General features: G+C 42.5%; 7 protein-coding genes and 1 pseudogene across 8 annotated transcripts; 3 read left to right on the plus strand and 5 right to left on the minus strand.

Moving 5' to 3' along the window:
- Positions 1–19,511: 19,511 nt before the first annotated feature.
- On the minus strand, positions 19,512–49,869 carry LOC115798220 (interphotoreceptor matrix proteoglycan 2-like). Its single transcript, XM_030754985.1, has 21 exons — positions 49,631–49,869; positions 48,454–48,663; positions 46,036–46,202; positions 45,662–45,690; positions 45,150–45,176; positions 43,009–43,061; positions 38,377–41,480; positions 38,121–38,279; positions 34,540–34,598; positions 34,401–34,421; positions 32,755–33,008; positions 32,404–32,462; positions 31,907–32,135; positions 29,163–31,339; positions 28,860–29,079; positions 26,789–26,999; positions 26,225–26,413; positions 25,899–26,133; positions 25,172–25,251; positions 24,461–24,519; positions 19,512–22,390 (listed from the first exon to the last, which is right to left on the minus strand). The coding sequence occupies exons 1-20, from the start codon at positions 49,707–49,709 to the stop codon at positions 24,486–24,488; spliced, it is 7,596 nt and encodes a 2,531-aa protein (XP_030610845.1). The 5' UTR covers positions 49,710–49,869; the 3' UTR covers positions 19,512–22,390; positions 24,461–24,485.
- Positions 49,870–52,313: 2,444 nt separating this feature from the next.
- Positions 52,314–69,367, minus strand: senp7b (SUMO specific peptidase 7b). 2 transcript variants are annotated; one of them, XM_030752020.1, is made up of 22 exons: positions 69,109–69,367; positions 67,956–68,070; positions 66,971–67,041; positions 66,725–66,889; positions 65,862–65,944; positions 65,639–65,787; positions 64,961–65,291; positions 64,691–64,791; positions 62,183–62,284; positions 60,666–60,699; positions 59,495–59,692; positions 58,525–58,745; positions 58,169–58,245; positions 57,973–58,089; positions 57,094–57,216; positions 56,915–57,007; positions 55,674–55,750; positions 55,150–55,205; positions 54,033–54,076; positions 53,745–53,813; positions 52,857–53,007; positions 52,314–52,583 (listed from the first exon to the last, which is right to left on the minus strand). In XM_030752020.1, the coding sequence occupies exons 2-22, from the start codon at positions 68,067–68,069 to the stop codon at positions 52,425–52,427; spliced, it is 2,535 nt and encodes an 844-aa protein (XP_030607880.1). In that variant the 5' UTR covers position 68,070; positions 69,109–69,367; the 3' UTR covers positions 52,314–52,424. The 2 variants fall into 2 exon arrangements, with proteins under 2 accessions (XP_030607880.1, XP_030607888.1); XM_030752028.1 differs by lacking the exon at positions 59,495–59,692.
- A 15,040-nt stretch (positions 69,368–84,407) lies between these two features.
- Positions 84,408–90,308, minus strand: LOC115797464 (uncharacterized). Its single transcript, XM_030754047.1, has 7 exons — positions 90,255–90,308; positions 89,868–89,978; positions 87,792–87,873; positions 87,498–87,587; positions 85,683–85,733; positions 85,352–85,591; positions 84,408–84,906 (listed from the first exon to the last, which is right to left on the minus strand). Exons 2-7 carry the CDS (start codon positions 89,970–89,972, stop codon positions 84,674–84,676), a joined length of 801 nt encoding a protein of 266 aa, XP_030609907.1. The 5' UTR covers positions 89,973–89,978; positions 90,255–90,308; the 3' UTR covers positions 84,408–84,673.
- A 246-nt stretch (positions 90,309–90,554) lies between these two features.
- Positions 90,555–94,421, plus strand: LOC115797215 (interferon-induced protein 44-like). Its single transcript, XM_030753740.1, has 9 exons — positions 90,555–90,647; positions 90,931–90,954; positions 91,357–91,377; positions 91,482–91,515; positions 91,793–91,994; positions 92,796–92,954; positions 93,283–93,451; positions 93,892–93,992; positions 94,075–94,421. The coding sequence occupies exons 1-9, from the start codon at positions 90,644–90,646 to the stop codon at positions 94,255–94,257; spliced, it is 897 nt and encodes a 298-aa protein (XP_030609600.1). The 5' UTR covers positions 90,555–90,643; the 3' UTR covers positions 94,258–94,421.
- Positions 94,422–117,990: 23,569 nt separating this feature from the next.
- LOC115797842 (uncharacterized) lies at positions 117,991–121,429 on the plus strand. Its single transcript, XM_030754366.1, has 7 exons — positions 117,991–118,230; positions 118,304–118,363; positions 119,082–119,132; positions 119,218–119,412; positions 119,843–120,074; positions 120,253–120,341; positions 121,260–121,429. Exons 1-6 carry the CDS (start codon positions 118,092–118,094, stop codon positions 120,293–120,295), a joined length of 720 nt encoding a protein of 239 aa, XP_030610226.1. The 5' UTR covers positions 117,991–118,091; the 3' UTR covers positions 120,296–120,341; positions 121,260–121,429.
- Positions 121,430–122,222: 793 nt separating this feature from the next.
- Positions 122,223–125,642, plus strand: LOC115797831 (uncharacterized). Its single transcript, XM_030754357.1, has 7 exons — positions 122,223–122,402; positions 122,606–122,698; positions 122,796–123,043; positions 123,254–123,382; positions 124,050–124,190; positions 124,517–124,628; positions 125,016–125,642. The coding sequence occupies exons 2-7, from the start codon at positions 122,656–122,658 to the stop codon at positions 125,231–125,233; spliced, it is 891 nt and encodes a 296-aa protein (XP_030610217.1). The 5' UTR covers positions 122,223–122,402; positions 122,606–122,655; the 3' UTR covers positions 125,234–125,642.
- Positions 125,593–130,164, minus strand: LOC115797821 (uncharacterized). The gene is made up of 6 exons (XM_030754345.1): positions 129,783–130,164; positions 129,108–129,241; positions 128,601–128,748; positions 127,245–127,493; positions 126,179–126,443; positions 125,593–126,064 (listed from the first exon to the last, which is right to left on the minus strand). Exons 1-6 carry the CDS (start codon positions 129,800–129,802, stop codon positions 125,861–125,863), a joined length of 1,020 nt encoding a protein of 339 aa, XP_030610205.1. The 5' UTR covers positions 129,803–130,164; the 3' UTR covers positions 125,593–125,860.
- A 3,573-nt stretch (positions 130,165–133,737) lies between these two features.
- LOC115798229 (interferon-induced protein 44-like) lies at positions 133,738–139,213 on the minus strand (annotated as a pseudogene).
- Between the last annotated feature and the right edge of the window lie 2,830 nt (positions 139,214–142,043).

Genomic DNA, 142,043 nt, shown 5'->3' on the forward strand with positions numbered 1-142,043 from the left:
GTTGTTGTGATTTAGTGTCTTTTTGTAGTGGTTTTATTTCTTCTTTGTGTTGCTGGTTTGTGGTTTTCTGTGGTCAGTGTGTGTCAATTTGTGATTTTGTTTTGATTGTTACTTTGTTTCATTTTGTTGTTGTTTTCTTTTTGTGGTCTTTTGAATCTCTTTGTTGTTTTGTGTTGTTTTATTTTCTTGTTTTTGTTGTTGTTCAGTTTCTCTCTGTGGCCTCTTTTGTGCAGCTCTTGTTACACTTTGTTGTTGTTTTGTGTCTTTTAGTTGTAGTTTTGTTTCTCTTTATGGTCATTTGGGTCCCTCTCTGGTTATTTTGTAGCTTTTTTATGTTTCTGTTTTTTGTCTGTTTGTTGTTTATTTATTTATTTAAATTGTTTTGAAGTTTCTTTTGGTTGTTTTCTGATGGTGTTGTACTGTGTTTTTGTTTTATATATTATATTGCGCTTTTCTTTGTATTCCATCAGAACATTCATACTTGTAACTCTGTAACTTCCCAAAAACTGAAACACTAATAAGGCCCAGGGGGCCTGAGACCTCAAGGGCCCCTCCAGCTCACTGAGTAATCTAATCATGTACGTAAAAACTGCACATGTTGACAACCTGATGAGACGAGTCACCCCTTGTGGTGTAAGCAGTGTTTACTGTACTTAATTTCTGTATAATTGCAGCCTCATGTTTTAACATCATCACCTAAATGATGTTGATAGCAGAAGTTTTGTTGTTTGGCTCAAAGCGCAGCAGCTGGATGTGGAACATGTGTGTGGGTGGAGCTCTGAGGTTCGTACTGACAGGAATGACAGGAATTTAAATCAGCCGAGGATGCTTCACACACACAAAACTGAACAAATTACTGTAACAATTATCTGTCAGTAGGACGTCTATTAACGCACACACTGATCACAGCAGCAGTGTGTTTGGGTCATTGAGGTTTGTGCGCACGTGCTTGCAGTAAAAGTCATGAATTCAGAGCGTCCTCGGTGGCCCCGCTGCTCCTGGACCTGAGCTTGATAGGGAGATACACAAAAACTCCACCCGCATCTCAACACATCCGCCCGCTTCACACGTGCATGCTGAGAACAGCCACAGAGCCAAACGCTCTGACATGTTTTCTCCAAGTTGGAGCCTGAATAGAGGGAGGATGAAGAGGAGGAGGAGTGATGACTGAAAGGAAAACCCGAAACCTGGCTCTGGAGTCTGAGTTGATGCATCCAGCACGTGCCGTCACATGCGACAGGATGAAGGCGGAGGGGAAAACTGCCAAACAGCAGCTAATGCAGAGGAAGAATGAAGTATAAGAGATTCATGTTGCACAACAACAGCAGAGCTGCAAATCAGGCTTCTATAAAAGGAAATGATGACAGGTGCGTATCAAGTGTCAGTGCTGTTGTAACTAGTGTATAAGTAAAGTGTAACACTAGCAGAGGAGTGCTGCAGTGGGTCAAAATCCTGCACCTGCGTCATCGTTTATTAATATAAACTGTATTTGAGCTGACGCAGTGGATCAGGTTTCCCCCAGTGGCCCAGTGCAGTACTACACCCAAACACAAGCCTCTATCCCCCAAATGTTTGCATAGCTTCACCTCCAACATCGAACTTACTTACATTTGGCTTCTTAAGTGCTTTACTTTGAGAAAGTCACAAACTTTCTACTCACAGTTTTATTTTTCCCATTTGTCATGCCAAGTTCTCTGCTTCATCATTTTTGGCAGCATTATGGCTCTGCAGCAAAATTCACCCATTTACTTCCACCATAAAATGTCCTTGTGGGCTGTTTTTAGTCCATTTTTTTTCTATTTTGCCATCTTTTCATGTGGATTGCAAACTGTCAGTTGCTTGCTGCTACCCTCACCTACTTGCAGTGGATAAAAATTAAATGAATTTATTTCAATCATACTTTTCAAGTGTAGTTTATGTCTACATTGTTTTATATTTTACTTGAAAAGTTTATCCATTTACTTTCATGATAATATTAAGACTATAGTGTTTCTTTTTTCTATTTTAACCCCTTATTAAATATTATTTGCAAACTGTTACCTCCCCGCTTTTTATTTTACACACATAATTTGTGCGTCCAGTTTAACTCTTATCTTACCTAAATAACTTTCCCATTTACTTCCACTGTAACAATGTTGACCTCTGACCTTTGTTGACCAATATTTTTTCCCTAAATTTCTCTTTCACTCGACTTTATTTGAATGTTTCCATACTGTAAGTAAGGCAGTCATTTTTCATGCAGTTAAAATCTAAAGTATTTGTTTATAGTGAGAAGAGTTCAGGAAACCTCTGAAATCTGAGGAGAAAAGTGTCCCTGAGAAACCCGTGTGGGCTACAATGAAGAGGTCGCCTGGATCGGATTTTCATTGCATTGCTTTGAAGTGTGAAAGTTGCAGGTTTCAACTGGCAGTAAAGAGTCTGACAGCTGCAAACAACAAGCTTCAGCACGCTGCTGCCAAAGTCGACACTTCGGGTTGTGAGAGCGCGGTCCTCTCGTCCCGACTGCCTTCGTAAAGCTTGTTTTTCTCTGCGAGCAGCAGAGCGGCTCCACGCTTCGTCCTGTAAAACTTAAACGCTCCCACATCAAACGGCAGCCAGACTCGACGGGCTCGGACTAATTAAGGATGTTGTTATTACAAACATGCTCACAGCCCGGGGCTCTACGCTCCCACTGCACTCTGCTAATTGGGCTAATGACGCTAACACTGCCAATTAGGTCAATGAGCCGCTCTTATCCTACGGCCAATGTAGTCAACTCCAAGGCCAAACAAGTCGATTTAACAATTAAGACTGAACTGTGATGGCAGATAAAACCATTTACACACTGATCAATTAACACCAGTAATACTACCACTATTACTATTACTAATTATAATAATAAAACTTTATGTCTCCCTTTGGCTCCAATGTGATTAAGACATTTAAAGTCACACATATTTGTTCCAGCCAATACTATACATACATCATAGTAATGACAACTCAAGATTGTTTATTAGGAATAATGTTGGTGTATTTCCCTTGAGTGTGTAATCAAAACATGACTAATTTAATCCCTGAATTGCAACAGTATCAGTTTCTTGAAACAAGTCCAGCTTTCTTCATCCTCCTCAGTCATCTGTAAAATTTAAATGGCTTCAGATGCTTCATAACGGCACATATTTGACAAATGAAATGGAAACGTTTCCAAGTTAGTCCCACTGGTGACTCCATGAGTGCGGTGAAGAAATGAGACAGAACGTTTTGGCTTCATTTGGAGGAAATTGGTAGAAAATGATGCACATGACATTTACAGCATGATGCAGCCTTACGAAATCACTGTACAGATATCTTGATTAGTTTGAATATTAATGCATTGCAAACACATGTTTTTACAGAGAGTTTCAACACAAAGTCCCCAGAAAATAAAAATGAGGCATGAAGAAAGGTTTAAAAAAGACTCGCTCTGTCTGACTGAACTTTGACTTTCAGGGCTAAGCTGACATTTAGTCTCTCCTCCCTCTGCTGTTCCTGCAAGCTCTTTAACCAATCAAATCCCCTGTTGCCAAAGCGCCTGCGTTGGTGTGGCCTGCCACTGCCCACGCGGCACCTGCATCGCATCACGGTGATGAGCGCAGAAGCCAGGAGAGAGAAAACCCAGCGATGCTTATATAACCTTTTTTCTTTCAGGGGGAAACTGCTGCACAATGCTGCCTTTGTCTGCCTTCAGGCCTCAGCAGCACAACTGAGAGAAAACACTAAAACAGGCACAGAGACCCACAACAGGCTGAAACACATGGCTTTTTTTTTTTTTACACATAACCCCTCAGCTTATCCTTTAGATGTTCTAATCTGTCCATTAAATCGTGATTAATTGTGCTTAATAAATGCAGGAACATTGTTTGAATTATGAGTGCTACAATAATTGATGGATTTTAGTGCAGTTTGAGCAGTTTCTTAACATGAATAGACCTGTTAAATTAATCCATTTAATGACCCCTATCTGATGAGCTTCATCTGGACTTAATCTGATGGTTAAAAGAAGGTTTTTAGCTTTTGTCTGCTCCCAGCTTTGCATCATGGTTCACACAATGATACTGTGGTCTTACTAGGAGTTAGCAGTACAGCTAATTCACCTGTCTGAATAAAAAATTAATTCCAGTTTGTAAATTTGGGGTCACTCAAAAGCTGAAATGATTTTTCAGTCGTGGTAATAAGTTGGTGGTCCGCTGGCCGTCCATTAGCAGGGGTCTACCTGCAGAGAGCATCGCGTGTTGATGGAAGCGGCGTCAGAACCATGATACAACCCGACTGTACTGTTGTTGCTCCATCGGCCAGCTGTGGGGGGGTTACAGCATACAGAGAGCTGAAGTAAAACCAAGTGTTAAAACAATGATAAGCGTCCACTGCAGCCATCACCTGTGCCTCTAATGCTTTATAATTTATTATTACTATTATGTACGATTTATTATTATTATTATTTATTTAATCTTTGGTGGGTTTCTTGAGTTTCATTCCTGGTGACCTTTGCTGTCACTCCCCTCTTTGCTCTGGCCAACTTGTCAGCCAATCAGCATTTGACTGATGTATGGGTCCAGCAGTGTGCAGTTGGGATTTTGGAAGACTGCATGTGAGCATATTTGTGGTGGGTGGTTGTATGTTGCCCCTCTGCAAATCTGTACGCAAACTGACACAACCAATTATGTATGAGTTTCAGACAGGAGGTAACCACATTCTCACTGACACCTGCTGAGATCTGCTGATTAGTGCTCAGTGTCATGCAAATAAAATCCTAAAAGTTCACTCACCAAACTTGGAGCTCAGAGTTCTCGGTCTGTTAGTACAGCTAACTGCACAGCAGCCACGTTATTGGGCAGATAATTTCATTAAAAACACTCCAAAAGGCTCCAACAGCACAAACATGGTCCAGAGGTCCAGTTCAATTAGCTGACGTGAAGCCTAGCAGACAACTAGCAAGTACGACCCACCTCTTTGACTGATGGATGGATGTGCCTCCATCCACCTGTCAGTCAAAGAGGCCACAGCCAAAATAATGAAACTACAAGCATTAATGCAGTTTAAACAGGTGAGTTATGAAAAAAACCATTCCTATGCAGTTATTATGGAGAAGGAGATTAGAGACCAAAAGTGTTTTCTGTTGCAGGCTGTAAAGAGGTTTTTTTCTGCTGTAAAGTTTTTAAACTGGGAGTCTGTGGAGACTCACTTTTACAGCCTCAAGTGGCCATTACAGGAACTGCAGGGTTTGCCTCATTTATCAGCTGACTTGACTTGACTTGACTTGACTTGACTTGAATTGAATTGAATTGAATTGAATTGAATTGAATTGAATTGAATTGAATTGAATTGAATTGAACTGAACTGAATTAGATCAGCTCCTCCTTGAAGACTTCCAGCTTCATTTAAAAAAAAATCAGCTGTAATGGTGTTCCATCACTTTGGTGTTCCATCACTTTTCTCTCCACCTGTTCCCTTCAAGGATTTATTTCTCTCCATGGCTGAATGCTCAGGAAGTATCACCATTCGAGGACGTGCAATGCCTGCCGTCTCCCAGTTCTCAGGTGGGCGCTGGGTAATGAGGTAATTACCAGATTGTTTGATACTTCTTTCCAAGCGCTTTGAACGGATTCCCAGAGACACGTGTGCCTCAGATTCCTGTTGGAGAGTGGAGGGGCCTCGGATCAGATGGCAGACGAGACAGAAAGAGGAAAGTTTCAAAACACAAAGAGTTCTTCAGTCCTTGCCTGTGCTAGTTCAGGGGCTGCTGGGAAATTGGCCATTGGACAAGGGAAATGATGACGAACGTTCGGCAGAGCAGATGAGTCGGTTTCTGAGGTTGACCGAGCTTATTTGGAACAGAAAACAGAGGCAAACCCAAAAATTAAAGCCCAAATTGTCTGTTGTCAAACTCACTTCCAGCCTCAATTATGACCTTGCACAAGTTTCCCGGGTAGTGAGGAAATAATGCTTTAGGTCCACAAATACAAACAAAGACTAGTTGCAATCAACTTCTTTACACTAATGCCATTAGTATTGATGGTAAAGACCACGTGGATCAGAGCTGTAATAGTTTTACTGATGTAAATCATCTTTTCTCAGGCCTATTTTTTGTTATCTCAAAGTTAATAACTTTACATAATGTATTGAAAACAAAGTTATAGTAAATAACAATTTTTATGGTGTCTTGCTCACATTTTAATTTAATCGTAGAATAATAACTTTATAATCAGGGCATGGATTAAAGATACACTCGTGGAAAAAACTATTGGGCCACAGCTCTTAATTAACCCTCTTTAATTGGTATTGGTACAAAATGGATGCATCACTAAGAAATTAGAGTGGGGTTGCCAAGTGTTGAGTTGCATAGAGCGTAAAATTTGCCAACACTCAGCTGGCTCAGAGAGCTCCAAACTTCCTCAGTACATTTCAAACATGCAGGAAACCAGTGTGTGTGTGCGTGTGTGTGTTTGTGTTTGTGTCAGAGGCACATTGGTGTTGTGTGTTCTATCTTATTGGATTTATTGCTGCAATGTGTTGGACAAGCTGCACTAACCAGATGTTATGAATGTAGAGATAAAAAAAAAATTGTATTTGCATAAAAATTTGGATAAAAAAAAAGGTCTGAAATATTTTGAAGTTGAAAGAGGCAGGAAACGGTTATAAAATTAAGTTTGTTTTTGGAACATAACAGGAAAAAAGTCTTGAGAAATCCAGTCTGAGGATCTGTAAAACAGGGCTCATTCAGATGAGAAGAAAAGAACTGATATGGGGGTGGGGGTGGGTGGGGGGGGTGTTTGTTTATTTGTTTTGTTTTTTTGCAGATATGACCTACAGGAAATAATTTAGATAAAGAATAGTAAAGACACCAAAACAGGAAGTATGTCTACCCGATGCTCGGCAGCTCGGCAGAGGTTTCAGGCAGTCCCGGAGGAAATTCTGCTTCACGCCTCGAGTGTGTCATAAAAAGGACTTTAACCATTTTTGTTAATTGGGTATTCATTTACTCAAGCACAATCAGCATTTTTGTTCATGAAATACCTCCCAAAGGCCCATCTGAGCCCAGAAAAACCCTGAAGTTATTGTGTCGTTAGTACAAGTTACAGTATTGTTGGGGCTCGTTGGAGTCATTATTACAAATGGGAAGCAGATTTCATCTGTGAGCCTACATCTGACTTAAAAGAACAACATGGTTGCCATTGTTGGAATATCAGTCCAGCCTTCCAGGTAATAAAAGGCGGATTTAACGGCTTTACTGACCAGAGCCGTCCGATGGTTTGAATCAAGTCAGAAACATAAGGAAGCACGCTAATCAACCCCCCATCTTCCATCCTGTTGAATTTATATGCAGTCATATAGATTGGAGAACAGGTTTATGTTCTGAGAAAATCTGCTGTATAAAGACAGAAGGGCTTTCCAAATAAATCTTGACTTCTGTTAAAACTAGAGGTGGTTCCCGTGTGGAGGAGCAGACCTCTAATTCCATGTTCGGCTCTTACGGAGCCATAAATCAGCTCCAACTCAATCCATCACGGCTGAAGGCAGCGGTGCTTTTTCCAGTCTGAAAGTAGTTCAGTGGGTTATGTAGGTCACAGCAAATCTGAAAGTTGTTTTATCACCTCAATCCAGAGACTAAGAGACCACAAGGCCAGCAGCCCATTCACACTGATAACTGCTGCAGAGCTGAAGAACAAAAACAGGCCTTTAAAGTTCAAAAAAGGTCCAAACTGGCCTTTGAGGAGATTTTATTTCCCTATGTTACTCTGAATTTGATGCAGCATGAATAAGAAGAAGTTTTATGCAATCAGGATTTCTTAATTAGACCAAGCCACAATGCATTTAACAGTCTCTTTGTGGAGTTTGAGCGTCTCACTGAGCGTGATTAGTAACACCTGTGTGGCTGCTGTGTAAAAAGCCACATGGATACATTTTTGCACAAAAGGTGCAAAGATAAGATTTGTTGGAAAAGCAGCCCAGCTGATGGATTCCTGGTTCGGTATGAGGCATTCAGGGGCCTGCTACGTGCATCGCTGCAGTCCACTCCACTTTGCTGCTGCACGTTTGGTTAAACAGATTCCTGCTTCGGTTTCTGTTTGTTTTCCACCGTCAATCGAGTGACTCGCGTTGGCTCCATAACTCCGTCTGGAGTTTATTTTCCATATTCTAAAACATTCTGGCCCCAGCTGCAGTACAGTAGATGCTCAAACTGTTCTGATTGTCTGTCAAATAACATTTACTTTGTTAGGATTCTGAAGTCTTGTGGTCTAATTTCAGCTGCGGAAAACGGCAGTAGATGGATCTTTGGTTGCGTTTTTTTTTTCTCAAAGTGTTGTTTTTAAGATGTTTTGGTCATATTTTTAGTAAGCTGGTTTGTAAAAATATCTTGTGATTTGGTCAGACTGGTGATTCAAGGCTTCTTTATTATGTTTGAGCTGCCACAATTCCAAAAATTCCGACTTGTCTTTTCCTGCCGTGTTTGTCTGCAGCCATTTTTTTTTTCCCTTTTGGCCTCATTTTTCGGCAGGCACAGAATCCGTGGTGTTTGCTAGAAGCAGTAAAGAAGCCCTTACGTCTTATAAAAACCTGTATATAGCTTTCTGGGTCTCACACACGTTGATGTCACCCCCAGCATCAAATTCCAGCGAGCTCTGGAAAAATGGAAAGTTTCTCCCTGTTGGCGTCTTTGTGTTTTGAGAGACGCATGTAAAGGTCATAATGACACCTGTGCAGAATCATTCACTGAAGGTTGCTGAAGATGGATGGCCCATCGGGGCATGACGGTCAGCTGCCCAAGAGAACCAGCTCATCCAAAAGCCACATTAGAAGCTGTTCTTTCTCTTCTTCTGCTGCTGCCGCTGCTCAGCTGGTGCTGTGATTTGGAAAGTGTTTGCAGATGTCGCCTGTGCGGGCCAGCGCCACCATGTCAGCTCCCCCACTTGGAACGTCTCAGGTTTGGAAAGCAGAGCGGAGAAGAGGATGGCTCATTTTCCATGCCAGCTTACATGAAGCAAAGCTCTGTGAGGCCCTGCAGGGAGAGAGCGCCGCCTCAGATAGTCTATAGCAAAATAATCCTCCTCTCCAACTTCCAGTGAGAGACATAAATAAGAGAAGCTGTTCCAGAATTTAAGGAAATCCCCCAGAATACCAGATAGATTTTACTCTGAGGCTAATTTTGCAGCTCTGTTTGGTTGGATTTGCTCAAAGTTTAAATTGAACATAATAAAAAAAAAAGGGGGAAAACACTCGGTTGAAACTGAATACCCAAAGAAGGTGGAGTAAGAATTAGCTTTTCACGTCTGTGCGAGTCGATGAAATGAAAATAAAATGAAATTAATGACGACCTTTAAGAAAGCATCAAACTGATGGATGAGCTGGAAAATGGGCAGCAGGTTTGGGGTGATCGTTTGAGACCACCGCTTCAAAAAGCTGAGTGTGCTGAAATTATTTAATTAATGGTAAAGATTTGAAGCTTTGAAGCTGAAGCAAATGCAGCATCCAAAAAAGAATCACGAAGGCTGAAAAATAGTTCACAGAGCAGTTTGGATGATGCTGAAACCTATTAAGCTCCTGTCTCTTTAAGGCCCACTTTCCTCTGATTGACCAGTTTATGGAAGCCTGCCGAGGGGCAGCACCCAGACCAGTAGAACCAGAGTACTCAGGTCGGGGTAGTTTGGCTTATTTGAGCCACCACATGGTTTAGGGCAGGGGTAGGGAACTCCAGGCCTCGAGAGCCGGTGTCCTGCAGGTTTTAGATGTGTCCCTGAACCAGCACACCTGAATCACACATAGAAGTCATTAGCAGGACTCTGGAGAACTTGACTGCAGAATGAGGAGGTAATTCAGTCATTTGATTCAGGTGTGCTGGATCGGGACACATCTAAAACCTGCAGGACACCGGCCCTCGAGGCCTGGAGTTCCCTACCCCTGGTTTAGGGGTTGCAAAGAGGTCCAGCACAACCAAAAAGGCTCATTAACTTTTATGTGCACCACCTTCATGGCGGATGACTTTGCTGTATGTGACAAACTGCATGATCGACAATCTCCCTGCACAACTACTGAGCTGCTTTTCTTTAACGCTCCGTGCTGTAGCTGTCACATGCAGGCTGTGAAATAGGTTCCCTGTGAGCAGAATTAATGATTGCATTAAATGTTATTATATGAGGAAGTGAGAGGAGGGAGAAGTATGTGAGGACAGCAGTGTGGTCTCTGAGAATCTGCTGATGTTTCTTCATGTGTAGGACAAACCTTATTTGTTGTCATTATGGGATGCTGATGCTGAATAACTGTGAGCTGAGTGTAGGTCCAAACATAGTTCCAGAAAAAGAACGTGCCAAAGACGGAGGTGAAAGGTCACCATCGGCTGAACTTCCTTCTTGAACAACATCTTGACATTTCTTACATGAGGAAGTTTGTGTCCAAAAATTTATTTTTTTTAAATAATTTCTATCAATTAGGACAAAATGAAATGAACTAAATTCTCTTGATTGACGGACGTTAAAACATTTAAAAAGAAAAATCTAAACTCACGCTCTGACCTCCTGCTCTGTGGCTGTTTTCCATCCCAATGAGTCATCTGACTATTAATGAAGCTGCTCATATAACAGGATTATAATGATGATGTAAGTTGGGAGCTTGTTTCTGCCATTGAAAAAATAAATAAATTTGCCATCAGTGAGTCAAAATCTTGGGTGAGTATCTCAAAGTTTTGACATACTCAGAAGTTTGAATCAGTAGGACAAAATATATTAAGATACCAACTGTAAAATTTTAACAAGCTTCCATATGTGCAGACAGGAGGTGGCTGAGACGGTCACCTGAAGGTTATGGAGGAACAACAGAGACGCGTGTTGTTGAGACATCTGGATGTTGTGCCGCCATCTGTTTACAACCATTAGTAACCAAAGTAGCTGCCAATCAAACGTTGCTTCATTACTGTGATCTGATTGGCTGGTCTTGCTTCCTCTGCTGTGCTTGGAAACAGTGTCCACATCATCATCAGCAGTTCAGTTTATGCCATCAGGCCACGACTGGTTTTGACCCCGGAGGAAAGATCACTGTTTGTAACATTTCTCTGACTGACGTCTCTTTGTAATTTAAAGCATTCCAACATTTCACCTGATTTAAGTTTTATATATTCATAGATAAGTTTTATAGCCATGTCAGTCTGTCCTGCTGTGAGCTTCCTTGGAGACCTTTCTGAGCTGTCCTACCTTAACTCATCCTCACATGCTTCCTTTGACTCCTCAGTTTTTATCTGAACACCAACTGTGAGCTGCTGAAATGATTCACTGTCCTTACAATAAGTTTCCTCACAAATGACAATTTTCCATAACTGCAGATAGACTTGTTAAAGAAAAAGAAGTTGTTCCCTTCTTGCAGCAGATGTTAGTGCGTTATTGTTGTTATTGAGAGCAGACGTGAAATTACATGCACTTCAGTCTGTGGCAGTGATCTGTGTTTTGGATGCAGGCGGTGAAAACATCACGTTCGGGGGTTTCACCAGGTTTTCCTGAATGGCCTCCAGCTGCAGACGACAGATTTTCTGTGTTCCTGCTGTCAGAGCGATGAAGCAAACTGCTTCAGTCCGGTCATGCAATCAGCACAAACAGCTGCAGTGGAACAAGTTACTGCCTTCGGACGATAATCTGATGCTTCAGGCTCGCAAGCTTCCAAGATGAACATAAGGACACAGAAAGAGGAGAGACTCTGAGGTGGACAGCAGATATCACACTGAGCAACAGATTAAAGTCTTTAACTGTTATTTAAACAGGAAAACAGGACTCTCTGTAGACTGTTACCAAAGTCTTTTGTTCTTGTTCTAATTGAAACAATTTGGCTCATCAATTTCCAACAAATGTGCGACCCACACACTGATTGTATGAAACACGTGGACGTGGCCACATCAGGCCTCGAGCTGAGCATCTGAAACCAGACGTGACAAGTGAAGGGTGGATCTGAACTGTGGCCCATGTTAAATCCTCCCCTTCTTCCTGTCTGACTCTAATGAGACCATAATTTCCAAAACATGATGTTTTATTAAAAAAGACTTGAAGCTGGTGATCAGGAAAGTGTTTGCTGAGCTCAGAGATCAGTTGAGCAGTAGGAGCGTTTTCTCTAAGACTTCTGTCCAACCAGAGGAGTCGCCCTGTTAGTCACTACAGAGAAGGTAGGTTTAAGAAGCTGCATCTGAACGCAACTGAACAAAAAGCACAGGCCAGCATCCCAAGTTAGAAAGTAAGAGCAGTTTGGCAGCGGCTATGGCTGAGGCTGACTCGGGGGGTGCACACAGGTACACGGTGCTGCGCCAAAAACCTCCTTGCAAATTGCTTTGGTTGCTGGTTTGCATGGAAGATGCTGATTTGTCTCCAAATACCAGCCAGATCATTTCCAACCAGCACAGAAACTTAAGCAGCGATCATTCCCCTACAAAGTAGAAGTTTCACCTTGTGAAGCGTGCTGGGTTTGGAGGTCAGTTTTACTTTGGAGGGGAACACTCTCTATTTCCGGTTTGCCTCACATTTGTTCATGGTTAGGTTATCGAGTGTTCAATCTTTAAAAGATCTGGGGCCAAAGGTCATGGTGGTCGGCGCTAATGAGAATTTAAGTCTATTTGTTCTGCAGTGAGGCAGAAGGAAGAACACCTCCTTCATAAGGCAGCAGCTGGTCCTCTGAAAACAAGAGCTCAGTACTATCACCCCAAATAACTCTGCACAGCTTCACAATATACTGCAACCTCTTTTTGTTCTTGGGGCTAAGAGACCCAAACCCACAAATTAAAGAAAAAGTTAGAACAGATTCAATAAATCATTTTCATAAAAACATCATCTACATGAACCCACTAAATTTCAGATACAAATACATACGCTGATGAACCAAATGACAGTTTGTTCCCAGATACTTATATTTCTCCACCAGCTCAGTTTCCTGACCGTGAATACAAACGCTGGAAAGGATGAAGTGTTCAGATGAAATCAGTGACCCTGCCCTTTGTTTTTGATGCAGGAAGGTCTGCACCATGCTGCAATAGGGTCATGATCCGCATGGTGAAGCAGAGACATACTTAATTATATATCTGCCGTCATAGAGGCTCATTGGTTTAAAGAGCAAGTAAAGGTGGAGAGAGGACACACCCCTGAGAGGAACCTGAGGAAGATAAAAACACATCTGATAAGATAGAGTCAGCTCTCACCTCCTGAGGTCCGTCTGTGAACAACTCAGTGCTAAAATAAGGGGCTCAATGCCATTAAAAGCAGATTACAGTCTAGAAATAGGAAACAGAAAAAATTATGTACACCATCCAGATGTTCCAGAACCACGTGGACCCCTACCTGTTCTACAGGTGAATCAGGAGGGGGTCTAAAATTTTCATTTCTCTCAGGTTTCTCACGTTTTCATAACAAGAGAAGAAGAGATGGTGTAAAAACTTTGGTGCTTTCACTTTGGGCACCGGCACAATAATAAAGAGGAACTCTGTGAAACTTCACACGTGTTATCACATCCATCATTTACCTGAAAATGCTTTCCCTCTTAATTAAATGAATATTTTACAGCGCATCCATGAGTTATAAAATACTCCACTGCTTTTTGTTCTTTAAATATGTTCAGCGGCCTGCTGGTTTAAATATTTACCGTCCTGCATCACTCGGTGTTTTTATCCACCCCTGATGTCACGCTGGCGCGCAGATAAGCTGACACGTGACCCGCTGTCGTCTCTGTTAAAGCTGCCGACAGCCTCAGACCATCCAGACATCACCTGTCGAGGGAGCTGCAGCCTGAAGTGACGTCAAACGGTTATTTCATCCCTCACGTCTGCTTTTTCCAGCACACGAAACTCAACCTGAGTCCCATTAGAAGAAACTGACCTGCAAGAAGAAAGATGATTTTTTTTTTAAGAAAAAAAAATGTGTGTGTGTGTGTGTGGAGGGGGGGGGGGGGTCACTTCACCGTTTCAAGGTCTTTCTTTTGGTTTTTGGAGAAGCGCTTACACAACCGAAGCTAACCGCCTGTGACAGGCCTCAGCTCAGAGGGGGACGATCAGAGGGGCGCTTGTTCTCTCCGAGGACTGAGTTTCCCATTACACCCCCTCCACACACACACACACACACACACACACACACACACACACACGGCCCAGTCCCGATACTTTCCAGAAACCCTTCAGAGACACCTGCCCGGGCGAGCAGAGCCGCTGTGGAGCCAAACTCCGAGTCACTGTCTCACCTCCTGGAAATGATCCATTATCGCGGTGTTAGAGGTTCAAACCCTCAGCCAAACAAAGAGTTTCCATCATTTACTGTGAGCTCACTTCTATCAGTTTACCCAAAGGTTCACAGAGAGCCAGAAAGCAGTGAAAGTGAATTAGAAGGAGTGCATTGTGGGAGATGTAGGAACCGTGATTTATTCAGGCCTGAGCTGCTCACCGGTGCGGGGCAGAGGAGCGACACGAAGCATCTGTGAGAGTCATAAAGCAGCAGCGCGGCCGTCAGCGGGCGGTTTGGTTTCACCGCGGCACCGACGCCAACCTAAACAAGTCTGCGGCTTCATAAGGCAGCCTTAAATGAAAAGAAAGTGGCCTGCAGTCGCAGCCGCTGATCCTTCATGAGCTGATTTAACTGTCAGCAGAGCGACCCGCGTTTCCTGCCGCTTCATCTCCTCCTGTTTCACTGGAAGAGCTGCAAGTGTGTCTGGACACTGATTCAGATGAGTTCATGGAGGTTTGAAGGAGTTCAGCTCAGAATAACCCTTCGTGTGTTTTCTGACCTCACCGCTGAACTTATCCACTCATTTCCTGATCCATATTTTTATTCTGGGAGTCTCCTACAGCAGCTTTGCATGATTCACAGTTCAAAATTATCCTTTATATTATCCTGGGCCTGGGTGCAGCCCTGAAACAAGCTGGTGTAGCTCCTCCCCCTGGGTGGAAGGAAAGGAATTGGGTAGGAAAGGAAAGGAACTCGAAAAAAGGAAAGGAAATGAGGAAATGAAAGAAGAAAATAAACAGGAAAAGGTCAGGAAAGGAAAGAAGCAGAAAACAAAAGGAACAGAAGAATGGAAAAAGGAAAGAAAAGTATAAGAAATGAGGAAATAAAATGTAAAGGAAAAGAAGAAAGGATAGAAAAGGTAAAGAAAGAAGGGAGGAAATAAGGAAGGAAAAGATAAGGCCACACAGAAGACAGAAAGGATGGAAAGAAGGAATAATGAAGGCAAAAACAGGTGATGGGATGAAGAAAAGAGGTAATTAAAGACTAAAGGAGAGATGAAGGAAAGAGATAAGGAAGTAAGGACAGATACATGTGTCATAAAGGGGACAGCAAAGGAAACAAAAAGAAAAGAGGACAAGGCTCGGCAGAGAAGGATTCGTGATCAGTTCATCCATCGATTTAATCCGTTATTGGGAGCTCTGTCTGCAGGAAACAGGTAAACATTCCCATCATGCATCTGTCTGCAGCCTCTGATGTCATCGTGGTGTTATTGCTCCCAGGTGAAGCAGCTGCTTCTCATCATCCAGGTAACCTTATTTAACAATGTTTCCTGGACGCGTGGGTCATCGTGGCCTCACAGAGGACCACGTCACCCGACGCTTTTATTTTGTCTTTGTGCTCCGCTCTGGCTCCACGGTTTTCAAAATAAAAGCCTGGAGATGAGGCTGCAGCTCCTGTCAGAGGTTCAGAGCTGGGGCAGACCTTCGACTGGACTCAGAGGCAGCGACACGGTGCCACCTTTAAACTCGTGTTTAATGACACAAAGCTGAATAAAAGTCTTCTTCTCAGTTTCAGTGTTTGAGTTTGTTCACATGGAAGTAAAGGACTATCCCAAAGTTTGTTTCCCATTTTCCAGCTTATTAAAGGGAGGGCCTGAGAAGCGGTCGGGCGGAGCAGAGAGCTCACATGGCTGGTGTCTGTCTAGAGGCTGAACTGTAGCAAACACTCGGCAGCAGCAGCCAAACATCTGATTTAAGGGCTGCCATCATTAATGTCCTCAGATGATTGATGAGCACACCACTGAACTCAAACACAGTGTGTTATAGATTAAGTTTGATTTGTTTAACTTCCCATTTTCTTCAAATTAAAGATCAAACTCCAGCTGTGTCCTGATGTGACGCCTGCAGGTGTCTTCCTTTACAAAACCCCACAGAATGAATACAACGCGCCTCCTCCGAAGGAGCGTTTCCTCTAAATGTTTCGAGTCTTCACAGCAGAAGATTCGGCTCACCTTTAAGAACTCCCTCTAACCATCCTCCTGCACCACCCCAGGACTCACCTGTTGCTCCACTGGGTACAACATCCACTGCCCTGCTCCACTTCCTGCTCTACAGTAAGCTCCAGGACTCCACCTTAAGCAAAATTCCTCTGTAAACCTGTGCACCTTCAGCTCACCTGGACCACTGAACATACTCGGATCATCGTTTTCCTTCAGGTTGTGCTCAGTGAAGCTGTCCTGCTGGGTGCAGGAATGAGGATGATTGTGATCACACAGACCATCATGTAAACGTTGTAGCTGTTTCCTGTCACCAGGGGTCAGCGTCATAAATGGATGGATGTGTTAGTCTGTGTCTTTAAAGCTCAGCTCCTGTCACAGAGAAGAGTGACAGCAGCTGCACTGCAGTCCTCCTACTGCTCTTTGATTATTTTTTATGCTTCCTCTTGACTTTTCAGCCAATCAGCATTTGATGTACAAACAGCATCATTTCCATCAGGCTGCGCGCTGTTTTTTGGGGGCGTTTTTGGAGGACTGCACACAAGCACATGCGTATAGGTTTGACACCTTTGATCCTTGTGCGTTGCCTAAAGGGCCTTTCACCTCCAACACGACGCTGCTCTCTGAGGCCTGTTTTCTGTGGCTTGCAGTACGCAGCGCTTTGTTCGGTGCAGCAGGAAACCATTCTCAGGGGCTGGGGATGTACATTTGTGCAACCAATAGAAATGCAGACTGACAGGGTGCTGTTGCATATACTCACAAAGACAATGAGCAGCCACAAAACAATGATGTACCACAGGCAGGACACAGCAGCTAGCACACAGCAGATTTACAGGTCACTGCAGAACAAGCTGGTTCCTGTGTGAATGGACCTGAAGACCTACACAACAGACACACACTCACGACTATAAATCCAGCCTGAGTATCAAAGCAGAGTCCTGCTGCAGCGTCCTGAGGCGTTTGAGGAAACCATCTGAACTGTGCTGCTTTCCATCGTATGTACTGAAAACATTTTTTGGCACGACTGCCGCTCATCACAACTTTGTTCTCCTTTCCAAAACCAGAATTCAGCTCGAAGGGTCACTGTTTTGATACAGCGGGACCTCCAGGAAGCAATCTAAACATAGCAGGAGCTCTGGGAGTTACTTATCCTGCACAGGATGACTACTTCAATGCAAATGTCAGCCAACTGAATCTTTGTTTGATTGTTGTAGCTGAAGAACTTTCTGATTGCACCTTTCTGAAGGTTCTGCTCGTGCACTGAGACATTTTTGTGAATCCACAGCTGCGGACAGCTTGTTGAGCTCATAGTTTGTTCCAAAGATAATTAGACAGACATTCAAGTCTTTGCTGGAGATAGTTTTTCATCATTTTCCTTTTTGTCATCAATGTGTTGGGAAAGCTCTTGGAACTTTAGTGCTGAGAAAAAAGAACCCCTCTGAGGCCAAAGCCACAACCCCTAACCCTGACCTTCAGGCTAACGCTAACCCTCAGCAGTCAGAATATGTTATTATGGTTTTCATTCAATTGTTCCCCCCAAGTTTGGACAATCAGGGAACAAAAAAAAAAGGATCATTCTGACTGACATGTTAAACTCTTTTTGCATTTCCCCCCAAATGAGCCTGTTTTGCCTTTGTCCTAAATATAGGGTTAGGATTATTACCTGTGATGGCTTAGACCTCAGAGGGTTAAAGTTCATGAAAGCTTCTGCTTTCTCCCCAAGAAGTGACATATATCTTTGCTTTATCGAGACTTTGGTTCCTCCAATAAACACCCCTTTGCTGTTTGGCTCAAACTGGGTTTATGGAGAGAATCATTTCTTTGACAACTCACTTTTTAAAGAAGAAGAGTGCAGTCTGCTTCCTGCTCTTATTTCCTCATTTCAGGTCCAAATAGTCATTATATTTAAACCCATGACAGCATCTACTTTCTTTTTTCTTAACGTTTTTTGCATTTTGCTGCTGACTTTTTTCCAAGTTTTGAGGTTTTCTCTTCTTGTCCTTCTCGCTGGAGTCTGAAAGTCTGTTTGACCCTAAATGAGCCCAAAACAAGCTGACAGCAATGTGTGACTGAGCTCAGAGGAAGAAGTGATGAACATTATTAAGTCTGTCAAACACGAGTGCTCAGAAAATCAAAAACATGAAGGAGGGAGGCGGGACGCCATCCAAAACATGCAGCAAATCTTCTCCTCAAATCAAAAGCAAACTCTGGAAAAACTAAAAATAGAAAGCTGGAGGAGAAACAAGAGCTTTTCACACGTTTGAGCCGAGAGTTTCCGAAGCATCGACTCTGGAAACATCATCGCTATGGAAATAAACACCGAGGACAAACTGCTCCGGGGTCTGGACACCGTGATGTTTGAGAGTCCAGCAGACATCAGTCACTGCTGACAGCTGTGAAGTCTCAGAGTTCAAAATGCTGAGGCTTCCTGCTAAAACACCACCACACCCTCAGCATTACACAACAGCCCCCCCCCCCGAGTCCTCAAACATTCCTCCTGTCAGCAGCTGATGACAAAGTATTTCCTCCTTTGTTCCGTTACCTGTTTGTCATCAGTGACTCGATTTAGTCTGTGAGGCGACGAAGACAGAGATCCATCAGCAGGCTCATTACCCTGGATTTTTTTCCTGTTTCTGAAGGTCACGCCTGTCAGGTACTCTTCATGTGCTGTAGTTTGTTTTTAGGCCTGCCACTTTTTTAAGGACACTCTGCGCACCATGCAGATCTATGGTGTCCCATGTCCCAGATCTATGGTGCTTTTGGCTAACAGCTCTTTGGGAATCATTTTATGCCTGTCCAACTGTGCTGTCTTTGGCATTTTTCACAGACTCAAAGAAATTAAATATTAAAAATAACGTAAGTCCATTTTAACAAAAAAAAGAGCAAAATATTTTAAAAATTGTAAATGTATAATATTAGTAGTAATACTAGTAGTAGTAGTGGTATTTGCATGGGAAAAAAATAAAAGGAAAATTTAAAGATGAAAACAGAAAAAAGTCTCATAGAAAAAGCAGCACATTTAAAATCAGGAGAAACAGCCACATGATGAAGACTGTGAACCTGAAACCTCCGTAGCTTTTCTTCACCTTCACCTCCGCTGTTGTCGGGCTGTTGTGACGATGACTTTGACATCTTGTGTATTTGCTAACCTCGGTCACATTCCTCCACCTGACAGCAGTCGAGGGATTATCATTAGAAACCTAAATGAAAACACTCAGATTTTATCAGTTTGTCAGTCTCTGCCAGCTCTTACATTTCTCTGGATTCAGGAAGTTTAAGTTGAAGTACAACAGATTTAATCTCCAGTTTAAACATCAGTGGTATATTTCACACTTTATTCTCATTAGGAAAAAGCAGCCTGTCAGACAAATAATTCTGTAAAAAACAAAAACATTTTATTTTAGAAAAATGTGACTGTGCCAGCTCACAGCTACACACCATGCCTGAATATTTGTTTTCTCTTCACACGATCATTAGATGAAATAAATAAAATGGTGTATTAGAACAGAAAAGAAAAAAAGAAACTTTCAAAGATGGAGGTAATATTGGGAGAGAAAGAAAAAACTGGCAAATTTATGGGAAAAAACACAAGCTTGGAGTAGGCAGAACTTTCTTCATCATAAATTAACATTTCAAACATTCTGTTTGGGTCAGAATACTGGCCTCCTCCACTGGCTGTACACACCACATAGAAAACACAATACAAAACACAGAGAGCCCGGGACCTGCATGACAACAGATAAATATCCATGAACTTTGTTTTAAGGTAGAATTTTGGGGATGAGAAGCCGGTTACATTTCTGAGTGATGTGAGGGCTCTACGGTGACAAACATACACCAAACCTACACAAATATCAGTGGACTGGATGGACTATCACCTACACTTAGCACAAATCGATTCAAAGCAAGAAACAGAGAAAATTCAAGTAATTACAAACAGAAAGACAGATTTTAATGGGCCGTGCTGGAGATGAGATGTTTTTATTTGCTGTTTTTTGGAGTACTCCACCACACCGTCACATATCAGAACCTGTCTCTGTCATTAAGCAGGAATCCCCAAATCTATATGTGATTACTTTCATCGAAGTTAACTTTTCGTGGCAACATTAACAGTAAATGACTGAAACTGGTCCAGTTTTCCAGAGAAGTTTCATAACATCATAATACATTGTCAGCTTTTTGGGGGAAGCTAGTAACGTGTCAGTACAAGATAATACCAGATTTGATCAAGCCAATCTGTCAGAATAACACAGTAACTTATAACCTGTCAGATTAAATTGTTACCTTGACAGAACAGTAATAAAGACTTGAACCAAGATAGGAACTTGTTAGAACAAGATAGTAAGATGTAAATAAGATACTGTTGTTTATAGGAATCCTAATAACGTCTTGGTAAAAGACACACTGTCATCTACCAAGTTTCATCCAGACAGATGGATGTATGGATGGATGTATGGATGGATGGATGGATGGATGGATGTATGGATGGATGGATGGATGGATGTATGGATGGATGGATGGATGGATGGATGGATATAACTTGAAGTAACAGATTTCTGTTTGATTTTACCAGTTTCTCACATCATTGTGGAGGAACCTACTCTTTGTCATGACGTCACTTCAGTTCATTGAGGTTTGTGGGCATTCATTTATGCACAGCTCTCTGAAGGTCCCTCCACAGCATTTCAATCAGGTTTTCAATCACTTTGGCCGGCCCATTGCAGAACCGTGATTCTTTTCTTTTTCAGCCATTCTGTGGTTGAGTTGCTGCTGTGCTTGGGATCCATCAGACAGTTAGCCTCACACTGGGCTCTAGAATGGTTTGGTAAACAGAGGAGTTCATGGCTGATTTGGTGCCTGCACGGTGCCCAGGTCCTGTGGCTGCAGAACAAGCCCAAATCATCTCCCCTCCACCACCGTACTGACAGTTGGTATGAGGTGTTTGGTTTTCTCCAAATGTGGTGCTGTTTATTATAGCCAAACATCTCCAGTTTGGTCTCATTAGTCCAAGGACATTGTTGCAGAAATGCTGCCATCTTTTTTTTTTAGAGAGAAGAGGCTTTCTCCTGGCAACCCTTCAAAAACAAGCCATACTTGTTCAGTATTTTTCTAATTGTACAAGTGTTTGCAGTTTCTCTGAGCACTGCATGGTCTGATCTTGGGGTAAATTTGCTGAGACGCCCACTCTTTGGAAGGTTGTGGAATTGTGCTAACACACACCTAAATGCTCAAGATCAGCAAACTGGCCAAACCTCTGCTTTTGTAGAGGTGGTCACACTCACTGATGATCTATTAATCAAGTGCATTTGATTATTTGATTAGCAGCACCAGACTGCTGATTACCCTCCTGATGCCGTGACAGAAGCAGTGAGGGTGAACTCAACAGGAACAAGATGGGTTTGAAAGGATCTAGTAACTTTTTGAAAGAAGAAGATAGTAACTTCTCAGAACAAGAGAGAAACTCGCTGAAACAAAATTACTTTTTGGAACATCACAAAGATACACCACACAGTGACAGGCTATGTATGTTCTATGCAGCAGTTAACTTTCCAGCACTGACTAACAAATGTAAACATTCTCATCTGTAACGTGTCTGATTAGTGAACGTGAAGCAGATATGAGCATGGTTTTATAGGGATGCATATTTAAATCAAGGGCTCTGAGATTCTACACATCATATCCCAGAAAAAGCTACCAGAGCGGCAAAGGCACTGATGGAGAGGAGTGCTGCACGTCACGGCTGTCCTGAAAACCACGTCAGAAAAACAGAATTCAAAAACAAAAACAGATATTAAAAATAATGTTTTGGTGCAAATATTAAAAACCAAAAAAAAAAAAAAATTCAGACGTTTCTTTGTGAATACAACAGCAGTGACGAGCAGGTCGGGACACAATCAGAAACCCTCGGATTTAAGCTAAAGTGAAAGTGTAAGACAGAAGAATGCAGCTGTGAAAATGTTGAAAAGCAGTGACTGAAGTCTTTGTCCAGAACAAATAAGCAGTATTTACAGTATTTACAGGAAAAGTTTCAAGGTAAGTGAAGAGGTGACCTCAAGGATCCAAAGTTCACTTCAGGGTCCCTCAAGAGGAAAAGAGTGTTCTTAGAAAATAAACTTCACCTTCACCTCCACCGGAGAGCCTGGGAAGCAGCAAGGCGACAAGCTGTTCCTCCCTTCTTCAACACACAGATGAAGGCAGGTTTCTGCAGAGAATTGGAGATGTTAATGGAGTCAGCAAAAGGTTTTTCATTAGATATGCAACTAATGCAAAAGTTTTCAGAGTGCAGGTGTGTCATCAGGTCTGATGACACACCTGGCCGCTCTATATAAAGCCTTATTCTAGAGGGAACACATGGTGAGTGTTGTTCTGTATATGTCCATCAAATGTTCATTCCTTGGTTCCATATATAGCTGGACACAATTTTTGCTGTTTATGAAAGAATATTAAAGTTATTGCTGTACTGCTGGTTTAGCAGCTCACCTTTTTGAGGGCTTTAACAAAAATAGAACAATAACACTGAAGATTCAATCCATTTTACTCAAATGCAGTTGGAAAATAAAAAAAGCTGAACAGGTTTCACCATATTCTCCTGATTTCTTCTTAAATGAAGCAGGTTAGAGATTTGGAGATGGTTCCAAGTATGGTCTCAGACCTCTAACAAAAACAAATCTATTAGAGAGACAGTGGGTACATTAGGCAAGCATGTATCAAAGTCTGCTTCATTCAGTGAACAAAAGAACACACTGGTGAGCTCAGCAGCATTAAGACCTGGACCTCCACAGAGGACAACAGTTATCCATGATAAAGAAAAACCCCTCTACAACATCCAAGCAAGTGCCATCCATTCTCTTCTGCTTATCTTTTTCAGGGCTGTGAGAGGCTGGAGCCTATCCCAGCTGTCACAGAACAAGAGGCAGGGTACACCCTGGACAGGTCACCAACCTGTCGCAGGGCATTAAAAAGAAGATTTCACAGAGCAAATCCAGAGGATTCAGCACAAGGTGCAAACCATTTGGCAGATAAGGCAGCTCAGGAACAGCCTTCTTTGGACACAGAGATTAACCTCTAGTAGAGAAAAAACAGAGATGACTTGGAACAATTCATGAGCTGAAGAGTAAAACATTAGCTGGAAAACACAGTGGATGCAGTTTAATGTATGGCCATGAATGGTTTCCAGTGGGACTGGGATTTATTGTTGATATGACAGAAAATAGAAAAAGGGATATACTGTCTGTTCACATTCAGCCAAATGCAGCGCCAGTACACATGGACAATGAGCAAAATCATCCTGTGGATGCAGCTCAGGAAATTCTGAAGGGAAACAAGTGGAAAATTCAACAATTGGATCTGAACCCAGTGAAGCTGCATTTCACTGCTGAGGACAAACCAAAGGCCGAAAGAGGCGCGAACAAACAAGTGAAGCAAAAAGGAGGAAACTTGTTGAATCTTTGGACTCTCATTTCAGCCAGTTATTTTCTGCAGAGGATTCTCCAAAAGGGTTAAAAACCAACAATTTATCATTATTGTTATTTGAGACCTTGAAAATCTGTTGGGTTTGGGGGGTGGGGTGGAATTCCTGAATGTTTCTTGCAAAAAATAAAATATAAAATATTCAGCTACTCAAATTAAAGTCTGAAATTTGAGCCTATATTCATCATACAATAACTTTGATGGGAGAAACAAGCAAATGTAGGAATAATGTGTTGATGTGGCAGCGCGACCTGTACAGATGAAAACGGTTAGTGAAGATTCTCCTGCCGGCCAAAGATTTTTCAGACTTTCCAAAACCAACCATTTGACTTGATTCCACTTTTGCTTTCAGACATGTTCACAGTTTGCTTGTTTTGTTACGAATCACTGAACAAATTGGAAATGGAGGCAGGCTCGGAAATCAAAACCAAGTGCTACAAAGTCCTTTATAAAACAAAGCCAAAGAGTTTGTGTGTGGCAGGAGGAGGAAAATAGGACAATACTCCAGGCTAGATGTAGCTATAGTGTCAGGCCAAGCTTGCCCAAAGATCGGGATAACAGGAAAGAATCATGTTCGATCTACAGCAAAATGCAAACACTGAGCCATAACTATCAAAAAGCATAGTATAACTATAAGTACGCTCTTCCCCCTCCAAAATTATCAAAATTTTCTATATATTTCCTTGATGGGGATACATTTTAGATCATGAGGATCTGTGTTGTCCTGTAGCTGTAAGCATCATTCCAGTTTACAAAGACATTTCCAAGCGCAGTAAATAAACACAGGTGGGTTTGTTGGTACCTGGACGTCAGCAGCTGCTGGATGGTTATGTGGTGGAGCTCCCTCTCCTCTCCAGGAATCTGCTCCACCAAACAAGAGAAAATTGGATTAGTTTGCTGGTTTTGGCTGCCGACTGATGAGGTCCAAAAAGACAACTTCCAAACCACAAAAAAACCCCAAATTTAACCAAAACATAAACAGGCGAGCAGAGAGAGGAAGGAGAATTATTGTCTGTATGGTTCTGCACGTCTGAGGTCACAGTGTCGTTTAAAGCCGCTCGCCAGACCTTTCCTGCTATTTTTAAATGTTTCCAATGTTTTCCTTCAACTAAACTCTCATCATGAAGGAGATTAGGCTGAGCTTAAAGCAGTTTGTTTGGTCTGAAGCTTCTGCAGAGGATGTTAGTGTAACCGCTGAGGACGTTTCAGTGGGTTTGATATTTCAGGAGTACAAAACTAATTTTAAATATTTTTCATGCACTTTATGACGAGAGTTTGAAATCATCAAGTTAACCACAAAAACATAAAGAGTAAACTTCTTTTCTTTTCATTCATTGTATTTTTTCATTCTCATATTTATGTATAATTTTTTTTTTTTACTTAAGTTATATTGAAACCTTCAGGGTTAAATACAACTGTAGGTTATGGAGATCATCTTTCTGGCTTTTTTTTCTAATTGGATGTTCACACCTGCAGCAGGTTTCACTCTACAAACATTCATTAAAAAGCTTACATTTGCGTCTGTCGCACAAATTCAGCGAAGTGTTGATCCCTTGCACACAACTCAATTATCCTCAGGCGCTCTTGGATCTCCTGCAGAAAGGGCAGAAGTCGAGACAAAGAAAACATGTTTGTGTGAGAGTCGTCTGAAGAGGAGGGGGAGAAGGAGGAGGTGTTCCTGCAGGTAAAAATACCCGGCTACATAGTACAGACCTCCTGCTGAGACTGAAAACCTCTGAGCCAGAAAAATGTCACAACAGTCGGTCAGCTCTGTCTGAGGTGTCAAACTCATTTTACTTAACACAAAGAACTGAGTGGGAGGTGAAAGTCGCTTCCTCTGCCAGCTGCCCTCTGATCCAGAACTATATAAATCAAACCCATAAACTAGATCCTGCTGAAAGCCTTCCTTTTTTAAATGCTGGTGGTGAAAGACTCCAATAAAATCAGCTCCCTTACTGTTGTTTATGCAACATGCTCAGCAGTTACCAAATCTACACTACATAATACATTTTTAAAAATCCGAAAACAAGACAGCAATTCATATTTTTCCACTAAATGTCCGACAGTCAGCTGGTTTATTTGGGCTACCAGGTTTTTTTACTATTTGAGGGCATCTTTATGGTGCTTCACAGTGCTCGGTTCTGGGCCTCCATTTGTTTTGCAAAAGCAGCAAACTCCACCTGTTTGCAGACGACACTCAGCTTTACACAGCTGAAGGTTGTCCTCTTTCCTCCTCTTACCTCCTTAGTGAGTGCGGTGTTTTGATAGATGTTTTGTATCTCTTCACTGCTGAGGTCTTTGGAATTGCCTACGCTGGCAGAGCTGCTGTAGTGAGGGAGGCTGGGGTCACAGCGATGGTAGTACTGGGGCACATCGTCATTATAGCGGCGGTAGTACTGGGCAGTGACAGGGTCACTCTCGAACATCGGGTTGAACTTGGTGGCACGTTCCAGTGTCGGCATACTGTCACCTCGACTGGAAGATGGTGAAAGTTAAAAAGTTTACCTTTGTTAAATGTATTTTTCTGATTTCATTTGTTCTTAAAACTTCAATGACATTGTTGTACCGGAGGGGGTCCTCTGTGTCCTCCCCATCGTACTGCTCTCGTAGCGTTCTAGCCAGGAAGAAGATAATCCCGGCTGCCACCATGAGGAAACCAACCACCGAGGCAATGGCAATGCCCACCACCAGTGGCTCAGAAACATACTCCTCACAGTGCTCACCACGGTACCACCAATTTTCTCCAACACGACACCTGCAACCAAGGGTACAAATTAAATTCCCAGTAAAATTACCAAAAATGATGCTGAAATGTTCCAATTGTATCCTTAGAAGCTTTATTTTAGGTCCCCTTTTATTTTAATATTCATAAGTGGTTAGTACTCATCTGCACAGAGGTCAATATTCACATGTATGCAAATTATATAAGTTTATTTATGCACGTTTTAATTTTCATTCAGTTAACAGCTGAACATCTAAGCTTCATAAGTATCTCCTAAGCAAACTCAAACTATCTTAAATGATTTTGAGGTATTCTATAACTCCAGTTTGTAAATCTCAAAACGTCTTTCTACAAAAGAAAAAAATGATGTGGGTACTCTTATATAGCGATATTTTAATTCCCCCTTACCTGCAGATGGCACCTTTGCCAGGTATGATGTCACATTTGCCATCATTGAGACAAAAGTCATGTTGAACATCGCAAACGCTCTGACACGGCAGGCCGTCCACGCTCAGATAGCCAGCACTGCACACACACTCGGCCTCGCCCGACCACTGATTCACTACACACCTGGAAAACTTGTTACAGGCCTGGAACTTACAGGGATCGGCCCGGTCACCTGAGGAGGAAACAGTGCAAAATGAAAAGAGCAAAAAGAAAATACAGTAACGTATAAAACCTTAAGAAAGAGACATGCATGCCATCACATATAAACACAGATCAGGGTGAAAAGAACTCTGGTAAGTCCAAGCTTCAATAGGCTGCAATTGCTTGGTCAGCAGAATCATTGGAAAGTGTTCATACAGAGAGAAACAGCTCCAAGGATGAATACCGTTAGGTTTATGTCTAAGGTCTAACTGGGAAAACTGAGGCCAGCAAATCCTCAGCATACACAAGAAAAACCTGGAAAGTTTTGGGTGCTTTTCTTGGACTTTTTCAAGACTTTTTCCAACATAACAATCAAAAGCAATCAGTGAATTTTAATATTTTCCACATGAGGCACCAAACTCTTTGAAAGGATACAACACATAAGTCCAGCTCCAGCACTGCAGTCTCTTTATGACCCAGTATGGTTGACATGTGCTTGTGCAATGGAAAACCTGCCTCCATAGTACAGTGAAGATGAGAGGAGTAAACTGATTATATGTCCACAGTGAGTCCTGATGCAGTGACTCACTGCTGTAGATTAGAGTGATCAGGCAGTGAGGAGCTCCTCTGATTGGCTCAGACAGATTACAGAGCTGCAGCTCAGCAGCAGAGGTGGAGCAAAGATGAAGTAATTTCTCTGAAAACAGTAAATAAAACCTTCAAATCTGCTGTGATGAGAACATGTATCTCACTGGTCTGGCAGATTGTGTTTGCTCTACAGTTTCATGCAAGTTTACATTAAAAAAAACTTTTGGTGGCAGCAGAAGAAAGATAAACACAGTAAATTCCATGTTATCACCTAATTAGTTATCTGAAAGGTGTCTCGTGGTAATTCAGTAACTCCTCATGTTCCTCAGTGTTCCCTTCTTGGTTCCTTATATTTAAGTTTACTTTGAAATTTTTGCTAATAATTTTGCTTTGTTAAACTTACATCAAATTCTTAGTTTTGCACCAGTTCAAATACAACAACTGTTTTCCTCATAGAATGAAGCACATTTTTTTTGTTCTTGTGCAGAAATGTCATAATTCTGGCTAAAGTTTGTGGTGCTAATTTTCAAGAAACATTTCAGGAAAATAGGACAGTTATTTTAGGAAAATAGCAGGCAGACTTAAAGAATTAAAAGTGAACAACAGTGCTAAACTGAATGTAACAATTTCCACCCAAACACCCAGACAAGAACACTTCAGTTGCAGTGAAACCTGCAGCTATAAAAACCAGTCTGGACTCAGGTAGATGGAGGTAACCAGCCGCCATGATGATGCCCCATCAGGGTGAGTCAGTGTGTGCTGCTGCTGCTGCTCACGTTCCTGCCAGACAGATTATCTCAGGTATTAGATCACATTCCCGACAGCTGAAGCCTGTCAGAGCTGCTGAGACGCTGCACATACAAACTGAGGATTTAACAGTCTGAGGAGCATCACAGCAATAAGTGCCCAAGTAAACACTAGTTTTTATTTTATTTCTCCACAGCAATAAAGACTTCTGAATGCATTTTACTTTATTATAAATTAAAAATAACTTACTGGAGAAAAGAAAACTATCTGTACATGACTGGAACAAAAGTTCAGTGTTTTCCAGTTATTTTGAAGGTATTTGTGATAAAACTGAGAAAATCCTTAAATCCTTTCTGTTTCCCCTGAAAATCAGGCCTTAACTGCACAAAGCCATGTGTCATCTGCATAAAAGTTTAATTTAATATTGAATGTTGTGGTTAAGTTACTGCATATAAATAGAAAATGAATGTGACCCGGTTCGCCCGGGATAAAAATAACACCTCAGTGAACAAAACCAGTAGCCTCATTAAAGTGTCAGATGTAACTTCAGTCCTACCTGATTCGACATCCAGCGAGTATTTGTCAATGGCAAGGTTCATGGTCTGGTAGGCAGTGTTGGCAAAGTCTTCCAGGATTAAGTAGACAACGCTGGCGACTCCTCTATGTACCGGTTTGCCAAACCTCATTCTACTGTTTACGACAATGCTTCCATTTCTGAAGTTCAGGATCTCCAGGTTCTGGAAGTTGTTGAGGTTGGACTGCAGATACGGGACCAGCTGTGAGGTAATGACAAAGATGTGTTAAATGTGTTGGCATCTGAATCTTGAAGATTCTTATTGGCCAAGTCCTGAATCCTCACCAGCTGCAGGAAACGTTGCTCCAGGGCTTTGTACTCAGGAGAGCTCTTGTTGAAGAGGTCCATGGAGAACACCATGTTGGTCACCCTCAAGCTGAAGAAAACTGTCAGCGCTCTCCCAGGTCGGGTTGGTAATGCAATGGCATCCAGGTCAGAGGCCCGAGCTCCACTGGAGAAGCCACTGCTGTCACCTTCAGGCGACACACCACCATATTGGAAGACATCAAAACTGACAGCAATGCTGGGCACATCCGAGAAATCATGTTCAAAAGGCTGGAGCTCAGTCACAGAACTGCTGTCGTTAACTTTCTGCACAGAGGAAGGTGTCATTTGGAGGACATCACTGTCCACTTTCTCTTGCAAAGTGCCAGTCAAGTCTGGTACTGAAGCACCTGGAAAACCTTCCACAGCACCTGATGGAAGACTCTCTGATTTGTTTACAACCACTGCTGGTGTTGACTGAGGATCTGAAAACAGAGTGTGTACTGGAGCTTCAGGAAGATCTTCTTGGTGCTCATGATTAACCACTGCTGGTTTTGACTGAGGCTGATTTGAAGGTGGCGTGCTTACTGGAACTTCAGGAGGATCTTCATGACTTGAGTGCACATGATGAACCACTGCTGGTTTTGACTGAGGACTATCTGGAGGTGGAGCACTTACTGGAGCTTCAGTAAAATCTTCATGGTGCTCATGATGAACCACTGCTGGCTTTGACCGAGGACCATCTAAAGATGGAGCACTTACTGGAGCTTCAGGAAGATCTTCATGGTGCTCATGGTGAACCACTGCTGGTTTTGACTGAGGACTATCTGGAGGTGGAGTGCTTACTGGAGCTTCAGGAAGATCTTCATGGTGCTCATGATGAACCAATGCTGGTTTTGACTGAGCATCATCTGAAGATAGAGTGGTTGGTGGAGCTTCAGTAAGATCTTCATGGTTTAGGTGCTCATGGTGAATCAGATCTTCGTCTTCTGGCACTAAGTCTGACACTCGAGTGAATGGTGAGTCCTTCTCTGGTGAGAGCGCAATGCTGCTGTGGTGGTCTGGACTTACAGATGAAGTTGGGACTGGAGTAGTAGTTGTGATGGCGATCATTACCTCATCCACAATCAAGTCCTCATCCTGTACATCAGTTGCTGGTGCGGTCATCATTGTGCCTATATACTGTTCTTCCAAAATTTCAATCTGATCATTCTCTTCTGTTTCTGGAAACAGCCGTTCAGGTTTTTCTGTGACAACGTCAAATTGTGATGGTGCATCAGTGATGGTATCAAAGGTTAATTCACTGTTTGTGACTGCCTCAACTTTTACAGAAATGCGTGGGGTGGAGTGGGTGTTCCTATCAGGGACTTTAGGTGCAACTGTGACTTCAACTTTCACCTTTTCAGGTCCACCCTCTGCTGATTTAGATTCAGCAGTAACCACTGGAAGCTCTATTGTTCTTTTAGTAGGTACTTCCATTTCTTTAGTGGTTTCTTGAATCCTGACTGCCGAATCTGTTGGTCTAGCAGAACCTACTTCCTCCCGTGTCCAAGCTTCAGGTTTAGGTGAATCTGTAACTGCTCCCACAAGGGTGTGTGGCTCAGTCAAGGAGTAGTCATCATACATGCCAGATGCTTCCACTGTTTGTATAGAAAGCTCAATGGCCAGAGTTTCTTTGGGTGAAAACACAGGTGCTTGGGTTGTTGTTGAGTATCGGGGATCAGTGCTTATGTGTGGAGTCACCAGGACCTCATCCAGAAATGGTTCTTCAATGTGCCCTTTTGATAATAGTTCTTCAACAGTAGGAGCTGTTGTTGCCTGTAAAATTGTAGTCTCAGTAAATTCTACTCCAATCTCAACCAGATTAACTTTCTTAGTAGTTAATAATTCAACAGCAACCAAATCAAGGTCCTCCTCTTCAGTCTCCTCCAGATCAGGTGGTGGGAGCACCTCCAGGCTGCCACTTTCTTTGTTATACATCCTGTCAGATGTCACTGAAGTCTGCCAGATCCAGAGATCAGCCTCCTGGCTGTCTCCAGAGGACCCAGAGCCAGAGCCGTCATCCTGCGTGAGGCCAGGGACTATCTGAGGTTTCACAGAAGGAGGAGGTCTGACAGCATCGTCCCGTTTGGTGGTACCATCACTGGCAGGGGGAGCATTACTCAAGAAGAAGCCTTCATCTTCAATTTTTCCATCATCTGTAAGAAAGAGAAGCTCATAAACAGATTTATAGCAGAGATCCTCCTTGGAGCTCTACAAATAAAAGAAAGAAAAAAAAATGCAATGCAAACTATTCTCACACTACGAGAGCAGCTTTTAACTGTCCTGAAGGAACAAATGAACCTTTACTGCATGTTAATTAATTGCTTTGTACTTAAGAGGTCAAATAGGTTCATTTTGATTTCATTTGAATATATTTCTTTGGATCATTTTGTAGGAATTTCAAAACATGCAGTGGACCAGTTATCCTGATTTTTCAAAACTATACAGATGGTACATTTATACTTTTATAGTTATATTTTTAAATGGTAAATGGTCATGTTGGTGCTTTTTGTAAATATAAAATATCTACAATAAACCCCACTCCACAGAATTCAGATTCACCTCCAAGAATTTAGAAATCGTATATATTTTAGAGGTTCTGACAAAAGCCTTGAACAAGTTAAGCATCAAGTATGCTAATACTATACTTGTTTTTAAAATTCATAAACTCAAAATTCATAAAAGTCTGTACAGACTTTTCTGTACAGTAAGCAAGTATTTACTGTCTTGAGTCTCCAGGTTGAAGGTCTTCTGTGGGAATTCAGGCTTCGGTGGAGACACCGTGCTCTCATCGAATAAGAAGACGTCATTCTCACTTGCACTATCAAGCTGTGGCCCTTTCCATTGGCTGAAGGGTTCAAACAGGAAGTCCTCTTTCTTTGAGAAAACGTCATTTTCATCAGCCTCATGAGTCGGAGCGTCAGGAGGCTTCTCTGCAGCGAGGACATTATCCTTAAGACAGAAATGATTTAAAGACAAAGTTTGTTTCATTTTATTTTATTAGTGTTCAAAAATGTGATCTTTCATACGTTACATGTGTGAGAGTTAGCACAATTTCACAAATGTAAAGCTCACTTTAAGTTTTTAACAACACTAATACAACTGCATACTTGTACTTTAGAAGACAAATTATTCAGGTGTGGAATACTTTGCTGTAAAGGAAGTGGATATGAGTAGAACATGTACTGATATTATTAATGTATCTTTCTGTTCGCCTCACCATGTTGTCGTTGGTCTCATCTGATTGGCTCGTTGGTTTCACAGGAGGCAAGTTCTCTGCTGCAGAAAGAAAGAGGATCGGTGCAGGTCGAAGCTTTTTCAAATGAAATATCATTTGTTATCATTCATCATGAACAGAAAGAGTAAAATAAACAGATTTGCACTCAGTTTTGTTTTGAATGAGACTTAAACAGACTAAGGTTGAAAATAATTAATACACTACATACAAACAGGCTGTTACTAAACTACTAAATAATTTCTGGTTTAATCACAGTTGCAAAAACCTTATTATTTATTTCTTAATAATGATAAACCACTTATAGTACTTAAAGTCAAGTGTGGGGTGTGGTACCATTCTCCAGCAGCAGCGGGTCACCCTGTGTCTCCAGGCTGTTGTTGGTCAAGAAGTTGTCTTTGTGCAGCGCCTCGGTGATGTAGTTGCGGAAGTCGGTGATGGTGTAGACGACGGTGGGCTGCTCGGCGGTGCCGGGGTAAGTCTTCTCCACCAGGTTGTTCTGCAGAGAAATGAAGTCCAGAGTGTCGTTGGCGATGCCGTTGTCGTCCACCTCCAAAGTGATGGCGTAGTGCACAAGGACCACCAAACCCCTGAGAGGACCGGAACAGGACTGGTCAGCATGTTTCAGCATACGGCACAAGAACCTGAATCTAATCAGGTCAGTTTGGTTGGAAATTATCAGGAAACTGTCTCGACATCATCGGGAAAGATTTCACTCTGAATTATCCAGACATGACCAGATTTTAGAAGCGCTGTCACTATTCAGATCCAAAAAAAGAAAAGAAAAAATCATCAGGACCTTGTCAGGAAATGTTTTCTATACTATCCAGTTTTTTTTTTTTTTATTCAGGAAAGTGTTTATATTATCTGAACATTATCTGGAAAATATTATAAAGTTAGGCATCATAGTGGCTTGGTGATTGGCACTGCTGCCTCACAAAAGGTCTGGTTTCTAGTCCACCTTGGCCCGGGCCTCTCTGTGTGGAGTTTGCATGTTCTCCATGTGTTTGCTTTGGTTTCCTCCCACAGTCCAAAGACATGCAGTTACTGGGGTTAGGTTAATTGGTCACTCTAAATTGCCCACAGGTGTGAGTGTGAGTGAGTGTGAATGGTTGTCTGTCTCTCTGTGTTGGCCCTGTCAGGCTGGCGACCTGTACAGGTGTACCCCGCCTCTCGCCCTATGGCAGCTGGGATAGACTCCAGCGCTCGACCCTGAACAGCATCAGAGGAAGAGAATGAATGGATGAATGTTACAAAGCTGTTTCTACATTATAGGGAAAGTATCATGGCAACACCTGCAGATCATAAAGAAATTCTCACAATGTCTCAGCAAACATCCAAGACGTTATCTTAAGGAAAATATTGGCAAATTATTATGAGATTATCAGAAACTGATAAAGAAATGATATCTGCTGTAAAATTATAGTTTTGTAATACATGTCCTTGATGGCTGATTATTATTGGAATAGTTGCTGTATGTAACCAACAAGTCAATGGAGACTGCAGGAAGTTCGTGGCTCCCGTGAAGAAACAAACTCCAGAACCTGCTGACTTTACAGCCGGATCATCTTCCTCCTCCTGCAGTTCTCAGAGTTCAGGTGGCTTTAAGAGCTCACAAAGACAGACTGACCTCAGGTGGGGTTTCCTGGACAGAAGAACAGCCCGTCATAAACCTTTAACGGTAACACTGCAGGGTCTACAGGTGGCCTGAAGCCACCCAACGACTTATCCCACTTAAGAGGTGAGTAAAGACATTAAGTGGCAAGTAGAGCAGAGCAGCAGCAGCAGAGATGTTATTTACTGTAACAGGCAGGTCAAAGAGGTTGAGAAGACACAACGATGTGGAGAGCATGACATTTGGACCCATAATCTACAGGGTGTTTTATCTGAGCTCTGAGGATTTCTCTCACTGTGTTGCCTGTAGAGGTGGCAGAGCTATAAAACCAGGGGTTAATGGAAGCAATAAAGTTTGTCCAACTCACCGCTCCAGGTCCTTCTGAGGCCTGAGAACACAAGCAAAACACAAGAAAACAGTCAATTCAATAAGTTTAAAGTGTTTTCCTGAGCAAAACTCGTTTTAACAAGATCTCGAAAGCTGAAATGCTCTCAGTCAAACTGTACCTGAATTCTACAATGTAGACGGTCTTGAAGCCGGGCACTCGGTGGAAGGCGTCTTCAATCTGTGAGTCGAAGAAAGGAAGAAAACTCAAATTAGAAAACAAGCAACATCAGAGAGTCAAATCAAGCTGCTGTGAGGCCACCGCCGTCTGTACAGACCCAGCTTTCAGAACAGAGCATCTAATTCTGTAAAACCAGAAGTTTATTAGTCTAAAGACGTATAGACAAGCCCCCGGCCAAAAGAGAAGTGCAAATGAAGCCGAATTGGGAGATTTTGTGGTACTGAAAAAGAAAACAAAAACAAAAAATACAGAGTTTGAATAAATAATATGAAATAACTGACAAATTTGTGAGGTGAGAATTCAGTGTAATGATTCTGGTTTAAGTAGTTACTGTTCATTTACAGCGCCACATTTTTTTACTGGACTCCTCTAGAGTAGCTTTGCATGACTCGTAGTTCATAACAACCTTTTTGTACCATAAGGTACGGCTCCTCAGTTTATCCTGTCTGAAACAAGCCATTATAGCTCCTCCCCCTTTAAGGTAACAGCACCCAGACGCAGGTGGGTGGGGCTTCTGTATCCGAGATGCCTAAATTAGAAATTTATGATTTATGATTTTTCTGATGTCACACAACACCAAGAGTAGAAAAAAATGTGTGAAAAAAAAGGTTTTTAGAAGAGTCTGAAGCTCACGGGGATTTCTTGTACATGACCTCAGTGTTCCCAGGGCCTGTTCCCAGTAGGACGAGCCTAAAACACCTCATCTAGGAGGCACCCAGGAGGCATCCTAGTGAGGAGGTGGAAACTCTTAATTACAAGAAAAAGTAAGTGAACTTTTGAAATTATCTGCATTAAGTTAAAATAACGAACAAACATATTTTAAGGGACTTTATTCAAAGAGACACTCGGGCACATGGAGGATGCTGGAGGCTTGTTTTTCTCCAAACTGTCAGATGTTCTGCTAAAGAACTGCTGAACATGTTTGGAGAGGAGGTGGACTTTCATTTGTCACAGACAGACTCACAGCTCAGGATGAAAATAAGCTCTTTAAATGACTTTTGGCTGTGAAATGCGTGCAGCCAAAAGCTCCAGCGAAGGATGAGCAGACTCAGACTGTCAGAGAAGAAACTCCGACCTTTACTTAAGACTTAATACACTGTGAATAATGGACTATATAAATATATGGCTTTAAGCTGTAACAGTGGAAGTGACTCTTTTTCCATATGACATGAGTATTGTTCATGTCAGCCCTTTTTCTGCTTTAAATTATCGAGAAAAATGATCTGCTGATGCTAAGACATACCATGAAGACCTGCTAATGTTCATAAAGCTGGAGGTTTACAAAGTCCTCTCAGAGAGTGACCACTGAGTGCATTTTTTAAGATGTCCTGGCTCTTTAAGTTGGAGGTGCTCCCACTTTGTAAGACCATCATGGAAAGACATAAACTGATAAACGGTTGGCCATTTATCAGTTTATGATGCTTTGTGTTCAGTTAAAGTCGCACTCTTCTGGATAAGAACCAACATTTTTGCATCTGCACTCTGCTTCTTCTTCTTCTTGTGTGTTTCTGTGCTGCATCAGAGCTCCTGCTGTTTCTATTATCCACTTCATACTCCCTCATTAACGAGCCTGACCCCGACACTCAAACCATAAACTGGCTTCCCGCGTCACTAACGTGGAGCGGAGCCTGAAAGCCTCGCGGCGGTTCGGGAACTCACCGGCGCTCTGCTTTCCTGGCAGAGCAGCTTTTTCCAGCAGCTCGCAGTGACTCACTGCTCATATACTGCACTGTATATGAGCACTGGAGTTTTCCAGCTCTGTTTCTGCTTCGCCGGCTCGTATAGCCGATCGCTGGCAGCAGTGAGGAGACTGAGATTGAAAGCGTGAAGATTCTTAATGCGTGAAAAACAGAAAAGGCCTTTAAAGCTGGAGCCAAACCCCTGAGTCTGCAGTTTGTGGGAAACCGCAAGCAAGTCAGTCTGGTGATGAGTGAGCATGGTGGACGTCAGAAAGAGTAGTTAAAGAGGGGGAATGACAGGAAAGAGGGAAGAGGAGGTGTCAGCAGGAAGCACAGAACCAAAACAAGTGAAAAACACTCAGAGATAAGAATCATTCCCAGAAGAAATCTGCTTCTTCTAACAGAAAAACATGCAGAGAGCGGACAGCAAGCCCTGGGCCTTTACAGATGCTCATCTGTTTAAGGCCCCCAGAATGAAGCTGTCGTTTTTATTCTTTCATCTGTTTGTATTTGGTTTCAGCAACTTTGAAAGTAGAAAAATACTACAATTATTCTAAACAGGCCTCCTGACCCCTGACCCCTGGCCCAAGGAACAGTGACCTTTAAAGCTTTGAATACAAGCCAGAAATTATTATTCTGAAACAATGATTGACCTCCAGAACAGAAAAATAGAGGCAACCACGAGTAAGTACCAAAAACTGTTGTTCATGGGAGTCAGTTTAGTTCACTGTGTTGAGCAGGTGTCCATATCCATGAGGCTCAAAGCAGCAGTCTGGGTTCAAGTCTGACCAAGGGTCCTTTACAGGGTTATTATCTAATTTTCACTGTTCTATCTAATAAAGGTGAAAATGGTGAAAAAAAAAGTTGCAATCCTCTAATGTGTACTTGAGCCAGGCTCCAGCAGAGTCCTGACAGGCGCTCATGTTAAAATGATTTCACAGCCTGCTACAAAAAGCAGTTTGGGCCTCTATAGCTAATTCACCCCTTCATAACAACTATAGAGGGGGTGAATCTTTTTATAACTCACCTGTTTAAACTGTATTAAGGTTTGAAGTTAGTATTCTTGGGGGCGTGTCCTCTTTGACTGACGGGTAGATGACACCGGCAGCTGTAGCTGTTAGCTGTCTGCTAGGTTTCACCTCAGCTAATTGGAGTCCCTGAACTGGACCTCTGGACCATGTTTGTGTTGTTGGAGCCTTGTGGAGCATTTTTAATGCAATTATCTGACCAGTAATATGGCTGCTGTGTGGTTAATTGTTCTAACAGACTATACAAGAAATTTATAAAATTCCAGGGTTTTACTGGGATGTTAATTAGCACTAATATGCAAATACCTGTGTCAGCTGATAACTTACTATTCTCCCTTCTCTTTTAAACATGGTCGCTTCCTGCTCCAAAAAACAAACAAACATGGCAACAGCAACACTGGAATAAACTCAGTTAAAGTAGCTGCACTGTTGTTTGAGTTTGGCTATAGACTCTAAATCTGATTTATACTTCTTCATATTTGCCGGTGTGTTTGTAGTCTTGCTTTTTTATGATTAAAAAAAGAAACACACTCCTTTTTCTATTCTTTTTCATTTGACTTTCTCGCCTGTTCTCTGCTGCCAAGAATCTCCAGGCAAAGCATATAAAACTATAAAAAAAATACCCATGAGTACACTCTAAATGCTGCATACAAGACCCTGTTTGTGTAATGACTCCAACAGATTATATTGATATTTCAGAAAGTCATGCACATCCAACCCAACATCTCATGGTGGTAAAGCATCTTTATAGGTCTTTATAGGTCGCGTCTACACAGACTCATTCAGATATACAGGAAAAAACATGGTCGACTCACCCTGCGTTTGAAGTGTCTGGCCAGCTGCTGGTATTCAAAGCTGCTTGGGTCTCTCAGGGCATTGTTGTACGTTTCCTCTTTCAGTTTCATGCTCAACTCCACCACCTGGTCCTTCAGGGGCCTCGGGGGCAGAAGTAATGTGTCTATCTCGTTACCGATCTAAATGTGAAGGTAGGCACACAGGTATGGGTTTGGTACCAAAACATCAGGTATGAAGGTATTAGCTCAAGTCAACTCATCAACCATATTTCCTTACCAAGTTCTCCTCCTCGTCCTCCAGCCTGAAGCCATTGTTTCCAAAAAAGTTGTCACCTACATCATAAACTCTCTCTGTAAGATCGGGAAAGTTGCCATTATTGTATTCGACTACATACTTGGTCGTTATCTCCAAAGAGGAAGCAGAGGTAGACTCCTCAGTGGTGCTCCTTGTAGTACTTTGTGTACTCTCTTCGGTGAAGTCCACTACTGCATCTGGGGTAATTGCATCAATCGATTCAGGTGCCACTTCTACTGGAGTCTCCATTATGGCTTCCTCTGCTTCTTCACTTAGGGAGGCATCCTCAACTGATTCTGGACCAACATCTTCCTTAGTGGGAAGCTCTTTAGGGGACTGTGGGGTGACCTCCTTAAGGGTTTCTACCTCTGAAATTGTGTCTGGTTGGGCACCAGTCACAGCTTCTGGAGATGTTTCACTTGGAGCCTCTAAAATTTCTTCCTCAGCTTCAGGAAATAATTTGGGCTCTGGGACTTCAGGTTCAGCCGCTTGTGTAGTGCTCTTTTTGGTGGTTTCTGGGGGAACTGCCACCTCAGACCCACCTGCAGGTTCCACTGTTACCGCAGGTTCAGGTGTTTCTGCCCTTTCAGTCACTGGCAATAATCCCTCTGTGTCTTCTGGAATGACAACAAACACAGGAGTGACCTCCTCATCGGACTCTGAAGGGGTCTCTGGTATGACTTCCCCCGTAACCTCTGGTAAAATTTCTTCTGTTTCTGGTTCTTCAAACCCAGATTCTTTCTCTGTTACCTCGTCTGATGTCTCAGAAGTAGCTTCTTCTCTGTCCTCCAATGGTTTTCCTTCAGCTGCATCTTGTGTTTTATCAGCAGATATTATAATAAAATCAGTTTTATTCTCATCAAGTACCACTTTGGGTTTTGACTGGTCTACAGATTCCTCTGTTGGTTCCTCTTTTTCATCAGTTTCTTCTACAGATTCAGCATGCTGGGCTGGTTTTTTTGTGGGTTGTGTTTTTTCTGCAGTATCTTCTATGAGTTCTCCTTGTGTTGGTTTTTCTGTAGGTTCTGCCTTTAATGCTGGTCCTTTAGTGGCTTCTCTGTCTTGAACTGGTTCTTTTGTGGGTTCAGGTTTTTCTGTCATTTCTTCACCTACTTCTGATTTTTTCGCTGGTTCTCCCATGGGTTCTTGTGACTTCTCATCTGTTTCTTTTACAGGTTTGTCCTCTGGCATCATTTCTTCTACAGGTTCTATCTTTTCTGTAGTTTCTTTGACAGGTTCCACTTCTTGTGCCAATTCTTCCACAGGTTCGGTCTTGTCTATAATGACTTCTACAAGTTCTACCTTTGCTCCTTCTGTTGTGAGTTCTGTCTCTTTTGTAATTTCTTCTGTGGGTTTGACATCCTTTACAGTAATTTCTGAAGGTTCTACTATTTCTACAGTTTCTTCCACAGGTTTGTGAGGGTCTGGTTCCTGTAGAGTTTCTATTGATGGTTCTGGGTCATGTAGAGTTTCTATTGAAAGTTTTGGTTCATCTATAGTTTCTTCCTTCCTTCCTTCCTCCTCCTTTATGGTTTCTGTTAATTCATCAGTTGTATCATCTTTATCTTTAACTGGTTCTCCTGTAGCTTCCAATATTGTCTCCTCTGTTTGTGTTATAGTTTTTGCTTGTTCTTCAACAGTAGCTATTTCTACAACTACCTCAACCAGTTTTTCCTCTGCTGTGTCTGCTGTGACATCTTCTGGAGCCTTTAATGTACCCTCCATTATAACCATTACCCCTTCTTCTTCTTCGTGTAGTTCCTCTTCTGCTGCTTCTATTGCTGTGTCCGTTACTATTTCAACTGGTACTTCTTTAGCAACAGTATCAATTGGCTCTTCTACGTCAGTCTCTGTAGTTATTACCTCAGGTTTTTCCAGTGCAGTCTTATCTTCTAGAACAACTTCTTCTTGTTTGACCACTACTTTTATGTCCTCTTTTGGCCTTTCTGTTACCACCATTAGTATTTCTTCTTTGCCATATTCCTTGGCTGTAGTTGGCCCTTCCTCTGTGAAACTGGATTCTTCATCTTTGTCATGTTCTAAGACCAGAACAGGCTTGGAAGTAACCTCAACCATTAGTGTTGGTTTGTCCTTTGGAGTGTCTTCAGCAATTGTTACTTCTATCTTATGTGTTGTTGTCAGAATGGAGGCATCAGAGGGAGCTTCTCTTTCTACAGCTGAGGCAGATCCTTGTTTTGGAGTCACATTTATGGGTACTTCACCTTCTTCTGCATCTGGTATCAGAAATACAGTTTGTGTTGCTTCTGTGACGACTTTGGTATCTTCTTGGCTCACCTCTACACCTGTATTTGAAGGATGTTCTACTGGAGGTGCATGTACTTTGTCTTCGTATTCTTCAGGAGTTGTTAATTCAGGTGGAAGTGGTATTTCTTCATCGGTTGGCTCTGGTAAATCCTCGGAGGGTTTCTCTACAGTCTCCTCAGGGAAGGTTTTGTCATGTATAATATCCAAAGAATTGTCTGCAATTTCTTCAACTTCTGGCTCTGCAGCATCTTCAGGGGCTGTCTTAGGGATGTGCTCTATCATGACTTCAGAAGGAGCCTCAGAAATCACCTCCGGGGGTACCTTCTGCCCTGATTTCTCCACTGTGACAGTTTCTGATCCTGTGGTGGGCTTTTGAAGAACCACAACAGTAGCTTCTGTGTGGGGTTCAAGGGCTACAACCTCCAATAGTGGTTCTTCCTCTTTTGGTGTAACATCCTGAATCACCTCAGAGTCAGCTATGACCACATTGTCAGGGATGAGTCCAATGATCTTGCCATCTTCAACTACAGCCTCCTCCTTATCTGGTACATCAGGAATAGTTTTGTTTTCCCCTATGTCCTGATCGACCCAATCGAAAGGTTTGTGTGTAACAGAGTAATCAGCCTCTGTAGCCACCTCCACAGTATCCTCATCCAAGCCCCTATCACTTAAAACCTCAGTGCCAATCCCTGCCATAGTCTCTGGATGTGGACTTTCAGTCACAGTACGTGAAGGAATCCAAGAAGTGACCTCAAAGCCTGGGGTAAGGTCATCTTGCTTGGTTGTGATTGTCTCTGATCCGATAGCAATGTCACTTTCTCCTGTAAAACAGCAAAAAATGACAAATTTAAGCAGGAGGACAAAGAAAAGATAGTTTAAACAGTTAAACATGAATTCTGTTGCTGAATTTTTAAACCATGCTCACTTTATTTATGATATAATTTAACCTTGAATACAGCAAATGAAAATGTGTCACCGATTGTTCAGTGTTTGGTTCAATTTGAATGAAAATAACAGCAAAACATTTCTCCATGTACTTAAATTATGATATAATTGGGTGAGTAAAATGCTTAAAAGAACTGAAGCAAAGAGATGTACCCTCATCACCAGTTCTTTAGAAGTAGTGTGTTAATCTGCAAACTTGTATGTCCAAGGAACCAGATGTTTCTGAGCAGTTTTTACCTATTGCAGTTTTCAGCTTCATAAAACAAGGTCTGTGGTTCACCCCTTTGTTCCAGGTTATAATTGACATTGACTGCAGAGCTGAAGAATGTTACTTAACAATGCTAACCTGTGACCTAAAGTTCCACTGGAAGTCTGCCATGTTTTCCTTGAGGATAAAATAACTTCCAGGTCTGCCAACAAGCAACTAATCCTTAAAATGATCTCTTAAAGAGTGGCTGCACATCATGACTTCTGACAGTAGAGGTTCTGGTGAGAATCTCATCGAGATCTGGGGACCATCTTCAAATGGTAACAAAGATCACAAAGACTAGCAGGCCGGGAATGCCATGAAAATAGTCTGCTGTTTTATTTCTGTTGGGAGTTGAAGGGGAGACCTCACATCTGATGTACTCTGACAGAAATAGTACTGATGGTGACATGAAACAGTCTGCAAAAACAGGCTCAAAATGAACCGTCTGTAGCTCTGATCTCACTAACCCTGATAGTTGTCCTGCAGTAACTCTGTCACGTCCACATTTTTGCTGCCAGTCCTCTACTCAGTCTCCATCCATTGACCAGACTGCTGCCCGTAAATAGGCTTACAGATCTATTCTGAGAGCAGAGCGTGTGACGGGAATCAGCCTCCTGCACCCACTCCTACCTCACATAAGACAGATTTGGTTGTAAGGTGAGGCACGGCGGCTGCTGACGCTCTTCACCACCAACTGGGAGGGTCAACAAAGACTTTCCATGGCTCGTAAAGGAGTCACCAGTAAGGCACTAATCTGTACGTATATCCAGTCCATCAGTCCCTTCAACTAGTTTTAAGGCCCATTCATGCCTTTTTGTTTGGGCTTTGCTGAACATCCATAAAGTAGAGGAGGCTGTGGCAGACACAGGGGCCTCTCAAATCAGTTTCTTTTTAGGAAATTGGTTTGGAGCTTCATTTCAAATAATAGATAGTGATAAAACCTTTCTCTGCACAAGTCTGCTGAGAGATATCATTATAGAGGCATAAACCAAGTAATCAGCAATGGCAAATCTTATGTACATCTGTAGCTGCACACTGAAGTACTGTGAGTTGTGATTGGCTAACATCCAAAATGTGTTTCTGTACTTTTGCATTTACATTTGCAGCCCCACACTAAACAAGCCTCGAAGAATGAGCTTTCGGTGAGCTTCTACCTGGTAAGGCCTCCATCACCGAGTCTTTAGTCTGAGTGGTCGGTGTCTCCGAGCTGCAGAGAGACAGACAGCAAAGCATTTAGCAAACCAGTGATTCACCTCCTCCAACATCCAAGTGAGAGAAAAAGACAGAAGCTTGCATAAAGAAGGATGCTCTGGTTTAGAGACAGATATGCATAACAGTAAAACAACATTTAACCAATAGCACAGCTTCTTTAATATAAACATTTCTGTTTGGTCTTCTTTTGTGACAGTGATGCTCTAAAGTTCATATTTTTTTCAGTAAAATAAGATTCTATGTGCATCAAAAGCCGTATAAAGCATGAGGATATGGCTTTTAAAGGGGAACTTCACCTGTTTAAGGTTTCTCTATGTCCTTGCTGTTTTCCAACACAATTCAGTGCGAAGAAAAAGTTTATATTCTGGTATTTATGTTCAAGATTTACCAAAGAGGAAAACCATACAAGTCAACAAACCCCGAAGCCCCGTTCATTGTCAACGTACACAAAACATCTGTGAATCCTTAAAATAGTTGGCATTCCCCTTTAAATTCATTAAACTGCAGTTATTCCCATGCAGCTGGACTGAGGCTTTTTTATTAACAAAAACCACACAACTGTAAAATAAATAAAAGTGCGGCAAGCTAAAGAAAGCAGCGACAACAAACAAGCCGTGCACGCAAGCACTCCAGTTTCTCTCCTCCAAACACTAAAACAAGCCGGCATCCAGCTTAGCATAAAAAGCAACAAAGCTCAGTTTTCTGTCTCTGGGTTGGGGTCATTAAAGCTCTTTAAAACTCTAGATTAAAAGTTTAGTTACACCTTTTTTTTATTTTCTACTCACATGTTGAATTTAGTGCTAATGCCAACAAACTAATATGCCAATTAAAGGTTAGCATGTTTTCTGTGCAGTAGTTAATAACTGCTGCACAGAACCATTTAGCACCATTTAGCTATAATAGCACATTTAGTCCAGTATGTTCCTCTGCTACTGTATTAGTATTTAACATTTTATGTTCAGCACTTAAGCTTGAAAGAACAAAATATGGTTAAAAACAACTTTTCAAACACTTTGCATGTTAACATGCTAATGTGAGGCATCTTGTTCTTAAGCCCAGAGAGCAACCTAACCTCACCTTTACTTGCTAACTTTTCAGCCACACAGGTCTATAGTTCAGTCTGTAACCCGCTAGCAGCCTCCAGTAGTGAAACTGGTTTATGATTGGTTGCTGGCAGCCATCAACTGGTTGCAAAGAGGGTGCTGCCTCCTTTTTGACTTCTTTAGTTACCAACAGATCATTGCAGGCCCACAGGAAACCAGTCATTTTCCTTCCAAGTACAATCTGGGCTTTTTAAACATGCTGGTTGAAGCAGTACTGCACAACTTCTACTCTGGCAAACATTCCCCTTTTCTGGGTTGTGTTGCACTTTTTACAGTTTCACTACCACTTGGCAAGTGTGTCTTCCATGTAAACTACAGCCAACTGGTAGCGATCAAAGCAACTGGAAGAAGGTTTTTGCTGCAGCACCCTCTTTGCAATAGATTTTACTTAGCAAAAGCCAAAGACCTCCAGCAACTACTCACTAACCAGTCAAGGAATACACATTTTTCCCTAGAAACAATCAATGTCATCGACTGGTCTCTAGTACCGTGTCACTGAGGCCTGAAGTGAAATAGCTTATTCAGTCTTATCTGCACAGTTATTTATATTAAAAATTAGAGAAGGTTTGAAAAAGTAAGTTAAACTGTAAAAGCATTCAAAATGCTCTTAATACTCTGTTTACAATATTTATTTGTTTTGTGAGTTTTTTTCTGCAGTCTAGATTTCCTCATACGGTCATCTGCTACAGACGCAGCTCAGAGCTTCTGAGCTGTGTCCCTCAGCTGGCTTCCAGGAGGTGGCCAATCAGAAGAAAGTAAGGCTTATAAGGAACAGGCCTTTAAAGAGACAGGAACTTTAACAGGAGCTAAGCTAGAGCATGAAGTGAAGGGCTCCACAGAGGTTCAGTCTACAATACGTAAAAAAAAAAAACATCCCAGAGTCAGAATACAGAGCACTAAATGAGCAGAACAGGTCCTCTAATTCCACTGCCTGACTCCAGCCCAGCTCTGTAGTTGGTGTTCAGTGTCTGCAGGCCTACCTGCATGGAGGAGGGCTGATGGGCACACTGCAGCAGGTGATCAAACACAACACAGGTGTAAATACACAACCACCACTTTCAGTCTTTTAACTAATTACTGCTGGTGCAAAAAGTTTAACAAACCAGGTATTTTAGTGTCAAGTCCTCAAAAATCTTAGCGAGAACACTCATTACATTTTATTTACTACTTTTGGACTGTACATAATGCTTAAAAATCACAGCTGACTTTGAATAATGTGTTGTATTAAATGAAGATATTTTATTTTAAATACCACTGACCAATTAAATTAAAAACAATGTTAAATGAAAGCAATATCTATTACTTGTTTATGGTTAACAATATTATTAAAATTATTGGTGGTTGGTGGCTTTAAATTTTTCATGTTCACATCATTAAATATTCCCATCTGTCCAGCTACCACGTGACACATCACGCAGTGATTTGTTTAATCCATATATTTGTACAGCTTCATGAACACAATAACACATTGGACTAACTGCTGTTAACTCACATGTTTATTGCAGCAGCCAGAGCAACTCTCTGAAATTACAAAAACACAACAACACATCATCAGCAAAGAATATCACCGAACATTACAACAGCTGGCAGAAGCACAAACATGGTTTGTTTCAGCCTGTTTCATTTTAACTCATTTAATGTGGCAGCAGAAGGACGACCATGGCTATCATCTTTTCATAAGTTTATAATCAAGAGAGGACTGGATATTGACAAATTTTGTACCAATACCACCATCTGAAAGCAGGGCTGCAACTTACAGTCATTTTAATTATTGTTATTATGTCAATTGATGTATCAGTTAATTGTTTGTTTTTTTTAGTACAGTGGTTCTTAGTACATATTGTATTAACACAGTGTTGTTCTTACACTCCGAATGAGGCTTCTGTGCTCCTCTGATTGGCTGAAGAATCTTCCGATGTCCATGACGCTGACAGAGTGGTCCATGCAGCGGCTCACCCAGCTCTGGTACTCCTCTTGCTCTGGCAGCCGGTCCCAGAAGATCTTGAAGGCCTCCCAAACCGTCTCCTGACACACTAAAACACACAGACACCTCTTACAAACTTTAAAAAGCACAAACAGAAAAAGCACAAACTCAAGTCTGGACCCTTAAAGGTAAGATTTGAGTGCTGGGTCTCCATAAGCAGAAGAAGAAGAAAAAGTCCTTACAAAGTTATGTGACTATTTTAGACCACACACATTTTTGGAAGTATTTCTTTGAGGATGAAAGTGGATGTTTTAACAAATGGATTTCTTTGCAGATTCATTCAAGGTGGAACAAAATTACAGAAAAAGGACTAAATTTAAATTATGAACAGCAAAGAAGTTTAACAGAAATGAGATATGAATAAAATCGCTGAAAATTCACCTAAGGTACCAATTAAAGGGCCTTTACACTGTTGTTCTCTGACTATCTGAGCAATATGAAAGAGAGGAGCAGTAACTGTTCAACACTGAAAGCAGTGGTTTTGGGGGGTATAAATGAATCCAGAGGTTCCTTGACCAAATGAAAAACGTCCCTCCAGTGGAAATGCTGCTGTGAGCCAACATGAGCTTCTTCATGTTGAGAGGCATCACAGAAAAAGGTCTTTCAAAGAAGAAGCAGCTTCAACACCACTCATTGTCTTATTTAAAAAAACAACAGAGGACTAGAGGGTAACAACAAACGATGATCAGCTTGTCCATGTTAAAGCACCTGAATTTTAAAAAGCTCCGTGTTTGCAGGCCAACAGGTGACTCCTAACATCCACCCACAGAAGACCAACAAAGAAGAAACCCTCTGTTTCTTGCTTTCTGCCATTTACAACATATTGTTTAATGTTAAAGATCTCAAATCCACAAGAGCTGTTTCTCACAAACCTACAGGTGCTACAATGGACATACAGTAGTTGTAATAAGTCACATAATGATGTGAACGTGTTCAAAGAAATCTGGAGGAAAAGAGCAAAATGGAAAAGAAATGAGGCCTAAAAGGAGCTGATGGGACGAAACATGATGGATGGTCAATGAGATGTAATTTCAACCACATCAGCGCTTTGACAAAAAAAGAAAACCCTTCTCAGCAGAGCCGACGGTGATTGATGAAACCCCGTAATAACGTCTGTTTTTTTCCAGCAATATCATAATAGTCTGGCTTTACCCAAAGTTTTAACCAGGTTTAACAAAACAAAACAAAACACTGAAAACGTGTTTAAGAGGTTGGTAGTTATTGGTGTAGGATTAGTTTTAATTAGCATCATGCCAACAGAAACCACGTCTGAGCATTGGTGAAATCATAACATAACAAAATTCCAATATTACAATCATGCATGTAAGAACGGGAACGGCATGTGATCAGGAAAATTTCAACCAATGAACAGATTCCAGCAACAAAGGTCAAAAAATGGTGTCAGTATGAAAATGGAAATGTTTGAGTTTGATTTGCAATTTAATGAAAAAAATGTTGTGTGCTGTACAAAATGTCATTTATGAGTCTGTTTACATGAATTCAATCAAATCAACAGTAAGAATATGAAGCAGATGAAAGAACTCTATTCATGCCAAAAACATTCAGCGTCTGCCTCTGAAACTGTTGTTTCGACTTTGAGCTTGTCCTTCCCGTTAATACTGATCACTGTGTTATTTTAATACGTTCAGGTTATGTGACAGATGAATTATGAAGCTGATATATTTGTGGTTCTTTGTGCATTTGAGTGCATTGTGTTAAATCCTGCTGCACTGACTCCTGCCAACATTTGTTGTAACAGCAATAAAGTTAATTCAGCTCATGTGTGGGTCCAGTTTGCTTTGGCTCGTGTTTGTGCAATTAAAAAAAAAGCTCAGCGTTTTAATGATTGTTCTGTTCCTTTTGACCCAAATAGAGACAGAGGCACACAGACATGTTTTCACTGCAATAAAGGCTTGAAGCTGATTGTTCACCTTGTAACCATGCGAGCTTTACTCAATAGTTCCTCTGCTGTTTGTGTGTACATTATGCCTAAACCATAACCAAAGTTACATTTTTCAATTGATATCCAGTGAAAAAAGTGATTAAAGTTCAAAAAATCCCAACAACTCAACACACTTCCTGAAGCTGAGGCTCAGTGGCTCCTTAAGAAACTCTGCGTGACCTCTGACCTCTCCCGCATTGGTCACCTTTAATAACAGCAGACTGCTGCTTAAACTTGTGCCTGGATTAGAGCTCAAGTGAAAATAAAGGACCGGGAATCTGAAGGCGAAAATCTTCTCGTCTCAGGTCAGAAACATCAAACTAAAGTCAGGTGAGTGGAAACAGGCGGAGGGACGTACCTCTGAGGTGGAAGTAGCTGAGATGGTTGGCGATGGCCTGGTCGAAAGTCTCCTGAGAACAAAGCTTGACTCCGCTGGGAAACAAGATGTCCCTCTTCCTTCGAGTTAGAGCAGAGTGTCGTCTGTATAACAGCTGATCCGAGTCCCCCGCCGGCTGCCCTGAAGATTCTCCACTCGCCTCCAAACTCACGTCCTGCTCACGGACAGCATCTGTGGTTTAAAGTAACATTAGTGCTACTGTATGTGGTACTGCAGTGCAGGTACCTGACAGTTACCTCAGTTACTTCATGCCTAAAAACAAATGGCAGGTTCTGAACATGAGTAGTTATGTCGGGGATTTTTATGTCTGTTACGACTAAGAGTGCTTTGGATTTTAAATTAGTCAGCTCATTAGTTTCTTAATTATCAGCTGACTGGTTTGTTTGAAAACATTTCCAATAACTGGATGCATTGCAGTGGTATTAGCTGAAACTCAATCATTTAAAACAATCAAGAATCAAGAAATATTTTCCAAATAGCTTTCTGTTGATTGACTGATTGATAAATCAATTCAATTATTAAATCAAATCAATTCATTTCAGTAACTGTGGAAATTACCCAAAAGACTAAATTTACTGTTGCACTTTGAGCTTGAGCTCATTTTAGTACTTTAAAAGTTACCACGTGGCTTTAGGATAATTCTAAGGTACTTTAACATTTAGGAGTAATTCTGGACTTTTAATTTGTTTCTGGTCGTACTTTAATTTATAGGTTAAGATTTTAAATCTGAAAACTGGTTTTCAGCCTTTCTACATCATAACTTGCTCTTCAGCATCACGTCTATATCAATGCCCCAAAAGCCATAACTCTGAACGTTGCTCTTCCTTCGATGACCCTTTTGAGCGGCATGCCCCCGAGGTCAGGACCTGCTAACTAAAACGGCTCCAGCAGGAAAACACTCCTGAATCTTTGATGCATCAGGATCAATAATCTGATCAAAGTAAGTAGAATTAGTGTCACTCCAAACTTTTACTTGGCTGATGATGCTGTTTTTCCTCTGTTGTGCAACCCTTCAGCTCATACGTGTCGGTCATGACTTTTACTGATGATCCTGTGTTTTTACTTTGTAAAGCAACACAATCATTCAGTAGATTTTCCATTAAAAGTAAAGAAAGAAGTGTAAAACTTTAATACAGACCTGTTTCCATGTACAAGCAGCATGAAAGCAGCACAGCCCCGAATGCCCACAGCACCAGTCTCCTATACTTTCCAGCCATATCTCAAAAAAACCCTTCCAAAGATCCACCCTGGACTCGCTGCTCCTTATGTCCTCAGCTCATCAGCAGCTCCCTGCTCATCCATCCACCAGAGCTCATGGCAGAAGAAACAGAAAAAGAGAAGAGAGCAGAGGTCTTGAAGTGTGTGTTGTCTGCAGGCCGCTTCCTCTCAGGTGAGCAGATGGGACTTTACTGTTGCCGGAGATTTTTTTCCTCTTTGCTCTAATCCTATTTGTTAAGCTGCTGGAGTGGATGACTGTCAGAGGCACGGTGCGACAGGCCAGCCAGAAGGAAATCAAACAAACGGGCTGGGCTGGGCAGGGAGACAAAACTCAGGGTTCAAGTTTAGCTATAAAATATGAGTAAAAACGTAAGCCGACAGGCTAAATCCCAAACTGGGTAAACTGAAGAACAGACAACCATGCTGAGGGAAACTGGATTTAATCCTGAATGATGAATGACTCATAATCAGAATAAATATATACGAAGCCTCGTCAAATTAAGCCCAATTTATTTTTGCTTAAACATTTGCAAAGACTTTAAGATCTAAGATGCAGAGTCCATCTTGAATCTAGATGAATCCAAGCTAAGTCCAGTCTGGTTAGCGTCTCGGCTCAGTGGTCATGTGTACTGTTCTGTCCTGTTCCACTAGGACACAGCTGGTATCTGATTTCAGCCACGATCTGGTAATAAAGACCAAAAACATGGCTGAACTCCAGTCAATCCATCTGAGCTGACTGACTAATAGTGATGTTGTGTCCTGAAGGTATCCAGGCAGAAATGATCCAGTTGGATTACAGTCAAAATCCAACCAGTATATGGTTGTAATCCTGCCTCAGTCCAGCTTGAGTCTAGATGGAATCTATTTTTAATCCAGCCTGGTTTAAGTCAATGACAACCATAAATGTGCCTTGTATTCATTTTTTCTGGGGTAATTCTTACAGTCCACAGAGACCAGCCTCCAGAATAATCCAGATTACAGTGGAAATCCAGCTGTGATCATAAACAACTGTTTATCTGACACTAAATACTCAGTAACTGCTCCTTAAGGCTCTTTATTTTTCTGATGCACCCACAGAGAACATGAATCATCAGGTTTTCACAGGTTTCTGGTTTACAGATAATCTCTCAGGTTTGCAATGATTTATTGAGCTCATGGAAGGTAAAATGATAAAAGTTTAGTTAAATACCATTAAAAAAAATTAGTTTTTTGCACATTTTAAAGCTTTACCATGGATCACAACCAATCTACAGTACAGGACATAAAAAGTATATTTATATTTAGGATAAGTATATTTCCCTTAGCATTAGCTGTCACATGTGCATAGTAACATAATTTACAATACACAAAAGTTAAAAAAAAATGAAAACCATGTACATTATTGTCTTTATATGATTTATATTACAATACAAATCATTTCTACACATATACTGAAGAAACTTAAGAAAAATGGAAGCTGAATCACATCAAACAGAGATGATTTAGTCCAGCTGAGACTCCAGTTTTCCATCTTCAGGGCCCACTCAGATTATTTTGGGAGGTTTCATAGGGCGCATAAATCTATCTAATCTCAACCTCCCATTGCTCAGATTAGCCTGCTCTATGACCAGCCTATTAGCACTTCAGTTAACTGGTTCAGAGCCAAACCAGGGCCAGGACCAGGGCCAGGGCCAGAACCAGGACCAGGGCCAGTGCTCGAGGACGAAAGTTTGGAGGAGATCTATGAAATACTAGAGCCCATCCAAGGCCAGGAAAAACAGAGGGCCACACTGGGCTTGAATATCTCCCAGTATGAGGCAGACCAGGGACACGAGAGGGTTGGACCAGGGTCAGAGATAAGGCAGGACCCTAACTCGCAACGAGGGTTAGGACCGAGGTCAAAGGGGGCCAAACCAACGCCGGAGGGGAAAAAAGCAAAGCAGACAAGGACCACACCCGGGTCAGAACACAGGCCGACATTTCTAAAAAACTTTTTTGGTCTTTTTTTGGTTAAAAAACTTGATTCTCTGACAGTTTTCTGACAGCTGTTTGTCACATCAGCTGTAAATGTCCACAAGCAGCTGTTAATAAAGTTTTCTTTCCTTTCAGTAGAGGTGAATAATTAGCGGTCATTACGCTCATCCACTAATCGTGGCCTCTGTGGTGGTGCTCCCGTCTTTAAATGTATAAGCCCTCCTTCAGGCCGGCGCCCCCCTCCTGTCTGATCCACTTAATGAGCTGTAAGCTGATTGGTTCTCAGTGGGGGGTGTGTGGCTAAAAGCCAGAGATTACCCAACCAGCCCACACAATCAAACGCACATAAAAACACACATTTTCACACACACACATAAATGCAGCGTATCGTATCCTAAGTAAACTGTGAGGAATGGGAGGAAAAAATTTCAGGAATAAAAGAAAATTTTTAAAAAGTTGGGAGGCCAGAAAACGACAAAGACGCCTGCTGATAGTAACCCAGTGACCTCTGACCTCGGCTTAGACAAACACCAAGGACGCACTCTCCTCACTTCACTCACAACCGATTACCAATTAATTCATCAATTACATGCTCAACTCTCCAGCACGCCAGCTCAAATCTTTCAAAATAAGAGCCTCGCACTGCACAATTAAAATAAATACTTTTATTTTATAAAAGAGGAAGTGTCAGTAGAAAGTTATGTACATTCACAGAAAGTCTGAGTGAAACAGGAAGCAGTCAGTGCAGCAGTGGTGGCGAGTTAGCAGCTCGGCGATGCTTTTGGCTCCTCCCCCTTCTTCAGCTGACTCTGGTGCAGCTTCATGATGAGACTCCGGATCTCTTGACGCTTCTGTCGCACTCGCTGCCGCGGAAACCAGCTCTCCAACCGCAGCGGGAGGTCGAAGTGCACCACCGGGTTCTGTGGAGTCAATCAGATGGCTCGATTTAGTGGGAGAGCTTCAGGGTCTCAGACCGAGCGCCTCGAAGGCGTTAACAGAGCGAAGCAATAAAATCACATTTCTGATCATAATAACTGAAATATTAATCTCAGCTCATGAAGACAAACTCACTGTAAACAACATCCAGCTCACTTTTCTCAGAAAATAATCAACAATCAAGATTTGTTCTCAGCATCTCAGATTTTATACATTTATCTGCAGAGATGTGTGTGTGTGTGTGTGTGTGTGTGTACCTGCAGGAAGCTCTCGACGTACTGCAGCAGGTAGAGTCCACAGTCGCTGCTGTTGTCCTGCTGAGGGACTCTGCAGTTGAAGCTCTTCATGCTGTCTGAGGTGAACAGACGAGGTGACTTCCTGTGGACCTCCCACTCCACCTGCAGGTAGCTGAACACAGAGCGGCGACCTTTAACCCCCCAAATATGTGGAAACACAAAGGCCACAGGAAGATCAAAGCAGCCGCGGCTCTAAGATAAAAAACAGTAACAGTGAAACGGCCCCTGATCCTCATCAATAATAATATTTAGCAACATTTATGTTTTACATTTTATTGCTATAAAACTTTAACGTTAATACATTTTTTAGGATTTTATTAATAAATTTGACATTTTAGGTGGTTTCTGTTGACGTGCACTAATCTTTTAATGAGCTTTTTATTCGTTTTGGGACATTTATTTTTTTTAACCTTTAATCAATCCTTTAAAATATATTTTGAATTTATTAATTAAATACTTATGAAATACTTTAGAATGTTTTAGTAACATTTCTGTGGTGTTCTTAATATTTATTGACATTTTAATTAAGAATCCATTTATTTCCTTCAGATCATCCCATTGTTGGATGCATTAATAATATTCTGTGCAATTAATATTTTTTTTAAATTTACCAACATTTATATTTTTTATGTAGTCTGAAAAGTTTTTGTAATTTAGATCTTTAATTGATGTGTTATTTATATAAAATATTTTATATTTTAAATATTTTATTACATTCTGCTGCTGAATCTAATTGATAAAAATATTTAATTACTAAAAAAATAAATCAGTGTGTGTTTCTGGTGTTTTGTGAAGCCCGTCCTGTGTGTTCACTGGTGTGTGTGTGTGTGTGTGCTGGGATGGACTCACTCTCTGATGAGTCTGCAGACGTTGTCGTGGTACGACAGCTTCAGTGAGTCCATGACGAGGATGCACGGCCTGCAGACGGTGACACAGTTACACAATCACGGGTGCAGCTTTGCTCACGCACAACAAAACATGGAAAACTATGAAAATATCAGTGAAGAAACCTGTGACTGAACAAATGCATTAAATATATCAGCTACAATCTGAGAAATATACGCAGAAAAATATTGAAATATTTATTTCATATTTAAAATATTAAATGAATATTGGATTTAGGTCTAAAACACCGACCTCTTTAAGACCGTGTCCTTCTTCCAGCCCTGCTCGCTGCACTCCTGCAAACACACAACAGTGATTATTAGACAGAAACGTCTTCACGGTGGTTTCAAACAGCTCATCACATCCACCCAAACCCACAACACACGAGAACATCAGGGGGCTGTGGAAGCTTCCTCTGAGCTCAATGCGTCCACAGTATCCCAGTGTGTTTGTGAGGATCTGCATCCACTCTGAAACCTTTGGAGACAGGAGAACAGCTCCGGCTGCTCTTCTTCAGCTGCTCCTGAAGCTGAACATCTCTGAGCTGGACTGGACCTCCAACACGTCACCGTGGACGTCACCGTTTCACAGAGAGGACAGATCCGGCAGCGAGGCCGAACTCGCCGTCTGACCCAACAGAAACGTGAGAAATGACGTTTGTGCAGCGAGAAGTCCGAGAGAGGATCAGACCAGCTCAAACACCACATACAGAAGCTGCTGCAGTGTGGGACACACACCCATCACACTGCTGCAGTACTGTGAACGTAACAGTAACCTTTATTTCATTTACTCCACAGCAGTATAATCCACAGTAACAGCTACAGTGTATTTAAACTAATTAAAGGGTAATTACACTGCACTTAATGAAATTACTGCCCATTTACAGTACAGTGTGTGATCAGTGGACCTACTCTATGATTACACTGCACTCACAGATATGAGTCTATAGTTACAGTGTAATTATGAATGTAAAGTTCCTGTGAGGTAGTCCTTTCACATTAACTGTGTTCACAGAATACTTAAAGACTCATTTACAGTATATTTACATATACTAACTGCTTACAGCGACTGCTGTATATTTACAGTAAACGGAGCAGCACACCCGCCTGCACCTCTGCCACTCATGGCTGGTCACTAGTGGACGTTTGAGGCTCTGGTTTCCTAGGTAACCCTCTGATGTCCTCACACATGTGAATCTCATTGGTTGTAGCTTCTCGCCTCATGCTCGAGAAACATTTTGGACCCACCCACGTTGCACAGCAGCTTTTTCCCCCACAGCGGCCAAAAGTCATCACTGCGACTCACGTCCTAATCAGGGCGCATTTACACTGCGGTGAGGGCAGCGAGCGACTGTTTGCAGTGAACTTACTGGTGGCTGCTGCGATGTGAGGCTGGAGTTTGGTGTTCCTGCAGCTCCTGATTTACCTGCAACAACAACAACACGTTAAAGTCGTGTTCTTACACGAGCAGCTCGGCTTTTTCATTCCACCCTTTAAACCTCCAGCAGGTTCAGCGCAGACTACCAGAGAAGAAATAAAGATCAGCGATCAGAATAAAAATATGTAATAAAGGAGAAATGAGCACAGATGTGACCTCCAGTTTACCACGAGCTGATTTATAGACAATAAAGATTAAGAAATGTCCAAATGGGTCTTTAGTGGAGAACATATTTAAGTCTGGAACATTTAATCCTTTAATTTTGGGTGTCAACTTCCAGCATGGTGTTTTAATCAGCGCTGGTGAACATCGTGCCCCAAATACCCCAAACGCCGCCTCCCCGAGGGACGTAAACACCAACACGTCTGGTGCCCATTAGGGGCGCTCTGTTAAACATGACCGAGGCTGCCGGCCGGGTCTCGTTCTCCCACCGCGGCAGAAAGCAGGTCAGCTCACCTGCTCGGCTCTGGAACTCCTCGTACCGAGCCTCCTCCAGCCCCGGGAAACACACCACCACCAGGTACCAGTGAGCTCTGCAAACAACACACAGCTGACGGGGGGGGTCGAAGCAACACACAACCAAAGCTACAAAAACAACAGACCAGAAATCTGCACAAATGTGCATTTACACACGGAAAAAGATGTCAAATTAATTCAAATTATACACACGGAAAAGAAAGAAAAAATACACAAAACTGAAGAGAAATGGCCAAAAATTTTCCCTTTTGAAAATTTGTTAAGAGTGAAAAAATAAAAGAGTTAAAAAGTTGCCAATGAGTAACAGCCAAGAAATGCAGGAAAACACACAAAAAAAATGGAAGAATTTTCTGAAAATCTGTTTTTTAAAAAAATGTAAACAAATGCCAAATAATTATAGAAAAAATACAACAAACCTAAAAATACTGTAAAGTTTATCCTAAAATAAAGAAATAAAATCCTGGTAAATGTTCATCACCTAAAAAAGGCTCCCACCTGTAAAAGTTAAAATAATTGTAGTCATTTTTTTAAGCCACTAAAAACTGCATTAACTAATACGTGAATGGGCATTTAACTGGTGCAGATTACTGACTCTATGATAAATCCCATGATAGTGATGCTCGAAGCTGAAAACAAATCCAGGTCTGGTGTAGAGGTTGGGACGCTTGCAGTGGGTGTAAAACTGATCTGGCTGCAGTTTTTAAACAGAGCTTAATGTGTTTTTCAGTCCTGAACGCTTCATGTGGATCTGCTCTACTTCTGAACTCACAATGGCTCACTGAGGTAGCACATTTGTACCTTGGAGGGCCTGAACCTCTGAAAATATTCACAGTATGAAGGGATAATGTTGCCTGGCCTCATTAAATATATGAAGAAACGTTTTAAAAGCTGTCTGAGGTTAAAGAGACGACGCTTTAAGCTCTGAGCAGGTCCGAGCGACTGGGCCTGAATATTAATGAGAAACCTGAGGGGGACGGCGGGACTGGGGTCAAAGTGGAGCAACAATAGAGGGAGCGCCTCTGGTAAAGCCATCGAGCTCCGTCTGTCACCCAGCTGGCAGGTACAGACGCTGATGAGGTGCTCGAGTGGAGCTTTTATTGAAGAGTGGCGTCTCTGAATGTGGGGCGAGGAGCTGAGGTCAGCGCGGGCGGCTCCAGGAGGTTTTATTTCAGCTGACCGCAGCGCCGCTGTGAGGCGGGGGGGTGGGGGGCAGTACTTACTCTTGATTGACAGGCACGAACAGGAAGTCTTTGGTGAAAATGTCCACGTGGCGAGTCCACGTCTTCACCCGCTGATGCCGCGTGTGACGGTCACTGAGGACACATCAAGCAGAGACACTCAAACACCTGAAAGCTCAGAGACGTTTTATTGAGACAGAGATGCACTCGCTCGCTCCTACGGGACAGAGGGGGCGTCGTCCTCGCCGGCCGCTCGCCGTCTGCTCAGCTGCTTGTAGAAGAAGCTGCTGAAGACGTGACTCCTCTCAGCCACCGAGCCACCAACGCCCTCCAGCAGGAGATACCTGCAGCACAGAGGGAGGGGAGAGGGACCCCTGCAGGTGACCAACAGATACTACAACCTCTGAGGAAGGACGGAGGGACGGAGGGAGGGAGGAGGGAAGGAAAATGCAAGAGCAAAAAGAAAGAGGAAAGGGAGAAAGGAACATGGGGGAAGGAAGGAAGGATGAAGGGAGGGAGAGAAAGAGATGGAAAGAATCAAGCAATCAAGGAAGAAAAGAATTGAAGGAAGACAGGAAGGAAGATGGGAAAGACAGACAGAAGAAAGGAAGAAATGAGGGAAGGAGGGAGGGAATGATGGATGAAGGGGAGGAAGGAAAGAAATTAGGAAGGTAGGAATAAAGTACACGGAAAAAGGAAAGTAAGAAGCAGGAGGGAAGGAAAGAGGGATGGAATAAAATAATTGAGGAAGGAAGTAAGGAGGAGAAGAAAGGAAAAAGCAGGAGGGAAGAAGAAAAGGAAGAAAAAAGAGGAAGGAAGGAAGGAACTGAAAGATAGAAGAAAGGAAGGAGGGAGGGAAAAAGGAAAAGAATTAAGAAAGGAAAGAATAGAGAAAAGAAGGAACAAGGGGCAAGGAAGGATGAGGCAGAAAAGGAAAGAAAGAAGGAATGAACTGACGATAGAAGGAAAGTGTGAAGGAAAAGAAAGGAGGGATGGAAACGGAAGAACGTCAGGAAGGAAGGAGAAAGGAAGGAAGGGGTGAGGGCAGGTGAAGACAGAAGGAAGGACAAAAACAGATCGATAACGCTGCGGCGACTGACTTGAGGTAGAAGTCGATGATGACATCGTTGAGGAACTCGCTGGCGCCCAGACAGGCCAGGTCCTCCTTGGTCACGGTGATGCGGCCTTTACAAGGGGCCACAGGATACTGGATGAGCCTGCAGACCAAACTCAGGGTTAAAGCCCACAGTGGGAGCAGCTGGGGGGGGCTGCATGTACTGGTTGTACTGGTTTTACCTGGTAGGAAGCTGCTGCAGACCAGCAGAGTTCAGGCTGCACTTGTTTCTCTGACTTCTGGTCAGCTGACTCGACCTCTGTGAGGAAACACACACACACACACACAAACAAACACACACACACACACACACACACACCTGTGTTTAAAACCCAGAATGTGACTTTAATGCTAAATTGGGCCTTTTTACCTTCTAATTTTGACCTTTTGAACTTTGTGACACATTTATGAATCAACATATCAAATTTTACCCTTGAATCAGTCTTTTTTGTTGAATGAGCTGTGACTCTCTGAAACATCACTGTGACTTTCTGGCTCATGTCAGAGGAGGTGAAGGAAGGGGGAGGAGGGGTCTTACCGTGGAGTGTCCCAGCAGTCTGAGGAGGTGCTGGTCCACGGGAGGAGGACAGCTGTGGAGGAGCAGCAGCCCGCTAGCCCAGTCCAGAAGGGGGGCCGGGCCCTCGGAGGAGGAGGAGGAGCTTTTGTACTCCTCCATGTCCAGGATGGAGGCGAGCAGGGCGGCCTGGAGCTCCTGCAGCTGCTCCTTCAACAGCAGCAGGACGAAGGGGCACGGAGGACCTGCAGACGTGAGCAGAGCCCAGGTTACCCAACATGAGCATTACAATAAAACCAGTTAAAGTGATCAGTGTTTAGATGTGTGTCAGCCCAGTGAGAGCAGTCTGACCCAGGTTTTGAGCTCATTCTGTGTTATGAGCCCAGTTAGGTCGGAGTGAGGCCGTGTACCCTCCCAGTCAGTGTACCCAGTAAACATCAGGGACAGGCTGCCTCAGTTTCCACCCACAGCACTCTCTGGCAGCGACCGGTACGGATGACCTAACAGCTATAATCAATACACAGAGCCTCCGGGTCTCTGCGATTGGCCCGTGGCTCCAGATGCAGCCCTCTGATTGGCCGCTCGGGCCCGGCCCAGGGCTGCACGGCTGCTGAAGCTGTCAAAAGTTAATTTCCCATGAATCCTCAGAGCTCCAGTGAAGCTTTCATTGAGGAAAGCCTCGGCTTTGTTTTTGAGCCACAGAGATCCTCTGTGAGGCGGGATGGATCACTGCGTGGGGAAAAAGCAGCTCAGAGTGACTCTGACTGAGTTTGATTTTTGATCTTTCTAACAGACTTCTGTCAGATTATCTTTAAATGCTAAACATTTAAATCTCAGACTCTGCAGGTTTCCACAGCTCGAGGTCTGAGCTGATGTTGTGGGTGACGAGTGAGCGCTCGCTGCGAGTTCACTGGAAACAAGCTGAGTGGAAACTGTGTGGTGATGGAAACTGAGCAGAGCAAACATCTACCAGGAGCGTTAACCTTCACTTTACCAGAGGAGGAGGTCTGGATGGAGGACAGCTCCCTCTGCAGCAGACTGGATTGAGCATCCGTTACCCACAGGAAGAGCAGCGAGGGGGCGGGGCCCTCCCAACCGGCCAGCAGAGTCCCGCCCTTAGCCACGCCCCCATCCCACAGGCCATAACCCCGAACCTGAGATGCCACCACGGTCACCTCGCCCTCCTCCACCCCTGAGAGGAAAAATGAGATACAAGAAAAATCAAATAAATCTGACTTTTACTCTAAAATTTGAATTATCTCCTAATTATGAATTTTTTTTTAACTGTGACTTTTCAGGTTATGACTTTTAATCCGTAATGAAACATCCCAAAATAAAGTCAAGGCGTTTCATGGATTTCAGAGTAAAAGCATGATTGTCAGCAGGAGAATGTTTCTACAGTCACATCTATGTAATCACTTTTATGTACAGACTGTAAGCTGATGTTTCTGCTGGTGCAGTCTTGTTTTTGTAAGGAACCAGCCAATGAGAGACATTTGTCAGTCACAGGTAGCCCCACCCTAAATCCTCACCTGCTCTCCTTTCTGACTAACAGGACCATGATTTACAACATGAACATGTTTTATTCTGTAAGACTTCAAATCAGAGACTGAAACCACAAACCCATCAGAGGTCAGAGGTCAGGTGAGCAGGAGACTCAGAGTGGTGCAGGTTTAAGCAGCTGCATCATCTCTGCACACAGACACACTGTAAAACTCTTGTTCTCTCTCCTGTTCTTCATGCTCACCTTTCCACCTCACCTGTATTCTGCCTTGTTTCTGCATCACCACCTCAGACAGGAATCAGCTCACCGAGCATCACCGTTCTTCTTAACCCACATTCATCAGCTCTCTCAGAGCTTCATGGACTTCTGAACTGTGACTTCTGATCTTAAAGTTTCACCTCACAATTCTGACTTTTCATCTTAGTCAGAACTGGTCACATGTTTGCTTCTGTACCTGCACTCTGACCCACTCCCAGCTTCCTTTCAGCCACCTGTGTTTTTGTGCGCCGCCTTTTTTGTCGTGCCCAGCAGGGTTTGTGACACTTTTAGAGAAAATGCCACCCAGACAAAAATCTGAGACTTTGACCAAAGTTTTCCTTTTAGCTGTTTCAGACCCCGCCTGCAGGTGGAGATCAGGTGGAGCACTGATGAGTTCACTTACCTTTCACAGGGATCGTGATCCCGCTTTCAGTGATCTAAACAAAGAGAAAGAGAAAACAGACTGTTGGAGAACTAGAACACGCTGCACTCTCTGTGATTGTAAAACTGAAGTCTGTGAAAACAGGATGAACCTTCAGGAGCCGACGCTCCGCTGACCCACTGACCTCCTCCTCTGCTCCCTCCCGATTTTTAACGGCGCTCTAATTAAAGCTTTAATCGCTCGTTAAAGGCTGAAATGTTCGCAGCCTCGGGGGAAAACAAACCGAGCCCTCGATTCCTGTTTCATCGCCTCCAAGATCGGGGATTTCTCATGTGAGTCCTGGCTCTGATTTAATCTTTACTTCAGTTTTTGTATTCTACCCTCGCACATTAAAACAAATAATAAAGCTGGAAAACACGTGTGAATTATTAAAAGTGCAGAAACAAGCAACAGAAAGCCGTTACGGACCAACGAGCTGGAACAGGACGTGGAAAAAGAAAAACAAGGTAAGAAGTGCTGAAGTTGGACACGAACGCTGGAACGTCCTACAGCCGCCGCCTGGCAGCAAACGCACCGCAGACTGACCTCAGCAAACATGCAACACATATAAAACATGCATGTGCAGAGACATCGGCTTAAATAAGTCCTCAAAATTAAAACCCAGAGGAAGACTGACTGTGGAGGAAGGCCGCGTGATCACATGACTGAGCGCTCGTCACGGCGAGGTGTGACCTTTACCTCCGTGGATTCCAGCGTGAGCAGTTTGAGGCGCAGGGACGGAGCGGCCGGTTCATCGGCTGCTTAAACTTCACTGACTGTTTGTAGATTAGTAACAGATTTAAACAGTGACTTTAGGTCAGTGAGATATTGATTTAAAAGAGTCAATAAATGTGTTTTATTGTTGTAGTGACTTCATCTGAACCCTTCAAAATAAAGTTTCCCATTTCCAACATTACAACATGTTACAGCATCACAGGTTAACGCACATCTGGAGCCGAGAGACGGGGTTACAGTCCCATAAAAATACCCAAACATTAGTCGTTAATTTAAAAAAATCTAATAGAAAAAAGACCCGTGTTCATTCATGGGATACAAAACAGAACCAAACTGATGGTTCCTGAGATGTTAGTCATGATGGGAGGATATTCTTTAAAGTTCAAAATGATGGAAACACTTGGATAATCTCTTAGATTAAAGCTGTAAATTCATGAAAAAAAACAGTTGGACATTATTTAAGAATAAAGTTAACTGCCTGGGTTTTCACTGAGACTGTAAATGTAAATTTCCACAAAGAAAGCCGCCTGAAGTTCCTGCTGATGGTCAGAAAGTGTATTCATCTGTATAAATCAGTAAAGAGGAGCTGTGAACACGCTGCCAGTGAACACCTCCATAACACTCTGACCTCTCTGTGTGACCCAGCTCACAACTGACTGCAGCTGTTAATGTCCCAAACTGTAAACAGAAACCTGATGCTGCTGCATGCTGTCGCACGTCTGTGTGCAGACACAGCTTCATGTGAAGCTCACAAACCGTCTCACCATCAGCGTCCCGCTGGCGTCTGCAGCCGTCAGGCCGGCGTGGAGCGAGATGAACTCCAGCTGCAGGAAGGAAGGCGGCGTCACAGGTAAGGGTCTGGGAGCCTGTAGGGCAGCACAGAGGGAGAGAGTGACCCATAGGTACAGTGTGTGTGAGTGGAAAAAGGCCACTAACACACAGAGCAGTAAAAAGCAGCCTTAATGCAAACAATGAGATTAATGAATGTTTGTACGGCAGATGGTGGACACTCAGCTGGTTTCAGGTTCACTCCGTAAACACAACAACAAACAGGCCGCGCTGCGTTCACATCCAATCTGGATCTGCTTAGAGGACCATTTACAGGCCTGCAGGGCCACAAACAAACGAGGTGACTCACTGCAGTCTCAAACATGCGACCGAGGCCCCACAGATCCCCCACAGCCAATCTGGGTCATCTTTACAGGGGAGACCGCAACAGCTGGCACGGATTACCGCGCAGGTAAACGATCGGATTCTTATATTAATCAGGAACATCAGGAGGAGGCCGCGGACCGTTTTAATCAGAGGAACTGATCTTTGTACACAACTATATTTGATTATTTACACACAAATCAGTGCCTTGCTGTCAAGATTATTAATTCTCCCTGCACACCAACGCTTCTTCACAGATGGAGTCGTTATTGTGAAATTACCTACGTTTTTCCCACAGATTTGGATTTTATCTGTAGTTGCTCCCAAGCCCAGTAAGATGTGGAGGGCTGCATCACGGAGAGCATCCGGCATAAAAAAAATCTTTGCCAAATCAAATCAAATCCAGATCACATGATCATGTGTGGCAACAACCCCCCCCCAAAGGGAGCAGCTGAAAAGAGGACGATAATGTGGACCGTTAATGGGGGTTTTGTCATATATATGTCTCCTGGGAAGGTTTTATTCTTCAAATTCTCGTTACAAATAAATATAATCAGCTGACTCTCAGCAGCTGGTGGTCCTGAAGGTAGCAGCTCAGGCACTGAATGGAGTTAAGACAACAGAGGAGATGAAGAAAAAAGACAGCAAAGAAGGAGACAAGGAACATAACAAATAAACAAAGAAGACAAAGAGGGATCAGGAAGAAACGACAGCAAAGAAGACACGAATGAAGACAGCTGAAGAAAACAAAACAATAAAGAATAAGAGGAAGACAATGTAGATGACAGAGGAGTCAGAGGAAACAAAGATAAAGTAGAGGTGACCAAGAAGAGGAGATGAGGGCCACCCAAGATGATGAAGCTGGAGTCCATCTACCCACAAGAGGAGACGTTCAGGTTCACTGTGTAATTTTCACTCTTTACATTTTGGATCACCAATGTTTCCATTTGCTCTGAGTGTATCAGGAGGCCATGTTGGATTCCACTAAATGTGAAGGTTTGATGCCAGCGTAAATCTGACTGTTCTTCCTGCAGAGCCAATAACTGGATCTGGCCGTCTTAAACAATAAACTTTATTATTGCTATTTTTGTTATAGAAACAATAAAAAGGCTCCGCTTGCAGATGCCTCCTGCCTCGTTGGGCTGCTTTTTTGGTTCCGTTTCCTGTTTCACTGTTTTTCCAGTCCAAGCCCACTTTTTAGCCAATCAGCACTCTTCCTACATCATCATCATCCTCACTACCCAACACTCCACTGGGTGCAGAAATATGCAAACACATCTGCACTGGCTGCACCTCCACAATCCTTTAAAGACCTATGAATTTCATTAGTTTAATAAACATCACCTTTAATGATCTCTGCAGAGCCCAGACTCTGTTCTTTGGTTAAAGTAGATCCTTGGTTTAATGCTCTGCTCAATAAATAGAACCACATTGTTTGGATAGGCAGTTTGAAATGTCTGCTTATTGTGGATGAAGTGATGTAGGTCACACGAGTGCAGCAGATGAAGCGGCGTCCTGTTTCTGAGCAGCTGCAGGTGGACTCTGGAAATGAAAGCCTGCTGTTCTTAAACGTGACTCTCATAAAGCAGCAGCCGCCGCTCGGCCCGTCGCCGCGATCCCCGTGCCTTCGGATTATCTCAGGAACGACCCCGCTGACTTCTAGGTGAGTCTATCCCGAAGCATTCGGTCTTTATTTCTCACTTACATACTTGTAATTACTGCAGACTCCACGAATCAGAGATAATCGCTTTGTTCTTGAGTGCTCTGCACGCGTACAGGACAACACTTAGGTCATACCTCACAGCTTTTACAGCATTTGTGCACCTTAAAACAACAATGTGCTCAGACAGTTACCAGTAAAGTGGAAACGCTGGAAAAGGCAGTGTTCTCCATCCATGTTAGAGAACAGAATATCTCTATGCCTTTAACAGACTAAATCACATGGAAAAGAAACTCAAACCAAAACCATGTAAATAATGTAGTGGACTGAGTAACTATTAAAGTTGTCGGTGTGATTTTAGAGCTGTTGTTGTCCCACGTGTTATAAAACAAGGCTATTTTGTTTAGTTCTGCAAGAAAGCATTAAAGCGGAGTTTCCACAGTGGACCTTGCTGACCTACCTGCACCTTCTCTGAGTGTCCCTGGTGGGATTTGTCCACCCGTCCATCTCCATTTCCCTCACCATCCTCCTCCTCTTCCTCCTCCTCACTGGACAGCACGACTAAAAGATGAACCAAATGAGCTCAATCAAAATCTTCAAATCATTTAGCTTTAGTCCTTTTGGTCCATTTTTAAACACAGTGATAATATAAAAGTTATGTCTAACTTTCTTTTGCTATCAGAGGCGTTCAGGACGGCCAGACAAAATGACTGCTCATGGTCAGACTCACTCGGTTCGCTCGGTTCCCGTGGCTTCGGTTTGGGATTCCTCAGTCGGACGTGCAAGACGGCCGACCTGTGGTTCTTATTCTTCTCTCTGAACTGCCTCCATCTCTCTTTCTCCTTCTCCCTGTCGTCAGCCTTCAGGTCGGTGCCGAGCCGCACCCTACCGTCCAGGCGCTGCTTCCTGTCCGGCGTCGTCCTTGACGATAAGACCATGGAGATGGAGGAAGACGACCTGGTAGCAGAGGAGGGTCTTTGGACACCTGAGGGTGGGGTCTGACGGACAGACGGGTTCTTCTGCTGTTTCAGGGGCGATTCAGGAGGACTTCCTGTGTCACTCTGAAACAAACCACAGCTTTTGTGAGAGGATATTTAAAGGTCTTTTCCCCCTTAAATTAAAACAAAGATTTCAAGAAGAAAAAAATAAAGCTTCAGTTTTTTATTCTCAGCTACTTTTTTACTGCATGTTGACTGTTTCTGTGTAATAGACAACTTTATTGTGAAAATACTGAGACTTTATTGTGAAAATACTGTGACTATTCTGCAAATATTACAACATTTTTATTTTACTATGAGAAACCTTTGATGCCTTTATTGTGAAAATTTCAAAATGCCCCTCTCTGAAACTTTATGAATTTACTTTTTGTGACTTTTATTGTGAAAGCACTGCAACGTTTGGCCTTTACCTTCTTCTCAGAAGCATCTTCCTTGGACTCAAATCTCCTCCACCTTTTGTCAGCCAGCGGAGAAGAACTCAAACTCCCAGCATGCCGGTCACCTCTGAGCTCAGCCAGAGTGTCCACAGAGTCCACAGAGACGGTTTTACCAATCGAAGCTGCAGAGGAAACACCGATCAATCACTCTGATCAGTAAACTCTCCCACAGCCCTCTCTATCTGTGAAAGCTCACCTTTCTTCTTCTGTGGTGGAGACAGGTATTCTGAGGCCGACTCAGGCTGCAGCAGTCGGTCAGATGCTCTCTTAGGACGCCATCTAGTGGAGGAAACAGAGAAGAGCAGGTCAGCAAAATATTTCACAGCCTGGATCATTAATGAAGGACTTAAAAAGTGTACCAGAGAAATGTAATTAAAGTATAAAAATGAGCATAAAAACAATTACAGTTATTAATAAAATGATTAAAAGAAATATTGTATAATCAAAATATAAACAAATCTGAAATATGTCTCTGTGGCAAAAATATTCAAATCTTCCAACAGTCAGTTACATAATATTTAAAAATAAAACAAATAAATAATAACATAATAAGAAAATCACTAAAATCATCAGAAAATATTCCCAAAATCGCATATAAATGTGAAGAAAAAAAATTTAAATCAGTTACAATTCCTAAAAATATTAATAAAATATTTTATTAAATGTCTTTTAGGGGGAAAAAAACAGCATTAAAATTAAAAGAAAAATTATAAAATGTCATAAAAATATTTTAAAATATGTAAATATTTAATATCCATTTAAAATGTACACTTTTATATATTTTTTATTTTTATTTGTAGACAGCATGGCCGGTAATAGTTCTGTAAAAATTCCTGAAAAATATCCCTAAAAGCTGAGAAAACATTCTGAAAATACATTTATTGATAAAAATGCAAATACTAAAGTTAAAATATCTGAGGAAAGGTGTTAAACATTTTAATAAAAAACAGTCAAATTAGTTTTTTGGTCTGAATTTAACAATAAAAAGATAATGTGATGGAGCTCCAGCTTGTTAAACTTCCTGTTATCGACAGTTGACGCTCTGAAACTGAAACTCACCCGTTTGACAAACAGCTCGACGACTCGCCTCTCTTCCCCGCCTGTGATTGGCTGCTCCACCTGCCTGCCGCCCTGTGACTGGTTTCCGAAGCAGCGCCCTTGTTGGGGCTGTTGAGTCCCAGCAGCGTCTTGACGACGTCTCTGAAGAGCGGCTTACACGGCGTCCTGCCAGGAAACGACCCGGTTACTTTTTACATTTTATACCACGTGTAATAAACTGCAGCCTGCAGGGGGCGCTGCACTCACCTCTGTCTGTCTGAGGAGGCACCCACAGCAGTCCTGTCAGCTCCACCTCTGCCGGAATGATCTCCGTAACCCTGCCCGCACCAAGCACAACAGATTTATTAACTCCAACATACCACCTTAAATGAGCCAGAATACTTGGTAATTCTTTAAACGGCAGAACGGGTCAGACACAACCCACTAATCCCACCTTAAATAGAATCAAGCTTAACCAAACTGCCTTAAATAAATTATCAGCACACATCAGATCCCACCTTAAGTGAGTGAAAAGGTTAGCTATCTCACCTTTTAGTAAACACACAACATTAACTCAGCCTACCGACCTGGGCTGGTACCAATCAGCTGTCTCCTCATCTCATCAGCTGTCTCCTAATTTAGCAGGGAAAGTGAGTGAGTGGGAGAGTGAAGGCGTTCTAATACACACTCTCCACACTCTATATCAGGACACCTCCACTCCTCCCACTCAGTCACCTTCCCTGCTGGGTCCTTGGCATTATCACTTTTAAGGAACCGGCTGTACTTTGCAGACGCTGTCAGATCAATAATTCAATCAGCCATCTTCAACCATTCAAACCAGTTACATGCAGGTGACTAATACCTCTTTAAAAGCATTAACACTTCAGATGACATCTCAAACATTAGTAATACCACCTTAATGACCCAGCAGCAGTGATATAAAGTTAACAGCTTAGTCATACCACCTTAAACAACTCAAACCTTAAGAGAAGAAAGCCAAAAACTGTGTAATACCACCTTAAACTCTGGTGTGGCTGTAGCTGTGCAGCTGTACTGCTCTCGCACAACTCTGCATACATTCATACAGCTGTCACTGCTGTGGCACTACCTTGTCATTACTCCACATCCTAAACTGTTAATTCCATATTTATTTTTATATTAAATAACTTTACAATTTGGGTTAGAGATGCTTACAGAAGAGTAATATCACCTTAAAGGGAGAAACAGCTGAGAGAATATTTAGGAATACCACCTTAAGCTGAGGGGCAGAGCTCTGGAGGCGGGACAGGGGTGACTGCATGTGCATGGAGCTGGAGTCAGAGCCTTCAGGGTGTTTCTTCTTGGGGATCTTGAAGGGAGACGCCATCCTGCAATGACACCAACAATCAGACCAGACCTCTCACAGAACTCCAGGAGCAGTATCCAGAGTACGGAACGTTTGGGAACGCCGTGCCAACGTCCATTCAAAAACGGGACAATTTATGTGGAACACCATCAAGCTCAGTGTAAATAGAAAAATAATAAGTTAAACTTGTTTTAGATTTAAAGCTGCTTTGTGACATGACCATTCTGCATCTAAGAAACTAATACTACTTACTACACTGTAGTAACCGACAGTAATGAAAGCAGTACTTTATATAAACATGCATAAAGACTGCTACACCAGACCTCCATTACAGACCCAAAGCAAATAGAAAATAATACATTTAAAACGCAGCTATTATATGTACTAATCTGTACCCTCCCAATATCACCATATATAAATAAATCAATAATCTGTGCTGAAATTGACATAGTTGTATTTTAATTAGACAGTTTTAAAATAAAGTTCTGGGTGGTATCTTTGAATACTACCAGTGCTTTGCTCAAGGCCTCTCGAGGCTGGGGAATCGAACCAGCAACATTCAGCTCAAACCAAGACACATCTTGGAAGCTACGCTTGCGCAGTAACTTTCACACATATGCGAATAAATACGATATGAAACTGCTGGAAAGTTGATGTCCGTGAGTTTAGGAGAGCAGACCAAAGTCCATTTAAAAAAACAGTGTTTTAACCCTGGCGTCGCTCCCTGCTATAAAACACGACTCTGTGCATTCAGGTACATGGAGGGTTTTTATATTTTGTCACTCTGGGCTTAAATAAAGCTGAAACGATCATTCTGCGTAAATTCTGTTGGATTTTGTGATTGTTTTTGCCTCAGCTCTCCCTCTAAGAGCAAACGGCGCTTGCCGAGACAGCTGACTGCGTGTAAATATGAATATATTTATCCTGCTGATCACAGCTGCTGACTTATTTGTGCGCCGAATCTTCCAGAACACCTTAATGATCTGTAACATACTCACTGCAGAACGCTGCCGCGGCTCTCGAGACTCTAAATAACTAAAAACACAGTTCATTTACCGACCTGAAATCCGCCGGCGGAGCCAGCTAAGCGGCTAATTAGCCGGTGAGCTGAGCTAGCTGCTGGCAGACGCGTTGCCGTTAAATGTTGCTGAAACGTCCGGCCGCCTCATGGAGCAGGAGGTGGAGGAGCTGCAGGTGAGCCCGACTGCAGGTTAAGGCTGAACAACTAATTCAAAAACATTTCTTTCTTTCTTTCTGGCTGGACAATCAGCAGGACAACGGCTGCAGGCTAAACAACAACCGCAGCACAGCGTCCAGCGACGTCACTCTACGTGATTACGTCATCGGTCCCCGTTGAAAAAGCAAATACATAAACCGCAAAGAAATTTACATTTATTTTATATTTTTACTTTATCATGTTATATGTTTCAAAATGTTTTTTTTAATTTGTATTGTTTTTTTTTATTATTTTAACTGCACAAACATAAACAACAAAATGGAATAAATGCTTCCTCTTTTAATAGCTTCCTGTATTGTGACGCATATTTTGAGGTACTCTAAAACAAACCAGTCCAAAAATCAATAAAAGAGATCAAACTGTGATAAGACAGCTCAGAGCAACAAACTTCCTTCTTCTCTCTTTAACTGAGGCGTTGCTCTAAGCCAGGGGTGCCCAAATTTGCGGCCCGCTCCCGGCCACGCCCCCTTCTGGTCCGCGAATTGATGTAAAAAATAACATACAATTTGACCCTCTAAGTTACGTTTTTGACATTTCGCTTAGCCCTCTTAATTGGAGGGAAAGGCGAAATGTCAAAAAAGTAACTTAAGGCCGTTTCACACCGGATGCGTTGCGTAAAAACGACATAAAAATTCCGAATCTTTCGGATGCGAACCTGTCATGTAACCTAAATACACACCGGATGCACTGCGTTTTTGCGACTAAATCCTACTCATATAAGGCACGGTGAAAAAAAAAATGCAGTCGACATCAAGTGATGATGTAATGGTCCTGATGTTTCTAAACAAGAGAAGGAAGAAAGAGAGTTTATGGTTCATCCAACTCATAAGAAAGCAGCAGCAGGGAGAGTTTCATGGTTTGATCTCTGAGTTGAAGCTGCATCACGGATGCTTTCACGCATATTTCAGGATGTCAGTGGGACAGTTTGAGCTCTTGTTGGCAGAGTTGGGATCACATGTGAGGAGGCAGAGGATAATATCAGAGAGCCGACTGACCCGGAGCAGCATGTAGCTGTGTGTCTGAGGTAAAATATTTTGATTTTATTGTTCCCGCATCACTGTATATTCAGTACATTGGTGCGCGGTTTGAGCGATGACCTCACATGTTGCTAAATGCAGCGCTCTGATTGGTCAGTCCTGTTTGTTCACTTGCGAAAGTCAGAAAAATCGAACTTGATCCGAAAAAATAAATGCGGCAAATTCGTCCTGTGAAATGACGCAGTCAGTGTGAACGGCTGCATTAAACACAGGAGAGTCCGAAAAATATTTTTAACGCACGAAACATTCGCACGGAATTTACGCGTCCGGTGTGTAAAGGCCTTTAGAGGGCCTTTTTGTTATTTTTGACATCAATTCGCGGATCGGAAGTAGGGGGCGGGGCCTGAGCGGCCCGCGGGCCGAGTTTGGGCACCCCTGCTCTAAGCAGTGAGGAAGCGTCACATGTCTCACCACCTCAAGTCCTCTTTGACTCAGTCAGCTCAAACTAAAAGCCTTCAGAGTAACAGAGCCAAAAAAACGGGTCCCATCTTCACAGTTTATCATCTTTTATACCTTTAACGCTGTGATGTGAAGCCAAAAGTCAGTAATACCACCTTAAATGGGGTGGCCGTGGCTCAGCAGGTCATCTACTAATCACAAGGCTGGTGGTTCCATTCCTGGCTGCTCCGGTCTGCATGCCAACATATCCTTGGGCAAGATATTGAACCCCAAGTTGCTCCCGATGTGTTCATCAGCAAGACCGAAGAGACCAAGAGCTCATAAAGAGACCGTAAACATCTGCAATGTGGAAAGAGCCAAATCATGAGATAAAAAACAAAAAAATCTGTGATACCACCTCCAGAAACATTTAAACATCAGTAACACCACCTTAAATGACCCAACACTTTATGTACAGAGCACAGTCCAGAAATAAGACCTAAAATAACCCAAAACCTCAGAGAAAAGGTGCGGGGAGGAAGTTCATACCACCTTAAATCAGTGAAAGGGGCCACATGAACTACTGTTAGAAAAAGTAAAAGCAGCTAAAACCTTGGAAATGGAGGCTGAAAATGAGCAGAGCAGAAATGAGAGTAAATCCACCTTAAAGAGGGACAGATGACGTTTGCTTAAATAAACTTTTATTGTGAAACATATAAAGGGACAATTCACTGAATGTCCTTCACTCATCAACCACCGTCACTGATCAGCAGGTCACATGATTGGATGAATCACAGGCTGCTAACTCTTTGGTTTGACCTCTGACCCCCTCACAGCTGGATCTGCGTGTGTGTGTGTGCAGGAAAACAGGTGTGTTTCAGTCCTCTGGAGGAGCATGCTGACCAGATCAAACTGGATCAGGCCTGAAACATCAGATCAGTTAGCAGCGTGTGGTCAATGCTAACGGCTTCATGTCCAATCACAGGTGATCACTGGTGACGATGTCACGTGTTCCTCGACCTGCTACAGCCGAGGTCTCCACACCTCCTCTTCACATGATCAATCTGTGAGTCTCTGACTGTGTGACGCGGTCCAGCCCGTTTGATTGGCAGCAGCAGAGGCGGCGTCCTCGGAGCGCACCTCTGCTTCCTGCTCTGACTCTCTGTCTGGCTCAGTTTTCCCACAATCCTCTGGGCCTTCTTTGGCACTGGTTTTGGGCACTGTGATCTCCTTATAGTAGCCCTCTCTGTGCAACTGGCGGCGGACCGTCCTTGCCGACACGCTGTGGCTCCGCCCGGCGTTCACGCTCTCCGTCACCTGAGCCAGCGTGGCGCTCCGGTTCTTCTTCACGAACTGCACTAGCGCCCGTGCGTCGCCCTCGTCCAGCGAGCGCTGCCGCCCGCAGTTCCCCACGCGGCTCACCGACGACTTCCCCAGCGTCTTGTACGCCGACGTCACTTTGGTCACCGTTCCTATGGAGACGCCAGCCAGCTGGGCCGTCTTGGTGACCGAAGCTCCTGCAATCCGAGCCCCGACAATGACGCCGCGCTCAAAGTCGCTCAGATCCCGACCTCGGACCATCGGGGAACCTGCAGGGGGACAGGAACCAGATCAGGAGTCAAGGGGAACATCTGACGGAGGAGGTGGAGCATCTACACACCTGAAACCTGTACAGGAAGTGGAGCAGTGGTAGAGGGTGCAGCCCCCCCACCGTTCACATCCACCAGGTCCTCCGAGGAGCTGCTCCAGGTCCTGGTCTCTGCTCCTCTGGCTGTGTGGAAGCAGGTTTTAACGTGGAGGTGATGAAGCAGCTCTGAGGAGAAACAAGCAGAATGTGGTTCAAATCCAACAAGCTTCATTTAAGGAGAAACACAACAGGGAGTAATGCCACACAAGGAGCATCAGTTACCACCTTAAATGACTCACAGCAGGACATATAGCCCAAAGTTCAGTAATACCAACTTAAACAACACAAAACTTCACACACACGAGCTGGAATGGAGTTAATCCCACTTTAAAGCAGCCAGAGGGGCTCCACGAACAACATTTACAAAAACAGCTGCTCGGTAATTCCACCTTAAATAAGCCAAGAGTTCATAGAGAGGGTTTAAGCATCAGTAATTATCCTTAAATGACAGAGTAAAGCTGAGATTTCAGTAATTCCACCTTAAAAAAACTGACATTTACAAACAGATCAGTAAATAATCCAAAAATTCAGGGATAAAAGCTGAAAGCTAGTAATACTACCTTAAATGGCCAACACATGATAAAAAGCTGACAATCTAGTAATACCACCTTACCCATAACAGCCCACACACACATTTTTTGAGGAAAATCTATAAAGAATTTTAAAACTCTTTTAAATTTCAAACTTATTCAAGTAAACTTCCTTTACATGTGAAACTGTGACACTGGTGTCACTGTGGGTTCTTATCCTAAACTTAGCAGACAGAAGTTTGCAATGCTTTAAGTAAGGTAATGCCACCTTAAATCTGTCACAGGGGCTTCATGAGCAACTTTTACTAAACTGATTCCACCTTAAATGAACCAAGTGCTCATAAAGAGACCTTAAACATCAGTAACACCACCTTAAATCATCCAAGAAAAGCATCAGTTTGAGAAATTCCACCTTAAAGAGGCTCAGACTGGATGAAACGGATAGAGGGGATGCGGTGGAGAAGCTCCGGGTGAGCCGGAGGCTGCCCTCTGACCTCCCTGCCCGGACTACAGCCTTCTGTTTCTGCTCTGTGGCACACACTGGAGCTTACTCACACCAAACCCCGGACCTTTAACTCTTCTCTGATCCGCTCACCTCACTCCTTCTCTCGGCTCCGGCTCCCTCTGAGCTCCGTCCTCCAAACACAGACCCGGTCCCGGACCAGCCTCCAGCCGTCCTCCTCCGCCTCCAGCAGAACCGTTTTCTCTTGCCCCAAAATGGCGGCCGAACTCCTCTTACTTTGTTTTCTTCCTTCTGGGTTTGTTCTGGTTGACCCACTGCACATGCGCACTCGGGTTTTCCCAGCTGGCCCCACCCACCACATCCCGCTCTTTTTTCCTTCCAATTTATTTTTATTTTATTATATATTTTATTATTTTATTCCAAACGTTATTGATGTCAAACATATTCAAATAACAACCACAAAGTCCCTGCATAAATAACTTCAATAAATTTATAATAAATATTAAAATACAATTATGAAATCAAATTTAAATAAATCAGATATTCCTTTATAGTATATGACTTAAACTGGTTTAAAGTAAGGGACTGTCAGAACCAGTTCTGCACTCACTGGAATAAATAGCTCAGTGAGGGGTTGTTACAGGGGTTCATTTCAGATAGAAACACAGTAGAGTCCACTTTTCTTTGGCTTGTTTCATTGGATCTATCATGGACTTTATCCACTCGGTTATTTAAAAAGATAAAGCATGACCTTTGACCTGTTCCTACAGTGGTAGAAGACTTTGTTAACACTTTCCTGTGTGTGAGGATAATATACACACAAACACACACAGAGCAGCTACAGCCTGCTCTAAATTCAGTCTACATCACAGCTTCAGTGCACTGAGCTCAGCATCACCTACAGCATAAACACTAAGAAAAATCAATAAAAATAAACCTGTGTGAGCCCTTTTACTTTTTCATAGCAAACCTTTCAGAAGAAAAGCATGGATTTCAAAATAAAACCATCAAGAGAGCCAAAACACACAAACCTGAAAAACCGTGCTGGCGGTTGAGGAAAACAGGTTAAAGTACTGCTTCTTTCATTAATTAATCATTAATCTTTCAGACCTCTGACCCACTGTAAGACTCTCTGCACCAGGTTACCTCAGGATTAGTCAGGAGTGTCCAATTAACTTCAGTTCCTGGTTCACAAACAGCCCAGTTTGATCTAAAGTGTGCTGCACCAGTGAAACCAGTGCGACATAACCTGGACTGAAACAGAAACACTCAACATTTTCCCTCTTTGACAGTGACAAAAAAAAAAAAAAATCACTTTTTTCTAATTTTAAGTTCCCACAGAAGTGATTTTATTTCCCCTCAGAAATGAGTCACTGAATCATCCTGTAACTCCTCCTCAGAGGACGTGAATCAGCTGATCTGTTCCCACAGTTTTACCTCTGCAGTCTCTCCGCACTCTGACTAAACCTGACAGTCTCAGTTTACTCGTGTAATAATAATGAATAAATCCTGCTCATTTACTGATGGTTCAAACCCTCACTGTGGGATAAAGAACTGAGGATTAAACTGGGACAGAGACTCACAGTGATTACACACTGATACAAATAAACTTTATTGATATCAGCAGGAACGTCAAACTTAAAGTGCAAACAGGACAAAATGTGCAAACTGAAGAGTAACAATAAACAAAGGAATGGATAAAAAAACACTGTGATTTACTAATGTGGCCACCAGGGGGAGACAGTCTAGATACAGTCACAGAGCCCACTGACCCCCGCAGCACAAACAGTCCACACACCCACTCAGTGCTGTGTGTGTCTCCAATAAAGCCTGAAACCAGAGTCAGAGTGAATCCTCCTCTTCGCCCTGCCGGGTCAAACCCATCTGAGGTCGCCTCAACGTGACCTCCAAACCACCAGGTGAGCGTCACTCATCCTTTATGTGCAGCTTTCAGGCTCCCCGTGACCCCGCCCACCTCCAAGCACAGTGCGACTGTTTGTGATCAGAGTGTAGATGATGGCTCACATCGTCTCCTCTCATCCTGTGGATTTATCTACACAATAAATGATCACAAGTGCTCTTTGCTCATCTATAACAATATTTGGTGTTTTCCATGTTGAGCACTAAATAAAGAAACGAGTTCAGCTCAGTTTGTGTTCGAGGCCTCGCTGCTATGAAGGATTCAACCAGAGGAAGACGAGGAGCGTGAGGCTCGTAGTGAGATGAAGGCAGCCTGGTGTAAACCTGGTGTGTCCTGATGAAGGTCCAGGAGGAGCCTGAGCTTCAGAGACACAGTCATCTGCATCAGGAACACAGGCACGAGTCAGGAGCTGAACGACAACAATGATTCAATTTTATTTATATAGTACCAAATCACAACAGTCTCCTCAAGGTGCTTTGTATTGTGGGTAAAGACCCTACAATAATACAGAGAAAACCCAACAGTCAGAATGACCCCCTATGAGCAGCACTTGGTGACAGTGGGAAGGAAAAACTCCCTTTAACAGGAAGAAACCTCCATCAGAACCAGGCTCAGGGAGGGGGGGTCATCTGCTGAGGGGGGCTGAGGGGAGAGAAAAGACATGCTGTGGAAGAGAGCCAGAGATTAATAACAATTAATGATTAAATGCAGAGTGGAGTATAAACAAAGTAAATAAGGTGAATGAAAGCTGAAGGCTCTGCCTCCCATTCTACTCTTAACTAGGAACCACAAGTAAGCCAGCAGTCTGAGAGCGAAGATCTGTGGGACCGAGCTCAAGAACTTCAGTTTGATTTAGAAGCAGGAAATTAGAGGTCATCCAGGCCTTAATGTCTTTGAGACATTCCTGCAGTTTAACTAAGTGATGTGTGTCATGTGGCTTCATGGATAAAGCTGAGCTGTGAGCAGAGCAGTGTGAGAGCCACCGACCTGACACACTGAGGTTAACCATCTGCTTGAAGGCCAGCTGTGGGATGTAGCAGTTGTAGCTGCTGCTGTGTGACTTCTGCAGGCTCTGTGGGAGGATGGAGAAGTCTCCCTCTCTCTGCAGGAGGGGAACACTCTCCACTCGCCCTCTGAACATGTGATGGTGGAGGCGAGCGTCCGGCCTGCTGAGGACCACGTCAGAGACTCTGTGAGACAGACGGTGCAGCTCGGAGCAGACGCAGGGCAGCAGGACTTCAACTCTGACCGGAGCGCAGATGTACACCAGGCTGCACACTGAGACACACAAACACAGCATGATCCAGCAGCACAGACAGACACACACACACACCATCAGGTAAACTCAGGGTTAAGTAACAGCTCAGGGCCCGGAGGAGTCAGGGATCTATCCGCTGACCTGCTCCACCACCTGAGCCGGGCGATGATGATCTTCAGAGGACTGAGCTTCAGCTTCAAAGGTTAAAGGTTACTCTGAGCATTTTAACTGTAATCTGATTACTGCCTTTAGTAGTTACATGCCTGCCGTGCATTTACCATGCATCTTTACCGTGCATCTTCCTGTGATTGTGAGTCTGATGTGAAGGACAGCGAGGAAGACTCACCTGTCTCCAAGATGGTGAAGATGATGCAGGTGGCTGCAGCTCTGTGGACAGAGATGGATGATTACAGCATGTGACAGCAGACTCATGAGGCTCTCCCTGCCTGATGATGACCACAGTACAGACCACACCAGCCAGAGGAAGAGCGCTGAGACTCACTCAGTGGATCAGGGTGTATACACAGTTTTAATTTGAAAGGCTGAGGACGTGCTTCAGCCACGTGACAAGGAGGATTTTACTTTGAAAGCGACTATCAAACCAAAGCATGTGCAGGCTGTGCTGCACTGTAGCAGCTTCTTTATTTTATTATTCTGGTGGACCTCAGACTGAGGAGATCCATCAGGAGAGAGCAGCAAACATCAGGAGGAGGTTTGGTTTCCAGACTCCACCCTGAGCTGCTTCTCCTGCCGCTGTCAGCCTGTCCGCTAACCTGCGCCCCTCTGCGAGCTTCATCCACGCATGTGACAGGTGAGAGCTCACCGTGGACCAGAACAGACAGGCTGACCGAGGCTCGGAGGTACCACACCTGAGGACCTCCACCTGCTTCACTCCGCACCTGTGCAGAAGCTCCATGACCGTCCAGCAGGCTCCGCTTCCTCTTCACCTGCTCTCTGGCTGCAGCTGACTCCGCTGTCACACGCGCTAAAGCAAACACGGCGCCGGAGTACTAGTCTGCGCATGCGCAGGTCCCAACTCTCAGTGCATGCTGGGAAAACCTGCAGCGGGTTTGACTGACTGAAGTCTGAGTTATTGGAGAATTTAAAGCTGTCAGTAAATGTGTGAAGTTATAGCTAAGAATAAATGAGATTCTCATTACTCAGTAACTCTGATTCAGTCCAACTCTTTACTTTGTGTTTCTTCATGCAAGTTAAATTTGGCTTGTTTTCTTTGTGTTGTTGCAAATATAGAAGTATTTGTATTTGTTCAGCCTGTGTTATTGTTACATGTGTGCCTTACAGACAGCTGCCTTTGTTTGGTTTCATTTTATTTTCTAACTGGTTACATTTTAAATTCATTGAATAAATAAAGTAACAGTTACATAAATATACTGTAAAGAAAGCAGATGCTCTGACCTTCAGCCCTGAGACTTCAGTTCATGTGAAGGTCCCTCTGAAGGACTGAGGAGCTTTATGTTCAGTCACATCAGTGAGAGATCACACATTAAACAAACTGCAGCTGCTGCCTCCGTCCACTAGATGGAGACAGGAGCTCAGCTTTAATCAGAAACGGCAAGCTCAAACTCACTGGCCACTTTATTAGGAACACCTTTGTTTTAATGTACAGGCTTTTCTGACGTCAGAGTCTGTATAAGTGAGGAGTGTGAGGATGTCTCAGGGAGAAGATGTCTCATTGCTGGATCAGAGAATAAAGGTGCTGGGGTTCAGACCCTGGAGCAGAGGGGCCACAGCAGCTGAAGAGCCTCCTGGTTCCTCAGAAAGAGGAACTGGAGCTACAGGGGGCTCACCAACACTGGAAACATGGGAGGTTCATCAGAATTTGTCCTACACAGCATGATCTCATCTCCATCCTGCCCTGTACTGATGACTTACTTACATTAATCACTTAGTTTATGATCATCATGTTAAAGTAAGTGTGTGGTTTGCTAACTAATCTTAATACAGCTCAGGCTACTTTTAACATATTGCATCATTTAAAAACCTGCATTCAACCTGTAACAGGTCCACAGTCATCAGGCTGATATAAGTGAGAAAAACCTCTCCATGTTCCAGGGTTGCATTTAACAGTCAGGCCCCCAAAGCTCAGCCTCACCTGGTTTCTTCTCAAACACCAACAGGATCCACGAGGTTCCTATCAGCACAGGGTTAAAGCACCACTAGAACTACAAATCCCAGACTGCATTAGGCAGCACTTTGGAGAGTCAGTCAAGGCCCGTTAGCCTCAGGTGCTTACCCCCATGACCCTGAACAGGATCAGTGGAAGAGAATGGATGGATGCATGTAGAAGCAGAATTAAAGCACAGAAAACTGCAATTGAACTCCTCGTTAAAGGCAGTAATGAAGTGTCTTTAGGCTGAGATGATGATTTATTCTGATGTTTGTAACCCATCAAAGTCCAGACCCTCCAACTGTATCGTATAAACACACGTCTTTATAGTGTGTGAGCTACACGTGCTCAGATCTGTTTGATTCTGCTCAGTTTAACTGTTTGTCTCATTTAGCAAAAATCGTGAGCTTCACACTAAAAACAGGTGAAGCTCAGTTAAGAAACCTCCATCAAAGATCTCAGCTCTGAGAACATTAACCTGTCTGAGGCCATCATGAGCTGCTGTTTGACATGAAGGACACAGAGGAAGACTCACCTGCTTCTAGGAAGATGATGAAGACCACAGCAGCCCTGAGGAGAAGCAGCATCCATCATTACACACACCTTCAGTACAGGTGAGCTCCATCCACAGGTGGAGGCTGTGACTGACTGACTGAGCCCCGCCCAACAAATGCCTGATGTTTGGAAAGTGAAGCTACAGCTGAGCATCCTTTTACAGCTTATTGATCACTAACTAATAGATCAATAATCTGTCCAGATTACTAAATCCACCTGTTGATATTACAGCGCAGACACACACTCAGGATGTTACACTGAGAGTGTATCAGCTGTTGACCATGTCTACAAACCAGGACAAGCTTGTTTTTAATGAGCTTTCATTAAAAAGCACAAAGAAAACCACCTGTTCACACCCAGCAGGTTTCTGAGAACCTTCAGACGAGCTGGGACTGATTCAGGACATCCAGAGAACACACTGCTGACCTCAGCAGCTGCCTGTGACCCTCTGAGCAAGGCTGAGGTGGTGTTTTAGTGACACGGTAAATCACTTTACCTCTGAAAGCTCTCAAACAGCTCTGCCTTATCCTCTTTATCTTTATTTAGAACACAAAACAAAAAGGCTCTTTAAACAATTTCTGGAAAGGAAAAGTTGATTTTTAAAAAAGTTGCTGTTTGACCCTGATGATGCTTCACCTGACCTGTAGCTAAAGCTGCAGCACTGAGCTTCAGTGTGACAGCAGTACCAGCACCTCTCTCTCACCTTTTTACTGGTGTCATGCCAAAAAGTGGTTTCTGGAATTTGCCAAAAATAAAAGAAAAAGATTTGCTGTATTTAAACTGGTGAAAATGACTTTTTGGCCAGTAATCAAACATTTCTCTCATGAATGATATCAGTTCATTCTGAGTGAGGAAGAACTCTCCTCTCACAGGCAGAAGCTGCAGTCACGTTTTGGGAAAGTGACTTTTATATTTTCTTTATTTATCAGGGAAACAACTCAGCAGAAGCTGCAACACATCATACTGTCATAAAGATACTTGCTAAACAGCTCATTTATGTTAAGGCCTTCATAAATCCTGTTGGCTACAGTCTACTTAATAATAGAAGCAGACATTATAAATCAAAAACACATAAAAACATTGGAAATCAGGTTTTGGCAGATCACCTGCAGCTGGATCAGATCAAGTTCCCAGAGACGAACAAAGAAAATGTTCAGTGTGTTTGGCTCCACGTGTTTGTGTGCAGATTTTCTCTGTTCTGAACTTAAACTGCTGAGATCCAGACTGAGTGACTCCGCCCACCGCTGCTCTGGGGCCACACCTGCCCTGTGGACCCTTCACATCAGTGTCAGCAGCTCACCTGTTGCTCTGTTATCAGAAGCACAGCAGGATTTTACAGTTTACTTCATGTTTGTTTGCTGCATGGAAATGAAAGGATTAAACACTATTTATATGCATCTTTTATTCTTTTAAATAATGTCAGACATCCCAGCGATACAACTTATTTCAAAGACTCAGCATTAAATAAAAGCCCAGATGGAGAAAACATCTGGTGTAGAGTATTACAAGATCTATGCAATGAAAATGTTTTAACAACATATTGATAACTGAACCGAGATGACTGGAACTTGTGTATCAGCTTTCCAATAAAGCTGGTACTCTGCGTTATAGCTGTGTGATCAAACACTGACTTCATTATTGCAGACAGTGTGCAGTTCTCATCCTTCTGGTTGAACATTAGTTAAGCAGCCTAACACAGTCAGTGCTGACATACCGGTCAAACACTGCTTCCCCGTTAATGCACCTGAATAAACGAACCATGTATAAATGCTGTAACTCAAAGTTTCTGCCCCCATGGTTCAAATGCATACAGTACAAATAAAGAAAGACAATGGCTCATAACTTGTACTTTAAAAAGTGTAAAAATACATATTTTTAATGTAAAACACATTCAGTTCTGAAATGTCCTCAAACAGGAATACAAAAAAAAATAAGTAAACATAAGACATAAAACATATACAGTGTTTGTGTGTAACATACAGATATGAACAAGAAAAAACAAAACAAATATGAACTTGTACAAATGGAAAAAAAAAATTAGTCTCCATTTCTTATTGCAGTTTTTCAGATGCAAGTTTTAAAATATAAAATAACACCTATCAGTTGTGTAGGAACTTCACTTTAGAGGTATAAAGTTTGACCTAAAAGGAACAAAATGTTGATTACTGGAGCATCTGGGACTGACAGTGATAATCATGAGGAATCCAAGTACAGCGTCTTTATCAAAGAGTGTTTTCAGACACAAATGAGTTTAAAGCCACTTTCAGCTGCTCCTTCATTCACAGAGGCTCACCAGTGTGTGGCTTTCCTGACACACTCTCAGCTGGAGGTGAACCAGCAACCTTTTTATATCAGTGATATGGGGGTGGCTGTAGCTCAGGAGGCAGAGCAGGTCACCTACTGATCAGAAGGTTAGTGGTTCAACTCCTGGCTACTCCAGGCTGCATGTGTGTGAAAGTATCCTCGGGCAAGATACTGAACCCCAAGTTGTGATTGTTAGCTAATTAAAGCACTTAGCTTAGAAAAACGCTAAATAAGAACTAGTCCATATATTTAACAAAGGTTCTTCAAACTCTGTTGGGCTCCACGTGTTCTTGAGGGAGTGACTTTCTAATAAAGATTCAGTCAGTTTGGGGGAATTCTGTCTCTGTGGGGGTTACTAGGTCCACATTGCCATGCTGTATACAGTCCCTTTGTGATGTTTCATATTATAAGACTTCAACTGGCAAAAATATAGTATGGCTTTATACTAAAAAAAAAAAAACATGAAGTACTCACAGAAAAATATTTAGTAGATCTAGAAGTGACAGATTCAGGGCTGAACCTTTTTACTGTGACGTCTGTCTTTATAATTAATTCTGACTGCTGTGCAGTTTGATTTTGTTTGCTGTAACTATAAACAGGAACGGCTCTTCTGCTGGATTTCTGGCACAGCAGCTTCTCAGGGAGCTTTTCCTCTATTGTTAAACTGCCAAAACCCAAATCTTGAAGTTAAAGTTGAGGTAAATTTGTGATCTGTGCTGAATGATAAATTAATGCTACTTCAGCAAAGCAGAAACTGCTTCTCACAATCAGGAGCCGCCTCTTAGAGCTGGATCGTTCACGACTGACCCATCACTAATCTGCTGGACCCTCTCATAGTAGTGTGGCCAGTTAAGTTCAAGCTCAAAACTTTATTGTCATATGCACAGTGAAGAAACACTGTTTCCCTGTACAATGAAATTTTTACTTTGCTGCCCACACTGGATGTCAAAATACCAAAAATAGATAAAATTAAGCATGCAATAAAAATAAATATAACTCTGGAAGAATAAGTCGTGTACATTGTGCATATATCCTATGCTGCAACAGTAAAAATGGTCTGAACATACATGTGCAGCTGTATGCACAGATGAATAGTGACAGTCAAGTGCAGTGATGTCTGTGAGGGAGTTATCAGCTTAGCTGTTTAGGAGTCTGATGGCTGTGGGAAAGAAAGAGTTCTTTGGTCTGGTACTCCTGCATTTCACACTTCTGTACCTCCGGCCTGAAGGTAGAAGTGTAAATAATCCATGTTGGGGGTGGGTGGGGTCTTTGATGATGGAGGCAGCTCTCCTGTGGACTCTGCGATGGTAGACGCTCTGCAGAGAGGGTTATGCAGTCCCCCGGCAGTGAGTATACTTTCACATATATCTGATTTTTGCGGCAATTGGTGATGTAAAGAGAGACAGCAATGGGCATGCGCCAACCGCCTGCTTCATTTACTGTATGTGGCACAGCGCCACCAGAGGTGAGCCGCAGTACTGCACTGGCTCACCCCGCATTTCTTCCATGCGTTTGAACAGCGATGTGTAAATTCCACGATTTTGACCATTAACGTGTTGAAATAATTAAGTTTTATTAAACAGTTTTATAGAAGACTCAAAGGGTCAAATGTATTTTACTTGTCATGATGATGGCGGAGGCACTGCCTCCCCTGGCTGCACGTCACTGACTAACTACAGTATGTACGGTTAAATGTCACTACGTCCTGATCTGAGCCATGAGGACGAGCCACCAACACAAACGGATCTGAGAAAGCCAAGTCTAAACCTCGGCTGTCTCCGGCTGTTTTGAAGTGATAAAGTGTCACTATAAAAATGTTTTGGCTAGTGAGGAAGGGGAAGCTCTCTGTGGAGAAGCAGAGACACACAGGCCTGTCTTTCTCCGAGCAGAGGGCTCCTGCATGTACATGTGTGCGTGTTATTTTCTGATGCTTGAATATATTAAATGTTCCATTTTTCTAATTAAAGTATTTCAGGTGTCCTCCTTCACAAACAATCACACCATAAGACTCCAGTTGATCTTTCAGAGTTAACTGCCATAGTTACTTCCTCCAAACCAGCAACATGTTTATTAGATCCCATTCCTACTGTTCAAAGAAGTCTTTCCATTTATTGATGCTTCAATCTTAAAAATGATCAATCTGTCTTTATTAGTTGGCTACGTACCACAGGACAGTGCTGTAGTCTATGTGATACGCAGGTGTAAACCATATACCCACTAGAAAAGCTTGTGAATTTCATATACCCACTTAAAGGTGCCCAATGATATGTGATTTGCTTATAAAGACCAGCGCAAAAACTCTTTACTGCTCCTCTCCGATGCTGTCCCCTGCTGCCATATGCTCCCCTTTCCTCCTGTTCATCTGAGGCTCACAGCCATCGGCAGGACTCTGGAGACAAGCATAATATTAAACTGCTTTATTACTAGGATGACAGGCAAGAGCAGAACCAGAGAGAAAACTTAAAACCTACATGGCAAAACAGGACACCAACAGCAACACCACTGAGAGGGGACAACTTGACAAAGAGCAGAAGGAAACTGAGGCAATATATACACAAGGGGTAACCAGACAATAGGAAACTGGGAAAGAAACACAGGAAGCAAAACTGAACACACCGCACAAGGACTAAAAGCACACCAAAATAAAACAGGAAGTGGCCAAGACAGACCAAGAAACATGCACTTGACACCAGGACAGGAAGGTAAACAATTAACTGAGACACAACAAACTTCACACAAGTAGAGCTAAGGGTGAACGCAGAGACAAGGCAAGACAAGGATGGACTGGAACAACCAACCTAGAAATAATGTCAACAACTGTGCTATTGATCAGCGCTTCTATTTCTGACAGTAAAGATATATTGAAATAAACAGATATTTTTATTGTTTATTCATTAAAAACAAATAAGCAGGACTATCACATGTTTACAGGTTGAAGTGCTATGATAAAACTTTACAGTCTGAAAATCACATCTTTTATCAGCAGGATCAATAACATAGACAAAGATAATCAGTTTTCTATCAGTCTGTATTTTTCTGACCTCAGTGATGAATAAATGCTAAAAATCACATTTTTTATATTTTTAGTTTTTCCCCACTCTTGGGTGCAGCTCTAAATCAGGTTTTATTACCGAGACCATTCATATTTACTGTGTTTGTGTAATTTGTTGCGTATTTCTCCAACAGCCTGCAGGTTTCTCTCACACTGCAGTAATCCCGGCTGTGTCTCGTGGAAGAGAACATGAACCTCCAGCACAATTTTTGAATTCTCTTCAGCCCATTTTCTTCCTCCAGTTGAGTACTCAGCATCCCAGGTGTGATGCATCAGCACCAGAATGAGAGGTTTATCACTCTGTGACACTAAAAGACAAAAGAGAGACATACGAGACACAGTTCATGGATTTATTCTGTTGGGAAAATTCAGCTGAAAATGTTATTACATACTTAAATTAAAAAAAATAAATAAAATTTTCTCTCAGTTTCATAACTTTAATAGCTAAACTTAGACAGTAAGACAACAACCTTTGGATATAAATAAAAGGCCTCATAGAGGAGGAAGACCCCCAGATTTAAAGAGACACACTACATGGTTAGTGTTGATTTGAAGTCTATTGGTGGTCACTGTGTTTGGTGACTGGGTGATGAATCTGAGGGTGTAATTCAAATGTGCATGTTCAGTTCATACAGACGAAGACTCAGCTGAAAAAATAGAAGCTGTGCAGAGCAAACAGACATAAATCTGTCTGCTGAGCCTCTGCTGTGAAAGCTCTTTTTTCTTTTTCAAAAGTCTAAAATATTTTATTACCTTCCTCTCTTCTAAAGGCTTCCTCCACATCTGATCCACTACGGGCTGTGATTGGACAGAGGACCATGATGATGTCACATTCCTGCAGGCTGGTGATCTGCACCTCTGGTGATATCCATCCTTTGCTGTTCTTAACTTGTTCCAGTATGGCTTCATCAGCACCAAAGGTCCGACCAGTAACAACAGCGCAGACCCTCACGGTGGGTTGAAGCCATGGACTATATGTGGACTTTTTTTTTTCTGAGAAAGATGAAAATTATATTATAATATATTATACTTTATTACTGTTTAATGTTTAACACTTAGAGGAAGCTGAAAATAAATGACGTACTTCTGTCCTTGGACTCTGCAGACTGTGGTGATTGCTGGATTTTTTTCCCTCCTGATGAGAGATAAAGTTCAGAACTGATACTGAACTAGGGGTGTGCAATTGACAAAAAAATAATATCTCAATATTTTCTGTAATTTTCTTCATAACCATAATAAACAATATTTTGCATTATTTAAAAATGTGTTCATACAAGAAGTGCAAGCTGGTAAAATATAAGACTTAAATCAGTGGTTTTGAGACATTAACTTATTTTTTATTTTATTTAACCTTTATTTAACCAGGAAAAACACATTGAGACTAAAATCTCTTTTTCATGAGTGTCCTGGGCATCAGGACAAATGTAAATAGAAAAACTTCGGCGAGTTTTTCAAAAGCAATCGCTCAATACGGAAGACTTGACAGAATGAAAAAATAAATAAATTAGGCTATCCAGGGGGATTCCACCTACACTATAGCAAAATAAATCACAGAAACTACACACCTTCATCTGATCAGAAACCCGCTTTTCTGCAAGACCGCTTCAGCGTATTATCCGAGGCTCCAAGAACGTCTCTGGGTTATGATGCAGTGATTGTAACATACCTACTTTAACTTAAAGGATATTAACATCTATCCATCCATTATTTTTTCTAGTCGTGGTTTGTCTTGGACAGCAAGTTCCCGAATTTTTTTATATTCCTCATACTTGTTGATGATGGAACAGATTAGTTGTCGAGCTATCTGCTTTCTTACAGTCTGCAAACTGCAAACCACCTCCTCACCTAGGAATTAAGATGGTAGACTGCGAGGCTGGCGATGTCTGAATTTCCTCCCCTGGCGCAGTGTGTTCACTCATTTCCAGCTTTAGGTGTGTTGTTCAGGCAGGTATGCTAGCGCACAGTACGGGCGCTCTCAATGTGCACGCGCAGCAGCCCGTACTAAAGCATGAAGTAGTGAACGTGTGGAGCCGAGACGTTTGATTGTTTTTTTTGTCCTAATTAGCATACTCAATAATGTCAGCTCACACATCGTTAACACGCAATTACGATATTATTGTAGACAATATATATCGCACACCCCTATACTGAACAGTTTCATATTTAAGTTTAAAAAAGTGTCTTATAATATAATATAATAGCATGATATATTTAAAATACCAGATATTAAAAGTTTTAATAATAGTTTTAATGAATAGTTTTATAAATCTTTTGTATTATTTGTACTGTTAGAGTAGAGAAAATCAGTTTTAGCAGCTTATCAAGGTTTTGGTATTTTAATTTATAACAAAGTATCATCTTCTATAAACGAATCATACTGTAAGCTTTGTCTCCAGCAGCTAAAGTGTCACATGAATGTTATGGAGCAAAAACTTCAATATTTCACTTTGATTTGGTCACAGTGCTCCAACAGCAGAGTCTCTGGTTCAGATCTTTACTCCACTGTCTCTTTATTCTCCATCTCTCTGACGTGTTACATCAAAGAAAGGAAAAGTATGTTCCATACGTCCTCATAGCCTCAGTTTGTCTTTACTTTGACCTTCACTCTGACCTTCACCAGCTTCATGATGTCATCACCTGTCACCTGTGTCGGGATATATGGAAATATATCTTTGAAATGAAAGGTCCAGAAGATGACCTCATGAAGCCGGTTGGAGGACAGTGTTAAAACATTTGCCTGATTTTGCTTCATGACGCGTTCTTTCTTCTCCACATAAATCCAGATTTAACAGTTCTGATGTCTGGATTTATTCTAAACTCAATAAACCATAAACACATAGAACCAGAACTTTGAGTCATTGTGTCCTAACATTTGACTTGTAGTATGTTATATTATAACCTTTCTGTCGATGTCTGTCCAGCAAAACTGTGCAGAGCTCCAACACTTCACTCTGGGTAACTGAGATTTTCTGCAGCAAATGTATAGCATCTATAGAGAGAACACACACACACACACACACACACACACACACACACACACACACACACACACACACACACACACACACACACACACTTATTATAAAACCATCTCACATGTTAAATAACTTTTATATAAGCATTTACTATTTAAAAAAATGTAATCAAAAACGTCTGATTTTATAACCCAATAAATATGAATAATTGTACATACACTGATACTCCTGTGGTGATAGCACACACTTCAGCTTCTGACAGACGTCCTGCAGTTTACCTTCATTTACATCTCCAACCATCTACATTTAAGACACATGAAAACATGCAAATACAGAAACTAGCAGAACTGTACATTTACTCAAATACAGTATTTTCTGTAGTACTTTTGTGTCATAGTTTGACTGATGATGTTTGATCTTTACAGATTTGTGATGATGTCCTTCTTACTCAGTAGCTCGAGCTCTGGAACACTTTTAGTCTCTGGTATTTCTGACCTTTGTTTTTCTTTCATGTAAGCTAAAACCTAAAATATTTAACTCCTCCACCACTACTACACTAAAATACTGACTCAACATGTTCAGCGGCTCTTCAGGTTCAGAGACCTGTAGAGTAATTTAAAAAGACATTTAAAGAGGTTTGGAGGTAACAGTGAGTATTTCAAGCTCACACTTCATTCAGCTTTAAAGAATTTGTAATGTTCAAATGTTCAAAGGATGGTGGGAAAAAGTTAAGTGGAGGATTTTGTTAGAATAAACTTAAACTCTTAGCATGAACAGAAACTCTGATTGTTATGATGCTATCAAGAAAGAAGGTGTAACTCTGACAGGACCAGTAACCCTGAAGTTCACACTCTTTCTTCACAAGAAGAGTGGACTGAAGTATTAATCTGTATCCACAGTGTAGCAGAAATTAAATCAACTTAAATTTTCAGTGTGACGGTAAATGTTGGGGGAGTTCATATTATCAGAACATGATCAGAGGTGGCAAAAGTACTGACATTCTGTACTTTAGTAGAAGTACAAGTACTTGTGTTAAAAAATACTTTGGTAAAAGTTGAAGTACTAGTTCAACATCTTTACTTAAGTAAAAGTATAAAAGTACAGGCTCTGAAATGTACTCAAAATAACAAAGTAAAAGTAGTTCTTTGGAGGATGTTTCTACCTGCTATTTTTCTGTAAAGCTAACTGAACCTCATTATATATTATTGTAATAATATAAAATAATACATCAAAATACAAATGTTATTCCAATCTAAACTTTAATCCTAATGAATGCACTCAGCTTGAATCTGTTCTGTAGGACACAAACTGTTAAAGGGAATTTAAACACAGCTCTGTTCTCTGTGTCCTCCATAGTAGAGGGTGACTGTGCCTCCACCTAAACACCAACATGAGGATCCTCAGGGGTTACAGTGGGATTCAGAAGGTGGAGGAACCCTAAGATTAGCTGTAGTGTCTCTGCATGGGGAGAAGAATCACAGCTTTCTATTGTAGCTGCAGTAAATGATGTTGTCAGCTGTGATCAGCTGACCTGCTGCTCTCCTTCATCTTTCTTCCATCTGAGTAAAGTTATCGCTCATTCTTTGCTCTCCCTGTAAATACAGCAGCTCCTCTTTTAGCTAGCAGACACACTGTGTGACAAACTGCACACACTTTTTGTTCTAATATTTGTTGAGCATTTAGAAACATTGCATTTAAAATTACCTGCTGCATGTCACTCTCTTTATGCTCGTTCCTCTTCTGTAGTGCTAGCTAAATGCTGAATTACCACGAGCACAACTTACAGACATCTGCCCTCAGTCTGGCCCACTGTAACCCCTATAAATGATACATTAATTATACGATTTTGCCTCTTTAATGTCTTTGCATGCAATAAGCCCCGGTGATGGAGGATACACCAGTACGATTGTCTTTTATAGGTTATTGTACCTCTGTTTAGGCTCAGATCATTTGATGTTTCACGGCGCACTGACCAGAAATGCAAACTTCTCTCAGACACAATAAACCTAAAGTAACGAGTGTGTTTGAAAATGTAAGAAGTAGAAAGTACAGATACTTGTATAAAAATGTAGGGAGTAAAAGTAAAAAGTAGTCAGAAAAATAAATACTCAAAGTACAGATACCTGAAAAATCTACTTAAGTACAGTAATAAAGTATTTGTACTTCATTACTGCCCACCTCTGAACATGAGTCAGATTAGAAACACTGATCGGTCTGACTCACCTTTTTTGAGAGGAACCAGTTTTTTTTATTGACTTTTAACTAACTGTAAATGAAGTAAATAAATTCCTGACCTCCTCTTTTGGTTGTTGAGCTTCCTGAAGTGATGACCTCTTGGCATCTGGTGACCAGTTATCTGTATCCATAGATATATCTTTACTTGTCGATAGATCATCCATGATGTGCTGCAGAGAGGAGAAGGAGATGCAGATTTAAGGTTTATCTGCCACACCTGAAATTGAATGAATATGATCACACTACATAATCACAGAGCTAGAATCAGCAGCAGGACATTTTTTAATTAACTCAGTGAGATCTCAGAGGCTCCTCTCAGTCTGATAAACTGATGTTTTAATCACAGCAGAGCTTCCATTTAAGTATTAATATCACAGAAATCTGTAGCCAGCATAAAGGTTCATACAGTCAGCACAGCAGTTTCCTGTGAGGAGAGAAATGTTTACCTGCAGGCTGCTGTTCTGCTACTGCAGCTCCCAAACCTCTGATCTTCTTTTAAGACTCACTGAGACTGCCTCCCGTATATAAAGATTGCCTCCCTCCCCACACATCTATCATGTGATTTACAATAAATCCCCCAAACTCTCCACAGGACCCCTCACTTTCACTTTCACTTTCTTTCTCCTGTGTGTGTGTGTGTGTGTGTGTGTGTGTGTGTGTGTGTGTGTGTGTGTGTGTGAGAGAGAGGGGGGGTGGGGGGGTGGGTCCTGCAGCAGAGAGTGAAAGTGAAAGTCACAGTGATGCAGATTGTACGGCACCACAAGGTTTATAAAAGCAGGAGGAGTTTTCAGATGATCAGTCCCTCCGTCTGCAGCAGAACTACTACCACAGCACAATGGGTAAGTCAGACTAATTTTTTGTTTTTGGTTTTTTTTGGCATCATTTGTGTGTTTTTTTTCTACTATTGAGCTGATTTCAACCACCTTCCACAGTATGTAAACTCTGTAGCTCCAGTATTTAGTTATCTGCATTTTACCACAGTTTCTGCTCGAACAAATCAAAATTATTTAATCGTAAATTCATGGAAAATCTTACAGTATTTATAGTCATTGTTTCTTCATAAAAAGCCATCAGGTTTGTTTGTGTTGTACATCATATAATATTCTGAATTTTTCCCTTCAGGAAATTCTGCTCCTGCTCCTCCTAGTAAGTAACACATATAACTACGGGACACCAAATCCATGGAAACATTTAGTGTAGTCACAGTGATCATTTCCTTGTAAAATGCAGGTTGTTTCATCTTGCACATCATATGATCATCTGTATTTTTTTCTTTAGCGAGACACTTAAAATTTTGTAGTAACACATTTAGGTGCAGGAAACAAAGAAGTATGAAGTGAGTTAATTTTGCTTTCATTACCTTGGGTTAAATAGACGAAATAATCTTTTTTCTATGAGTGAGAAAGCTACGAATCTTTGCCATCTGAACTTCTGATTCAAATTTGCTTTGTAATAATTTCCTTTAATTAATGTATGTTGTATAAACTTTAAAGTGCTGCATCACAGTTCTTTATGTATGCTGACTAAATATTTTTGTCTCTCCTAAAGGTGAGACCAAACCCTCTCCCAGTGAGTCAGATGATTTCTGAATATTATTCTGATAAAACAATATCATTATTCTCACTGTATGAGGCTGATGACTTCCTGTCTTCTTTCTGCTGTCTTCTCTTCAGCTCTGGATGAACCATGGAGGAAAGTTTCCCGGCAGTGAGTATACTTTCACATATATCTGAAAGCAATATTAATGCAGAATGAGGAGCTGGAGCTCATTCTGCATTAATATTGCTCACAGCTGCTCTTCTCATCCTCTTTAAATGTAGCACAGAGAGAAGCCAATGAAATGTTTCACAAGTGTTTCAGTATTAACTCTCTAGAGCTTCAGCAGAGCAGTGCAAAGACAGCCATCATAACTGGAAGTCTTTGCTTTATTCCCAAATAAAAAAAAAGATCTAAAGTCCAAATCTTATTTGGCTCTTTTGAACAGGGACAATGAGCGTGATCTGAAGTATGTGCAGGATTACAAGCCTGAAAACAACAGCATCAGACATCTCCGTATTCTTCTACATGGGCCTGTCGGAGCTGGAAAGTCCAGCTTCATCAACTCTGTCAGCAGCACCCTGCAAGGCAGGATAGCAATCCCTGCTGTGACCAGTGCAATTACCGCTGACAAAAGCTTCACCACAAAGGTAAAAAACACCAAAGCTTCAGCTCGCTGTCTGTTCAAGCTCTTCTACTACTTTTCAATTCAATTCAATCCATGTAGGTGAAGGTAAAGACCCTACAATAATTACAGAGAAAACCCAACAATCAAAACGACCCCCTATGAGCAGCACTTGGTGACAGTGGGAAGGAAAAACTCCTTTTAACAGGAAGAAACCTCCAGCAGAACCAGGCTCAGGGAGGGGGGGTCATCTGCTGAGAGGGGGGGATTAATAATAATTAATGATTAAGTGCAGAGTGGAGTATAAACAGAGTGAAAGAGATGAATGAAAAGAAACAGTGCATTATGTGAACCCCCCAGCAGCCTAGGCCTATAGCAGCATAACTAAGGGAGGGTTCAGGGTCACCTGATCCAGCCCTAACTATAAGCTTGATCATAAAGGAAAGTTTTAAGCCTAATCTTAAAAATAGAGAGGGGGTCTGTCTCCTGAATCCAAGCTGGGAGCTGGTTCCACAGAAGAGGGGCCTGAAAGCTGAAGGCTCTGCCTCCCATTCTACTCTTAAGTATCCTAGGAACCACAAGTAAGCCAGCAGTCTGAGAGCGAAGTGCTCTGTTGGGGTGATATGGTACTATGAGGTCTTTGAGATAAGATGGGGCCTGATTATTCAAGACCTGTTTTCTGGTCTAAAAAATGAATCATCATCTGAACAAAAGGAGAACAGCTAATTGTTGGGAGAGCACAGAAAAAGCAGACAGTGGAAAAAAAAGGAGGAACATAAAAGGCTTCACTGTCAATAAACCAAAATCTAATCTGTTTCTGTTTCAGTATCAAACTCATAAAATAAAAAAAGGAAGAGGAAGCTCTGCTGTATGTTACCCTTTGGTCTTCAATGACATCATGGGTCTGGAGGGGGGGACTAATGCTGGTGTTCATCCTGACGACATCAAACTGGCCATGAGAGGCCACGTGAGGGAAGGTCACAAGGTACATCAGTCATTTTATTCAATGATCTGTGTGGCATCAGATGTTTTCATCAGACTGGTTCTAGTACTCACTAGAGCTGCTAACTTGAGTCCTCGCTGCAGAGTTACTGAACATTTAGTAAAGTAGCAGTAAAATCCCCAAATGAAATCATCAGTGATCACCACCTAATTGTAGCTGTAAAAGCATCATGAATACAGAACCTTATGTATGACATGACATAAATAAAGAGCTTCTATCTGCTATTCCAAACACCCTGCAACCATTAGACAGATCATCTCCTATACTTTTAAACTTATACTTAATTTAATCGTTTTTCACTGGTTTCCAGTTCAACCCAGTGGCTCCACTGTCAGAAGAAGATCCCGGCTACAACCGGACCCCCTCTGCAGATGACAAAGTTCATGTTCTGGTCTGTATTCATTCTGCCAACGCATCAGAAATTAAGGACTCGGTTCTGAAAAAGATGAGCAGCATCAGACAGGCAGCCAGTGACTTGGGTAAGTGATCATATCAGGAAGAGCAGCAGCTCATCTGTACACTCACAATTCTGCTCGATATGCTTTCAGTTTGATGAACAGAACAGTTTGAGCAATTTAAGACTGTTTGTTAGGCAGTTGTAAAAAAAAGAATCCAAGATAAATCAAGTCAAACATTTGGCCAGTTTTCAGACATTGTTGAGTATGCGAAGTACTGGAAGTATATATATAAATGTTTTTTCAGTATGTAGCATGGGGGAAACAACTCACCAAGCCTGACACTTTATTGCTGTTCAGAAATTATAAAGAAAACAGTAATTTCTAAGGAAACTGCTCAAACATGATATTCAATCTTAATTTTTCACCATGTTTAAGCCTCAAACAGGTAGGGCTGCAGAAACAAAAGAGCAGAAAGGAACCAGGAAAATAAAGATTTTCATGGTTTTACACGATGTTTTCAGGGATTCCTCAAATGGCAATCATTACCAAAATTGATGAGGCCTGTCCTGAAACTGGAAAAGACCTGAAGAATGTGTATAAGAGCAAACACCTGAAAAAGAAGGTGAGCATCTGTGAGTCTCTACAGAAATGTGATGATAGAGCAGAAAAGCCTGAATGTAATGTGGGGTTTCTCTAACATTCAGATGAAAGAGTTCAGCTCTGCACTGGGAATCCCAATGAACTGCATCTTTCCTGTGAAGAACTACAGCGAGGAAATCGAAACTCACGAGGATGTTGACACGCTGATTTTGAGCGCGCTCAGAAACATGATCAACTTTGGAGACGACTTCATTGAAAATCTTCAAGTTTGGAATCAGGAGTTGTGAACATGAAATCATAAAATGATTTACCTGAGTTATCAAAACATGTTCCAGAGTTTAAACATTTTGTGGCTCCACTGAGATCTTTCAATACGAGCTTCCAGCACATGATTTGTACTTTTTTCTTGTGTCACAATTTTCCATTCGTTTGTAGAAATCTAATAAAGCATCCTGACTTATCACCTAATTGGGGTCCTGTATGTGTCTTCTTTGTACAAGCAGGTTTGGGACCAACCTGCTTTTTTTGACATGGCTGTACACACGTACAGGACACAGATGAAGCTGGGTACTGAGAAAAGCAACAAGTTTGTACAAGGTGGGATGGACATTTTCCTTTCCCTCCCTAGGGTTCTCCAATTTTCCATTGTTTGGTTCACCCAGGTGTAATGTTAGAGGTTGTCACGTTTATTAATTTTACACTGCTTATTAGTAATAATTTATTACTATGTGCACACCTTAGGAGAGATCAGCTCCAAATGTTCCCACACAGAGGAAAATCTCCTCTTCTGGCTGGTTCCATCACCAAAAAAGATGCTGTGGATGAGAGCCAGAGATTAATAACAATTAATGATTAAATGCAGAGTGGAGTATAAACAAAGTAAATAAGGTGAATGAAAAGAAACAGTGCATTATGTGAACCCCCCAGCAGCCTAGGCCTATAGCAGCATAACTAAGGGAGGGTTCAGGGTGATGAGTGAACAGCAGCAGCCTGACGAGCCACTGCTGCAGGGGATTCTGGGACGTCTGACTCTAAATGAGGTCTCAGGCTCAACTGCTGAGACAGAGACAGTCTCAGAGGTGTCGACAGCAACAGTGTGTCAGATGTTCCTGCTGCTCAGCTCTGAACTGGCCCCTGATCAATAACACTCATTGATTGTAGAGAAACACTCAGACTGACACTGAGAGTGAGAGCAGCTCAAAGCTCCACCATGCTCTGTTGGAGCTCTGCTGACTGTGGAGGCCGATTCAGTGAACTCACTGTAATGTTGAGGAGAGCAGCATCAGAAGATGGTGCACTGAGCTCCTAAAGGGATGGACCTGCTCAGCAACAACACTCAGGTAGGCTGTGGTGTTTCAGTGATGCTCAGCTGGTGATCAGACCAGGTGACGTGTTTCCAGGTGTTCTGTATCTTCTGTTGTCCACGTCTGCTGAGCCTGTGTGAACTGTAGCCTCAGTTTGCTGTTCTTAGCTGACAGCAGGGGCACCTGCTGTGGTCTTCTGCTGCTCTAACCCACTTTAAAGCAGCCTGACCTTCACCTCTGACCTCTGTGTTAGAATGCAGCTGCACAGGTGTACCTAATAAAGTGTCTAGTGAGTGTTAAATAGCTGCTGGTCCAGTGAAAGCTGCTTTGGAAGGTTGCTCAGTGAAGTGTGTGCATGCAGCCACAATGAGAGCTGCTCAGATCCTGTGAATACTGAGGAAAGCTGCTTCAGTGCTTCCTTTATTCCTGCCTTTATCAGAGGACACACTGGAGCTTCCTTCATCCAAGGAAAGAAGGAACTAACGTGCCAGAAGTGAGGAGGGACACAGATGATGGAAATGTTCATTAACAGTGTGTTTTCCATTTGATGCCATAACCTGCTGACATGTTTGAACCTTCAGAGTGAGTTAAAGCCACAGCTGAACTCTGAACATCAACCTGCTGCAGTCACATCACATTTTTAGAGCTTCATTCAAAGACTCGGAGCTTTACTCACAGCATCAGTGTGAGCTGAAGGCTCGCCATCATTCAGGCTGCATTAGTGTGTGTGTTGCTGTGTTGCAGCCTCATCATGAATGAATGTGACTGTCATGGCCGGGGAGGAAACGGACGAGGAAGGACAAACATGCAGGACTCCGGAGATGGGCATAACTTAAAGGCATTTATTAAAGTAGGGAAAAACCGCCCAGAAGATTCCCCAGAGGCAACTTCGCCACCCACCACCAATATTGTGGACATTCTGGAGTCCATTAATAACAAATTGTCCAGCTTTGACGCCCGCTTGGCCCTGGTTGAAATCCTTCACAAGGAGTTTCAGGCCCTGCGGGAGTCAGTCGAGTTCAGCCAGCATCAGGTGGAAACACTGGCTGCTGAAAACGCTGTCCTCAGAGAGTCGGTGAATTCCCTCACCGAGGAAACGACCCGGCTCTCAGAAGAAAATAAGAAAATTAAAGAATCGATTATCGAGCTTCAGGCCCGCAGCATGAGAGAAAATCTTGTGTTTTCAGGTATCCCGGAGAAGGCAGAGGAGGACCCGGAGGCTACAGTGAAGGAATTTATCCAAACTCACCTGAAGCTCCCGGAGGACGCCGTGAAGACCATCGCCTTCCATAGAGTCCACCGCCTGGGAGGGAAGCGACCCGGAGCACGCAGACCCAGACCGATCGTGGCCAAATTCGAACACTTCAAAGAAAAAGAGCTGGTGAAGAGCCGCGGCCGGGAGCTGAGAGGGACGGACTTCAGCGTCAACGACCAGTTTCCAAAGGAGATTCTGGAGCGACGCAAGGCCCTATTCCCCATCCGGAAGAAGTTCATGCAGGGAGGCTCCCGGGCTGTCATCGCCGTGGACAAACTGTATGTAAACGGACAGCTTTACCGAGACAAAAACACCACGCCATGGCTCTGCTGATCGATCAGGTGATCTGTGTCCATATTAACGTTCTTTTCTGAGTTTTTTTTTCAACCATCTAAACAGTACCATTAAATAGTCTAAATCTGTCTAAGTAGTACCATTAACGCCGACGAGTCAGCATAGTACCGTGATCGTTTGTTTGTTTGTTTGTTCTGTTTTGTTTTCCCCTCATCTAATTTCATTCTTATGTCACTTAGGTCACTTTTTACACGTCTTTTTTCTTTCTGCACTCAGCAATATGTTTACGTCACTTACAATGCTACAGTTTACTACACTAACATACAGCGCAGATGCACACACACCAACATACAGCGCACATACACACGCACACATCAATATAAAGGGCACACGCCAACATACAGAACATATGTACACACACACACACATCCTTAGTGAGCACACAACAGTCCATCAGTTAGTTTAAATATGAGCACACTCAGATTTGTCTCATGGAATGTGCACGGGGCTGGTTCGAGGGAAAAGAGACTAAAAATTTTTAATCGGTTAAAAGACTTAAAAGCAGATGTTGTTTTTCTACAGGAGACACATGTGTCCAATACATCTGTGCTCACTCTTTCCTCTCCACAGTTCCCTCACACATACTCAGCCTGCTATAACTCCAAACAAAGAGGTGTAGCTATATTGATTAACAAGAAGATAAACTTTAACATTAGCAACAGTACAATAGACCCTGAAGGTAGATTTATAATACTTAATTTATCTATACAGAATACAGATTTATGTATTGCTAGTATATATGGACCAAATGTTGATGACCCCTCCTTCTTTCATGCTTTGTTCACTTCACTCTCAGATCACTCTGACACCACACTTGTAATAGGAGGAGACTTCAACCTGGTACTTAATGCAGATATTGACAGGCTCAGTACAGCAGTGAGTCAGAGGAACTGGCAGTCTGCAGACATTCTTAAACAGTACATGAAGGATTTTGGACTTTGCGATGCTTGGCGTTCACATCACCCTACTTTGAGAGATTATAGTTATTTCTCACCAGTACACAAATCTCATTCCCGCTTAGATTACTTTTTAGTTAGCAGCTCCATAATGATGGATATCACAGACACTCAGATTCACCCTATCACTATTAGCGATCATGCACCGGTGTCTATGTCTCTGACACAGAAAAGAGTCACACCGCCAATCAGGAACTGGAGATTTAATACATCATTACTTAAAGAAGAAGATTTTATTAATTATTTCAAAAAGGAATGGTCAGCATACTTAGAATATAATGATATTCCAGGAATATCACCATGTGTTCTTTGGGAAGCAGGAAAGGCAGTAATGCGGGGCAAAATAATATCTTACTGCTCGCATAGGAAAAATAAAGAAAAAGCACTTGTGTTAGAATTAGAACAAAAAATTAAATCTTTAGAAACTGCTTATGCCGCTTCACCACAAGAACATACAATTATCAGCCTGAGGAAACTGAAACTGGAGCTAAATGAAATAATTGATAAAAGGACACAATTTATGTTGCAGAGGCTGCGTTTGGAAAACTTTGAGCATGGAAATAAATCTGGAAAATTCCTGGCCAAGCAATTAAAACTGAATAAAGAAAAAACAGCTATTTTTTCTATTAAAGACTCGACTGGTATTATTACTCATGACCCACAACAAATAAATAACTCTTTCAGAGACTTCTATGAAGCCTTATATTCACCACAGATTAACCCATCTGATACTGAAATTGAAGAATTTCTTAATAATATAAATCTACCAAAACTAAATGACAGCCAGGCTGCAGCTCTGGATTTACCTCTTTCATTGTCTGAACTTAGTGAAGCCCTACAGCATCTCCCAAATAATAAAGCCCCAGGCCCAGATGGTTTTCCAGCCGAGTTTTATAAAGAATTTTGGTCTGAGCTAGCTCCCATTTTTTTCAGAATGGTAACTCAGATTCAGAATGACCACATCTTATCTCCAACCTTAAACTCTGCTAACATTAGCCTGCTTCTTAAACCAGGCAAAGACCCCACACTCCCATCCAGCTACAGGCCAATCTCTCTCATTAATGTAGATCTTAAAATAATTTGCAAAGCCCTTGCCAAAAGATTAGAAAGTATTACTCCATTTATTGTACATCCAGATCAAACAGGCTTTATCAAGGGTCGGCACTCAGCCAATAATACACGTCGACTGATAAATATAATAGACTATTGTTCTATTAACAAATTAGAGACGACAATCGTGTCTTTAGATGCAGAGAAGGCATTTGATCGGGTAAATTGGAAATTCTTACTAGCAGTTCTGCAAAAATTTGGATTCGGTTCATCCTTTATAAACTGGATCAGAACACTACACAGCTCTCCGAATGCGCGTGTTAGGACAAATGATCTCATTTCACAAAGTTTCAGTCTGCAGAGGGGCACTAGGCAGGGCTGCCCACTCTCTCCCTCTCTTTTTGTAATTTTCATTGAGCCGCTAGCAGCAGCAATCCGTCAAAATGCAAATATTAAAGGGATTCAAACTGAAAATATGGACCATAAACTTAGCCTTTATGCTGATGATGTATTACTTTTCCTTGGGAATTCACAAGGCTCTCTTTTGAAGACTATCACACTGATAGATAAGTTCTCATCTATATCTGATTACTCTATCAATTGGAGTAAATCAACAGTTTTGCCTCTGAATTGTAATTTCCAGAGAACCTCTAGGACCCCACTAAAGTCAGGAAATATTAGATATTTAGGCATAAATTTTTCCGCCAGGCTCTCAGACTTGGTACGATTAAATCATATCCCCTTATTAAAAACAATAGAGGATGATCTCACACGTTGGAACAGTTTACCTATATCACTCATGGGGAGAGTTGCTGCCATTAAAATGATGGTTTTACCAAAAATTAATTATCTATTTTCATTGATCCCTAATAAACCTTCTATTCCTTGGTTCAAGTCACTAGATTCAAACATCTCAAAATTTTTATGGAAAAACAAACCGTCAAGAATAAGCTTAAAAACTTTACAAAAGCCAAAACACAGTGGAGGTCTAGAATTACCAAACTTTTATTACTATTTCTTAAGCAGTAGATTGCAGTATATTTCAAAGTGGATCAAATCCAATTCATTAGACAACCCATGGCTGGATCTAGAACAGGCGTTTTGTGGAAAAATAAAAATCTCAGATTTACCTTTCATTAGTTCCAGTATTAAACATCATAACTGCTATAAAGTCCTTAGTATAAATACCTCTCTGACAGCCTGGTGGGAATTTTTAAAAATAACTAAGTCTTCACTCATCCCCTGTAAACTAACACCCATTTGGAACAATCCAGATATTTGTCAGAAAAAGAAAATGCTGAATTTTCCGTTATGGCGTGATAAGGGTATAAATAACTTAGAACATATTATCCAAGATGGAAATTTTATCACGTTCCAAGAACTTATATCAAAATATAGAATTGGCAACGGTAGATTTCTGGAATATCAACAAGTTAAGTCCGTCCTACAGGGAAGATTTAACCTTAATCAATTGAATCTAGAAATGCCTACTTGGGTAACAGAATTTCTTAACCTCTGTACCCCAAAATTGTTATCAAAATTATATAAATTATTAATAAAAACTGATGATTCAGTTTCCCTCCCAATTACAAAATGGGAGCGTGATCTTTCTGTCAACCTGGATCAAAATTTATGGACAGAAATATGTTTAAATATCTTCAAAATGACTAAAAGACCCCAAATACAACTTGTACAATATAAGATTCTCCATAGAACATACTACACTGGACAAAGGATGTTCCAAATGGGCCTTACACACTCAAACATATGCACCCACTGTACAAGCAATTCAGAGGATAATCATCTACACGCTCTGTGGTCTTGTGTACCAGTTCAGAGATTTTGGCAGAGGATTTGTGAAGATCTATCCACATGGTTTAGCTGTCATATCCCAACTTCCCCCAGACTATGCATCTTAGGTGATGTCAGTGAATTAATTATGGAGTTAAATATATCACACATAGTTCTTACTGCCTTGTGCATCGCTAAGAAGATGATCCTCATGAACTGGAAGACAAAAAATAAACTATGTATTACTCAGTACAGAAATTTATTAGTAGATCATGTTAGTTTAGAGAGAATGTCTGCTTCTTCTAAAAACAAATTGGAGGAATTTGACTCTCTTTGGTTCCCACTGCTCAGCTCCATTACTTAGTGGGGGTGGTGGGCTGCGGGCTCTGCTCCTGATGTGCTTTGTGGGGGGGTGGGGGGGGACTCCGGGGGCCTGGGTAGCTGGTAGCCTCCTGAGGCTGGGGTCCTGGGGCGACCTTCTGGTGATGTCTGTGTGCCTGTCCTGGTTGATGGTGGTGGGGGCTTGGATGGTGCTGCCTTCGGTCCTGGGGTGTGGGTGGGGTGCTTGGGGGGGTGGTGCCGGCCCTCGGTCGGTTGGCTGGTCTTCCCTGTATGGCTTGGGGGCTGGGGTCTGGGGCCCCGGCACTGGGGCCGCGCTGGCGCCCGGTGGGCCCCCCCTGGCGCGGGGGGGGCCTCTGCTGTCCCGGCCGCGCCGCCGGGTGGGGTGGGTTGGCCTGACGTCGGGATGTCCGGTCTACGCTTTTGGGGCCCTGGGGTGCCTGCATTGCAGGGGGGTGGGGTGGGGGATGGGGCCGCGGTGGGGTGGTTGGGGGGGACTGGGCACTGCATTTCCATGCCCAGGCCAGTATGTCCTGTCGCCTGTTTGTGTCTATTGTTGAGTGAATGGGCATCTAGGAGGAGCGGGCCGCCCTCTGCGGTGGGGGCGAGGGCGCCAACCTCGGGTGCTGCAGTGCTCCGGGATGCTGTCACCGCGGCCCCGGGCTCACCTCCCCCTGCCCTGTGCTGGGGTGTGGGAGGTCGGGGTGCCTATTGAGCCAGCGGCCAGCTGGCTCTCTTCTTCCAGGAATCTTCCTGGTCATATGCCCCCCCCCCCCCCTCCCCCTCCCCATACACAAACACACACACACACACACACACACACACACAGAATACACATCACTCACAGATGTAGGATGGAGAGGCCACGTGGAGAGCTGCACCACCACTTGCCTCTCCGTTTTAATTGCACTTTAGTCATTATAACTCACAACACATACACACTTACAACCTGATACACATAGGACCTTTGGGGCAGGCATGTTACTCAGAGGTTGATGAGATGGGCCGCTGAGGTGGCCCCACTCGGATCCTCGTCACTGTCTGTCTCCAAATTTTATTTGCACTTTAGACATGGAGGGTTTTGGGGGGGCAGTGTGGGCAAGCGCTGACGACCAACAGTTGGCGCTTGTGGCATAACTGTCCCCTCAATTTTAACTGCACCCTATACACCTCATTCACTCACAAACATTAACACATAGACCTACAAGTTGGGGAGGAGGAGGGGTGGATGGGTCATCTTACACCCCGATTTCTTGCGTCTCGCCCGGGGTAGGGGTCGGGTGGTTCCTTGGGGACCGGGCTGGTGGCGTCCTGGGGTCGCTGTTGGCCCTGGGGTGGTTTCCACTTGCCCCGCCTTCAGAGGGTGGGTAGCTATGGATGAATGTGTGTCTTTGTGTATTTGTCACCGTCTCCGTGAGTATGGGTGGGTGAGTGAATGTGTATGTATGGCATATCTGTGTGTGGGTAAGTATGTATGGGCATGTATGAGTATCTGTGTATAAATGTGTACACGGGTGTCTGGGTGTGTTTGTATGTATGGCTGGACCTGGGTCTGGGCCTTGTGCCTTGCCTCCTGGCCACTCCTTGCTGGTTGCCTCCTCCCCCCTACCCCCCTGGGATGGGGGTGCCTCGGGGTTCCTGGGTGGGGCTGGGTGTTCTGGCGTGGGTACTGGCCTGCCCCCCTTGGGGGTGCGGTGCGGGGCTGCGTTGGCTTCTTCGGCGTGGGGGGGGGCTCTGTGGAGGGTCGGGCGGTCCTTGGGTGCCGTGGGCCCGGGAGCCCTGCCGCCGGCCAGTGCAGGGGGCTGGCCGCTGGGGGGGGGCTGGCTTCTCATCGCCTTGGGTTCCCTGGAGCCCTCGCTCCTCGACTGGGGGGGCTCCGTCTGAGACCACCCTCTCCCGTCTGCTGGGGTAGGTGTGCGGTTGTCTTTGGACTGAGTGGCCGGGGGTCTTCCTGGCTCTTGGTGGGCTGCTGGTGGCCTGGGGTTCCGGGGGCTTTCCGTACCTGCCTCTGGCTTCTGATGGGTGGAGCTGCAGCGTTTTGCCCTCATTGGTAAGTACGTTCCATGACACAGACACAAACATGACACAGACACAAACGCCCACTCAATCACAACTCAACAAAATTGTTGGTGTGCGTAACATGCTTTGTTAGTTTTGTTTTTCACACACAAATTTATTTTTGCAAGTATTGATAGTATTTTTTTATATGTTAAAATGATGAAGTATCTGATTAATAGACTTGTGCTCTTTCCCCTTTTTTTTTTTTTTTTTTTTTTGCTCCCTTTCTCTCTCCCTTTTTCTTCTCTTTATTTTCCTCTTCTTCAGCCTGTCAGCTCTGGCTGTTACATAGTATGTGGAAAAATAACTCAGATAAATAAAATAAAGGGTTAAAACAACAACAAGAAGAGCCTATTGAGAACCTATAGAGCTCATCTTGAAATAGCAAATATGTTTGGCACAACAACGCATTCAGATCACAGTTCTGCTTGCAAGATCTACCAGACATGACAGGCTTTAAAAAAAAAAAAAAAAAGTAGGGAAAAACAATACAAAAACCGTTCAGAAGGGAGACGAAGGGGAACGACAGGGAGCACAGGAACACACGGGCACACAACATCAACGACGCGACAAGGAACACATGGAAACTGAGGGCTTAAATACACACTGGGTAATCAGGGCAAGAGGAAACAGCAGGGAACAACAGGTGAGGCAAATGAAACTAATTACACAGGGGAAGCAAAGCTGAACACAAAGCACAGGAAAACCAGACTGCCAAAATAAACAGGAAGTGACAAACCAAGGAACATACTGACTAAACACGGGGAACAGGCACAGACTCAGGACAGAGACGCAGACATATCACAACACTAGGAAACACAAGACAAACATACCGGGAGGAGAAGCTCAGGAAATAAACTAAATACAAAACGCTGGGCAAACGGCCCAGGACGTGACAGTACCCCCCCCTTAAAGGCCGGCTCCCGACGGCCAAAACCAGAAAACAAAACCAGACAAGGGCGGGAGGCGGGGGACCAGGAGGGAGGGCCCGAAACAAAAACAAAGACAGGGAGCAAAACAGAAATCACAGGGCGTGAACAAAACAAATCAAACCCGTACAGGAAGAAAACAAAAACACAGGACCAGAACAAAAGGCGACGGCACAAGGCCGGAGACAGTCCAACAGGGGGCATCAAAATGAGGCAGAGCAGAGGCAACACAGTCCAAACAAGAACAAAACACGGGGACGAGAAGCAAAAAAAAACAACCGGATGAAACAAAAAGCGACGGCACAAGGCCGGAGAGCTCCAATGTCCAAAACAGGGGGTCGAAACAAGGAACAGTCCAGGAGCTATGACAAAACAAAAACAGCAGGGGAAAAAACAGTCCACAGTTCAGGGGAGTCAGTGGGAAATCCAAAAACAAAAAACACAGTTCAGGAGGCCGCAGAGGCCAAGGGGCCACAAAGCAAAATCCCAACGAGGGAGGCCGACCGCGCTCCCAGCGGCGGCGGCGACGAGGACGAGAAGGAATCACTGGAGGCCGACCGCGCTCCCAGCGGCGGCGGCGCCGACGAGGACGAGAAGGAATCACTGGAGGCCGACCGCGCTCCCAGCGGCGGCGGCGACGAGGACGAGAAGGAATCACTGGAGGCCGACCGCGCTCCCAGCGGCGGCGGCGACGACGAGGGGGAGTCACTGGAGGCCGACCGCGCTCCCAGCGGCGGCGGCGACGACGAGGAGGAGTCACTGGAGGCCGACCGCGCTCCCAGCGGCGGCGGCGACGACGAGGAGGAGTCACTGGAGGCCGACCGCGCTCCCAGCGGCGGCGGCGACGACGAGGAGGAGTCACTGGAGGCCGACCACGCTCCCAGCGGCGGCGGCGACGACGAGTAGGATTCACTGGAGGCCGACCACGCTCCCAGCGGCGGCGGCGACGGGGAGCAGGCACCGGAGGCTGACCGTGCTTCCAGCGGCGGCGGCGGAGACGCGGAGAAGACACTGGAGGCCGACCGCGCGGCATGCGGCGGCGACGAGGAGGGGTCACTGGAGGCCGACCGCGCTCCCAGCGGTGGCGGCGACGAGGAGGGGTCACTGGAGGCCGACCGCGGGGCGTGCGGCGGCGGCGACGGGGAGCAGACACTGGAGGCCGACCGCGGGGCATGCGGCGGCGGAGAAGGGCGACCCCGGGCTCTGGTGGGGAACCCTCGGGTGACGTGGAGCGCTCGGACTGAGCAGAGACCCCCACCGGCTCGGACTGAGCGGGACCCCCTGGCTCGGAGCGCTCGGACTGAGCGGAGACCCCCATCGGCTCGGACTGAGCGGGACCCTCTGGCGCGGAGCGCTCGGACTGAGCGGGACCCCCTGGCTCGGACTGAGCGGAGACCCCCATCGGCTCGGACTGAGCGGGGCCCTGTGGCGCGGAGCGCTCGGACTGAGCGGAGACCCCCATCGGCTCGGAATGAGCGGAGACCCCCATCGGCTTGGAGTGAGCTGAGCCCATGGGCTGAACGGGGCCTACATAGTGAGGCACCGGATGCGTAGGCTGGGACCGCGGAACAGGGCACACTGCTGCTTTATTGAGCAGCAGGGGCTGCTCGAGGAATAGCCGAGGTGCAGGGGACTGCGTGGAAGCAGGCCGGGAGACGACTGGCTGCGTGGAAGCAGGCCGGGAGACGACTGGCTGCGTGGAAGCAGGCCGGGAGACGACTGGCTGCGTGGAAGCAGGCCGGGAGACGACTGGCTGCGTGGAAGCAGGCCGGGAGACGACTGGCTGCGTGGAAGCAGGCCGGGAGACGACTGGCTGCGTGGAAGCAGGCCGGGAGACGACTGGCTGCGTGGAAGCAGGCCGGGAGACGACTGGCTGCGTGGAAGCAGGCCGGGAGCCAGAGAGAGCGGGCTGTGAGCTAGGGAGATCTGGCTGCGTGGAAACAGACTGCGAGCGAGAGAGAGCAGACTGCGTGGAAGCAGACCGAGAGCTAGGGAGATCTGGCTGCGTGGAAACAGACCGAGAGCTAGGGAGATCTGGCTGCGTGGAAACAGACCGAGAGCTAGGGAGATCTGGCTGCGTGGAAACAGACCGAGAGCTAGGGAGATCTGGCTGCGTGGAAACAGACCGAGAGCTAGGGAGATCTGGCTGCGTGGAAACAGACCGAGAGCTAGGGAGATCTGGCTGCGTGGAAACAGACCGAGAGCTAGGGAGATCTGGCTGCGTGGAAACAGACCGAGAGCTAGGGAGGGCTGGCTGCGTGGGAGCAGGCTGAGAGCTAGCTGACACTGGGGCCGGAGAGGGAGCTGACACTACTGGAGCTACAGAAGGAGCAGGAGCTGAGGGAACTGGGACCAAAACCGAAGGAACTAAGACAGGGGCTGAGGGAACTGACTGAGAGGGCACTGAAACAGCTGACACTGGGGACCGAGGAAGAGTTACTGGAGCTGACTGAAGGCGAGGGAGAGCGACTGGAGCTAGAGCTGACTGAGACCCTGCTGCTGCAGCTAACACAGAAAACCGATGCGAAGGCTTGGACCTGGTTGCCCCCACCCGCGGAACAGGAACGGGTGCAGAGGTCAGCCCGTCCGTGGCTGCCCCCACCCGCGGAACAGGTACGGGTGCAGAGGTCAGCCCGTCCGTGGCTGCCCCCACCCGCGGAACAGGTACGGGTGCAGGGGGAGCTGGAGCCAAGGGAGCGGGAGCAGGGTGAGCAGAGGGAGCTGGAGCTAACTGAGGGGTCTGAGACTGCGACTGAGGAGGAGCTGGAGCTACAGCTGACTGGGAACACTGCGACTGAGGAGGAGCTGGAGCTACAGCTGACTGGGAACACTGCGACTGAGGAGGAGCTGGAGCTACAGCTGACTGGGAACACTGCGACTGAGGAGGAGCTGGCGCTACAGCTGACTGGGAACACTGCGACTGAGGAGGAGCTGGCGCTACAGCTGACTGGGGAGATGAGAAGGCTGGAGCTACAGCTGAGGTCTGTGGCGCTGGCTGTGGATGAAGGGTGGTGATGACAAAGTCTTTCACGAGCCCATGCAGAGAGTCCAGCAGCCAAGGATGGTCACACACTAGCCCTTGCAGTTTGGCTGTGATAGCTTTTTGCTCAATCTCGCATGGGTCAGACAGCAGCTCAAAGACCAACGAGTCCACCCACCGAATGATGGTCTGCTTTGCCACCTCAGGGAGGGGAAAAGCAGCGGGGTCCTGTGAACGTCTGTCCTTGTTAGTGGGTTGTTTTGTTCTGTTGGGCCGAGATGCATGAGTTTCTGCCTCCAAAATGTCCACCATCAGGGGAGAATCGATTATCTCTACATCGGCGGGTAGCCAAGAGAGATCTGGCTGGCAGCTGGTGGTGTGAGAAAGCCCCTTATCCCAAACGGTTGTGATACTGGAGTCAGTCTTACTCACAGAGACGGTAGTTTGCGCATGACGCTGTGACAATATCCGCGGCGTTATACCGCTCGGGTCTGGGGGGGCCCCCCACCGATGCTGCCGGGAACTCCCCCTCCTCCGTGGCCGCCGCGACTGCAGTGGAAGGGGGAAGCCAGTGAGCGGAGCCGCAGATGAAGGACGCTGACGGGCACTGTTCTGAAATGCTGGGCCCCCCAGCGCCAGACGAGTGCCGTTGAAGTAGCCGGAGCTAGCCTGGTCTTTAGTATGGTCGCGTCGTTCTGTCATGGCCGGGGAGGAAACGGACGAGGAAGGACAAACATGCAGGACTCCGGAGATGGGCATAACTTAAAGGCATTTATTAAAGTAGGGAAAAAACAATACAAAAACCGTTCAGAAGGGAGACGAAGGGGAACCACAGGGAGCACAGGAACACACGGGCACACAACATCAACGACGCGACAAGGAACACATGGAAACTGAGGGCTTAAATACACACTGGGTAATCAGGGCAAGAGGAAACAGCAGGGAACAACAGGTGAGTCAAATGAAACTAATTACACAGGGGAAGCAAAGCTGAACACAAAGCACAGGAAAACCAGACTGTCAAAATAAACAGGAAGTGACAAACCAAGGAACATACTGACTAAACACGGGGAACAGGCACAGACTCAGGACAGAGACGCAGACATATCACAACACTAGGAAACACAAGACAAACATACTGGGAGGAGAAGCTCAGGAAATAAACTAAACACAAAACGCTGGGCAAACGGCCCAGGACGTGACAGTGACTGAGTCACAGAAAGTCTTCATGAAGGAGGAGATACCTGGATCATCTCTGCAACAGGAAGAGGAAATATGAGTGCACAGAGTGAGCAGCGACTCTCAGTGTGACCAACACTGAATGTGACTTTCTGGGCTTCCTGCTCCTTCTTCTGTCCAATGACGGCCTCAGTGATGAAGGCAGATGTTCCTGCTGCTGCTCTGCTTTGATATGAGCTGCATGAAACAACACTGCAACAACACGCTGGACAAACATCTAAGAGTCCATCTTCAGGACTTTGGAGCTCCCACCGAGCAGACTCGTGTCGTCCTCCATCACATTATTAATCAGGGTCAGAGCAGTCTGAGCCTCCTAACTCCTTATCAACTCTCCTTGACTCCTTTCCTTCACCTCATGACGTTTTCCATCCTCATGAAGGTAAAGTGATCAGGAAAAGGAGGAAGGAGGGATTTGGACTCATTTCTTTGGGAGCTCAGACTCGACTCTGGAGCGCCCCCTGCTGCGCTCCGGACTCAATCGCAGCCACTTCCGGTTCAGTGGGATTGACCGGAAGTGGGTCTGCTTTGAAACGCGCGGGTCTGTGCTCGCTGACCTCTTTGTGTGTTTGGAAAGAGTTGCAGCTTCATCTAAAGGTAAGCAGGAGCTAACTTTAATGTGACCTCAGTTCATCTGCAGCTGAGCTCCTGAATGAGCTCTTCTGCTGCTCTCCTCGGTGTCTGTTCACTTTATGGTGAACACGCTGAGAGGAGAGTGAGAGAGTGTTTGGAGACCAACAGCAGCTAATCATTAGCTCAGCATGCTGGCAGAAGGTGGAGCACAAACTCTGTTTCTCTGCCTGCTCCAAACCTCTGCAGCCTCATTTCTGCTTGAAGGAGAGCAGGAAATAAATGAGAGCGATCTGCTGCAGGATCAGGGTCACAGGAAACTTTATTGTCCAGCTGCTGTGGATGAACACGTGAGAGGAAGTGAACTCCTAAAATGATGAGCAGAGAGCAGCTGGGCGGTGAGGGGAGAGAAAAGAGGAGCACAGAGATCCCAGCAACAACACACAGGACAAAACACAAAGAGCAGGAGACAAAAAGCTAAAGACACGCAGCAGTGACCGCTGCAGCTACACCTGGGAGAGCAGCTACAAATTCATCTGCGCATCTACATCGTTATGTACGGTTCGGTGTAAGAGCCGGCTCCTGATAGTGAGCCGTTTCTTTTTTCTTTTCGTTCGTTTCGTTTTCTTTTTGGAAGCTGCACGTGATTGGTTAAGATGAATGGTAGCATATGATCGTCTACACAGAGCTTCAGAATCAGGTTTCAGAATTCATCACAGTACAGAAACAGCATTAGTGAAGGTTACCAATGATCTTCTTACAGCCTCTGACAGTGGACTCATCTCTGTTCTTGTCCTGTTGGACCTCAGTGCATCTTTGATACTGTTGACCATAACATTTTATTACAGAGATTAGAGCTTGCTATAGGTATTAAAGGTACTGCACTGCAGTGGTTTGAATCATATTTATCTAATAGACTCCAATTTGTTCATGTAAATGGGGAGTCTTCTTCACACACTAAGGTTAATTATGGAGTTCCACAGGGTTCTGTGCTAGGACCAATTCTATTTTCATTGTTATGCAAATGATACTCAGCTTTATCTATCAATGAAGCCCTGACACACATCAATTCATTAAGCTGCAGGACCACAAACCTGTGGGTTACTAGTCGGCTCTTCAGACCTTCTGTCTTTGTTTCCAACAAGTTTCCCACCTCCTGTTTCTAGATGCCCACCCTAACATAGCAGGCTGGAACCGGCCGTATCCCACAGAAGTGTATAAATCCAAATGCAGCCTTAAAGGGCTCATTCCCCCAAACAGTGCAGTGTGGTAGCTTCTAATAAAGATCTGTTCTCCTGCAGCTGATCATCAGGAGGAGGAGAGTCTGACGGAGCAGCAGAGGAACATTTTCAGCCTCTACAGAGGAAACAATGAGTTCAACACAACAGGTGAGAAAAATCTCAGCGTTACACTATTATTGAAACTGTGTGACTTCATCAGCTGCTGCTGGTTTGGTTTATTATGGTCCCAGTTAGCACTGAAGTTACAACCAGACCAAATAAAAAGGTCACATTTTAACAGGACACTGAAACAAAGACATTAATAATCAAGATTCAGATCAAACTAGGGCTGCAACGGTTCCTCAAGTAACTCGAATAATTCGATTTATAAAAAAAAGTCATCGAAGCAAATTTGTTGCTTCGATGATCACCAGCCGGTTCGGCCTGGAAACGACCGGCCATTCGAGAAACCTCCCGAATTGTGGCGATGGAGACTATTTTGGTACCATATAAGCATTATAGTCTTACACTGAAGTAACTGCATATTTACAGCGGTGATAATGCAGTACTACAATTATTATTGTGCTGTGACATTATTGTATTACTACATTGGTAGCAGTTCAGCAGGACAGTAATATTGCAGTATTATGGTGGTATTATTATAGTGTTACAGTGGTGGTACATTAGTATGAGATTAAGGGGTTTTTAGTATTAAATGAGTATTTTTGTTACTTACACTGTCTTTGTGTCTTTGTTTAGCAGCAGAGCCACACAGATGGATCCAGTTCTCAGTCCTGTCATCGCTGTGGTGGTGGGAAAGCGTTTCGCTGTGACCTTTGTGGGAAAACTTTCAATCATCAAGTGAACCTAAAAGTACATCAGCGTAGACACACTGGACACAAACTGAACCACTGCAAAGAATGTGGGAGAAGCTTCACCACAGCAAGTAACTTAAAACAACATGAACTCATCCACAGTGGGGTTAAAAAGCACCTCTGTGACCAGTGTGGGTCATCGTTCACCACTGCAGGTGAGCTTAAAAAACATAAACGAGTCCACACAGGAGAGAAACCATACAAGTGCAGACACTGCGAGAAAAGCTTCTCACTATCAAGTAATCGTAACAAGCATGAAAGTACACACATTGAAAGGAACTACAGCTGTGACCAGTGTGACAAGAGCTTCAGGAATCTCGATTCATACTCCCGACACAAACGATCCCACGCTGCAAAGAAACTGTTTCACTGTTACCAATGTCCAAAAACATTCACTTCATTATCTGCTCTGTCCAAACATCAGCGTGATCACGCAGAGCTGAAATCATTCCCATCATTGGATCACAATGAATCTGCAGACACACAAAGATCCTCTTCTAGTTGCAGGGTCAAACTTGAAAACCTTGAGATCCAGATCCACTGAATTCTGATGGAATCTCCTGTAAAGATTTTCAGCTAATGTCACATTTGGATCTGATGAGTTAGTTCTGATTTTTGGACTTGCAGTGAATAATCCTGAGGCCCCGTTTACACGACTCCATTTCAATTCAGCGTTGTGTCCAGCAGCGATCCAACCTCATCGTCAGTCCACACAAAACCTCTCACATTGGCCGATTTGTAAATAATGAACAATTTGCAGTGCTTCCTACTGTGTCCCCCCACGCATGTGCATGTTGCCTAAACAAGCTTTGCAAAAAAAAGCTTTTGCAAAGGGCGAGAGGCAGGGTACAAAATTTTTGTGTTTTTTAGTTTAAGTCATAATTGTATTCACATTCATGTCTCTGTTTTATTGTGCCTGCCTGCTGTTTCCTGTTAAAGCATTTTTATAGTGTGTGTACAGCAGTCGAGGGTTTTACGTCACTCTGCAGTTCAGAGGCTTCGTTGGCTGCAGCTACTCCAGAGTCTCGAGCAGTGTTTAATCCAGAGAGCTCGACATGTTTTACTTTCTGTACTTCATCAGAAATTGATTTAATAAAAGTTATAATTTGTTTTTATAAGAGTTCAATGAAAATCCTTTGTCTGCAATTCTTCTAAACGTAACAGGAAACAGCGGATTTTCACAGTATGCATTTTCTATAATTAACTGTTTCAATGTGTGTAATCTGTCTGCATCAGTGGGTTCATCCAGTTTCTAATTTACAAAAATGTTCAAGTTTCAACGCCCACAAAACCAAATAAACATTCAGTCAGTGTGGAGCAATTCTGTCTCTGTGGTGGTTACTGGGTCCACATTACCATGCTGTATACAGTCCCTTTGTGATGTTTCACATTATAAGACTTCAACTGGCAAAAATATAATATGGCTTTATAGTTTAAAAAAAAAACATGACTTCAGGGAGCTTTTCCTCTATTGTTAAACTGCCAAAACCCAAATCTTGAAATTAAAGTTGAGGTAAATTTGTGATCTGTGCTGAATGATAAATTAATGCTACTTCAGCAAAGCAGAAACTGCTTCTCACAATCAGGAGCCGCCTCTTAGAGCTGGATCGTTCACGACTGACCCATCACTAATCTGCTGGACCCTCTCACAGTAGTGTGGCCAGTTAAGTTGAAGTTCAAGGCTTTATTGTCATATGCACAGTGAAGAAACATTGTTTCCCTGTACAATGAAATTTTTACTTTGCTGCCCACACTGGATATCAGAATACCAAAAATAGATCAAATTAAGCATGCAATAAAAATAAATATAACTCTGGAAGAATAACAAGTTGTGTACATTATGCATATATCCTATGTTGCAACAGTAAAAATGGTCTGAACATACATGTGCAGCTGTATGCAGACAGATCAATAATGACAGTCAAGTGAAGAAGAAGAAACAGCCTTTATTGTCCCACAGAGGGGAAATTTGGGTGTAACAGCAGCCGCAGTTATTATAAATATAAATATAATAATTTACACTATTAAGAAAAGAATATATATATATATATATATATATATATATAAAATCAACAAACAAGATTAGCCTTAATACTACTAATAATAATAACACTATATACAATGTACATGATGTGCCTGTGTGTTGAACCTTAACAGGCCGGACTATTTACAGTATATTATATATTATCCTACATTGTGTAGGCTATTGTGGTTTTTGTTGGGAGCAGTGATGGTTATAAAGTCTTACAGCTGCTGGGAGGAAGGATCTGCGGTAACGCTCCTTTGTGCATTTAGGATGCAGCAGTCTGTCACTGAAGGAGCTCTCCAGCTCAGCAACAGCTTCATGCATGGGGTGGCAGACTTTGTCCATCAGTGATGTTATTTTGGTCAGAGTCCTTCTGTCTCCCACCACCTGCACTGAGTCGAGAGGACATCCTAGGACAGAGCTGGCTTTCCTGATGAGCTTGTCTATCCTCTTCCTCTCAGCTGTAGGCAAGCTGCTGCTCCAACATACTGCTGCATAGAAGATGGCCGATGCCACCACAGAGTCATAGAAGGTCTTCAGGAGTGTCCCCTGCACTCCAAAAGACCTCAGCCTTCTCAGCAGGTAGAGTTTGCTCTGACCCTTCCTGTAGAGCGCATCAGTGTTATGAGTCCAGTCCAGTTTATTGTTTAGGTGAACACCCAGGTACTTATAAGAGTCCACTATCTCAATGTCCACTCCCTGGATGTTCACCAGTGTCCGTATGGTGGGTCTGCGCCTGCGGAAATCCACCACCAGCTCCTTGGTTTTAGCGGCGTTGATCAGGAGGTGGTTCCGCTGGCACCAGTCCACAAAGTCCTGAGTCCACTGTCTGTACTCTGAGTCATCCTCACCTGTGATGAGGCCAACTATGGCAGAGTCCTCATTGAACTTCTGCAGATGGCAGCGTGGGGAGTTGATGGAGAAGTCTGCAGTGTAGAGGGTGAAGAGGAACGGTGCCAGCACAGTTCCCTGTGGGGCCCCCGTACTGCAGACCAGCCTGTCAGAGACACAGCCCTGTGTCCTCACGTACTGTGGGCGGTCAGTGAGGTAGTCCAGTATCCACTCGGAGATGTGGTGGTCCACTCCTGACAGTTGCAGCTTGTCTCTCAGAAGTCCTGGCTGGATGGTGTTAAAAGCACTGGAGAAATCAAAGAACATGATCCTCACAGTGCTTCCAGGCTTCTCCAGGTGGGTCAGAGCTCGGTGCAGGAGGTAGATGATGGCGTCATCCACCCCGATGCCAGGCCGGTAGGCGAACTGCAGCGGGTCCAACGAAGACGACACCATGAGGCGTAGATGGTTGAGGACCAGCCTCTCGAGGGTCTTCATTAGATGCGATGTCAGGGCTACCGGCCTGTAGTTGCTAAGATCCTTTGGATGTTTGGTCTTTGGTACCGGTACCACACAGGAGGTCTTCCACAGTTGTGGTACTTTCCCCAGCTTCAGGCTCAGGTCTAACATGTAGCCCATGATGCCACACAGTTGATCTGCGCAGCACCTCAGGAGCCTGGAGCTGATGCCGTCTGGACCAGCAGCCTTTCGCACCTTGATTTTACGTAGCTCCTTCCTCACATGATGAGTTGAGAGGGACAAGATGGAGGTGGGGGATGGGGGTTGTGAGATGGAGTCCTCAGAAGTGAAGGGGGTGGGTGATGGCTGAGAGCTGAGAGGTGTGAGGTTCCAAGAAGAAGAAAGGTTGGCAGTCATTAAAGATGGTGGGGCTGACAACAGGGGTGACTGGGCTGGGGGAGGGGTGGGTGGCTGTAATGTCTAGGGGCCTTTCCTGAACTTTAAGTACCTGGATGTACCACAGCTAACCTGGCAACCACCCCTGCTGCTACCTGGGCTAACATCTCTGCTATCTGGGCTACAACCACGGCAGCCACCTGGGCCACAACCACGGCAGCTACCTGGGCCACAACCACGGCAGCCACCTGGGTTACAATCACTGCAGTTACCTGAGCTAACACCTTTGCAGCTACCTGGGCTACAATCACTGCAGCTACCTGGGCTAACATCTTTTCAGCCACCTGGGCTACAATCACTGCAGCTACCTGGGCTAACATCTTTGCAGCTACCTGGGCTACAATCACTGCAGCTACCTGGGATACAATCACTGCAGTTACCTGGGCTAACACCTTTGCAGCTACCTGGGCAGCAACTACTGCAGCTGCCTGCACCGCAACCACTTCAGTTACCTTGGATAACACCTTTGCAGCCACCTGGGCTACCATTTCTGCATCGACCTCAACCAACCAGGGTACAACAACACTTCTGGCCTCTTGATCAAGTAAGTGTGTTGCAACTGAGAGTGAACCACATACCGTCGACTTACAACCACAGGTAGATGAGTGGAAGGTAATTAATCCTAAAACTGCAACAAAAAAATTTCCATCATCTACAAAACTAAATTCCTTGAATCCTGCTATTAAAAAACAAAATAAGATGCACTTTTTCCAAACTCTCAACAATGCAAAGGTAATTTGGGATCCAAGATCAAAACCAAAAGGAATTTTAATGGGTCACATCAACATTCGTAGCATTGTTAATGAAACGGAGCAAATACAACATCTGTTAAGTGACTCAAATATTGACATCCTTGGAATATCAGAAAGCTGGCTGACTTCTACATCTCCGACAGCAGCTGTGAATATGCCAGAATATAATGTATACAGAAGAGATAGAGGAATAGGGAAAGTTGGAGGTGTATTGGTCTATGTTAAAAATCATATTAAATGTGAACTAATCAGTTGGCCAGGGGAAGTTAATCTTGAATGTATTGGTTTAAATGTTATATTATCTCATACAATGTCATTCATTTTCTCTGTATTATTGTAGGGTCTTTACCCACAATACAAAGCGCCTTGAGGCGACAGTTTGTTGTGCTTTGGCGCTATATAAATAAAATTGAATTGAATTGAATTGAATTGAATTGAACTATGATTTGTATATACCAACCTCCATCGACCAAGGATATATTTTATAACCAACTTGGAACACTTTTAAACCACTGCAACTTTCAAAGGGAAATTATTCTTACGGGTGATTTTAATATCAACTCGGACAATAAATCGGATAGGAAAAAACTGAAACAACTTGTTGACAAATATAATTTAACAAAGATTATAAATGGGCCAACAAGAATAACAAATAGGTCCAAAACAACTATTGATTTGATTTTCACTAATAAACCTGATAGAATTTTGAAAACTTTTAACCTTCTATCAGGTCTCTCTGAACACAATTTTATTTTCTGCTCAAGAAAAATGAATAGGCAGCATCCAGCTATAATCACTAAAAATAGATCTTACTTTTTTATACCTAAACATCTGCAACAGCATCTTAAGACTGAACTTGAACAAATAAATTGGTCTAATGTATTGGAATATAATGATACTGAGATTTGTACTAACAACTTTATCAAAAGTGTCAATGATGGCGCCGGTGTGTGTGGCTGCTCGTCTGTCATTCTCATGTTTGTTTGTGTTTATATTGTTTTTAACCTATGTCATTTATGGAACTGAGTCTCTGCTGGTGTATGATCGCCGAACACTACTGGACCTCCAACCTTCGGTCCAGGACATGGTGATATTTGGTGTTGGTGGACAGCAATCCTTGCCCCCGTTTCTGTCGGAGATTCCGAGTCATCTGTGGCGGGTTCCTGCGCTGCCTTCCCGGCGGAGACGTCATCGTCGTCGCGGAAGAAGAAGCGGCCGGCTGGTGAAGCTGAAATTTTACCTGACGCACTCTTCTGCTTCTACCCGATCGGTGCATGGATCGTTTCTAGGATCTCGTGTGCCTCGGCGTTTCCTGGATCCCGTTGATGCCTGTTTGGTGCCCATTGTCGGCTTTGAAGCCCTTCGGCCCCGCCGCCCATGCCCTCTCCGGCTCAACATGCGCCGACAATGTCTCCGAAACCTGAGACCGCTGTGCCGGGTTTCCCGACTTGTTGGAGCCCATGCTCCAGTTCCTGTCAGGATTGGCCTGGTAAATGCCAGGTCGCTGGCGAATAAAACTTTTATTCTTCGGGACTTTTTTAGTTCCCGTAACCTGGATCTTCTGTTTGTGACTGAGACGTGGCTGAGTGTTGGCGAGTCCAGTGCTCTGTCTGAGCTTTTACCAGAGGATTGTTGTTATTTTAACTCACCGCGGGCTTCAGGGAGAGGCGGAGGCACAGCGACTGTTCACAAACAGGACTACAAATGTAAGCAGTGCTTTCTACAGTCGTCATTCTCCAGCTTTGAGTTTACCTCGTTTGAGATGAGGCACATTAACCCGGTTTTCTGCGCTGTGGTTTACCGGCCCCCCAAATACAACAAAAACTTCATAAATGACTTCTCTGATTTTCTAGCAGGGATTATACCTAATTATGAATATGTTCTTATTGTTGGAGATTTTAATATACATGTGTGTTGTCCTGATAAGCCACTGGTAAAGGACTTTTTAAGCCTTCTTGACTCTTTTAACCTGGTACAGGCCGTACCCGGCCCTACACATGAGCACGGACACACACTGGACCTGGTTCTTTCCTGCGGTCTGCCTGTGACTAACCTGGAAATCTGTGACTCTGTATTCTCGGATCATCTGCCTGTGTTATTCACTGCTAGTTTGACGCGTACTGCAGTTAAAACTCGCGCTCCTGTTCGGCGCTGTCGGGTTATGAACCCGTCCACTGCCGCTCAGTTTTCTACTGCTTTTTTTCACCTCTGTGGTTCGTTTGACTTTCTCTCCTCTGATACAGAAGAGCTTATTTCTTGGTTCTACTCTTCCTGTCAAACCTATGGAGGACCGAAACTGACATAATTAGAAATAAAAGCAGAAATATATATATAGTGTCTATATTTTGTTTTTCCTTTTCCTTATACACGAGTTTTCATCAAGAAATGTATAAATTTTCTTTTTCCTTTTCCTTACGCATGCGTTTTCATCAAGAAATGTATATATTTTCTTTTTCCTTTTCCTTACGCATGCGTTTTCATCAAGAAATGTATATATTTTCTTTTTCCTTTTCCTTAAGCATGCGTTTTCATCAAGAAATATAAATGTTTTGTTTTGCCTTTTCCTCCTGCTCTTTTTCCTTTACCGTATGCATTTCTGCCTCATTATGCAAATGAGGAGGGCTGCCTTCTTGCTCCAGCTCCTCTGCTATTGGTCAACAAACAAGAAGGAGCAGGATCCATGTGCAGATCGATTGTGCATGCCTGGGTCTTTGACTTCTGTTTTAACAACCAACGTATTGTAATGGAGGGAGCGGAAAGACGGTCTGTGTCGGACTTGTTAAGGGAAGCTGCAAATAGATTGGATGAGTTGGAACGCGGTAAGTTTTCAGCTAGGTAGAGTTTTGTAATTTTGTCGAAGAATAGAGTTTATTCATATTGTCATCTTATTAGCATCTGCCGGTTCAACTCCACAAGCACAAGGCCCCACCATAACGCCAAGGATCAACACAAGTAAGTGTTTTTTTTTCCTCCTTGTCTTTGTTTTACATGCAGAATAGTTGTTATTGTTTTAGTGTTTGTAAGTCAACAGCCAACGTGTGTGTTTTATAGTGTTTTTATAAGTTTTAATGCTTAAGTTGGGGATTTTACTTAGCTTACGCTCACCAATTGGCATACAATGATGGAACGTCCCCGATTTCATCGTTTGGGTTGCTTTGCTGAAGATGAGGACTCAAATAAAATATAAATGAAACTTTTCTTTAAAAAAGGCAAGATGAGTCGAGAGTACAACGGCTCCTGGTTGTATTTCAGAAATCTGGTCACCTTAATTAATGAAACAGTTACAGCCACTGCTATAATGCAGTCCTGTGTGATGGACTTGAAATGTTCAGTCTGAACTGATAATGGTCTCATTTAAATGGTACTATGACCGACCAAACAAACAAACAAGAAAAAAAAAGGATTTCAGGCAACAACTTTAAATGAGCTTTAACACTTGCAAGGTGAATGTAGCCTTGTATATAAGTATAATTTGTGCATTTGTAGCTTTGACAAGATAAATCATTCACTGATGGTGAACAGAGATCTTATAATTCAGAATCTGATGCATTTTAACCCATGTCCATGTAATCTTTTATTGCAGGGTTGGGTAGCTTAAAGATACACATTCAAATACTTGTAAGAGTTTACACATTTCTACTCTTGTACATATATGTCAATATATTCACAGTGTCAACAACACCTGGAATGTCAAATGTTGCAGGACGACATCTTGTTGATGGTAAGCTAATATATATGCTGAAAATTATTTCTTGAGAAGACATGCAACTGTGGTGCTAGGTACATTTCACTATTTCCATCCCCAGTTGAGGTGTCAAGACTGTTTACAAGCAGATCAAGTAGAAGGCATCAAAGACGCAGCAATGCAACTGTCAGCCTCGCCACATATACACACATTTTTTGTTGCCTTGGGCGAAAAGATTCAACAGTTGTTCCGAGGCGACCAGAGAAGGAATGTCTCCAAAGGGCAGGACTAGGTGAGCGGCGCATATGTTTCCGAGGTATGTTATCTACGTTATTGTTGCTTGAACTATTTTGCTGCTCTAAGACAGTAGAAAAAATATTGTATTTCCATAATGTAATGTTTATAGTGTAACAACGTCCTGGTTCTGTCTCTCCAAAAAGCAAGACTGTATGGTAACACATAGAATAATTTTTAGGAAAATTTTGGTGAAAACCTTCTGAAGCTCTTTCTGAATTATTTTGAAAATTTACTGCTTGTTGTCTGTTTTTTTTAGAGCAGCACAGTGTAGCTGTGCACTTCCACTGAAATGTGTTTTCTCTTTCTTAAGCCACGTATTTTAAAATTAAAACAGAGATAACATTTGTTCTTCTTGTTTTCAGTGGAATTCAAAGACTCCAGTGATAACAGAGTTTGGTGGTAAAGTGGTATTTCTTAATATTGTGTGTCTATTGTGTGTTTATTTTCAGGTGACTTTCACAGCTGTGAGGAATTAACAGATTGTCTTTATCAAAACTTTCCAAAGTTGAGGACTGCAGGGGGCTATGAGTTGCTCAAAAGCTCTGGTAACACAAGGAGCCGCCAGCTCTCTGTTATACAGTGCCCAAATGAAGGGTACAGTGTGCAATATCTGAAGGAACCAAGCACTATGATTCACCACTTTACATCCGCCCTCTACAGTGCCATCTCAGCTTGGAGCAGGTAAATATATCTGCTTTTAGCTCATCATTTGCTGTTATTTTCAACTGTGTTATATGTATGTAGAGAGAGAGAGATGTACAGAGATGTAAGTGTGTATATGTAGATTTGTTTTACTTCTTAAAACTGCTGTTTGTGTGCGGCTTCAGTCTTTATATATTTTTGGTACCTTTACATGTAGGAAGAAACTGAGGGACCTTCTAACACATATTTTGGACCACTGACGCCATGTCTTCTTTGTGGAGAGGAATTTCCGTTTTCACAGATAAGGTAACACAATCAGTCTTGTTCAAGGTACTGATCCAAATCTAAAGTTCTCATCTGTACACCTGGTTTTCTTTATAAATGCAAATGGACAAAATCTATGTAGTGCTTTTCCAGACATACTACCCACTTAAAGAACTTAACACTTCAGTCACATAAACTCATTCACAATCACATTCATATACCAATATGCAGATCGGTAGTCCTTCCAGTGAAGTGATAAATAATTAACAGCTGAATCAGAACTGATGTTATTTGGGAAGGTGATAAGTCAAACTTGTATTTACGTATGGATGGTTAGTTAACTTGTATAATGCAAAGTTACATTTTATGGATTGTGTATAACTTCCCTATCCACAATAAGTTGTGTCCACAACAAATCCATAGCTAATAATGTTTTTATAGATAGGTGGTGCACATAGTCTGAAGCCATCACATAAAACACATTGTTGAGAAAGACATAAAGACACAGATGGCGAGGTTTACCCCCAAAAGTATTAATAATAACTTCATTTGTATGTGCCAACATCTTGTTCCTGATTAATTTTTTTTTTTTTTTTTTTGTCATATTGAAATGTTTGTATTTCTTGTTAAAAAGTACTTCAGTAATCTGAAATTGATTGTTAAATTGATTCTTAAGACGATCACAGTATGACAGGGAAAGACAGACTGAAAGTGAGAATGGAGAGGAATCTGTCCCTTCCACCAGTGGGGCAAGTCGCAGCTCTTCACGGCAACAAGTTGCAGATATAGTGGTGACACTGGAGACAGGTTCAGATCAGGGTTTGCAGAGTGATATCTGCAACCACCAGCAACAACATCTTATGTAGATTTGTCTGTCTGTCCATTGCCATTTCAAACAAACCCATTTCTGTTAAAAATATGTTTTGTAACTCATTTGTTATGCATGTGTTTTGTCTTTAGCTGGTCCTTCAACTGCTCTAAGCACACAGCAGCCTAATCCTCCAGATATTCAGAGGGACCTCGGACATGGTAAGTAGCATGTACAGGTTAGACTTAGGACTCGAGTCTATTACTCAATAAACACGTTAGTACTCAGTTTAAATCCATGGCCACTAGGGTGCCATATAATGTTGGGCAGCTGCAGTAAATGGCTGGTTTCCAGTTATCTCAATTATGAGATCTGCATCTCGCTATTATATGTTTCTCATTAGTTGACATCAAGATCTTGTAATTATGACACTTTTTCTCGTAATTACAAGGTTTTTGTTGTTTTTTTTTTTTAACCTTGAATGCAATGCGCTTCTGTAGTTAGTAGTAAAGGTGAGACTTTTAAATAATTAGTTCTTGTTCACAGTTTTTTTTTTTTTTTTTTTTTTTTTTACATGCTGTAGGGGTTTGTCTTTAAGCGACTGTACGTTTACAAAAGCCTTATTTTACTTAAAATTATCTTTGAAAATACTGTCCCAATGAAAGATATTTAGGAAAAGGGCCCTAGGTGTATGAATAGTTCTTTTCAGGTTCCAAGATGGCGGCGCGCACAGACGCAGCGGCTCACGGGTCTTCCTTTCGGTGCTCTTTTTTGTACTTTTTGTATTTCATATTTGTTTGTTTTGGTGCTCCAATCTCATTGTACATCCTGTATAATGACAATAAAGGCATTCTATTCTATTCTATTTTTTCTGTGTGTCTGTGTTGTCAGAAAATGAATGGCAACCTGGCATGGTTGTATGTAGCATATGTTTTGCTCGTTGAACAGCAGATAGGCACCAGGTTTCAAGCTACCCTGGTTGGAATGGATGGTTGTGTATAATTTTGATTTTTGGCTATTTTTTTTATGTATATAGAATCTGAAATTTAAATTCACTAATCAGTTTGTATGCCTTTTCTGGTCATGTTTCTTTCAAGCTTGGATTACAGAATTAGTTCCAGCCAAAGCGTCTGAGCTGTACATTGAGTCAGTACATTAAGCAAACAAGGATAAAGAGAGTCTTTCATTTACCCTGAGTTTAAGAGATACCCTGAAGGAAAGGAACCGTGCCATTCTGAGATTCTACAAAAGGCCACGGGTGCAGTGGACTAGCCCACTGCGATGTCATCTCATAGGTAAAATATTCATTTATTTTTAAAAATCCTGTCAACTCCTCCAACTGCCCTTGTAAACTCGACTGCTTTGTGTCCAAAAAGAAATTAGTCCAGTCTTGACTCTACAGCTGGATGGAGACATAATGTCTTGCAAGAGTTTGCTTTCATTTTTGGACCCACAATTGTCTTCTGTCTTCAAATTGTCTTGTCTTTTTTTTTTTTAGGTGATGCTGCCATTGGAGAGGGTGTTAATAGACATGTACTTTCAATAGTCATGTCAAACCTTCAGAATGGATTCTTGCTTGATGACGAAACTGGTATGGTTGTTAATTTTTTCATTTTCTTGAATTGGCGGGTATGGAGATTGTTCAGAAAAACCTGTTTATGTTAATATTATCAATTGTTGTTTGACAGAACTGAAGACATTGCTGTTTGAGGGTGAGCAGGACCATCTCACTCCCTCTACATCGAGGCTGCTCCTAGAAAGCGACTTTTTCGTGGTGGCGGGTCGAATTATCGGCCACAGCTTTCTGAATGGTGGTCCTTGTCTTGTTGGTCTCAGCCAAGGAATCATCCATGTGCTGTTTGGAGGGGAACCAGAAACAGCCACTGTAACTGAGTCAGATTGTGCTGACCAAGATGTCCGTGAGGTCATAAGAATGGTTTGTAAAATTTCAGTTTTACTTTGAAAATACAAGACCTACAACAAAAGTTTTTTTTTTCATGACAATTTTTGTAAATAGCATGAGATACAAACTCTTTTATTTGCACATTTTTAAAATTCTTCAGATGTACTTTGGGCTATATGTTTAGGTTTGCATATGTATCATGTGATGCCATACTGCTTTATTTCTCCTACAATAAATACTTAGTTACAGGGAACAAAGGATTTGTCAGAGGAGGAGAAATCCGTGGTTCTCTCTTTGACGTTGCCATGGGATCTTCCTGGAGTTACAGTCAATAACAGACATTGGCTCCAAGAAAAAATACTCCTCCATGCTGTAAGTTATGGTACCTGCAGAAACAATATCTGATGAAAGGCCACAATCTGTTAAAGTGAACGTAGACTAGTATTGTTCTTAAGTCACTGCAATCATGACAGCCCTACCTGATATACCTACATCATAATGGTTTTAAATGTGGAATGATAAGAAATTGTTTGACAGAAGGTTATTTTTTTGCAAGAGATTGTCCTTTTTTAAAAAAAAAAAAAAAAAAAATAGCAAAATTGATGGAAAATCTTTATGGTGCCTATAGAAATAGTCAACTCTATATTTTTCGAACCACACATTCAAAAAAATGAACTCCACAATTATAAAAATCCACTCATTAAGCTTTATAATTTTTATAACACTGAAAACAAAGATTTTAAACAACAGTATTTTATGAGTTCAATTAAAAAAAAAAAAAAAAGGTTATTTTATTTCAAGGTTTCAGGATCTCATATGAAACACGCACCCCAGAGCTTGAGAACATGCTGAACTTATCTCTTGAACATTATGACCACAGGACCATACTGAGCTTTGTAAATGTAAAAAGTGCTGCAACTGGAATTACAAAATGAAAAAACTACTCTCGATTTCCAAAAGTCATTGTCTTTGTCACAACAAATTTATAAGATTTGTTTGCTTTATTTTTTCAAAGAAATTGTTTTTTTTTCATGTGTAGGTTTTGGAAAGAACAGCACAACAGGTGAAACAAATCCGAAGAGGGCTGAAAGACACAGGTGTGTGGGAATTTTTCAGTTCCAGGCCTGATGCTGTGCCAGTACTTTTTCCAAGGGCCAGTGAGGCAGAGATAACCCCACAGGTAAGTTTACTTTGCAAAGATTAGAATCCAACACTGCATACAAATAACCATCTGTCCCATATGCCCGCATATCCATTAAGGTTAGTGGGTGGAGATGGTGCCTACATCCAGCGGTTGGGGGCAAGAGGTGGTGTACACTTGAGATGGCTTGTCAGCACATCCCAGTGCATGCCAACACTTACTCTTGTATTTCCTATGTGTGTTTTTCACTTTTGGACTGAAAGACAAACATCTGTACACATCAAAAGTTCTGCCTTAACACAGTTTCTCATTTTCTTCAGTTACCTACATTCCAAGTAATTTACAGTGAAATTTCTTTTTTGTAGATGGTAATCGATAACATAAACTGGCCTAAAGATGAAGATATAGATGAAGACATACTCTCGTTGGATGATCACTGTCTGATCATGAGCTTCCTCCGAAGATTCATAGAAAATGGTAAGCAAAGATTATACATTTTTCAATACACTTTATATATGCTTTTGGAAAGTGAATTATGAACATGTAAGAGAAGAAGAAGAAGAAGAAGAAGAAAGAGCTTTATTTGTCACATACATTTACATGCAGTGAAATTCATTCTCTGCATTTAACCCATCACACACATGGAGTATGTAGTACACACAGCACAGCATGGAGCAGGGGGCAGCCAAAGGGCGCCCGGGGAGCAACCTGGGGGGGTGGGCTTGCTCAGGGACCCACAGTGATGCCAGCCCGAGGATTTGAACCAGGGTCCTCTCAGTGACGAACCCTCTTCTTCTCCCCTAGGCCACCACTCCAGGCGTAAATAATCTTGCTAACATAATACATTCATTTGTGTCATAAAAGGAACATCAGACATCCTCAAGAGTTTACTAACATTCTGGACTGGCTGGGGTGTGCTATGCTCCAATCTCGAGGTCGAAGTTATTGACTGCAGTCTCCCACAGTCGTCCACTTGCTTCCTGACTTTGAAGCTATCCAAAAACCACAAAAACTATGAAGACTTCCACCAAGACCTTATGGCAAGCATTTCTTCGGCCTATTCTGGTTTTGGTCAGATTTAAGCTGGGCCATTTAAACAACGAATGTTGTTGGTTATTGGTATTATTACTTTTAAATTGTTCTTATGGTTCAGTCTCTTGATAGATATGGATATTCTGGAATAATCCACTTGTTAATTATGTATTAGAATTTGACAGTACTCAGCGTTGTTGTTGTTCTGATCAACTATAAAAACAGTTCCATATTATTGTAGGACGTTTTCTGAAAACATTTGCTTAAAAAAAGAGATTAGACCAACAAAGTCATGAATAGACATAGCTTAATTACAAACGGTTAAATCTGATATTATCAACGAATTCTTAATGAAAGCTGAAATGGTTTCATAACAGTGATTTTATTACATATATACATATCTGTGCAAAACAGGTCAATGTTCACGTTTGGATACAAGATGCCTGACCTGATATATTGTATCTTCACAGCAAATATTGAATAAAAAAAAACAATTTGAACAGAAAAACTGTCATTTCTATTACAAAGATCTAAATGTCACAGTTGTTATGCCAAAAGAGGCACAGACACATGTTGATGAGAAGCAACTACCCTCACCAAAAAGGAATGTGTATACATTTCAAAAAAACAAACTTGCAACTACTCTCTATCAAGCAAATGTCTTTGGTAGCTGTAACCTAAATATTTCCAAATATTACAGTCAGTACATCAATTGTCTGTTGATAAACATTAATCACATTTGAAAACAAGCCAGTTGGATCTGGTAGTGTTTCAAATTCCACCTGAGTCAAAGGCCGTGGAAGCTCAACCTCTGGCACTGTCACCCCATCATGATGGCGACCATATGGACTCTCCCAGTCAATACCATATTGGAGGTCAACCTACACAATATTTTTGAAAGCATGATGTAAATTACATCCAAATTACACGCACTTTTGTGTGTTTGGACAAAAAAAAATAATTTCACTTTCTAGAGTGGCATTAATAAAACCAACCTGTGCGGGGTCGTGACCTTCACGTTGGTTTTGAGACCACAACAGTAGCGGTGATTGGTTCCCTTCTGTGCGTAGTTTGTGGTTGTTCCAGCCGTCCTTGAAAAACTGCAGATGTCTGTTGAGCTGAGGTAGAAAGGCCCAGTGTAATGCATACAAGTGCACCTCATTGTCTGTGTGAAGTAGGCCCTCAGTCTCCAGGTAGCAGAAAGTAGTGTAAAACAGATCCAACACTCCCCCAAATACATCTCTCCACAACCTTTCAATCCTGGATAGAAAAGAAAAGGTATTAGTGTGGAAAAGGTGCAGAACTAGGTTGTCATCATGCACTTATATATAGACCTACAACTCATAAAATAATAATGATTAGAATTTGTTAAACAATGAGTGGAAATATAAGTAAAAAATGTTTTGATTTGATCAGTATAAATAGTAGGACATTAAGTGAAGTTGAGTTGTATACAACATTTCAGCAACAAGGAAGCTGAAGTGCTTTACACCAATAAAACATAATCCAGTAACCAAGTATGAAATAGGAATAAACCTTAAAATTTTTTAAATGTACTCTTAGAAAATAACCTACATCAAATTTGTTGATAAATGTTCCAGTTACTGTTAATCAAAGGCAACTCTAGACAGGTGGATTTATAGCCTTTATTGAAAAAATGTGTCAGCTGTTTTGTATTTTTCCTGAAGTTTGTTCCAGGTTAGAGGAGCATAAAAAACTGAATGCTGCTTCTCCATGTTTTGTTCTGGTTCTGGGGATGCAGACTAGACTACAACCAGAAGACCTGAGTGGTCTGGAAGGTTGACACAATGACAACATGTCTTTAATGTATTTTTGTTGCTAAGGTTTTGTGTGATTTATAATCTAACAGAAGTATTTTAAAGTCTATTCTGTGAGCTGCAGGGAGCCAGTGGAAGGACTTTAGAACTGGGGTGATATGCTCCTGCGATATCTTCCTGGTAGAGTAAAGTAAATCGAACTGTATTTACAATGTACCAACTTTTATGGAAATAGTCTGGATAAAAAAACATGGAGAGCACACAAAGACTGTAAGGTAAATACCTCTGGTTATGTGTGCTTCTTCCAGTTAGGTGAGAGTTTCTGTTTGGGCCTCTGGTTGAGACCATGAAGTGTGCCACTTGTACATTCTCTCCTCCTTTGTCAGAACGAACACGTGATGGCACTCCATATGTATTCACAGCTTCAAGAAAGCTGTTAAGCACTGTTGTGGCACGATTGTTGGTGGCAGCAGTCAGGTAAACAATGAGGCGGCTAAAGCCATCAATGCCCCCGTGAACAACAATTCGCCATCTGTACAGACAACAAAAAAAGTTTTGATTAGCACTGGTACAGTAACATAGTTTAACAGTCTTACTGTGGAGAGGTAGGACTGTATGTTGCTATGGGAGCATTTGCTGGAGCACCTAATCCACACAGACACTCTGATCAGAGGACGAACACAGGAGGACAGCTACTGTGACTTTAATGCTGAAGCACACTACACATTCTTTACAGTTTGTCCAATACGGCACAATCTGTTTCAAACACAGACAGGTATCAATGTAACTGAAAAATAACTGCCACCAATGGCTCAATATATATATTCCTAAACACCCCTTAGCTGCCAAACAAGATGCCTGATATAAAACACTAAGTTCAGCATTAAACAAAAACAAACACTAATACTAGATAATTTGTAACACTCGTGTTTGCTGAATTTAGGCCTGGCATCCAAAGCAAATACAAATCATAACTTCAGTGCTCTTATTCTGCAGTGTCCATCACTTATTAAGAAGGTAAATATGGACATGCCAAACCACAGGGTTGTTTCCTAAAGAGTCCATTTTTCTCTAGAGAAAACAATGTTATCTGACTTTAATCTCATTGAGTTTGTTGGTGTCCTTGTTAAGTCTGTTTCTTAAGGCAACTAATTTGTCTAGTATTAATCATTAGAGTTCCTGATTTTCTGTTCTATAAAAATGGAAACACTATAACTAATACTTTAGAAGACTGCATGTAATTGTAATGTCAATTTGCTTCCTCTTTTGTTTAAAGCATTACATTAATCTCTGACCATGACCGCTCAAAGCATTTTTATGAAACCATTTTTATGAACATACATGAATACAATGTATTATTATAAATTATTTTAAATGCTTCATACAAACAATACGTTTGACGCTTCAGAAGCAGAGTGACTTCGTTTTCTTGACCAAAACAGTTTTATGTGAGATGGTTGCTATAGCACAGGGAAATTTTTTACACTTGATTTATGATGATTTAACTTGTTACCCCTCTGACACTAATCCATCACTCCAGAATTTCTCTAGTCTATTTATTTTAATACAGAAGTTATTTCTCTTTGTCCAGGAAGTATCTTAAGTATTGTTCTTGTTTGATCAAACAAGTAAGTCTGACCTTATAAGTTTATGGTTTCCATCTATGTGCCACAAACTGTTTGGAGCTGGAACAGAGTATCTTCTACGCTGAACAGTTTGAAGCTGGAATGTGCGCATCAAAATTCCCTGCTGGTCCACACGGCGCATTGCTTCTTGCACTCGTCTTCCTTGAAAAATGAATGAGACCATAATTAAAACATGTTTGATTTGGAGGTGATGAACAGAATCAAAAAGAAAATTTAACCCATCAACTGTTATCTGAAAACATGTACATGCAAGTCAATGGGTCCATGAGGACACTGGTGTCTTCAGGACAGTTAAGAGGGCATTAGATTATTACCATGTGATTGCTATAAATTTGAAAAAAATTTTTTCCTTTCAATCGTGTTTTTTTGTGTGTGTGTGTGTCCTTGTTACTTTGCATAGAAGTGATAAACAATGAGCTATCTGTCATACAGCACATTATGTCTACAACTGCAATAGGTGCTTATCAGCGCCATCATAAGCACATCTGTTATAGACTTACTTTGGATGTGAATACCTCGAGCATTCAAGTAGCCCAACATCATCTTGTATCCTGTATTGGGATGATAACTTAGAATGTCTCGCACAACTCCATCCAACTCATCATCTCCGATGTTGCTGAATAAATCCGATACTCTACGAGAAAAAAATAATACACAATGTCTAGTCAGTAGAAAACAATTGACTATGTGTTTCTTTAGCAAACACATAGGTTTTGACCATTCATATTATGTCATTAAATATACAGCTAATGCTAAATGCTTTTGACAGCTCCAAAATACAGTCACACTATTTGCTGAAAGTGAGGTTCACCACAGTGATTGAAAATTGACCAGACCGGATTTCTGACACTAATGTATTACACATTTTAAGAGAATTAGTACCATAAGAGCTATGTGGAAGTGCCGTGTAATGGTGGATATTAACACACATTCGTAATTATTCTGCTGATGCGGTCTACACCCTCACACAAAATTAATATATTTTAATATGAAGAACACAGCTCATAATTCAAAACTGAACTATACTAGTACAGGTTAAAGGCTTACCATACATATTACGTCACTATGTGTACAGTTGAATACATAACAGATGTTCCGCTACAATTTGGAACTATAATGAAAATAGAAAATACTACTGAGTTCAAAGTAGCAACAGAAACACAACACGTACTTACCTAACACCATAGTCTGCCATCCGCCGGTGAACTGTTCTTTCACTGACCCCAAAAAGTTCCGCAATATCCTTTACCGACAGACCCACAAGCAAAAACGACTCCAAGGCTTCAGCGGGCAGCAAATATCCAGGTCTCCCAGCAGTTCTTGTGTGGTACACAGACTGTGCAAGCGACACGCCACCTCCTCCAGAATCTGGAGAACTAATGGGTCAGCTTCACTATCCGTGTCTGCAGCTAAATGCAGTAGCCTCTCATTCAAAATATCCACGCGAAACAATAAATAGTCATCAGTGACAGTATTGCTTTCAGCTAAGCTAGCAAGGTGCCTTAATTCTTCTGCAATTGCCTGAGACATCTCTGCTAAGCGTTCACTTCCTCTAAATTTCTGCAACAAGTCAAAGACCCAGGCATGCACAATCGATCTGCACATGGATCCTGCTCCTTCTTGTTTGTTGACCAATAGCAGAGGAGCTGGAGCAAGAAGGCAGCCCTCCTCATTTGCATAATGAGGCAGAAATGCATACGGTAAAGGAAAAAGAGCAGGAGGAAAAGGCAAAACAAAACATTTATATTTCTTGATGAAAACGCATGCGTAAGGAAAAGGAAAAAGAAAATTTATACATTTCTTGATGAAAACGCATGTACAAGGAAATGGAAAAACACTCTATATTTTTACATTTCTTGATGAAAACGCATGCGTAAGGAAAAAGAAAAAGAAAATATATACATTTCTTGATGAAAACGCATGCGTAAGGAAAAAGAAAAAGAAAATATATACATTTCTTGATGAAAACGCATGTGTAAGGAAAAGGAAAAAGAAAATTTATACATTTCTTGATGAAAACGCATGCGTAAGGAAAAAGAAAAAGAAAATATATACATTTCTTGATGAAAACGCATGCGTAAGGAAAAAGAAAAAGAAAATATATACATTTCTTGATGAAAACGCATGTGTAAGGAAAAGGAAAAAGAAAATTTATACATTTCTTGATGAAAACTCGTGTATAAGGAAAAGGAAAAACAAAATATAGACACTATATATATATTTCTGCTTTTATTTCTAATTATGTCAGTTTCGGTCCTCCATACTGTTTCAGTCCCTTGCTCTGCTGTTTTCACTCAGTTTGAGTCTGTGACTCTCTCACTTTTAGAGGATGTGATTGGCCATATTAAGCCATCAGGTTCCCCCCGTGATCCTGTCCCTCCACGATTTTTTAAAGAAATTTTATCTAGTATAGGGCAGCCTGTTCTTACCATTATAAATAGCAGTCTGTCCTCAGGTGTGGTCCCTGCTATTTTTAAACATGCAGTAGTCCAGCCACTGCTTAAGAAACCTGGTCTTGATCCTGCTGTGCTGGCTAATTATCGGCCTATTTCCAAGCTGCCTTTTCTTTCTAAGGTTTTAGAAAAAATTGTGTACTGTCAGCTGAAACAGTTTTTAGATGAGAATAGCACCCTGGAGGTTTTTCAGTCAGGTTTTAAAACCCTTCATAGCACAGAATCTGCTTTATTAAGGGTTTTTAACGACATCCTTCTTGCATGTGATTCTGGGAACCATGTTGTTCTGGTTTTACTTGACCTAACTGCTGCCTTTGATACAGTAGATCACAACATTTTAATATCTCGTTTACACCACTTAGTAGGCATTGGTGGCACTGTTCTTAAATGGTTCAGTTCTTACCTGGCAGAGAGAACTTTTTCTGTGAGCATTCTTGATGCTGAATCATCTGCTGCTTCTCTGCCATGTGGTGTCCCACAGGGCTCAATTCTGGGCCCACTGCTTTTCTCACTGTATTTACTGCCTCTGGGTTCTATCCTCAGAAAACATGGAATCTCATTTCATTGTTATGCTGACGATTGTCAAATTTATTTGCCCTTGAAGAAGAAGGATATCCATTCCATAAAACATCTCCTGGCATGTCTAGGTGATATTAAAGCTTGGTTGGCCTTGAACTTTTTAAATTTTAATGAAAAGAAAACAGAGGTAATGGGGAGTCCTCCTCTGTTGACCTGGGACCCTTGGAGGTATATTTTAAACCCATTATTACTGATCTTGGTTTTAAGGTGGACAGTGATTTTAAATTGGACAGCCAAATCAGAGCTGTGGTTAAGTCCAGTTTTTATCATTTGAAGCAATTGGCATCAGTAAAAGCATTTCTATCTAGGCAGCATTTTGAAACAGTGATCCATGCTTTTATTTTATCTCGACTGGATTACTGTAATTCACTTTATTTTGGAGTCAGTCAGTCGCTACTCTCACGTCTGCAGCTGGTTCAAAATGCTGCTGCACGACTTTTGATGGGAACTCAAAAGAGAGAGCACATGACCTCTGTCCTGGCCTCACTTCACTGGTTGCCTGTACATTTTAGGATTCATTTTAAGATTCTTATGTTTGTTTTTAAATCTTTGCACAATCTTGCCCCGCCTTACCTCTCTGAGCTTCTTCACCCCTACATACCTTGCCGGTCTCTCAGGTCAGCAGACCAGCTGCTCTTGGAGGTACCAAGATCAAGAAGGAAGCTCAGAGGGGACAGGGCTTTCTCTGTTGTTGGTCCTAAGTTATGGAATGACTTGCCTTTGCAGGTTAGAGCGGCCCCTTCACTGTCCACTTTTAAAGTTCGTCTTAAAACCCATCTTTTTTCCTTGGCTTTTAACTCCAGCGGGATCTAGTTTTACACTGTTGTTTTTTTTTTTTTTTTTTTTTTTTTTTTTTTTTTTTTAACCTGAAAGAGTTATTAAATTGTTATTTATTTGTGTTTTAATGTACAGCACTTTGTGTCAGCTGTAGTTGTTTTAAAGTGCTTTATAAATAAAGATGGTATGGTATGGTAAAAGTGTCAATGAAATTTTAAGCCAGTTTACAAAAATAGGTAGGTTTAGGAAACAAAAACATAATTTACCCTGGCTTAACAGTGACATTTTAAAACTGATTAAAGAAAGAGATCGAGCCTTTAAGAAATCCTTGAGTACAGGAACTTCAATCGATCGCCAGATTTTTACATCACTAAGGAATAAAGTGATAAAACACATACGTAAAGCAAAAGTTAATTTTTACATTGACATTATAAAAGGAGCAAATGGAAATGGGCAAATGATATGGGAAAATTTAAATAAGCTACTGGGATGCAACAATGCTGATAATCTTAAAAATGTACGGCTTCAAGTAAATGGTATACTAACAGATGATTTAAGTAAAATTGTTAATATGTTTAACACATTTTTCATTAGTTCAATTGACAAATTAACAATGCATGTCAAACATCCTGATATCTCATACAATTCTTTAGATGTTAGTAAACCAGTATTTAGTACACAAGAAATCTCTGTCACTGATGTAATAAAAATGATAGCGTCTCTAATAGGCTCAAAGGCTAGAGACATATTTGGCTTGACAAGTTATTTTTTCAAGCTTCATAAAGAGGCACTTGCAAGTCTAATTGCACATATAATTAATAACATTCCAGGGGTTTTGTGTCAAAAACGCCTAAAAATGTACTCAGTCTATTCAGATAGCTTGGGAACGAGACCTGGATGCACAGATTGATGAAACGGTATGGGAGGAGAGCCTCCGCAGAATGAATTCTTGTTCTGTTATACTGATGCACCAGTGCTCTTAATAACTGTATATGCCCAGCTCCCTTTTTAAAAAATTTTGTGTTAATTGTTTTGGTGTGTGTTTTCTTTTTGTTTTATTTGACGTTCATGTTCATTTGTTATTATTTTGGTTATGTTGTTATGTGTATAAAATTGAAAAACTTAAATAATTAAAAAAAACAAAAAAAAAGCAGGTTGGTCCCAAACCTGCTTGTACCCAGAAGACACATACAGGACCCCAATTAGGTGATAAGTCAGGATGCTTTATTAAGATTTCTACAAACTAATGGAAAATTGTGATACAAGAAAAAAGTATAAATCATGAACATCAAGAACATTTTGTCTTCTAAGCAGTGCTGGAAGCTCGTATTGAAAGATCTCAGTGGAGCCACAGAATGTTTAAACTCTGGAACATGTTTTGATAACTCAGGTAAATCATTTTATGATTTCATGTTCACAACTCCTGATTCCAAACTTAAAGATTTTCAATGAAGTCGTCTCCAAAGTTGATCATGTTTCTGAGCGCGCTCAAAATCAGCGTGTCAACATCCTCGTGAGTTTCGATTTCCTCGCTGTAGTTCTTCACAGGAAAGATGCAGTTCATTTGGATTCCCAGTGCAGAGCTGAACTCACTTATCTGAATGTTAGAGAAACCCCACATTACATTCAGGCTTTTCTGCTCTATCATCACATTTCTGTAGAGACTCACGGATGCTCACCTTCTTTTTCAGGTGTTTGCTCTTATACACATTCTTCAGGTCTTTTTCAGTTTCAGGACAGGCCTCATCAATTTTGGTAATGATTGCCATTTGAGGAATCCCTGAAAACATCATGTAAAACCATGAAAATCTTTATTTTCCTGGTTCCTTTCTGCTCTTGTTTCTGCAGCCCTACCTGTTTGAGGCTTAAACATGGTGAAAAATTAAGATTGATCATCATGTTTGAGCCATTTCCTTTGAAATGACTATTTTTTTTATGATGATAAAGTCTCAGACATTGTGAGTTGTTTCCTCCATGCCATATACTTCCAATACTTCACATACTCAACAATGTCTGAAAACTGCCCAAATGTTTGACTTGATTTATCTTGGATTCTTTTTTTTACAAGTGGCCAACAAACAGTCTTAAAATTGCTCAAACTGTTATGTTCATCAAACTGAAAGCATATCGAGCAGAATTGTGAGTGTACAGATGAGCTGCTGCTCTTCCTGATATGATCACTTACCCAAGTCACTGGCTGCCTGTCTGATGCTGCTCATTTTTTCCAGAACCGAGTCCTTAATTTCTAATGCGTTGGCAGAATGAATACAGACCAGAACATGAACTTTGTCATCTGCAGAGGGGGTCCGGTTGTAGCCGGGATCTTGTTCTGACAGTGGAGCCACTGGGTTAAACTGGAAACCAGTGAAAAATGATTAAATTAAGTCAAATTTTTTTAGGATTTTAAAAGTACAGGAGATGATCTGTCTAATGGTTGCAGGGTGTTTGGAATAGCAGATAGAAGCTGCTTATTTATGTCATGTCATACATAAAGTTCCGGCGAAGGTTGCTAGGAATCTGGGAGTCACGTTTGACGACCAGTTATCATTTACACACCAAGTGGTCTCTGTTGCTTGATCCTGTTGCTATATAACATCAGACAAATTAGACCGTTTCTAACGCAACATGCTGCTCAGCTCTTGGTGCAGGCTGTGGTCATCTCGCGCCTTGATTATTGTAATGCAGTGCTAACGGGCCTTCCAGCCTGTGCTATTAGACCATTACAGATGATCCAGAACGCAGCAGCACGTCTGGTCTTCAGCCTTCCAAAATGGGCACATGTCACCCCACTGCTCATTGAGCTTCATTGGCTTCCGGTTGCTGCTCGAATCAAATATAAAGGCTGCACGATTGCCTATAAGATGATGACAGAACAGGCGCCTTATTACTTGCACTTGCTCCTAAAGGCCTATGTTCCATCTTGGCCTTTGCGCTCGTCCACTGAATGTCACCTTGCTTTACCCAACATCCACCCAAAGCAATCCAGACTGTTGTGCTCCATAGTTCCCAGATGGTGGAACAAGCTGCCTACCTCCACCAGAGCAGCGGAGTCCCTCGCAGTTTTTAAAAAAACTCCTAAAAACTGAGCTTTTTAGAGAACACCTGCACTAAGACAATTAACTCTGATGTGTATAGACATACATTTTTAATGTGCCATTGTTTTTTAACTCTTTTAATGTTTTATTTTGGTTTTGGCTTTTTGTATTATTGTGTCATCATTGTAAGTCGCTTTGGATAAAGATGTCTGCTAAATGTAATAAAGTAAAGTAAGTTCTGTATTTATTAGGGATGGGACGATACCACTTTTTTTTAGGTCCGATACGATACCGATATTTTACATTTGGATATCTGTTGATACCGATACAAACCCAATCTTTAAAAAAAACAAACAAAATAATTGATTTCAAATGCCTGGATACATTTTACATAAGTCAACAGTCTCTCACACAACAAAATCAAAATCTTTTAGATGTCCCACAGACTAAGGACTAGGGAGGGGCAGAGCTTTTCAGGCAGTGGTGCCAAAGCTCTGGAACTGTTTACGACTCCAGCTCCATTTTACTGACTCTGTGGTGTCTTAAAAAAAAAAGCTGAACTTTTCTGTTTAACCAGACTTTCTGTTGACTTTATTTTTATTCTTTTTCTTTTAATGTGGTAATGTTAATATGTTTTTAACATGGTGTTTTGTCTGGGTTTTTGATATTGTGTTTTAATTATTGTAAAACGCCTTTCTGTCTGTGAAAAGCACCAAATAAATAAACTTTACTTACTTACAACAATCGCTCTATCACCTGAATCCTGTTGCTCCTTTGTGAGAAGGTGATGCATTGGCTTGTGGTATGTTGCAAATTTCATTAGGGCTGCAACTATCACTTAATTTAGTAATCAAGTATTCTGTCAATTATACCATCAATTACCAGAGTAACTGGATAAGAAATACTTTTTTCACATTAAGAGTTCATCTGCATATTTTAACTTCCGCACTGCAGTTTTTCCCTGTGTGAAACAAACAGGGTGGATGAAGCAACTACAAAGTTCTCTTTTCTTCACTTACTGATCAATTTGTGGCAGTTGGTATTGGAGGGAAGAAGGGCAGGTGCCTTTAATTAGTGTTTCCAGGGGTATATATACAATCAACTGCAAGTAGAAACAGATGTGTTTTGTGAGTGTGACCAGGCCAGTAGAGTGAGGCAAGTGCACACCTCACTCCATGTGAGTGGCATAATTTTGGGCATGAATAATGACCCGTGCCCTGTTGGACGTTGAAGCAGCTCATAGTCAATAGAGGGGTAGATTGACATATCAGGGCACGTGTGAGCCACTAGCTGCTCTTGCCGTGGATAATTGATTTTGGTGACTTACGTTGTTTTTCTCTGTCAGTGTATTCATTTGTCTAGTCCACCCCAGCAAGTGAGCTGGTGCGGGCAAAAAGATATGGGGGTTGCCCAGAGAGTGGACTAGTTTCTTTTTTTTTTTTTATTATTGTTTTTGTTTATTTTCATTTTGTATTTCTATTCCAATCAAAACTTAGCTTTTTCTTTGGTCCATTTCCATTCCACCAATTTAATGCCAGGTTTTTGCATGCATGTGTACATTTTTTTAATGAGTTGCAGTGATTCCAATTAGATTTAAACGACTTGAAGGGGTTTGCCCACCTAGTGTGTTCTGACTGATTTGTACTGAAGTTGCCCCGGGGTGGATTGGGAAGCGACCTGACCTTTTTACTTTTGAAATAAGCATTATGAAATAAAGATTTGCTTTTAAAAGAAAAAACTTTCATTGAATAGAGTCTTATTATTTTTCTTTGCAATTGACCTGTCGTGGGTGTAACAAATTGGTTGATGAAGGACCTCCAGCTGTTTCCCAGTAAAGGGTTAATGGTGTTTACAGGGAGAAAAGCTTTTGTCCGCTCCATCTGAGCTCACCGGCTCCGCCTCTTTGCGCTTGTGCAGACTGTGCGTAAATCAGCTGACTGCTGCTGTTGCCTCACCAGTGTTTATGTTGAAAAACTGGGGGCTGTGTGAGCCAATGGTGGATGCTGGTCTTTCAAGGAGGGGAAGCTCAATTTCATCCTACATCATAAAATGTGTTGGTTTATTTATACAGCAGCACCCGCTGGACAGAAACTGCGATAGAAGTCAGAAAGAGTGATAGAAGTCAGTCTCCAAACACAAGCAGCTACAAAAACCCCACCAGAAATAGAAGCTCGATTTGTCTCTAGTCGTTTTTAATAAAAGGAAATGCCGCTAAGAGGATTAGGAAAGTCTCCGGTTCAACTCAAAATAAATGCTCCCACGGATGTTTACACCAAAAGATCGCTGATTCGCTCATTTCGCTGTCAATCAAAAAGGGATTCAGCCTCAGACAGATCATCCAATCATCATGCAGAAACTGAGTGTCCGGGCCGGCCGAGGCCAGCCCACTGCCCCATAGACCCCCAGAGACGCTGAGCGTCCGATGGGCGGGACAAAGCCCAGCATTTATCCAATGACTCGTCTCGTTTCTCTGCTTTCTTTGCTTCGCTATTGAGCTCTGTAGACGCTCAGCATCCACACTGTTTAAAGCACTGTGAAGCTGCGGGAATGAGTGAGAGGAAAGCCGCGTCGTTACCTGTGATAAGTTGAGCGCGTTGTAGCGCATATTTAGTCAATGACATGTACACACAACAGTATATGTTTGATCACTTATTTTTTGACATTTTAGGGGAAGCTGAGCTTCCCTTGCAGTCTTAGAGCAATCGCCTCTGGTGTGAGCGTAATCCTGTAACGCTTTATATTCAAAAGCATTCTCCTAAACATGTTTCTACTGCAGGTCTATATTTAGTCACTAATCAGGGATTAAAGTATCAAAAATATTTTGAAGGGGAAGGGGTCCTTCCGGTACTGGACGCGGCGCTCGCTAGCAGTATGTCCGGGAGCTGAAGTAGAGAAAAAAATAACAGCTGAAATTCTCAGCACAACACACAAACATGCAGAGAGCGGTGGAGGCGTGGAAAACCATGTCAGCGATGATCTATGAGGGGCCGTTAGGGACATTATTACTGAAACGGGATTCCGTCGCAGCGACCGAGAGCTGAGGGGTTGTTTCCTGATCCCACTCCATTCCAGTAGGTGGCAGTAATGCAGCTCTAAGCTGGTTTGGTCAACCGCAAACCCACAAGAAGAAGAAGACGACTACGGAGCACTGTAAAGGAGCTAATGTAGGTTGGATCGGATTGCATTTTTTATTTCTTTTCCAAATAATAAAATAATAATAAATAAAATTTCTTTCCAATATCCGATCCACTAATTTAGGCCAGGATTGGATACCGATACTGAATATCGGATCAGAGCATCCCTAGTAATTATGATGCTTTTACAACTACAATTTGGTGCTGATCACTGATTTCATTTGGGGATTTTACTGCTGCTTTACTAAATGTTCAGTAACTCTGCAGTGAGGACTCAAGTTAGCAGCTCTAGTGAGTACTAGAACCAGTCTGATGAAAACATGGCCAGTTTGATGTCGTCAGGATGAACACCAGCATTAGTCCCCTCCTCCAGACCATGATGTCATTGAAGACCAAAGGGTAACATACAGCCGAGCTTCCTCTTCCTGTTTATATTTTATGAGTTTGATACTGAAACAGAAACAGATTAGATTTTGGTTTATTGACAGTGAAGTCTTTTATGTTCCTCCTTTTTTTAAAAAAAAAATCCTGCCTGCTTTTTCTGTACTCTCCCAACAATTAGCTGTTTTTGTTCAGATAATGATTCGTTTCTTAGACCAGAAAAAGGTCTTGAATAATCAGGCCCCATCTTATCTCAAAGACCTCATAGTACCATATCACCCCAACAGAGCACTTCTCTCTCAGACTGCTGGCTTACTTGTGGTTCCTAGGATACTTAAGAGTAGAATGGGAGGCAGAGCCTTCAGCTTTCAGGCCCCTCTTCTGTGGAACCAGCTCCCAGCTTGGATTCAGGAGACAGACACCCTCTCTATTTTTAAGATTAGGCTTAAAACTTTCCTTTTTGATCAAGATTATAGTTAGGGCTGGATCAGGTGACCCTGAACCCTCCCTTAGTTATGCTGCTATAGGCCTAGTCTGCTGGGGGGTTCCCATAATGCACTGTTTCTTTTCATTCACCTTATTTACTTTGTTTCTACGCCACTCTGCATTTAATCATTAGTTATTATTAATCTCTGTCTCTCTTCCACAGTGTGTCTTTTGTCCCCCCCCCCTCACAGCAGATGACTGCCCCTCCCTGAGCCTGGTTCTGCTGGAGGTTTCTTCCTGTTAAAGGGAGTTTTTTCCTTCCCACTGTTGCTCATAGGGGGTCGTTTTGACTGTTGGGTTTTCTCTGTAATTATTGTAGGGTCTTCAACTTTCACCTACATGGATTGAATTAACTGAAAAGTAGGACACTCTTGAAAAAGAGATTTTAATCTCACTGTGTTTTTCCTGGTTAAATAAATAAAAAATAAGTTAATGTCTCAAAAACACTGATTCAGGTCTTATATTTTAGCAGCTTGCACTTCTTGCATGAACACATTTTTAAATAATGTAAAATATCGTTTATTATCGTTATCAAGAAAATTACAGAAAATATGGAGATATTTTTTTTGTCAATATCGCACACCCCTAATTTGGACTCATTTCTTTGGGAGCTCAGACTCGACTCTGGAGCGCACCCTGCTGCGCTCCCGGTTCAATCGCAGCCACTTCCGGTTCAGTGAGATTAACCGGAAGTGGGTCTGCTTTGAAACGCGCGGGTCTGTTCTCGCTGATCCCTTTGTGTGTTTGGAGAGAGTTGCAGCGTCGTCCCGCAGCTTCATCTAAAGGTAAGCAGGAGCTAACTTTAAGCAGCTACAAATTCATCTGCGCATCTACATAGTTATGTACGGTTCAGTGTGTGTGCAGGGACGTGGGGACTACATGGTGCCTTTAGGGACACCTCGGAAACTGAGCAATCTTTGTGCTAAAAGTTATGAAGGTCGTCTGAAATGTTTAACTTTTCCTTTGTTAACAGAAACACAGCTGTCATCATTTTCTTTTTGATGCAGCATTTTTAATAATGCAGTACAAACATTGTAACAATGAAGTGGGTTACAAATGTGGCTGCAACTAAAGATTATTTTGGTAGTCAAATAACCTGTCAGTATATTTTTTTTATTAATTAGTCGATTAGTCAGCATTTATTTCAATCTTAGCTCACTTGTTCAAGCCTGCCCCCCTGTTAACACTTTGTTGTCTCTTCTCACAATTAAAATAGTGACCCATAAAAATTTGAGTTTGAAATTAATCCAATGTATTTTTTTTTTTTTTTTTTTTATTAAACATTTGAACAAATATACAGAATCATGTGGCATGTATACACAATAAACACATCAGGTTTTACATATTTAAGGCACACAATGATATATAAGCTAAAGATAATACTTCACACGTTAAACGGGGAAAGAAATGTAAAAGGATAAATTAATTAGAAAAAAACAAACAAAAACAAAACAAAAAAAAAAAAAAAAAAAAAGAAGAAAAACCATAGACAAAGACATAGGGGCACTAATTCTTATCAAAAAAACCCAGTTCTTCACAGGCATCAAGGAGCTGTACGCCATGCTTGCTTTTAATCAATTTTAAGGCTCTCAGGTGGTTGTCTATTAGAAGGCATTTAAAGGCTGAAAAGTTAGGTTTTCTATTTCCCCATTTACAGGTGTGGATGAAGAATTTTGCAAGGATTAGCAGGTTGTTAAGTATAAGGTCAGTTCTTCTGTCTCTGAAGGTGATTCCAAATATTATATCTTCCCTTTTTAAGGGATGGGGTAGGGAGAGTTTTGTTGAGATCCAGTCCTGAAAGTTTTCCCAAAATGTTCCAGTATGCACACAATAGAAAAAGAGATGGTCTGTTGTTTCAACGTCATTGTCACAGAAGGTACAGCTGTTTGTGTCCAAGTTGAATCTTTGTCTTAACAGATCCCTGGGTGGAAAAATGTTATTGAGAATTTTGAAATGTACTTCTTTAGCTTTAGGACTTAATGGGTATTTAAGGTAAGTAGTTCTCCACTTATTAACCTCTGATTCAGGAAACAAATTTAAAATAGAGTTTCTGTTTGGTCGTGCTGGAAAAATAAGATTAGTCAGATGCAGACGCATTCGTTTGTTAGAATTACTTTTGTCCAAAAGGTTTACTCCATAGATTTGAAGTGCAGGTAATTGAAGATTAGCTGTTTGAGTGCTTATATTTTGAACTAAATATTTTACAGCAGTAGGGATAGAGTTCAATACAGTATTAAACTGAGTACGTGAGCAGTTCAAATTATACAGTGAGCAAAAATCTTCATAGGACAACCAACCTCCATTGTCATTTAGAAAATGTCTTATGGACCAGATACCTTTTTCCATCCAGTGATCCAAATACAGAGACTTAGTTCTATGTAGAACATATCTATTATTCCATATGGGAGTTTGGTGGGGAGTAAAATTGTGCGTGTACATAAGTTTCCAACATAACAACACCTGTTTGTGAAAGGAGGATAGCTTAACAGGGAGTCTGTTAACACCAAAGTCACACCTAAGAACAAAATCCATGCCTCCAATTTTAACAATTTTAACAAAGTTTAACTGATTTATAGCTTTAATGTATTTGT

Source organism: Archocentrus centrarchus, chromosome 2 (assembly GCF_007364275.1).
Source record: "Archocentrus centrarchus isolate MPI-CPG fArcCen1 chromosome 2, fArcCen1, whole genome shotgun sequence".
Lineage (NCBI taxonomy): Eukaryota > Metazoa > Chordata > Actinopteri > Cichliformes > Cichlidae > Archocentrus > Archocentrus centrarchus.

What these genes read in the sequence shown, in the direction of transcription:
- senp7b (XM_030752020.1), bottom strand. Translation starts at nt 68,069, where the DNA reads ATGGCGTCTCCCTTCAAGATCCCCAAGAAGAAACACCCTGAAGGCTCT. An exon ending in CATCCAGACCTCCTCCTCTG is followed by an intron (nt 58,746 to 59,494) that starts GTAAAGTGAAGG and finishes TCACGTCTGCAG; the next exon opens with GTCCTCCGTGCCCCTTCGTC. An exon ending in GGAGTTCCAGAGCCGAGCAG is followed by an intron (nt 55,206 to 55,673) that starts GTGAGCTGACCT and finishes TTGTTGTTGCAG; the next exon opens with GTAAATCAGGAGCTGCAGGA.
- LOC115797821 (XM_030754345.1), bottom strand. Translation starts at nt 129,802, where the DNA reads ATGGCAGACTATGGTGTTAG. An exon ending in AGAAGCACACATAACCAGAG is followed by an intron (nt 126,444 to 127,244) that starts GTATTTACCTTA and finishes TTTTCTATCCAG; the next exon opens with GATTGAAAGGTTGTGGAGAG. An exon ending in AAGGTCACGACCCCGCACAG is followed by an intron (nt 126,065 to 126,178) that starts GTTGGTTTTATT and finishes AATATTGTGTAG; the next exon opens with GTTGACCTCCAATATGGTAT.
- LOC115798220 (XM_030754985.1), bottom strand. Translation starts at nt 49,709, where the DNA reads ATGGCTGGAAAGTATAGGAGACTGGTGCTGTGGGCATTCGGGGCTGTG. An exon ending in AGGACGAGGAGGAGAACTTG is followed by an intron (nt 38,280 to 38,376) that starts GTAAGGAAATAT and finishes CTTCACATTTAG; the next exon opens with ATCGGTAACGAGATAGACAC. An exon ending in CTCGCTGGATGTCGAATCAG is followed by an intron (nt 27,000 to 28,859) that starts GTAGGACTGAAG and finishes TTTCCTCCTCAG; the next exon opens with GTGACCGGGCCGATCCCTGT.
- LOC115797831 (XM_030754357.1), top strand. Translation starts at nt 122,656, where the DNA reads ATGTCAAACCTTCAGAATGGATTCTTGCTTGATGACGAAACTG. An exon ending in CTTGCTTGATGACGAAACTG is followed by an intron (nt 122,699 to 122,795) that starts GTATGGTTGTTA and finishes GTTGTTTGACAG; the next exon opens with AACTGAAGACATTGCTGTTT. An exon ending in TCCGTGAGGTCATAAGAATG is followed by an intron (nt 123,044 to 123,253) that starts GTTTGTAAAATT and finishes ATAAATACTTAG; the next exon opens with TTACAGGGAACAAAGGATTT.
- LOC115797464 (XM_030754047.1), bottom strand. Translation starts at nt 89,972, where the DNA reads ATGGATGATCTATCGACAAGTAAAGATATATCTATGGATACAGATAAC. An exon ending in CTCAACAACCAAAAGAGGAG is followed by an intron (nt 87,874 to 89,867) that starts GTCAGGAATTTA and finishes TCTTAAATGTAG; the next exon opens with ATGGTTGGAGATGTAAATGA. An exon ending in AGCCTTTAGAAGAGAGGAAG is followed by an intron (nt 84,907 to 85,351) that starts GTAATAAAATAT and finishes TTTGTCTTTTAG; the next exon opens with TGTCACAGAGTGATAAACCT.
- LOC115797215 (XM_030753740.1), top strand. An exon ending in TGAGACCAAACCCTCTCCCA is followed by an intron (nt 91,378 to 91,481) that starts GTGAGTCAGATG and finishes TCTTCTCTTCAG; the next exon opens with CTCTGGATGAACCATGGAGG. An exon ending in ACAAAAGCTTCACCACAAAG is followed by an intron (nt 91,995 to 92,795) that starts GTAAAAAACACC and finishes TTTCTGTTTCAG; the next exon opens with TATCAAACTCATAAAATAAA.
- LOC115797842 (XM_030754366.1), top strand. Translation starts at nt 118,092, where the DNA reads ATGTGCAGATCGATTGTGCATGCCTGGGTCTTTGACTTCTGTTTTAAC. An exon ending in AACGCCAAGGATCAACACAA is followed by an intron (nt 118,364 to 119,081) that starts GTAAGTGTTTTT and finishes ATATATTCACAG; the next exon opens with TGTCAACAACACCTGGAATG. An exon ending in GCGGCGCATATGTTTCCGAG is followed by an intron (nt 119,413 to 119,842) that starts GTATGTTATCTA and finishes GTTTATTTTCAG; the next exon opens with GTGACTTTCACAGCTGTGAG.